General features: G+C 36.0%; 1 protein-coding gene across 2 annotated transcripts; it reads left to right on the top strand.

The window, feature by feature from the left end:
• The first annotated feature begins 60,153 nt into the window (after positions 1–60,153).
• Positions 60,154–137,627, top strand: SPINK5 (serine peptidase inhibitor, Kazal type 5). 2 transcript variants are annotated; one of them, XM_003266606.4, is made up of 34 exons: positions 60,154–60,281; positions 61,523–61,548; positions 66,525–66,652; positions 68,362–68,434; positions 82,079–82,206; positions 84,192–84,255; positions 85,152–85,279; positions 86,810–86,873; positions 90,001–90,128; positions 91,455–91,542; positions 93,454–93,581; positions 94,844–94,925; positions 96,395–96,522; positions 97,292–97,370; positions 97,703–97,830; positions 101,449–101,497; positions 103,535–103,662; positions 105,254–105,338; positions 108,201–108,328; positions 109,628–109,694; positions 111,112–111,239; positions 113,142–113,238; positions 115,208–115,335; positions 115,756–115,828; positions 117,074–117,201; positions 117,360–117,438; positions 120,770–120,897; positions 121,643–121,715; positions 122,404–122,493; positions 122,603–122,730; positions 123,846–123,942; positions 128,105–128,235; positions 133,864–133,954; positions 137,051–137,627. In XM_003266606.4, the coding sequence occupies exons 1-34, from the start codon at positions 60,227–60,229 to the stop codon at positions 137,057–137,059; spliced, it is 3,264 nt and encodes a 1,087-aa protein (XP_003266654.2). In that variant the 5' UTR covers positions 60,154–60,226; the 3' UTR covers positions 137,060–137,627. The 2 variants fall into 2 exon arrangements, with proteins under 2 accessions (XP_003266654.2, XP_003266653.2); XM_003266605.4 differs by lacking the exon at positions 122,404–122,493 and having other exon boundaries at positions 137,051–137,430.
• The last annotated feature ends 6,552 nt before the right edge of the window (positions 137,628–144,179 follow it).

Genomic DNA, 144,179 nt, shown 5'->3' with positions numbered 1-144,179 from the left:
AGAAATAAAAGCAGCCCTAAAGGCTATTAGTAAAATGCAGTTCAGATGCAAGGTTTGCTAAGTGTTTTGAAGTTACAAACTACTTTTTGGGTTTTGAGAACTATTTGACTTGTGGGCTTCACAATTGGCAAGGCCTGGGGTCATATGGAAGAAGCAATGCCCTAAACTAAGAAGGCAAACCTTGGCTGCAGTTAGCACACAATTAAAGCAACTTACAAAGTTTTACCTTAAAGTTAAAAATTGCTAGGAGTTAAGTGAAACTACTCGAAATAGATTTACAATCAAGGTATGTAAAAACAGCAAAATGTGTCTGTTTTAAATAAAAGCTTATAATAAAGCATGAAAATGTAAACTTTTGGCTACAGTTAAATAATTGTTTTGAGTTAGATAGGAAAAGCTGAAGGTTCAAAGAAGTGATGGAAGAATTGTAGAAATCAATCTTTGAGAAGAGTTTCTTTGTGTGAACATATTGACTAAATTCAAAAGGGTTATAAAAGGTTTTTGCTTCTTTAAAATTCCTGAGTCATCATTTTGGCAAAGTAAATAACTTATGGTAATCTGGAATTCTATTTCATAATATCAAGTGTTTTAAACCTCAAACATATTTGACAGTATTCCCAAAATCAAACTTCAGTTTCAAAATTGTCTCTCCTGGCACCTGGCTTTTTGAATATTTCAGAGGGCCACTGAAGTGTCCAGAAAATAGATGTAAACAGAATTATTTGAATGTTTGGGGATTGCAAAAATGATGCTCAGTCTTCTTTAAGTTATATTTTTGTGAATAATGCTGAGGTGTGTTCCAATTGTATGGGATTTCTAAAATTCTAATGTCTGAGCGTATGCTTTCAATTATAATTAAGATTGTTATGTTAAATTATTGTAAACCACAGAGACAACCAAACTTTTTTGTCAATTGTGTTTCTAACTGTAACTACCCTGGACATTTTGCTATTCACAGAAAATTGTTTTCTTGTTTTAATCCTTTTCAAAAGATGGTTTATAATGAGCTATAGAACTGTAACAGGTGCTCTGAAATACAGGCTTCTGATAACTTTGGAGATTATGACATTTGAATAAAAATGTACAGAACTCATAAAGAGCTGAAATGTTTACGAATATCAAGCAAAACAAGAGTTAACTAAATGGACTGAACTCAGGAAGCTGAAACAACCTCTTTGACTTTTGCTTGGAATATTGCTGATCCTTGTTTTGTTTTTCAGAGTGAAGGAACTTATTTTGAACTATTTATAGCCCTTAATAATTGAGTAAGGCATACTCCTATGAACAAAATTTGGAGCATATTTGTTTCTCTCTGTCTGGTTCCTCTAAAATTTAGAAACTACCTGTGAGTGTTCTTAACTTATGGCAATATAGTTGTTTGCATCAGTGCAGTAAGAATCCAATTTTCTTTTGCAACAGAGCACAATTAGAAAAACTGGTAATTTTACCAAGATTTTGACTGGAAGGGTATGCTTCCCTTTAAGGAGTCAATCTCAACTTGCAGAGCCAATAAAAGCCCACTGGGGAACCTGGCCTCATACTCTTGCCTACGCAGTCCCTGTACAGGGTTCCTGACCTGTGGTCAGTAAAGAATGTCACTTTCTAACAGGTCTAGGAGCTCCAAGTTTATCTTAGGACCTTAAGAAGAGAGAATCACCCAACTCACAGGTGTTTGAGGATAAAAATCCATGGTTGGGCTTGGCTTTAAAAGGTCTTATCTGAGATTCCCTCTGGAACAAACTTCCATCAAATCCAATCCAAAAGACCTATGTAGAAATAATTATTCTTGCTGCACTTTATGCAAATAATCAGGCCAAGTATAAGACTAAAGTCTTATTTTGCAAACCACTCAGTCCTTATCATAATTCTTTTTAACAAAAATGATGACTGGGGAGAGAGAAATTATGTTCCAAAACTTATTATATATTTGCCATTAAATTCTAAACTCACTAGTTGTTTTAAGTTTTTACCTACATTTTAGACTAACCCTGCTGGTTCCTGTGAAGCAACCAGCAATCTTAGGCTGCAGCTCAGAAAGAACAAGAGGGATAGGTAATGTGAAAATCTGAATTAATATTTTAGTTTCGAGAAACTATCCTGCAAATCCTGCCAGGTGATGGGAATAAATAAGATATCTATCACTTGGAGGTTTCCTCTGGGAAAGTAAGAGCAAGGGAACTAACCAAAGCCAAGCACCATGCACCCAAATCCCAGCAATCATAACTGCAGCTACCAGTTATCTGGTTGTGTCACAAGACATTCTTCACTCTCCCTTGTTGGAGGAGGACTCAGTTCCACAGTTTCACCTTAGCATTTGACTTACGATAAGGAGTCCATGCAACTCCCCACCCAGAGACACATTTTTGTCCCAGACTCAATTCCAAGCTTTGGGTCAAAGCCCTAGGAAAAAAAATGGATCTGAGGGGTCCAGAGGCAGATGATATGGAGGTTAAAAGGCACAGCACAGGTGAGCATGGCTGATTCCTGCCAATTAAGCTAAACCCAAGCTTCCTGTTTCATGGATAAAGGACACATTAGTATCCATGGCATAAATGAGGTCTAGGGAACTCCAAGGCTACTGAAAGTAGGTGGGAAAGAGACATAGGTGAGAGCAGATAATTCCTGTTCTTCACGTTTCATGGATGCAAGGCACTTTGGCACTCATGGTGCTGCCTGCCAAGGTCGCTGAGACTTGGGGATGCAAGGATGGAAGATGGAAAGAAGATGCTCTTCCCTCTCTTCCCTCATGTATCCTGGGTGTCTGCTAGGAAGAGAAGGGAACCAGGGACACCTGTTCCCCTCTTTCTAGATAGGTAGCCGTTCATCTTCAGTCTGTACCCCTTTCGAATGCATCCTGAGCCCCTGGGATTCCTTTGAAAAGCACCTTCTTTTTCCTTTCTTCTCCTCAGTCCTTTCTTCAGTTAGGTAATTGTGTCTCCATACTATGGGACTCACCCCTCAGATGCATCCTCCAAACTGGAAGGAGTTAATTTCCCAAACCTTAAACTGGTTGGCTTAGGATTGGGCTCAGGGGAAGGGAACACAGAAGCCCAACATGCTGGCAACAGGGTAAAATTTTTTTGCCAGTTGGGCTTTTGGCCTCCCTCCTCCTATACAAACTGGTAAAAGGCCTCGGAATTTTTGAGCTGTCCTTACCCCTCCCCTTGTTTCATTTGGATAAACGTTTTCTAATAACTCTGTTTGTCTGTTCTTGCTTCAGGACATCAAACTCCAAGCGGTCAAGCAACTGGAGCCTCTGACGATGGCCCCTTCTGCCAGGAACCCTTACATAGGCCTCTGAGGGAGATCTGACTGCCGTTACCCCCAAAACAGCGCCCCCTGTCAGCAGTAAGCAGTTAAGATCGGTCTTCACCCTTATCCTTAATCTAACGGCAATTAGATGTACTTCTTTAGAGAGGGGAATGAGACAGCCAGGTGGGAGGAGGTCCCTGGAGAAACTCCAACCAGCCTGCCCACTGAAGGTGGAGCCTCGGGAAGTTCACACCCTTTGCAACAGGGAGGATCCTGGCCCCACCTCTTCCCGTGTGGAACCTGGAATTCAAACTGTCTGGTGGGAATTGCTCTACAGGAGGGACTCTGGCCTTTCCAAGAGTCCCTGTTTCCACCTTTTTTCCCTTTGTACCCAATAAAACCCTGCTTTACTCACCTTTTAAGCTTTCTGTGAGCCTAAATGTTCGTGGCTGTGGGACAGATAAGAACCCTGTCTTTAGCTGAACTAAGGAAAAATCCTGCAACACCATCTCTTTGCCTTTCTCTGTCTACCCATCATTCCTAAAATCCTCCTGTCTCTCTCTGGCCATGAGTGCTGGGAAGGGCATTAAATTGGACGTAAGAATGCCCTGGATCTGCACATTGCTCCACCACTGACTTAACTTCTCTGGTATCTTGATATGTCATACATTAGATAACTCTCTTAATTCTGAGAAGATAAAAATACTTGCTGCCTAATTTATGGACTATTGCACATATCACAGATATGTTTTGCATGATGATTCATTTCTATAAATGAAATAAATTGGAACAAATGAAATTTTGATTTAACTATTTATATGTCTTTGTTGAGCAGTTGGATTGGTTGGAATGATTGCAAGCTGATGCTTTTTTCATACCCCTTTCTCCCTTTGTTTAGCAAGGCAAGTAATTTGTGAACAATGCAGCAATATATATCTTCTGACTTAAATAAATAAATAAGAAAGTAGCCTATAGATAGAATACACTCTGAAACTGAATACAAACCTGTTATATTTATGTTCTAGATAATTTAAATATTGGGAATTTGGCTGCCTCTGTTAATATTTCTCTTAGCTGGTAACTCAGATATTTTGCAAAGTAAGTATCATAATTTGCTTCTTTTTTTTTTTTTTAAGTGTGGTTTAGCACAGTGGTTCCTACTTCCATTACCACCAAGTGGAATCTGTTGTCTACTGTTTTAAATACCCACCCAGACAAATGTAGAATGATTGATTGTCTTTGAAGATGGGAAATCTTCTTAGGTGTACAAGCAGTCTACAGGGCCACGTTCTGGCAAGGCTGTACAGCAGGGGTCTTCAAATGTTTTGTGTATGTGCCAAGGACACCTGTGGTGGTGGGATGACACCTCTAGTTTGCTTCTCAGAACACTTACAAATGCATAACATAAAATGCATAGGATTATAAGGAAACCAACATATTGAAACACAGTTATCAAAATATAGCAAATTTGTGATCTAGTCATGCATTTGCTTGTTCTTTAATCTGTTACTAATATCCCCTCTACTAACTGCCTAATGATTTCTAAATAGTGAAGATTATAAATGATATTTTGAACAATATAAAGTGAAATATCTATTGGTGACAGTGAGGGTACTCCTTATACTGCTTATACTACTGCCTCTATCATCATTAAAGAGTGTGGTAAACTTTAGTTGGAAATTAATAAAAGCTTGAAAAAATATAGTAAGTCATAAACCACAAATTAAAAACACTTTTAGGGGAAATTTAAGCCTTGAGCAGTAGGACCTGGGAAAGGTTAGATTAGATGCACTTTAGCAATTTTAAAAATATTCCCCAGATTTTAAAATCTGTGGTCCTAGAAGATGAACTATAGCAACATTTCATGGCCAAGACGATGGTAGTGCTGCCGCTGATGATAAAATAACACACTTATTGAACTCTTCCTAGTTACCAAGCACTATAGTAAAAGAGTAAAAATTATCACTGTATTAATCCTCATAGCCAACTATGGGTAGACACTTCTAATGTGCCACTTTTGTCAATAGTAAAAGTACATCCCTGAAGGAATATATAAACTACCTCAAATCTTAACTTCTATAAGTTGGGTTAGAAAACCAAGTGTGTTTGACTCCAAAGCCTGTGTTCAAACCATTATGTCAGTTTCTGTCATAGTTGAATCATTCTTGTACCATTTTCAAGATTTAAAAAAATCACATTACCTGTGCTATCATTTGCTTAATATTTTTCTTTAAATTGATTGATTTCAGAAGAAAAATTTATATCAGCATCATATTCAGAAATCTTATATCACTTGCCATAAGAATAAATACAATAAGACAAACTGATTGCTCTCAATTTCTTAAAAAGGGAGATCATCAGGTTATAGAGGTACTAAGGCCATATTTGCACCATTCTGAGACTTTCTCTTTGAAGAAAGTAAAAGGATTGAAAAGAATCAGTAAGAATTTACTTTTCAATTGTGTGACTCAACATAATCTAAAACCAATTCAATCTTTTTCTAGGTTGGTAAGGCAAAGGGTCCCAAATTTTGAGAAATACTGCCCTGACCTGCCCTGCCCTGCCATGGGGCCATGGAGCCATGGATGAAGGTGCAGCAGCAATAGCAGCACTTGTGCTGTTTTGAGGAAGCAGAGACCAGAAGGCCTAAGCATTCATCTGATGTAGTGTGGTGTATTAGTCCTTCCTCACACTGCTAGAAAGATATTATCTGAGACTGGGTAATTTATAAACAAAGGAGGTTTAACTGACTCACAGTTTCACATGGCTGGGTAGGCCTCAGGAAACTTACAATCATGGTGGAAGGGGAAGCAAGCACGTCTTACATGGTGGCAGGTGAGAAAGAGAGCGAGCAACAGCAGGGGAAACTGCCTTATAAAACCATCAGATCTTGTGAGAACTCACTATCATGAGACCAGCATGGGGAAAACCACTCCCATGATCCAATCACCTCCCACCTGGTCCCTCCCTCGACATGTGGGGATTATAGGGATTACAATTCGAGATGAGTTTTGGGTGGGAACACAGAGCCAAACCATAACATGCAGTAACATTGGAGTATTTCACCTGCTCCAGCCACTGTCTTGTTTTATTACCTATAAAAATTAGAGAGGGTTAAATATTTATAAATTCCCTTCTACCTCTATCACTTTAATAATTTGGAGAGTCTTTATTGAACCTCTTACTTTTTCTTGCTATCTGAAAGAAACAAGGAGAGACATTTATTTACATGTTACATCCAGTTTTGCTCCTGGAAGAATTTTGGGATGATAGAAAATAATAATAAGAAAATGCAAGGGCATTTGGATAGAGAAGTGAGAAGTGATCTTATGTTACCTTCCCTTGATGGACATTTCTTTGTTGTGAGCTAGAAATCCTGGAAGCATTTGGTTGGGTTGTATGCTCTGGGAAAGTTCTTTTCCTGAGTGGATCTCAGAATCATTCTTAAGAAGGACAGATTAGTGCACCAGAAGCTAACAGTAAAGAAACTAATGCCTGGGGATAAAAAGTGACTTCTCCAAAGTTATACAGCCTGTTGGAGTCAAGAGGAGAAGAAAAACTCCAGGAGTCTCAGGTACCAGCAGATACTCCCACCTGGTATAATTTTGGGATTGTGATGTAAAACTTAGGTTCTAAGCTTTTAGTCAGTGGATTTTGCTATCTACAAATGAAAGCTTCCAGGTAAGATAAACTTCAGAAGGTCTTTGTTCATGTGTGTTTACTAGTAAGATTTTAATCTTTTCTCCATAATGGTTTCTTAATCATCATAAGGCAGAGTAGCACAGCAATGTGTTAACAGATAGTAGGCAGAAAACCCAGTGAAATGCACAGCTTTTGGCTCCATCTCAAAGATTCTAATTTGGTGGTCTAGGATGGGACTAAAGAGTTTGCATTTTTAACAGGTATCCCAAATGCTATTGATATAGCTGACCATAGACCACATTTTGAAAAACATAAGTATAGGCTTTGGAGACAGAAGAGTCTGAGTTCGGATCTTTCATTTGTCATTGCTTATAAACCTGGGGCAAATTACTTAACATCCTTTGAGTTTCAGTTTCCCAAACTGTAAAAAGCAGTGATAATAATAATTATACCTACTTTAGGGATTTCTGATAATTAAGACTTTATCTGTAAAGTGTCTAAGTACTTACTACAAGGGATCTTATTATTATTAATTTTAACTAAACATTGGGCTCCATCTTTAAATTATCAGAATATTCTTTATAGAGAGTTGCCTATTAAATCTTTAGCAACTATAGCTTGTAGTTAGCTAACTGTCATTTGCATGATCTTGTTAGAGTTGCACTTGAGGAACTAGCCATGCTACTGATCCATGTCTTTATGCAATTCCATTTTCAACTAGAGTATAAAGTTTATAATGCGTAGACTATTGAAATCATTTCTACATAATAGGGTCAACAATAAAAATTCTCCATTCTAATATTGGTATTATGAAAGTATGCATTCATTTCTATATTACATTTATTAATAATTTGTCTTCATAGGTGTATGCACACATCCATTAGCCTAAACCAAATGTATGAGTCCATCCTTCCATACTATTGTATAGCATAAGAAGAAACACATTATATTATAATAATTTCCATCTATCTTGCCCCAACCATCAATACACACATTGATTTATTTATGTTAGTATGCCCAGTACCTGGAATGTTATCCGGCGTATAACACTTGCTCAGTGAGTTTGCTAATTGATGAATTTTGTGAATGAATTACTACTAAAACTGATATGCTGTTATTGCAGTTCTTGCATCTTTTATAAATGATAATTTTCTGTCATTCAAGTTAATAAACTACAAAAAGGCATTTATTGTATTCCTGCCCTAAAATGTCAGGTATTGGCATATTTTTGTTGTTGTTGTTGTTGTTGTTGTTGTTTATTTTTTGAGACGGAGTCTCACTCTGTCACCAGGCTCTGTTGCCAGGCTGGAGTGCAGTGGAGCAATCTCGGCTCACTGCAACCTCCGACTCCCTGGTTCAAGCGATTCTCCTGCTTCAGCCTCCCAAGTAGCTGGGATTACATGCACGTGCCACCACGCCCAGCTAATTTTTTTGTATTTTTAGTAGAGACGGGGTTTCACCACGTTGGCCAGGATGGTCTTGATCTCCTTACTTCGTGATCTGCCCTCCTCGGCCTCCCAAAGTGCTGGGATTACAGGCATGAGCCACCGTGCCCAGCCTCAGCATATGTTTTAAAGACATTTATGAAGCAACTTCTATAGTCTAATATGAGGACTTCCACTGAAGCATTCTTTCATGTGGGTCCTCTTCCTACATTGCAGATACACCCACCTGTTGTCCTCTAGTAAGCACTGTTATTTCTTTACTCGGCATGTATTTCACTCTTCACCTAGCAGATGCTAATTTTGTTCTCTATTCATCTCTTTTGTAGCCCTGTGCTTCCAGAGAAGCTGATCTTACCAGAAGCTCCAGGCTGGACCTGATTGATGTGAGGGAAATTCTACTGACTTTGCCAGTGATTTGCTTAGAATTACCTAAACTCGTCACAGGTAAATGGGATGTCGGCCATAAGCTTTTTCTAAAAATTTCTAGGAATTACAATTCCTGAAGGAGAGATGATCTTTTTTTTTTTCCTGTGGTTTGATGCCTGGAACTACTGCATCCAGTTGATCTCTAGCCTGAGGATGATGCAAACCTTGCTACTGAGTCACCCAGTCTTGAGGCTTGCTCTACCTCTGGACGTCCTGTTATGTGAGATAATGAATCTCTTGCTGATTAAGATCTTGTAATTGAAACAGGCTCCCTTCAAATAGATCACTTTGCAAACTATGTTAACATAGTGGTTCCTGATAAAGGGGATCAAATTTCTGCAGTAAGAAGGGGTCCCTGAGGTTTTGCAAGCTGCTAGAGTCCACATGCACATTAGGTATTATGGCTTGACTGCCTAAAGAAAGATACAACTTTTGAGTTGTGGAATTCTCAAAATTATTTGATAATGTTAATATAGGATGCTTTGAGAACAAAAAGTAATGAAACAGCTGATATTGAGTCCTGGAAAATAAAGTTTATGTTTTAGATAAAGTCTTTAATTAGGTCTGGACTTCTCCCGTTCCTATACAGGAGTCCTCAGGCAAAATACTTAACTTTATTAAACTTTAGATGCCTGTCTGTAAAATGACAAAAATCCCACCCTGACTTGCTTCTCTAGGAGTGTTGTTATGAGGCTGTAATGAGATATGGTAAGTAAAAGGGCTTTGTAAATAAGAAAAGCACTTCCCAGGCAGTAATTTGAGGAACTTTCTCCTTTTCTAAGTTTAACAGTTTTTTTTTTTCATTTACTTTCAATGCTAATAGTACTTCAGCATGAAAATGTCACTTCTACAAATCTTGAACCCCTAATTTATGCTAGACATTGAATACACCGAGAGGATTATAGCTGATTATTACTGTCATATCTGTAAATTAAAGACTGGAAAATGACCACATCCTTAGTTCAAAGGACTTTAATTCAAAAGTTTCATATCTAGGGTTGATAACGAAATCCCATAAGGAAAAAATGCACATATATTTTCTATAGAAAATTCTGGCAGGCCTTGGAAAAAATAAGCAAAAATATATGCAAAACTTACTTGTTCTTTTAAAAAGTCACTTGAAACTTAAATCACAAAATGGAATGCTGAAAAACAGTATGCTAAGACTTAATAGCCATAGGCATACGAGGTGAGCCATTTCACCTCCACGAATGTCAGCTGTGTGAACCTTGGCAGAAACATGCAGGAAGAAGGGGAAGGAGATGATTGTTCATAAGAAGTAAAATTAAAACAGGTATGGTACGCCCCATGGGAGTGCTGCTATAATAAGAGGGTGCAGTTTGGTTAAGCTGGGCACAGAGTCAAAGCAGAAATATGTATGACTATACATACCTACATTTGTACATATATGTGTCCATAAATATGTACATGCATAGTCACATATATGTACATAAATATAGACATACACACACATATATATGAATATATACATACATATGTAGTATCTGAATTTTTATAATTACTGTATAGACTAATATTAATACAGAATAAAATTGTTGCTAAATACGCAACTTCATATGTTCCTTACGACCTTGAGGCTTATATAGGGCTTATTGGTCTTTTTATCTGAGTAAAGAAACTGAAGCTCAGAAAGATTAACTGATTTATCCATGGTTGCAGAGCTGGTCAGGTTTTTTGTTTTTTGTTTTTTTTTTCTTCAAACGAAAAGAGTATGATGCTGCTTTTTTTTTTTTTCTTCACAGAAAGAGTTTGATCTAAACTGGTTAAGTTTGAGTTGGGATTTCAACTGATATGTAATTTTGGACTCAGAGTCCAGGGTTCACCCCCTTCTCTATCCAGGGTCATAGAGTCTCAATGTTTCCAGGGATCTTAAAGTGGTCTGGTCTAACCTACCTTTATTTTAAGGACGAATCCTCCATTTGATTAATTAGTTGATCAGTTCGTCATTTCATGCTCCTAAAAACAAAAAGAAAACAGAAAAATGGTAGCCAGTTGGATATATCAATTTTTCACCATTCCTTCTCACCAAAGGAAACATTCACAATGCTCAAAACACAATAATCATCTTAGTATCTTGCCTTCATTTGCTGTAGTTCATAATTGACTACTCTTTTGTAGCATGCTAATAACATAAAATATAAAATAATAATAAGAAAAACACAAATTATATAACTCCTGAGAGGAAGGAAGAGTACATTGGGTTCTTGTGCCTCAGCTTTGACAATGACTCACCATGTGAGCTTGGGTAAGTCACTTATTCTTTCTGTATCTCAGTTGCATCACCTATAAAATGAAGGCATTGGAAGAGATGCCACTTGAGGCCCTTCCTACTTAGTTTCTACACCACTCTGAGAAGCTGAGTGGAGGGAACAGTGTCTCCAAGCAAGGGTACAGAATGAGTTGTCTATGGAGGTTTCTTGTCCGCTTACAAGTTTTCAGTGAAAAATACCAAGGGTTGGGCGAAACCTCCATGTTTCCTGAGTTTTCATCAACAGTGTTGATTGCATCTGCTGTTGGGGCCTGGTCAGATGCTGACATGGCTCATCCAAAAATAGTTTGAGAAACCTAGGCTAACCTTGGAAAAAATATGTTTTACCACAGTAAACTTTCAGTCCCATTAACAGAATTTTTCCTTTCCTGATTCCTGTCTAGAACCACCCAGGGCTCTTACTCACTTTACTCTTACTTCATTCCTTTGTTCCTCTTCCTTCCATTAATTATATCATGTCATTCAAATGCACCAGGTCATAGGCTCTGGATCATTGAATGTAACTGCCTCCTACACTGCATGGATTAGCATTGTTCTAGCATATGGGCTAATGTGGTATAAAGAGGTGGTGAGTAAGGGTGAAGAGAATGGTAACATCTTAGCCCCAAGCAATTGTACAGAGCTGCATTTATATGCACTTCAACACAGTGATGTATTGAACACTGCGTGTGTGTTTTCTATATGCCTTGTCTAGCTTAAATGTATTTGGTGTGAATTTAATGCATGAAGCTTTAGTGTTTGAGTCAGGAAACCTGGGTCTGGTCATGGCTTTGCTGCTGGCTAGCTATACTTAACCCGAACTATTCAAAGTAATTGTTTGTGTCTTGGCCACTCTCATATAGCGAGTGGGGCTTATGATCTATGTGGTATCCATTCCACCAAGATTTTGGGAAGATCAAATAGATGACATGTTATATATTGGGATAATTCTAGGCATGGCCTGGTTAACTTCAGTGGGATTTAATGACTGGGAGAGGCCGGAACATGGGGCTCTATCCACCCACTGGGATGAGACAATGGCAAGCAGGAACTCAATCACAGATCATGCAGTTAGAAATTTTAGGCCAGCCAACATAGTTCAATATTCATAGGAAGGTTATGATGAAAGGCAAGTGATGATTAAGTTAGCCTGTTTAGCTGTTAGTGAAGAACATGGATTTTAAAGTTTAACCAGTCTGAGTTCAAATCTTCCATTTTTTAACTGTGTAGACTTGAGTCAGTTCGGGTTGAGCATCCCTAATCTGAAAATCTGAAATCCGAAATCCTCCAAAATCTGAAACTTTTTGAGCATTGACATGATGCTCAAAGGTCATGTCCAAAGAAAATGCTCACTAGAACATTTCACATTTTAGATTTTCAGCTTAGGAATGCTCAACTGGTAAGTCTACATGCAAATATCCCCAAATCCGAAAAAATCTGAAATCCAAAACACTTCCCGTCCCAAGCATTTTAAATAAGAGATACTCAGCCTATACGTAATCTCCCTGAGCCTCACTTATCTGTAAAATGAAAGTAATAATATTTTTTAATAGTATTATTGTGAGATAATACATATAAAGCACTTGGAAAGCTCCTGGACACAGTCAGTTGTATTGCTGTTATTTTTAAGCTGTTCGCATTACAGGAGTTTGGCATTAAATTTTGGGGGAGTGCCTTCCTGTGGAGGAGCTTGAGCATTATGGTAGGGGGTTCAGAGGACAATATTTGGGCACCCAGCCAAGTTTACAGCCTCAGAGAACTCTATTAGCAAGGAATTAGGCTCTGCTTAATGTTCCGGGGCAGGACTCTAGGCTGTGGGGACATGGGAGGAAGCAATGCAAAACCCCAGGCTGAAAAGGGCTGGGATTTTATTCAGGTAAATAAGACATGGGACCAAGCAGAAGTCTAGTTGGCTGCACTGGCTACAACAGGTGAAGCAGAATCTCAAGAAGGGTGACTCATGGGGAGCCCTGGACACTAGGCTGAGAAGGATTTAAATCGGGAGCCCAGAAGCCTCAACAGCTAAAAGAACATAGCAACAAATAACTGGCTGGGATCTGATGAAAAATCTTTGAAGACCCATTAAGAACTGCACAGCGCTAAACTTAATGTAAGATGGTATTAGTGTTTGCAGAAGGAATGCAGATGGGAGAAAGAGGAGCATTGGCAATGTTGACCTGTAACATCATGGAAACACCTGCAAAGAAGCATCTATTCAAAAAAGAATACACAAAGGCAGATAGTTGTCATGGGAGTAAGTTCTTGAGACACCAAATATTGGGTTATCATATGATACTCTTCTTTAAGGTAGTTTCAGCATGTCAATCTGATAAGACATGTTTGGCCTTCATTTCTTCTGTTTTCTTAAAGGGAACATTGACTTTGACTCTCCAGTGAATTAAACCACATAGATAGGCACTGACAAGCATGTGTCCCATTTTTCATACATCATAAAGAGAATTTCAATTTCCACCAAATTCAACTCCTTTATTTAACAGATGAGGAAACTGTAGTGTAATGAAAAGGAGTTCTGGCCTCGTCTCTTAATGTGTGATCTCTTACAAACTACTTAAACTCCCTGAGCTATAGTCTTTTTTCATAGAAAAAAGATAATTGCATCAGTATTCTCAGGGTTTTTGTGTTGATCAAATGAGATGTTGTTTGTGAATGTACTTGTAAATGGTGAAGTATAATTCACAGGTAACTGACTAATTGGTTGGTAAGATTCTGAGATATATTTTGACTGGAGGATTAGTCTCTTTCCTGGTTATGGGAATGTGTTGGCTGGTGTTAACTGTTTGCCTTCCTAAATTCCATTAAAAGTCAAAATCCTTGCTTTTTCCTGTTTATTCTCTTTGACCTGTGCTCCTCACATTTCTTGTTAATGAGAATTACCTTGTATTAATATGTAATTACCTCAGGGAACTTGTTAAGATGCAACTTTTATAGCCCTTTCCCAAGAGATTCTGATTTAGTAGGTCTAATTTAGGGCCCAGGATTCTAATACTGGTGGGCCATGGATCTCAGTTACAGAAATTTGTGTCTGGTGAATTGTTTGCTTATTTAATGCTTGGCTGCGCATGTTGTAGCACAAGGGCTCAAAGCTGGGAGCCTGAAAACCTGGAATTTATATACAGCTGTGATACCAACATAATTATTGGTACAAGGTAGAAGTTAAATAAATATTTGTCTGAATGAGTGTATGAAATGGCTTGTCCTGTGACCTTGTATCTCTTTCCCTCAGTCTCTTCATTAGTAAAATGAAAAAGTTGAAGTAGATAACTTCCAATTTTTCTTTTTTGAGATAGAGTCTTGCTCTGTCACCCAGGCTGGAGTCCCTCTGCCTCCTGGGTTCACATGATTCTCCGGCCTCAGCCTCCCAAGTACCTAGGATTACAGATGCCCACCACCACACCTGGCTAATTTTTATATTTTTAGTAGAGACAGGGTTTCACTATGTTGGCCAGGCTGCTCTCGTACTCCTGACCTCAAGTGATCCACCTGCCTCAGCCTCCCAATTTGCTGGAATTACAGGCGTGAGCCACCACGCCTGGCCAATAACTTCTAATATTCTTTATAGCTTTGATTGTCTTTGACCTTTCTAGCTCTTAGACCTACTGTGGAGACAAGTAATAGCTTCTAGAAAGTTCCTTAAGCATCTTGAAAAGCTGCACTTATTCTTTCCAGCAAATAAATAATTTTCAGTATTATAATTTCACAGCTAAATTGGCATCCTGTTGACTTGTAGTTAATGCAATTTAATAGTGTGACTAATTTCATCTCATAAAATTGTAGCAAAAGTGAGAATACTGTGGGTTAATTTCTTAAGATAAAATATGTAATTTTTAGAAATTTAGAAGTAACTCCTTAAAAGACTCCCATGCCTTTCTCATGCTATTAGCAAATAAGCATGTTCTATCTCAAGTTAATCTACAGCTCTGGGATTCAGTAATCTAACTCATATTTAATAATACCAAAGACCAGGCCGCCTTGGCCTCCCAAAGTGCTGGGATTACAGATGTGAGCCACCACGCCCAGCCATCTTTTTTTCTTTTATTTCTTTTTAGTTTTCTTCTTTTTTTTAAACAGATGGCACAACTCTTCAAATCTTCAGTGCCTCTTATTAGGATTTTGGGATGACATTCAAAATATCTCATTATCTCTATACATTTGAACTCATCCTTTTTTGCTGTTATGCCTCTCTTTGGCAACAGTGGAGTTCTTGAATTTGTGATTGTCCATTGTTTTAGTTCAGCAGTTCCTTCTGCTTGGAGTGACCCTCATTTGACTCTTTCCACTTCTCAAAACTTAAATCCTCGTTCAAATGTCACTTCTACTTCATGTGCTTCTTTGTTTCCTCTGCCTGAATTAAACTTTCCCCTCCAAACTTCCACATTACTTTGAGAACAGTAAGATTCTATCAGGGGAAAAAAAAGGAGGGTCACTTCAGGCAAAAGGTGTAGCAAAGACTAAAATACAAACTCAAAATTAATTATATGTTATAAATTTAAGTATTTGCTACATATAAGTAATAGTAATATAACACTAATACTATATACACAGACCATGTTTATGTAGGATAAAAAATATATAGTTAAGACTCATATACTTACCGTCTATCTTAAGAAGTAGATATTACCAAATATATTGAAGTTCCTAGATCTCAGAGCGTCTCTTATCTCCAAAGGTAACCACTGTCCTGAATTGTCTGTCTGTGATTTCTTTGCATTTTTTGCTTTTCTCTTACATATGGTCATCTAAATAATTTGTTTAGGTTTTTGTGTGGAATATAATGTATAATATTTTATATGGAATATAAATAATGTATTTTTATTTCTGCTACTGGTGTTTTTTGTTAATGTTTCGCTTGTGTAAATATATAATATATAAAAATATATAATAACATGACTATTTATATATATATCACATTTTTATTGCCATGTACTATTCTGTTTGAATAAATCACAATATACTAATGGAAATCTTTTAATGACAAATATTTATATTGATTGAATTTTTTTCTTTTTCTCTTCTATTGGAAAAAAAATTTATTTAAATATTTTTGTACACATCTCTCAGTGCAGAGGTGCAAGGATATATTTGAGATATACACCTAGGATTTGCATTGTTTTCTTAGGTGGTGTGTACATCTTTGATTTTGATGGATAGTGTTGTTTCCCAAAGTGTTTTTGGAATGGCAATTAGTAATGCTTAAACCTTTCTGTTTAGCATTTAGGACTATTGGGAAATAAAACTGGAAATGAAGGTTAGAATCAGACTGTACAGTAAGTTGACATGCCAAAGCATTTGGATTTTATTCCATAGGTAAAGGGAAACCATCGTTGTGACACCCCATAGGTTACTTACTTTATCTGAATCTTAGTTTTCTCTTCAAAAATTTTGGGACAATACCTTCCTCACAGACTTGTGAAGATCCTGGCATGTAATAATTGATATTAGTATTATATATTAGTATTAGAAAAAATTGTGAACTGGGTGTGACATAAACAGATTTATATTTTAGAAAGCTAATGGCAACTGGGTATAGAATAGATGTTTGCAGAAAGACAGGAAGCTATTGTAGTCATCTAGCAGGCAGAAAATCCTTATTAACATTTTGCGATCTAACTCAGGGTTTCTCAGTCTTGGAACCATTGAAATTTTGGGCTGGATAAGCCTCTGTTTTGTGGGTGTTGTTTTGTGCATTGGAGGAGGTTTAGCATCATCCCTGGTCTCTATCACTTGATGCCAATAGCCACCTGTCCCCTACGACTGTGCCAATGAAAAATGTCTACAGACATTGCCGGGGGGATAAAACCACACCCATTTGCGAATGGCTGATCTAATTCCAGTGTCAACTCCTTTGTGAAAGCTTCCTTGTCTCCTTTTAGAAAGATTCAATTGTTCTCTTCCCGAATACCTTTTAATGGCATCTCCCTACATAGTTTTAGAATTATCTGTAGACTTTTCTACAAGACCAAAGTTCTTGAAAACAACAATTAACAATTTTTGTATTTCAATAATTTAGAACATGGTCATAACTAATGTAGATGTTTAAGATACAAATTGTCAAATAAATGATTCGACAATTATTTCGAGGTAAGAAGTAAGTTATGGGAAGAATCAGGTAAAAGAAGAGCTTTCCAGGAAAAGGAACTAGCAAGAGCAAAGTCTGAGTTAGAAAAGAGTTTTCTCTGTCTTAGAAACAGAAAGCTAGTGCAATCAGAGCCAAGTGTGCATGAATGAAAGTAGCACATGATAAGAAATGAAATAGATGAAAAAAGAATAGATCTTTAAACAGCTATGCTTAGTGACCTTCAGTAGAGTTGTGGGAAAGAAGCTAAACTGAATTTGTTGGATGGTAAATGAACGAATGAGAGGCAAGGAAGTAAAAGCCATAAGTAGATGCTACCCTTGCCAAGAGCTTGGCAAGGCAGGCAGGAGACAGCTGAGGTAATACAATATAGGAGAAAGATACAGCATGTTTGTGGGTTGAAGGGAAAACATCCTGTTGCGGTAAGAATACAATAAAATTTGATAAGGCAAATGCATTGGAGATGTGGCAGTGCATGGAATGCAGAGAAGAGGTGGAAGATTCACCTTGGAGAATTGTAGTCATTCTTCACCTGAGTTGTAATGGGGGGGAAAAGGTTGCCTGAAATTGTGAACATATTTTGAAATGAAAAAATAGAACATTACATGAAATTAATAGCCTTTTCCATGAAGTTAAATACGTTAGTGTTAATTTTCATTCAACAAATATTCATCTTGCATCTGGTTTTTGTCATGCAGTGTATTCTATGCTGAAGACACAGCAGTGCATATGCCATGCATACAGAACTGAGTCACTGAGAAGTTGAATTAACAGTCTCAGGTCATAGACAGCTGGTAAGTGGCAAAAACGGAATTCAAAATTAGGTGTTCATGAATCCAGAGCCTGTTTTTTTTAAAGGTTGACCTTCGTTGACTAGGGTTAGAATTTTGCGAAGAGACTTGTGGAAGTTACAATCATGAGGTACCTATGGGACAAAGAGACAGCAAAGCTAAAAAGGGGTATTTCACAAAAGATAACATAAGAAGTAAAGAAGGGACCTTGGGTGTGATTAATAAGAGGAGCAATTTGAGTGGGAGTTGGAGGCCGGAAAGATAGAAAGAAGGTGATATGATTGGAGAGTGTACTTAAAGTGTTGTATCTTGGGGTTGAGGAATTCTGTGTAATGATGCCGGTGATGGTGAGGCTATGCATATAAGCTGCTAAGGTAGAAAATGGAACAAAGAAAGTTTATAGGAGAACTCAAGTAACACATCAATTTGGGGTTAATATAGTGCATGGCAAAGAATCTCAGGTGCCTCAATAAAATCCAGAGGGTATAACTATATTTTGTATAGTTTCTGAGGATAGATTAAATTATATATATTATTTTTTATTCAGGGAGGCAAAATGTGAGTGTATAGATTTTTAGAATGATTTCCTCCTGAACATGCATAAGCCATATAGCATGTCAATTCTAAATTATTTAGAAATCTTGACCATATTAAATAACACATTATCTAAGATATTGCTTTACTGATACCACTTTCTTTAAAATTATTCCTATTCCATTTATGTTTACCTAATGTGTTAATCCCAATTGTTTTACTGATTCTTTTGTTACACATGGCCAAGCTGGCTATATTATCTGTCGAGTAAGGTGCCAGCAGGTGCGGAAGTCCTGATTCCCAGGAGCCTTCTCTGCTTGGTGATATCCTAATTGAGCTTCCTTTCACCATGTCTGATAAACTTTGCCCTCCTCCTGATAACATCTCAGGAAATGCCCACCCACATTCCACCTGAGAATCTTAGCTTCTTCCTTCCTACTCAGATCTTTTTGATAGTTCCATAAATATCTCCTTGTCATCTAGCTTTTCTATTTTCTTCCTGACACAAGCAAAATTTCTGAAGTAATAAGAGCAGTAACAAATATATAAATGTTAGTTTTGAAAAGCTTCTACATGCACATTTTTTGTTCTCACTCTAATAACGTGATAAAGCTGAATTATTTCCAATTTTCTGACTGATGAGAGAGGTCAAGAGACTTGTCCAAGGTCTTTTCTCTTGGTAAGTAAAGGTGTCCATTGTGAGAACATAATTCTTCTAAAGTAAAATACCACTCTCAGAAGCTTCACCCTTTTATAGAAATATGTATCTGAGAAGTGGAAGAAAAAATAAATTGGCATCATCGATTTTAACTTTCCAGTTATTGCTAAAATCTCATCATCTGTATCTTTGCAGATGTAGGCAATACATTATCTCTTGTGGCAGGTTAGTTTATCTTGGATTATTTGCTTTTTATAATGAGCTGATACTGTTCACCATATAACTTCTATTCATGAGTTCTAGTCCATCTTCTGCAGCTATACAGACTAAAGAAATAAGCACTCACTTTTCCTAGACAACCTTTCAGTATTTTCAGGTACTCTTCTCTGGATGCCATGCCACTATTATTATTATTATTATTATTATTTTACAGGACATATTTTTCAGGCTGTTTTGTGGAAGTCACTCTCTTCTGGACCTGGTCTTATTTCATTAATCATAACTCTAAAACATGAAATCTACACTTGAGCATAATACTTTAGATGTGTTCTGTTTAGTGGATTAGAACACAATATAATGATCACCTCCTTTGTTCCAATGATGTGTAAAGATGTTCAAAGTTCATGTGTTTTGGGATAGCCACTAATGATTCATATTGAACTTAGAAATCTGGATGATCGAGTTTCTTGTGATAATTCTATAGTAATTGTGCCTCTAAATCCATTTATCTGATAAAAGTCCATCATGAACTTTCTAGTAATAATTACTGAGCATGGAATAACGACATCTATAGACTAAGTTTAAAAGTTGTAACATTATGTCTCATTCACATAAACTAGAGTAATTCTAGATGTTACACGTTACCTATTTATTTTTATTTTGTTAATTTGATTACAAGTTCAACTTAATATTTTATATTCTCCAGTTTTCATTTTTAAAATAGTTTAAATTAAACTAAAAATAAATACTTCTGGTTCTATGCATTTTGCATAATGGATATTCAACCTGTATTACATTCTATGAATATAACACAATTTATTCCACTCTACTGTTGATAGACATTTGGGTTTTTCTGGTTTTGAGCTGTTATGAGCTAAGCTGCTAGTGGAGATTTTTGAACGTCTTTTTTTTTATTTTAGTGGACATATACACCAACTTCCCTTGAGTTTACACCTAGGAGTATAATGGTTGGAGCATAGGGCAAGCAAGTGTTTAGCTTTAGGAGATATTGTTAAATAGTTTTCCAAAGTGGTTGAGTCAATTTATACTCCCAGCAGGAGGGTATGAGAATGCAAGTTGCTCAGTGTACTCCCCAGTACTTGACATTGTCTGTCTTTTTAGTTTTAGCTCTTTGAGTAGGTGTGTTATTTCATTTCAATATTAATTTGCATATATTTGATTATTTATGATTCTTTGTATCTTTTGATATGCGTATTGGCCTCTTGGATATTCTCTTTTTTGAAGTTTTGGTCAAGCCTTTTGCACATTTATTAATGGATTGCTTTTCTTTTTTTAACAAATGCATAAGAGCTTATATGATACGTTAAATATGTTAGCTATGTCAGAATTTATGTATTGTATGTTTTTTATCCAGGCTGTGACTTACCTATTTACTTTCGGAATATTTTTTGACAAACAGAAATTTTTACTTTTGCTTTGTTGATTTTTTCTTTTGTGATTTTTCCTTTATATGTTCTATAAAGATTTTTTTTCCTACCCCAAGGTCATAAAGGTATTTAATCATATTTTCTTCTGGAAGCTTACTTACTTTGGCTTTCACATTTGGGGTGTGAGCCACCTCACATAAATTTTGGGTTATGCTGTAAGTTCAGAGTCAAAGTTCACCTTTTTTTCTCATAGGTATATCTAACTATTTCTGTCTTTATTGAAAAGACCATATGGTTGCCACTTTAGAGAACTGGTGCTTTTACCTAAACCAAGTGACTGTTTATGTGTGATCTGTTTCTGGTTTCACTATTCTTTTCCGTTGATATGTTTTTCTACCTTTGCACTGAATCCATACTGTCTTAATTACTGTAGCTTTCTAGAACACACTGGAATCTTGTATTTTAAATCATCCATATTTCTTCCTTTTCTTTAACATCTTCCTGGCTATTTCTACATAAACTGGAATCACATGTCAATTTCCACATGCAAAAAATGTCAACCTTTTTGATTGGGAGTATATTGTACTTCTAGATAAGTTTTGACAGAATTGATATATTGAATATTTAATTTTTTTGACCCAAAAACATGGAATACTTCTTTACTTATTCAGATTTTAATGTCTTTCAGTAGTGCAATGGTACTTGCACTACTTTCTTAAGATTTACTCATAAATGTGTGGTTTTGTAAAAATGCTGCTGTAAATAGTTCCTATTTTATCTTATTTTTCAATTATTTTTTGCTAGTATATAGAGATACAATTTTTTTTTGTTATTGACCTGGGTCCAGTGACCTTGATGAATTGATTTATTGATTGTAATAGTTTATCTTTTTATTTGATGTTTTATGTCCACAATTATGTCATCTGTGAAAAAAAAAAAGCAGTTTTACACACTCTTTTCCAAACATTGTAACCTTTTCTTGACTTATTGGGATGTTTAGAACTTACTTTATAATGATGCATAGAAACAGCAGCCGTTGATGCTCTTTTCGTATTTCTCACCTTTTGGGGCAAGCGCTAGCATTTCACTATTGAATGCAACAATTTCTCTCTCTCTCTTTTTTTTTGTACATATCTTTTCTAAAAATCAGAATTAGGAAATTCCCTATAGTGCCATCTTCCAGTTTACCAATTCTTCATTCTATTGTGTCCAGCAGTTTTGTAACTTCATGTGTTATCTTTTCAAGTTCTGGAATGTCATTTGATTAATTTTAAATCCTCTATTTATGTGTTTAAGTTTCTCATGCTTTCATCTATTTTGTTCATGTTTTCTTTCAAATAACAAATGTATTAATCACAGTGAACCAAAATTCTGTTTCTACTAATTACAATATCTGGATTATTTTTACTTCTGCTCCTTTTGCATATTTTTCTCTTGCTAATTGGTTTTATTTTGTTACCATGTTGCTTGTCTAGTATTTTGTAAAATAGTATTTTGGACATAGTATATGATGTAATTATAAAGTCTCTATCTAGATGATACCATTTTCCACCAGCACTGTCGAATTATTCCTCCATGTCAGCTTTTTCTTTTAGACATGATGAGAGCCAAATCACATAAACGTAATTAGGGGTTAAATTATTTAAAACTGTGCCGGGTGCGATGGCGCATGCCTGTGATCCCAGCACTTTGGGAGGCTGAGGCGGGTGGATCACGTGAGGTCAGGAGTTTGAGACCAGCCTGGCTAACATGGTGAAACTCTGTCTCTACTAAATACAAAAAGAAAAATTAGCTGAGCATGGCGGTGCATGCCTGTAATGCCAGCTACTTGGGAATCTGAGGCAGGAGAATCACTTGACTCTGGGAGGAGGAGGTTGCAGTGAGCCAAGATCATACTATTGCACTCCAGCCTGGGCAACAAGAATGAAACTCTGTCTCAAAAAAAAAAAAAAAAAAAAAGTTATCTAAAACTAAATAGTTTCGGTGAAACCCATTCTACACTTGGATTGTATTATAGCCTTTCTGGACTTTTGATTGAGAGACTGTTGGGTGTAGGCCTTCAAAAACTAAGGGAGACCAAGTTCTGCTTTTCAAAGATTATCAGTTTAATGGTTTTTGTGCTCAGAGAAAAATGCTTTGTGCAACGAAATCCATTCGAATTTGTTCAGATTTATTTTATAGCACATAATATGATCTATCTAAATGTTGTTCCATGTGCACTTGTAAAAAATGTAACGGCCAAGTTGGTAATAGTGGTAAAGTCTTCTGTAGCTTTTCTGATTTTCCTTTACTTGTTCTATTTATGACTAAGAAATGGCTGTTAAAATCTCCAAGTCTAACTGGGATTTGTCTATTTCTTTTTCAGTTTTATCAAATTTTGCTTCATTTATTTGATACTGTTGTTAGATGCAAACAAATTTAACATTATAATTTCTCTATGACGTAATTTCTTTTTCTTAATGTAATATTCTTCTTTACCCCTGGTACTATTTCTGGTTCTGAAATCTATTTTGTCTAACATCAATATAGCCACTGCAGCTTTCTTTTGATTAAAATTTGCATTGTACATATTTTCCATCTCTTTACATTTAATCTATGTTTTTATGTTTAAAGTGGGTTGGCCATAGATATTATATAGTTGGGTCTTTGCTTTTTCATTAAGTCAATTTCTGCTTTTTATTCAGTAAATACTGCCTAATTGAAGTATTTAGACCAGTTACATTGAAGTTAAATATTCATAATACTGGATTTGGATCTATTATCTTACCATACATTTTATAATTTTTTTTTGCCTTTTTCTGTTCCCTTTCCTGCTGTCATTGGATTTTTTTTTTTAATGATTCCATTTTATCCCCATTATTGGCTTAATAGTTATATATCTTTTAAAAAAATTGTAAGTTTTATTTTAGTGTTTACAATATATATCTTTAACTTGTACAGTCTACTATTAAATATTATACCATTCCATTTAGTATGTAATAATCTTACAGTAGTATACTTTCACTTTCTTCCATCCTTTGTGCCATTGTTATATATTTCACTCCTCCATTTGATAAACCTCAAAATATATTTAACTAGTTTTTTAGAGCCTCACATCTTTGAAACATGTTAATAATAAAAATAATGTTTACATTTGAGTTTGGGAGTTAGTAAAAGTGGAATCTTATCTCATTTCATTTATTTTTAGTCCGGGTATCCTTGACCGAACTTGATGCTTTCCCGCATCCTTGAGAAAGAGCTACCTCTTCCTTTCTATTTATAGCACGATGTTGAGATGATCACTGAGACCTGCAAAAAGATTTGTGTTCCTCAACAAAAATCTTTTCATCAATTAGTGAACTTTTATTTATTGCTGCAATATGTAATTTTTACTTCTTGAAGCCTGTCTGTGGAAAAATTCCAATGAAGAATGAAATGCCCTCTTTCAGGGGGCAACTTATGATTTATTAACCCAGTGAGACAAACAAACTGAAATTTTATTAATACAGCATAGTTCCCAAAGTATATAGAAACATTCTATATATTCTATATTTCTGCTTTGTGAGATTTTAGTAAACGCTCTAATCTGAGAGGATTTAGTGATCAAATGGTTTTAGAAAACGCTACAAACTTTATTTTCCTGCAAGAATTTCATTTAGCTGAACCTCTTTGGCCTAGGAATATTTTTTAGCACTTAAACAGAAGTTCTGCAGACAAGCAAAGTTACTTAATTTGCTTAAACTAAAATTGGCAAACACATTGGACACTAGAAAACTTTTTTCTTTTTTTTTTTTTTTTCCTGAGACAAGGTCTTGCTCTGTCGCCTAGGCTGAAGTGCAGTGGCATGATCTTGGCTCACTGCAACCTCCACCTCCCAGGTTTAAGCAATTCTCTTGCCTTAGCCTCCTTAGTAGCTGGGATTACAGACATGTGCCACCGCGTCTGGCTGATTTTTGTATTTTTATTAGAGATGGGGTTTTGCCATATTGGCCAGGCTGGTCTTGAACTCTAGGTCTCAACTGATCCACCCACCTCAGCCTCCCAAAGTGCTGGAATTACAGGCATGAAACACTGCACCCAGCCTAGAAAGCTTTTTTCTATTGGTACAATTGTAAGTATCTCATTTTTTATTGAATGTATTTTGAGGATTACTAATTTAAAATATTCAAATATTTTTCATTTTTTTCATTCCTAGATTTAGAAAGGATAAATAATTTATATTTAATTCTATCTACCCATTCACCCCCTTAAAAATCCATTGAATGCCTGCCATGTACCAGGCATTGTAATTTATACAAATAATGGTATTACTGATCTTTGAGTACAGATTATCTAGCTTCAAACTCAATATTGGTTTTACTTTCCTTTATCCACTTTCTCACAGGGGCCTCCATCGAAACTTATTCATAATACCAGGTATTTCCAAGCCATTATGGCATGGAAATGTAAAATCTAATTCTAGCTCTTTCCATATTATATGATCTTGAGAAAACTTGCTCTCTGCTTGGTACCTCAATTTTCCTTGTCTCCAATTCTAAATGTAATTCTAAATGTACCAGAAAAGCATCTCTAGGTATTATTCAATAAAGAATGCAATTCAGACAGGTTTCTTAAAATATAGGCAGGTTTTTTTTTCTTTTCATTAAGGCATGCTCTATATACATTAAAATTTGCAGATCTTAAGTATACAATTTGATATTTATGTAAACATGTATCTGTATAATCGCCATTTAGATCCAAGTGTAAAACTTTTCTATTGCCTCAAAGTCTTCCTCATGCCTCATTACGGTCATTGCCTCTTCCCCCCAGACACAGACATTGCTGCTGTTTGAACTTCTATTACTATAGATTTGTTTTGTCTGTCTGGAACTTCTTGTAAAGGGAATTATATGCCATATAATCTTTTGTGTCTGGCTTCTTTCACTCCATATAATGTCGCTGAGAGTCATTCAAGTTGCTACCTAGTGTTTTAATGCCAGTAGGACTTCAGTTTCTTAACCTACACAATGAAAGGGATTGGGCTAGATGAACTCTAAAGATTTTTTGAATTCTGAGAATGAGAGGCTCTTTCCACTGTTTTGCAATAATTAACATGCAGGAATTCTGACCTGATTCAGTTGCCATGATACCATGACAATATTGGGAATGACAGCTTTGAATGTGTCATCCAGTGAGAGGATGACATTGCATGTCTGGGCATGGAATATTTTATGCACCTCTGTAATGTAAGTTCAGAAACTTTTGTAGCTCAGGATGCCCTTACTGATTTCTGAGCCCTCCCACATCTAGCATTCTTCCCATGTGACATATTAATTGAATTGTCTATATCACATTTCTAAACATCATTGATAAACAGACTTAAAAGAAGACTTTATGCAAAGCTCCTGCCTAATTATGTCTTGGCAATCTCTATGTGTAGTGTTTAGGGGTCATCTATGGGATCAGACAGACTCATATTCAAATCCTGGTGCTTCACTTCTATCTGTGAAACCGTGGGCAAGTTGCTTAAATTCACTGAGTCTGTTTCCTCACCTGGAAGTGAGGGGAATGATAGCTACCTCACAGTGTTGTTATAAAGAACTGAATGAGATAATGCATGCAAAGTGTTCACAGTGCCTTGAACTTGAGTACTGCTCAGTCAAGGACAGCTGTTAGTGCTGTAGCTTCTCAGCAAAATCTGTTACCTTGTGCTCCTGAAATTCCTCACTGAAGTTCCCTTTCTGGGCCAGTCCTGTGTGTTCACATTGGCTGGGACAAAGGTGAGTGTAAGCAGTGAGTAGTGAACAGCCACAGGATTTTAATCAATCCTGTGAAGAGGGAAACTTTCCACAGAGAATGAACTGGGGCAGTTAAATGAGAATGAGCCGTGACTGGAGGATGGAAGCCTTGGGTTCTAACGACTTCCTTAGTCAAGAGAAGTTTCATGACCTTGATTGTGGCACTAAATCTCTTTAGAATAAACTAAATAGTGTAATACTTTTGAGCAGGGATCCCCAACCCCCGGGGCCACAGACTGGTACTGGCCCATGGCCTGTTAGGACCTGGGCTGCACAGCAGAGGGTGAGCAGGGGTTAAGCAAGTGAAGCTGAGCTCCGCCTCCTGTCAGATCAGTCATTAGATTCTTATAGGAGCATGAACACTATTGTGAACTGTACATGCAAAGGATCTAGGTTGCATGCCCCTTATGAGAATCTAATGATAAATGTAATACACTTGAATTATCCAAAACCATTCCCCACTTGTCCGCGGAAAAATTATCTTCTACAAAACCAGTCCCTGGTGCCAAAAAGTCTGTGAATCACTGGTTTAGAGAACAGTTGTTCGTTGGTATCTTTGAGGGATTGGCTCCAGGACCTCCCCCATATAAAAATCTGCAGATGCTCAAGTCCCTCATGTAAAATGATGAAGTATTTGCATATAACTTAGGCATTTCTTCCTGTATACTTTAAATCCTCCCTAGATTATTTATAATACCTAATACTATGTAAATGCTATGTAATACTATGTAAATGCTATGTATGGCTTTGAGAATAACAACAAGAAAAATATTTGTACATTTTCAGTATATATATGCAATTTCTTTTTCAAATAATTTTTATCTGTACTTGGTTGAATCCACAAATGAGGAACCCCATAAACATGAAGAAGTGACTATATGTGTTTCTCGTTCAAACTCTGTTCTGCCACTTACTCTCAAATCCTTCAAACTCTCCTAAAGGAAGTTTTTCCATATTGGAAAGCAAGATAATACAGAACTTAAGAAAATGAGTCTGGATTCAGATGAATTGGATTTGAATCCCAAAGTTGCCATTAACAAGATGTGTAAAATCTCAGACAAGTTAATTTATTTCTCTGCTCCTTGGTTTCCTGATCTGTAAAATGGGTTGTTATGAAGATAAAGTCAATTAAGAATACTTTTAACAGTGCCTGGCACAAAATAATTAGTCAATAAATGTTAGATATTATTCACAAAATAGGTATCACGCTACCTCTTCAGATTACTGAGGATATTTAAATGAACTAAGGTTAAATGACCAGAACAAATCTTAATTGTTACTAACATTGCAATTTATGAAAACAGGGCTGGAGATGTAATGAGACTTGAGGCAAAATCGAGATCATCAGGAGAAAATTAATAGATTTACTATTTCTTAAATGGAAAAATAAGAAAAAATGAGTGGGAGAAGTTATATTTATGGTTTATAATACCTATGAAAAGAATGCTTTTATTTTTGCTCTGAAGTAGGAAAAACTAAATATAAGTTCTCAACTCAGCCAATAAAATAATAATAACATAGGCAATAATACTGATAATAACAATAAGTTTAAAATGGTATTTTCATGAAGTAAAAACTGAGAAAGAACATGCAATTCTTTCTCAAGTGAGGTCCTTGCTTTGTGGAGCTTCTATTCTGGTGGGAAACACAAATAGTAGAGAAGTAAACAGGTTAACAAAAAGAAGACTTTAGACAGTAATTATTCTATAAAGAAATGAAAATAAGGCATTTAATTAAAAGGCAACTGGTCTTGGGGATGTAGTAGAGGACAATCTGCTTTAGATTTGGTTGTAAAGAAAAGTCTCTCTGAAAAAATAACATCTTAAGTTGAGCTGTGTATAATAAAAAGGAACCAGCCACTCGCAAATCAATGGCAGGGGCTTTCCAGGCACAAGGAGCACCTGGTATAAGATGCTAAAGTGGAAGTGAGCTTGGCACAGTTGAGAGATAGGAAGGGGACTGATCATAGTGGAATATAATAAGTGAGTGGAAGAAACAATAGTACAAGTTGACATTAGAAAAATTTATTTGCAACGTGTAGGCCACAGCTGGGAGTGTGGATCTAATGCCGCATGTGAAGTTTGATGGAAAACCATCAGAAGTCTCTAAGCTGGTGGTTTACTTAATCTCATTTATTTTTTAAAAGACATGTCAGGCCACTTTGTGAGAAAACAGATAGTGGCAAAGAAGCTAATGAGGAGGCCAGAGCAGCAGTCCGTATGAGAGTTGGTGGTGTCGGTTGCTGTGAAGAGATTCATGTTGTAGAAGAAGAGTCAATAGGACTTACTGAGAGATTAAACAGAAAGGGCTCATAAGAATCCTAGGTTTTTGGAGATGGTATTGAAGCTGGAGACATTTCCTAAGCTAGGCTATGGTAATGGAATTTTAGAACTGGAGGGTTGATAGGCTGAAGTCTAAAAAGCTGCATGATAGATATCCTATGCTGAATTTTGCCATTTTTCTTTGGGTGTATGTTTAAGTTTCTGTTGTTATTTTGTTTTATTTATACATATATATATGTTTGTGTATATATACTTAATTTTAATTATTTAATTATGACATAGTTATCATCAATACCCAGAATTTATATATCTGTAAACAGAGGCAAGGAGAGGCAAAATAACTTAATTCAAGTTTACAGTTAGTGATTAACTATATGACCATTTAGGATATTTATGGACCCTCCATATCGCTCTTCCAAAAGGCTGCACCAATACACACTTTCCCTGCACCATATAAACAATGCTCATCTCCACAAACTCTCCCAGCATTGCTAGCGTTTTTCTTTTTAAGTCTTGTGAATCCAAATTGAATCCTCTTTCTGGTCATTAAGGACTGCAGGCCTTCTCTTTGGCTAATTTTGAATGTTTTGGGAGGGAGTCGGGAAGAAGATTATCAGAAAGAACAAGAAATGAAATAATAATAATAATATCAATAATAATGAGAGTTTATAATTGCTAGGAACCATTCTAAGCACTATATACATATATACATGCATATACACACAAATATACATATATACACACATATGTATGTATATATAAGTATACACGTGTATAATATATAAGTATATAAGCATACACATGTATATAAGTATATATAAGTATATACGTGTGTATATATATGTATATAATACTTAGAATGGTTCCTGGCAATCATAAACTCTCAATAAGTATACTTATATATACAGATATAGAAGTATATATATACTTATTTATACATACATACGTGTGTATATACTTAACTTTAATTATTTAATTATGACATAGCTATCATTAATATCCAGAATTTATGTATCTGTAAACTGAGGCAAGGAGAGGTAAAATAACTTGTTCAAGTTTACACAGTCAGTGACAGATGCAAGGCTAGGCATTTACCTGCAGAATCTGTGCTTTTAATCATTATCTGCTACTGACAACCTACAAGACATCTGGTTGGTGAATGTTTCATTTACATAAAGAAAACAGCGTAAGATAGTTTATGTGGTTCAGGTATTAGAAACTCTAGTAGTTAGGAAAAAATACACACAACCTGAATAAGTCAGCATTGATTTAGTTAGGATTTGAATGAAATACTGAAAGGGAAAAACTTTCTCTACTCTCTGTGTTTCTGTTCAGGTGTCTTTATAATCAGAATACATGTGGCTTAGCCAGAAAAACCGTCATCCTCATTATCACCATCACTACCAACTACTGAGTGCCTACTATGTTCTGGTCCCTTAGCTATAAGCACTGGCGATATTATGGCAATCCTTGAATTACAATCACTTTTAAAAGAGGGACTAGATTAAGTGAAAAGATCCCATAGGTATGAAGTGGTAGAGTCTGTATTCAAACACAGTTTGTCTCTGTCTAACTTTAAAATCTTTACTTCCCAAAGTGGCAAATGAAGGAATAAGAAGACAGATTCATAAGCCAAGATGGTGTCAAAGACAAAGAATCACATAGGTTTACAAATATTTAGACAGTAAGCAACAGCAAAATTATCTGGACTTTGAAAGGCAGAGATGAGTAGAAAGTTCTTGATTCTAAGGCAGGAACGAGTCACTGGAGGATTTTTGTGGATAGAAGTCACAAAGTAGGATTTGTGTTTGGAAGGAACTATTAATAGTTACCACTTATTGAATACCTATGAAATCCTAAGAATTTTCAAATATTATTTAATATAATAACTTTATAAAATAGTTTAATCTCACTTGAGGCTCAGAAATTTTAAGTAATTTGCTAATGCTTTCATGGTTGGTAAAGAGTGGATTCAGAACTTAAGATTCTGATCTAATTGGAAAGCTCATGTTCTTGCCTTCCTTGCTAATAAATGTTATAGGGATATAGATCAGACAACACTGCCAGATTTGAGAGTGATGGAGGCTGGGCAATGTGACAGCAGCTGGCAGCAACAGCCAATATCAATTTTATTTCACATGAGGAGACATATAGAAACTCATAGTTTTTCTGGTTGGCTTTTTCTTTATTTTCCTTGAAAAGGCTATAGATGGTATATTCTGAAATTCCCTGAATTTTCTAGCAGTATGTTGGAATGCTTGAACCCATCTTCCTTTTTTTTTTCAATGTGAGCTTGGCACAAGATCAAGCAATGTGGTTTTTAAGTGTTTGGGGGAAGAAATTACATCAAAATTGAGAGGTGTTTAGCTTCAAGCAGGTCTTGAGAGATAGGAAACATTTAAATGAGATGTGATGAGAAAATGGATGACTTAAAATTAATTAACTAGCACATATGGATATTTAGAAGAGGAAAGAAATCTAGGGCAAGAGTTAGAATATATGTGGTTTAGCCTCGACTATGACACTTCCTAGAAATTATGTCCTGAAATTAATTCTTTGGAGCCATCTTTTCTCAGCCACGAAATTCCAGTAAAAACATTTCACAGAGCTGTTGGAGTTATGAATAATTAAGTTGAAAATATTTTATAGTATCTGGGACTAATATTAATGACAAAACTTTCTTTGGAACAGGCAACATCCACAATTTTGAATACATTCTAGGTATTTACATTTTTAAATGTTAGGAAGACAAGAAAATAAAAAAAATTCCTTGTCAACAAAAATTTGTTATCTTTGGATACTCTTTTAGATATTGTGGTTACAGAAATGTATAAGACATTGAGTCTGCACTGTTAGATACATAGCTATGAAAAGAAAAAGCAGTTCATAATTTAGTAATTAAAATATTGCATTAAATGGGTGATCTAGTTGACACGTATCCTAGAGGAGATTTGAGGAGAGAATGGTTCCTGAAGCCAGGTGGACAGAGAACTTTCCTTGTAGCAGATGAAACTGCTCTACTTCAATGTTAAGGGAGTAGGCAGATTCCTCAACTGATACTCTGCTCTTGTAGTAACATTGCATCATAAAATTGGGAAGAAAATGATGGATCAACTAGTCTTTCTCCCTCATTCCACAGATAGGGAAACTGAGGCTCAGAGAGTGCAATTTTCATATAATGTAACTTTTTTTGATGATAAAATCGGTACTCAATTCTAAATATATCTGACTTCCAAATCATTGTGCCTCACCACTTCTTCCCTTTTCTACAAGTAATTGTTTCCCTGGAAGACGGCTGAAAGAGTGAGCTGTATTATGTTTATATCACAGTTTATGTCCATGCAATGTGATTTAAAGTTTGAGTTGTCTGCTTCAAATATCTTTTAGAATAAGGTGGCATGGAAATAAATTAGTAAGTGAGCATAAATGCACATGAGTAGTCCTGGATAAAATGACAATCTTTAAATCTAAGGAAATCCTGTGGTATGAATCATACCTCATGCAATTCACTATTTAATTTGACCGGGGAGAATTTGATGAATTTTAGGGACAATGTTGTTTAATATTGGAAAAGGAGGTGATGGCATCTGGAATGAAAAGGAAAGAAGACAATCATTTATTGAATACTTTTTATTTGCCAGTTATTGGGCTAAATTCTATTTAACCTTAATTCTCAAATTATTTTATGAGAACAATGTCATTATTTCTCCTTCCATATCAGTGATATGCCAAAGTTCATGCACTCATAAGTGGAGAAGGCAGGCTCTAAATCATGTGCCCCCTCCTCTGCACTGGTTTACTTTGTACAGTCTCCAGATTTGATGGGATATTAGGTTTCCTCATCTATAAACAGTAATGATACTAACTTTCTCATCTGTTTCTCACATTGGAACAAGCGAAGCAGCCTTATTAACCAAATGGGCTAAAGGTAGAGTGTTTTGAAAAATATTACCTTATTGTTTTCAGTTAGAAATGGGGGAATCACAGACATTTAGGACTTTAAGCTGGAAGGGGCGTGATGGCAAAGCTTTGTGGGCAAACCTTTTGGGGATTGAAGGCTGTCTGTGCTACTCCTTAGTATCATGGTTTGGGGTAAGAATTTTATTCCTCTGAGCCTCAATTTCTAATGTTAAAATGGGGATAATGATACTTCATAGGTTTTGCCATTGAAAGTAATGGCAAACACCGCAATTACTTTTGCACCAACTTAGTAGTGTGTTGGTCCCAAGGAGAAGAGATCTTACCCAAGCTACTTCTAGTAATGGGAATGTGTTGTGAGATAACACATGGCAATAAGAAAGAAAAACCCTAGAGGGAAAATGGGATATATACATACATGCAATGGAATACTATTCTTTCATAAATAAGAAGGAAATTCTGTCATTCTACAACATGAATGACCTTTGAGGGCTTTATACTAAGTGAAATAATCCAGTCACAGAGAAAAATATTGCATTATTCTACTTATGTGAGGTATATAAAGTAGTCGAACTCATGGAAAGGGTTTGGTGGTTGCCTGGGGCGGAGGGGATTGGGAAATAGAAAGTTACTGTTCATCGGGTAGAGCATTTCAGTGATGCACGGTGAAAAAGTTCTAGAGATCAGTTGTATGACAGTGTGTTTAGAGTTAACAATACTGTACTCTATACTTAAAATTTTGTTAAGAAGGTAGATCCCATGTTATGTTTTTTTTCTATGACAATAAAAAGATGGAGGAAGAAGAGGAGGAGGAGGTAAGGAAGGAAGAGGAGGAAGAGGAGAGGCAGAAATCCTAGGGCAACTCTGGAATGGCTTTGCAAAAGTAGGTCAAATAAATGGTCCAATAGGAAGACTGATAATGTGCTTAAGGACCTACAAAGCTGAGGTACCAGCATCTTTTTATAAAGGTTTTGATATTCCATTACAGTTAGGGTATTGTCACAAAGGGAAAACACAAGTGTGTTAGGCTGCTGAACACATGTTTTAGTGTTTAGTAATTCATAATTTTGAATTCCATACTTTGAAGAGGGGTGTGTCAATGTAATCACAATACTTAGGATTTCTGCCTTCCTCTCTGGGAGCAATGGATTTTTTTTTCTATAACTTTTACTATCTCTTCTGACTCTACTACTCTCCTGGCCTTGGCTATCTTCCCTTCCCTCCCCTAACCTCCCCTTCCCTTCCCTTCCCTTCCCTTCCCTTCCCTTCCCTTCCCTTCCCTTCCCTTCCCTTCCCTTCCCTTCCCTTCCCTTCCCTTCCCTTTTCTTTTCAACTGAGTCTTGCTCTGTCTCCCAGGCTGGAGTGCAGTGGCATCATCTTAGCTCACTGCAACCTCCGCCTCCCAGGTTCAAGCAATTATCCTACTTCAGGCTCCCTAGTAGCTGGGATTACAGGCGCCCGCCACCATGCCAGGCTAAGTTTTGTATTTTTAGTATAGATGGAGTTTCACCATGATGGCCAGGCTGGTCTTGAACTCTGACCTCAAGTGATCCACCCGCCTCAGCCTCCCAAAGTGCTGTGATTACAGGCGTGAGCCACCGCACCCTTGGCTATCTTTCTGAGTCTTTTTTTTTTTTTTCTTATTGCCAGTTTGTTCATTTTCTCCATATTGTACTACTCAAATTCTAGTGGGGTAGAGGGGTATTGTTTAGTTAAAATAGTTAAAATAATATCCATTGCCCTATTCATCAAAAAGCTTTGTGCACAGTATCTTCAGCCTATGGATAGACTGCCCTTAGACTAGGTATAATTTTTCATTTTACTTTTTTTTCAAATTATTATTGGTACAGCTGGACTAATTTCCAGTAAAATTGTTTACTGCAGTTGCATTTTAAAATGTAGTTTGTGTTAACTTTTACCAAACTTTTAATAAAGATATATCCATATTGACGATGCACAATTGACAACTCCACTGATTATATTTTCTAACTTATAGAGGTAAGTTATGAAGAGTTTACTCCTCAGTTTGGCATTCAAGAATTTGGCCACACTCAGTAAATATTCAAAGCAGAATAGTTAGCCAAGGTGCTTGTTTCAATATAACATTAGCCCAGTATATTAACTTCCTATAAAGAGGAAATTTACTAACAGATAATATCAGATAGAAAAGCCATGAGAAATAAAGCAGGATCAGCCCTTAGGATCCATGTATTGTTTCCTTTGCATTTTGGACTCAAATTTTTTTCTAAGCGTGTCTATCATTATTTTTATTCACTTTTGTTACAGTCTAATTAAACTCTGCAATATCACTTTCCCCCCAACTATTCTCCTTTGAGACTTACCCACATATCTGTGTCCAGATCATCCATCTCTTAAGGATTTTGTCAAATTTTATTTGTCCTATACATTTTTTTTATCTTTCAGCTAAGAGTAAATTCCCCCATTCCAAATTCCCATGGGACTTTATTTTTTGGCAGTTATAACTTTTCATTTCAAAGTAGGTTATATTGGGGATATACCTTCTCCATCTTATTATATTATAAGCTCCTTTAGGGCAAGGTTTTTATCTGATTCATTGCCAGTAGCTCCCACAGAACTTTGAAACTGATACTAAAAAATTACTGAATCAATGAATGAGTAAAGGCTTTTTGATAGAGGAAATGAAAAATGACAAGTAGGTTTTAAAAATGAAGAAAGGGACAGCAGGTATGAATAACGTATTCAGTGGGGAAAGATACAATTCTTCATAATGTAAGAAACATTCAGCTGATACATGACATACCTCAGAGCAATTGAATACAGGAGAAAACGTGGCAGGGAGAAAGTGTTCACAATTGTCATTACTGTGATTTTCAAACTCTTTATATGCCTTTTTCCTTTTCACCAGTTAATATATCAGTAAATATGTACATACCTCTTTGCAGGTCCTTAGTGTGCTAGATCCTGGATAAACACTGATGATTTAAAAAGTTATACTCCTTGAAGTTCGATAAAGGAGAAGGCTGGCTGAAGCACCCTGTTCTCATCTCTGCTTGAACACATAACACTTGTATTTATTATGTATATATGGTTATATTCAAGGTGTTATTTGAGCACATTATATTGTTTAAACAATAAATTAGATATATTAAAGGCAGAAACATTGTAAGTCTCAGAGAAAGACCGGAAGACAACTAGAAAGGTTCTAAATGAGCAAGCAGAGAGCAAGTTAGGAATGTAAGCCTTGGAACCCAAGTTTGAGAGTTAGAAATACAAATAAAGCTCTAAAATGTGACAAACTATGGGTCTCTGTGTAGCTTGTTAAAGTTTTGGCATAGGCGGGAAGCCACTCAAAGAAGAAAAGAAAGTGTTTAGAAATTAGATCTCAGAGAAGATCAGCTGTAGAGATGCTAGAAGACATAATAATGATCGGAAAACTTACAGGAGACAGAAAGACCAAGGTGAAAAATCCAGTGCTCTGCATCATTTGAAATGGTCCTATCTCTGGCTGAAATGGGTAATTGATGGATTCAATATTTTTTGAGGGGCATTCTGCACTCACTAGAGTAAGGATTTGATTTTTAAAATCAGAGATGAGAAACTGGCCAATCTAGTAGATTATTCAAAAATAAGTGTTGGCTGGGCCCAGTGGCTCATGTCTGTAAATCCCAGCACTTTGGAAGGCCAAGGCGAGCGAATCATGAGGTCGGGAGTTTGTGACCAGCCTGGCCAACACAGTGAAACCCTGTGTCTACTGAAAATACAAAAATTAGGCAGGCATGGTGGCAGGCGCCTGTCATCCCAGCTACTCAGGAGGCTGAGGCGGGAGAATCGCTTGAATCCGAGAGGCAGAGGTTGCAGTGAGCCAAGATGGTGCCACTGCACTCTAGCCTGGGCTGCAGAGCAAGACTCCGTCTCAAAAAAAAAAAAAAAAAATTGTTACTTGGCTTTTTCTATCATTACCTATATCTCCTCTAAGTAACATATCGGAGTCCCTTCTTACAGAATTGACTGTCTAATCACCAAGATAATTAACAAAGCTTTGAAGCTAATTCTGGTTATTAAACAGAGAAAAGAGTTTCTTTCCTCACCTTTCTATTAACATTTCAAATGGGATGATTTTTTTTTTTTTCAGGGATAAGGGTTCGTCCTGAATATTGTAGAGTGTTTAGCAGCATCCCTGGCCACTATCCACCAGATCCCATAGCATCTCCACTGTTGTGACAACCAAAAATGTCTCTAGACATTGCCAGATGTCCCCTGAAGGGCAAAATTGCCGCTAGCTGAGAGGCACTAAAATGGAGCAAAGCTAATAAAAATGCAAACTGGAGGTTAAACCCATGATATAAAATGCTGTATATGAGATGAGTGTGTTTGTTCCCTGGAATTCAGAGTGATGAAACAAGAGTCAATCCCCAAAATCAGGCATGGTGGAAGATTGAAAAAGAAGCTGTGGTTTGGGAAAACCTAGGACCGGGAGTCAGGAGAACATGAATGAGTTCAAGTTCTGCCACTTTCTAGCTATTCTTGAATCAATGACTTTCCCTGGCCAGAGCTTCTTAATAAAATGAAAGGATTTAAATATGCTCTACTAGAATATACTGCAGCCCATTCTAGATCAAAGGCTATGGTAAGTTTGTGACTCTTCATAAATCTATACTTGGTTCTTTGGATACTGAACTCTCTCTAGAACTAGACTCTCAAGAAGGTTGAGTGTGTTTTCTTGTCAGAGCCCAACTAACAGGTTTTCTGTCTTTCTTCTTTCCTTATGTCACAAGGTTCATTTCTATATCCATCCTCACTGCTTAAAGAGAAATGGAGGTAGAAAGTGTGATCTGGCAAAGGCAGCTATTTTGCCCTAAAATTATAGTCATTTTTCCCCTTGGAGAAGAGGCCTTAGGCTAAACAGTTTCTTTGGAGTAAGCACTATTTTTTTGAGCTCATAAATAGAATGTAAACAGGCAAGGAATCAAGAGTAAACTTCCATGGGAATTGTAGAGCCCAGGTCTCTATCATATGCCTCTCTTAGAAAACGGACGTCAGAGGATATTCACTGTTTCCTCCATAAGTAGGCTGCCATTTTCCCATTGCATCACAGCTTTAAGATGAGAGATTACTTTGACTCCCAAGCTTTGTTTTCCAGTTCAGCTTCATGCATACCAGCTAATTAGGCAACATGACAACAGGGTGGAGCGATACTTGTATTCTGGATGTCTCCACACCCACAGTGGATTTGGCCTGGTGCCACTGCCAGCCACCCTCAGAGCAGTGGCATCTTAAAATGCAACCACGCCCAGACACCAACAAATTGTATTTTTTAAAGATTCATGTTAATGAAAAGTTGTATATTATTAATTAATCTGTAGGCAAAAAAGAAGATTTTTTGTATCTGAGATTTACAGATACAATGAGCTAGCCATGTAGGTGAGTATACCTGGTGAAGGCAGGAGTTGAGGCGGCTTGACCCACACAATGCCAATTTGGACTAACCCAGGCTTTTGGCATATCAGGAACATGGGCTAGCTTTTGCTTGGCACCTTAAAGCCTGTGGAGTATGTTCATTTACAGTTTAATTATATTTTCCTCACAAAACTGATATATAGGTGGTATTATTATTTATATTTTATAAATAAGAAAAATGGGCTCAGATATAAATAAACATGTCAAAAATCACACACAAGTTGAGGGACCCAGTTTTGACCCCAAATCTCATTCTTTTGTCACTCTTTTCATAGCTATTTTCTATGTAACTTAATGGTGGAATGTTCTGGTCTAAGATGTCATCAATTAATTCTGTATATATTGAGTGTTATTATGTTCCAGGTACTGCTACCTGCAGAGGCAATATTTTTATTACATTGGCTGATATACTCGACAAGTACGGTTTAATTGGTCTGCCTTCTTTTTGTCTTCTTGTTCCATTTCCCAGTGTGCCTCACCTCATGAGTAATTTAGGAATGTAATCTGTGCTCACAGTCTTGCTTCAGCTAAATGTGAGGGCTGGAATTAAAACACAGTCTTCCTAACTCCGTAACAAATATTATTTTGAATACAATCATGACCTTGCTAGAAAGTTAGAGAAATAAGAGGGATTGATAACAGCATGAAAGGACATTTTTTTTCAATAAGACATTTCTTCTCTTTAAAGAAGAGAAGATGCTTGAACATTTAAAAGCTTAAAATGAGCTGTTTGATTTTCTGAACTATTTGAAAAGGTGTCATTTTTTTATGACTCAAGTGACCTGTCAATCCTTCCAGCCATGTGTGGCTATTGTTCATTGAAGGTGAACCAATTCCTTCCAAAGACGTCACCATTTGTAATACAATAAACTGTTCAAAGGAAGGGGCACTAACAAGTAAATGATTTCTCTACCCTGGAAGTTGCTAATTTGTACCCTTAAAATTAGGCACTTTTTTTGGCACTTCCCACAAAATATTCAGCACTTCAAGAAATTTAGAGCTGAATTGCCCCACTATGATCTCTAGTTCAATGTAATCAATGTAATCAACAGGCTAACAATTAAAAGACTTCTAATAATAGCTAACATTGAGCATTCCCCATGTGCCAAGTATCATCTAAAGGCTTTACAACATGAATGAATTAACTTAATCCTTGTGACAATCATGATTACCACCTCTCAGTTTGGTGGTGAAGAAATTGAGATAGAGGGTTTAGGCAAATTGCCCATCCTCATACAGCAAAGAAGGCAGCATTTGACCCCGGTAGCATTGCTCCAAAGCCAAACACTGAACTTCTGAATTATGCTTCCTTCTCAAGAAGGCTTGGCTATATATAGCTTGACTGTTACCAATAATAGTTGCTTCAGCTCTGTAATGTAATCATCCCAATCTGCTGAACGGTCCTATCAAGGGGATGATACTCATGGTGATTTGCCTGAGGTCAAAGTGTTAGCTTGTCACACATTTCCAAAATGTCACTGGTCTATGTATGGTGCAGACTGGAGAAGTGATCTCTGTTGACGCACTGTCTGGGTCAGTCTGGAGAAGACAGTCTGGGAAAATCCTGAAATACAGTCATACCTCAGAATAGACCAGGATTGATTTCCAGGACCCCCGCACATACCAAAATCTGCAGGTTCTCAAGTCCTGTAGCTACCCTACTGAATTTGATGTGATAAGTGAGTCCTTGGTATAGGCCGGTTTTGCATCCTTCAGATACTGTATTTTTGGATATGCCTTTCGGTGAAAAACCTCTGTATATAAATGGACCTGCGCAGTTCAAACCCAGGTTGTTCACAAGTCAACTGTACTTTACTTTGGAATTGTGGTGTGGGTGTTTTAAAAGGATAACTATCATGCTTACTCTCCATCAAAATAAATCATGACGTTTGCAGTTGAATCATATCAGGGAACGGTGTCATTGAGGGTGTAGGCTGCTTATTTTTAAACTTGAAATAACTAGGAAATGCACTCTATTTGTCTTAGTCCTCCTATCTTCGTCTGTAAATTAAAGGAAGGAGGTGTGCTAGATGAATTTCAATATTCTATCCAGCCCAAAAGATATATATTCACTTAGTTAAAAAAAATTCATTTTTGTGCTTAAAAATAATACCTAATTTGTGCAGAAAATTTATCAGGCAAGAAAAGTAGGAAGAGAAACATTAAAAAGTCATAAGTAATTCCACCCATCAGAGATAACAAATGTTAAGAATTTTTTGAAAACCCGTTTCTGTCTCCCTTAATACAGACATATATAATGCTTTAAAAATAGTATGAAATGAATATTAATTTTTTTTCTAAAGTTAGGTTTACTGAGGTACATTTTATGAAAGCAAAATTCCCAGTTTGAGTGTGCAGTTACATGACTTTTGGTAGACAAAATCACTGACGCAACCACCAGCAGAATGAAGATATAGAGTAGTTTCGTCACCCCCAAAGCTCCCATGCGTACCTTTGTAGTCCCCTCCCCTGATCTCCAGCAAATGGAAATCACTGTTCTGATTTCTGCCCCTAACATTTTGTCCATTTACAAATGTCCTATAAATGGAATCCTAAAGTATGTAACATTTTGTTTCAGGCTTCTTTCACTTAGAATAATTCTTTTGAAGTTCATCCACGTTGTAGCAGGTATAGTATTTCTTTTTTAAAATTCTTGAGTAGAAATTCATCATGTAGATGTGCCAGTTGGTTGACCTATTCATCAGTTGATGTACATTTGGCTTGTTTACAGTGTTTAGTGCCTATGAATCAGGTCATTATAAATATTCTCTTATGGCTTTTGTATAGACATATGTTTTAATTTCTCTTGAATAAATAACTAGGATTAGATTGTTAGGTCATATAGTAAGTGTAGGTAGGATTTTAAAATCCTCTTTTGTAAAAACTTGTTTTAAAAAATATTTTGTTTCATAATTTTAAAAAATATTTGTTTTAAAAAAGATTTACAGGAATTTGGAAGATGGTACAACAATGTTCTGTGTACACTTTACCCAGTTTCCTCCAATAGTTAAGTCTTTTTTTCTTTAGATTTTCTTTATTTCTAATTCATTTGACTCACAAAATAAATGGGTGCTAACTACAGCAGTTACAGTGATATTATTCACACTACACAGAAGAAACCTGGGTCATTAATTGATAACATCAAAACCTCATTCACCTACATTGAACTTCCAGAATCTTCCGTACCAACTGCCTAAAATACTAAAAATGTAGAATACTACAAATTAAAGATGAATACCTTGATAGGCATGAATGATCAAAGTAAAACCAAGATTTATAGAGAGTCAATTAATTAAAAATCTTCCACAAAGAGAAGCCCACAGCCACATGGCTTAACTGAAAAATTCTATTAAATATTTAGTGAAGAATTAACGCCAACTTGTCACCAACCCTTCCAAAAAATAGAGGAACACTGTTGGGAACACCTACCAATTGATTCTGTGAGGCTAGTATTACCCTAATACTAAGCCACACAAAACCATCACAAGTAGACAAGTATGAATAAATATCCCTGATAAACACACACACACAGAAATCCTTAAAAATGCTACTGAAATGAGTCTAGTAACATATAAAAATGACTGTACACCATGACCAAAAAGGATTATTTCATGAATGCAATGTTGACTTAGCCTCCAAAAACCAATCAGTGCAATACACAAAACTAATAGGATAAAGAACAACAACCACAACAACAAAACAACAAAAAGATCTCTTCAATAGACACAAAAGAGTGTTTGACCAATCCAACACCCATTTGTGATTAATTTCTCTGGAAATTAGGAATACAAGGACACTTCTTACATCTGCTAAAGGGAGTTCATAAAAAACCTATAGTTAATACTTTTTATTATTATTATTATTATACTTTAGGTTTTAGGGTACATGTGCACAATGTACAGGTTTGTTACATATGTATCCATGTGCCATGTTGATTTCCTGCACCCATTAACTCGTCATTTAGCATTAGGTATATCTTCTAATGCTGTCCCTCCCCCCTCCCCCAACCCCACAACAGTCCCCCGAGTGTGATGTTCCCCTTCCTGTGTCCATGAGTTCTCATTGTTCAATTCCCACCTATGAGTGAGAACATGCGGTGTTTGGTTTTTTGTCCTTGCGATAGTTTACTGAGAATGATGGTTTCCAGTTTCATCCATGTCCCTACAAAGGACATGAACTCATCATTTTTTATGGCTGCATAGTATTCCATGGTGTATATGTGCCACATTTTCTTAATCCAGTCTATCGTTGTTGGACATTTGGGTTGGTTCCAACTCTTTGCTATTGTAAATAGTGCCGCAATAAACATACGTGTGCATGTGTCTTTATAGCAGCATGATTTATAGTTCTTTGGATATATACCCAGTAATGGGATGGCTGGGTCAAATGGTATTTCTAGTTCTAGATCCCTGAGGAATCGCCACACTGACTTCCACAATGGTTGAACTAGTTTACAGTCCCACCAACAGTGTAAAAGTGTTCCTATTTCTCCACATCCTCTCCAGCACCTGTTGTTTCCTGACTTTTTAATGATGGCCATTCTAACTGGTGTGAGATGGTATCTCACTGTGGTTTTGATTTGCATTTCTCTGATGGCCAGTGATGATGAGCATTTCTTCATGTGTTTTTTGTCTGCATAAATGTCTTCTTTTGAGAAGTGTCTGTTCATGTCCTTTGCCCACTTTTTGATGGGGTTGTTTGTTTTTTTCTTGTAAATTTGTTTGAGTTCATTGTAGATTCTGGATATTAGCCCTTTGTCAGATGAGTAGGTTGCAAAAATTTTCTCCCATTCTGTAGGTTGCCTGTTCACTCTGATGGTAGTTTCTTTTGCTGTGCAGAAGCTCTTTAGTTTAATTAGATCCCATTTGTCAATTTTGGCTTTCGTTGCCATTGCTTTTGGTATTTTAGACATGAAGTCCTTGCCCATGCCTATGTCCTGAATGGTATTGCCTAGGTTTTCTTGTAGGATTTTAATGAAAACCTATAGTTAATACTATAATGGTGTAATACTGGATGTTTTTTCTTGACATTTGAGAACAAGACAATAATGTCTACTCTACTATTATTTATCACAGAACTAGAGATTTTTTGGAAATTACATAAGAAAAATAAAAAGAAGAGGTTACTATTGTTTTTCATTGCAGATGACATATAAAAGTTTATAAGAAATTCACTAAAACCCACTAGAACCCAGAAATGAGTATAACAGCATCACAAGATATACAAGTAATAAGCAAAATTCAATCATGTCATCTGCAGAGAAAACTTCACTTCCTCTCTTCCTATTTGAATACCCTTTATTTCTTTCTCTTGCCGATCTTCGACAAACCTGACAAAAACAACAAAGGGGGAAAGGATTCCCAGTTCAATAGGTGGTGCAGGGAAAACTGGCTAGCCATATGCAGAAAGCTGAAACTTGACTGCTTCTTTACACCTTATACCAAAATTAACTCAAGATGGATTAAAGACTTAAATGTAAAACCTAAAACCATAAAAACTCTAGAAGAAAACTTAGGCAGTACCCTTCAGGACATAGGCATGGGCAAAGACTTCATGACTAAAACACCAAAAGCAATTGCAACAAAAGCCAGAATTGAGGAATGGGATTTAATTAAGCTAAAGAGCTTCTGCACAGCAAAAGAAACTATCATTAGTGTGAACAGCCAACCTACAGAATATGAGAAAATTTTTCCAATCTATCCATCTGACAAAGGTATAATATCCAGAATCTACAAGGAACTTAAACAAATTTACAAGGAAAAAACCCAAACAACTCCATCAAAAAGTGGGCGAAGGATATGAACAGACACTTCTCAAAGGAAGACATTTATGTGACCAGCAAACATGAAAAAAAGCTCATCATCACTGGTCATTAGAGAAATGCAAATCAAAACCACAATGAGATGCTATCTCATGCCAGTTAGAATGGCGATCATTAAAAAGTCAGGAAACAACAGATGCTGGTGAGGATGTAGAGAAACAGGAATGCTTTTACACTGTTGGTGGGAGTGTAAATTAGTTCAACCATTGTGGAAGACAGTGTGGTGATTCCTCAAGGATCTAGAACCAGAAATACCATTTAACGCAGCAACCCCATTACTGGGTATATAGCAAAGGATTGTAAATCATTCTACTATAAAGACACATGCACATGTATGTTTATTGCAGTGCTATTCACAATAGCAAAGACTTGGAACCAACCCAAATGCCCATCAATGACAGATTGGATAAAGAAAATGTGGCACATATACACCATGGAATACTATGCAGCCATAAGAAAGGATGAGTTCATGTCCTTCCCAGGGACATGGATGAAGCTGGAAACCATCATTCTCAGCAAACCAGCACAGGAACAGAAAACCTAACACCACATGTTCACACTTACAAGTGGGAGTTGAACAATGAAAACACAGGAACAGAAAACCAAACACCACATGTTCTCACTCATAAGTGGGAGTTGAACAATGAGAACACATGAACAGAAGGAGGGGAACAACACACATTGGGGCTTGTCGGGTTGGGGGTGTTGGGGGCAAGGGGAGGGAGAGCATTAGTACAAATACCTACTGCATGCGGGGCTTAAAACCTAGATGATGGGTTGATGGGTGCAGCAAACCACCATGGCACACGTATACCTATGTAACAAACCCGCACGTTCTGCACATGTATCACAGAACTTAAAGTTTAACAAAATTTTTTTTAAAAAATACAAAAATTAGCTGGGTGTGGTGGTGCACACCTGTGATCCCAGCTACTTAGGAGGCTGAGACACGAGAATCACTTGAACCTGGAAGGCGGAGGTTGCAGTGAGCCAAGAACATGCCACTGCACTCCAGCTTGGGCAACAGAATGAGACTCTGTCTCAAAAAAAAAAATTGTATAGTTTAAAATCCACTTATTCTATCATAGAACCAGATAGTAGCAGCTCATTTAAAGGATCTGTAAGTAGAAGCTGTAATTTTTCTGCCATCTCAATAAACACTTGCTTGATTTCCAGTCAGATTTTACTGTTAGAGAGCTGTCCCTTTCAATGGAGTCATACCTGTCTCTAATTTCAATCAGGTTCTACCTGTGCATTCTTCAGTTATACGAAGTATAATTAACTGTTGTTTTCTCCCTGATCCTGAAGAATTTCAAGCCTTTCCTAAGTGTTCAAAGTGCCAATGAGTAACAGTTGTGGATTAAAGTTGATTATAAACGGATTCTATGAATTCTCTATATATTATGTGAATACTTTGTTTTCAACAAGGAAAACATTCTCTCATCCAGTTTTTGTAATTCTTGGGTATCTCTCATTTACTAGCTACAAACCACTTAGAATTGGAATGTCCTCTCCGTGAAATGATTCTTTGTCATCACGAAATGATTCTTTATCCCTGGTGATATTCTTTGCTCTGGAATCTACTTTGTCTGATATTAACATAGGCACTCAAGCTTTTTTTTTATTTGTGTAGGTATCATGTATTTTATCCCATTCTTTTACTTTTGAACTATTTTTGTATTTATATTTAAAGTATGTCTCTTTAGGCAGCAAATAGTTTGGGCTTCCTTTTTAAAAAATCTAACCTGTCAATCTCTATCTTTTAATTTACATATATAACCTATATTTATGTAAAATACATTTACGTAAAGTATATTCTTACATTTAATATATACATAATTTACATAAAACAGATTTACATATCTCATAATCCATATGGTCAGATTTGCATCTACCATCTTATTATCTTTACCAATTGTTTTCCATTTTTATCACCTGCTTTCTATTTTTACTACCTTTATTTTTCTGAGACAGGATCTCACTCTTTTTCCCAAGCTGTAGTGCAGTGGCATGATCCTGGCTCACTGTAGCCTCAACCTCTCTAGGCTCAGGTAATCCTCCCACCTCAGCCTCCCAAGTTACTGGGACTATAGGGATGCACCACCATTCCCAGCTAATTTTTCTATCTTTTGTAGAGACGGGATTTCACCATGATGCCCAGGCTGGTACCATCTGTGTTTTAATTCCCCTTTTCTTCTTTTTTGCTTTCTCTTGGATGAATCAAGTATGATGATATCATTGTATCTTCTTTTGTTAATTGACTAACTATAAATCTTTGGTTGTTGTTGTTATTGTTTAAACAGTTGGTTATTTTCAAAAGAGATTTAAATAATAAAAAAATATATTTATCCATGTAGCTACTCTTTTTAGTGATTTCATTTCCTTTGCATAGATTCATATTTCTATCTAATATGTTTTTTCTTCTGCCTGCCTGAAAAATCTTTCTTTAACATTTCTTCTAGTGCAGGTCTGCAGTAAGTGCTGAATTCTTTTAACTGCTTTATGTAAAATCGTCTTTATTTCACCCTCATTTTCAAAAGTTGATTTCATGGGACATAGAATTCTAGCTGGTAGTTTTTCCCTTCAAGTCACTTAAAGATATAGCTTCACTTCCTCTTCACCTAACATTGTTTATTTTTTTAAATCTGGTATTAGCTTATTCTTTATTCCTTTGTATGTAACGGGATTTCTCCCTCACCTCTCTCACCCATCTACCAGCTGATTTTAAGACTTTTTGTCTCAATATTTTTGAACGATTTGATAATGGTGTGCCTTGATATAGTTTACACACACATACACACACACACACACACATTGTGCTTAGGATTCTTTTAAATTCTTGGACCTCTTAGTTTATAGTTTGAACAAATTTTGGCTGTTATTACTTCTAATTTTTTTTTTTTTTTACTTCCCAACGCCCACTTTCAGGGACTATAATTATATTAGTCTGCTCACAATTATCCCACAGCTTGCTGTTGCTCTTCTTTTTTTTTCTGTTTTATTTTGGACAGTTACTATTGTATGCCTTCAAGTTTATTAATCTTTTCTTCAACAAGGTCAAATTATTCTTAATTACATTTAGTATATTTTTAATCTCAGATTCAGTTTATGTTTCGTTTTTATTCCTTGTCTCTGCTTTACATTTTTGAATTCATGAAACAGTTATAATAACTGTTTTAATGTTCTTAAGCATTATTCTAATATCCGTAACAGTTTTGAGTCATTTATCCTACTTGTGAATCATATTTCCTTGCTTCTTGGTATGCCTAGTAATTTTAGACTGAGTGCCAGACATTGCTAATTTTACATTATTGAGTAGTGAATGCTTTTTGTATTTCTATAAATATAAAGTTTTGCCCTGGGACACAGATAAGTTGCTTAGAAACCATATAATCTTTTTGGGTCTTGCTGTTAAATGTTTTAAAGTAGAACCTATGGCTAACTATCCCCCACTACTGAGCCGCAGCCTGTTCTTCTGGGAATCAGAGCTGTCTCCTCAACACAGTCTGTGTGCCTGTGCCTGAGCTTCTTCTCCATGCTCTATGGCTAAGACATTTTCTCAGGCCAGTAAACTGGAGCAATTTTAGGGTTTAGCTTATTTGTTTACTATCTCGTGTATGACTTTTCTTCATTTCAAAAGACCGATGTCCACAATCTTGAAAATCATTGTTTACTACATTTTGTATTTGTATTTGTTGTTGTTGTTTGTTTGCTGCAGGCAGGAGGGTAACCCCAGTCCCTGTTACTTTATTTTGGCTAGAAGAATACATCCAGACAGTTTTTTCCTATTGATTTTGCTTCTTATGGGATTATTTTCCTGTTTCTTTGTATGTCTGGTATTTTTAAATTTTCTGCTAGATATTGTGGTTTACTTTGTTAGGTGATGGATATTTTTTGTATTCCTGTAAATATCTGTGAATTTTGTTCTGGGGCACAATTAAGTTACTTGGAAATAGTTTGCCCATTTCAAGCTTGTTTTTAAGCTTTGTTAGGTGGAACAAGAATAGGCTTTGCGGTTAATTTTGCCCCACTACTGGGGCAACACATCTCACTAATCTGTAAATGAATGGCAAGGTTTTTCTTTCTGACTGATAGGAACACAAGTTATCTCCTCTCATATTTAAGTTCTGGAAATCATTCCCTCTAATCCTTAGAGTGATTCTTTCTGCAGCCTGAAGTAGTTTTCTCACATACATTTACTTCTCAGTACTCAGTTGAAGATTCTAAATAAACTATGTGCCACAAATCTCCAAATGCTTCTCTGAATCTTTCTCTTCTTGTTAACATGCCATGGGAATTTTACCTCCTTTGGTCTCCCAGACCCTCAGGTTTGTATGATCATCTCAGGGAAGCTTCTGGGAGCTACCTGTTTTCCCTCTCTGTGCTACAGCCTGGCAACTTTCTACAGGCAGTGAACTGTGGTAATGTAGGGATAACTTGGTTTGTTTCCCCTCTCCCAAGAATCACTGCACTGTATTGTATCATGTCCAATGTCAAAAACAATTGCTTTTGCTTTTATTTTTTTCTCATTGTTTCAGGTGAAAGAATAAAATTTTTTTCTGTTATTCCATTTATGCCAGAAGCAGAAATCATATTTATAATTTAAAAATAAACTGATGTATTCGCCAACCCACATCTCAATTTGTGTTTCTGTTTTCAGGATGTAAAGCAGGCATATTAATATTCTCATTTCCCCAATTAAAGCCTTCACATTATTTGATTCCTAATAAAATTATAAAAGCTATCTTTAACATTGTTAAGAAAGGTGAAGGACATAAGGAAAAGACAGAATCTTGATTTAATAGACTTCTATCTGTTTCCAGTTATCACTACTTATTATTTGTGTCTATGGGGAAGCTCCTATATCTCTGTAAGTTTCAGTAATTGAGAATGATAACAATGATACATGTCCAGCCTATTCTACAGGCTGATCATGAGGCCAAATGAGAATACATACAGAAAAACACTGATAATTTGTAAGCATTTTACAAGTGTTAGTATTTACCTTCATCACCAAGACTAGTTTAAGTTCATTTTTTGCTTTCAATCCATTGATGTCTTTCAATTCGCTTTATTTTTCTAAAGATATACCTCTCCTTTGGACTCATTCCATATTTTCCTTTTCTTTCATATCCTAATGTCACTGAGTTGGTGTTTAAAACTCTGTTGAATATGAAAGACCAGGAAAAAAATATATATCAGAACATGAGTCACAAAGCCTGAGTTCCTGTCTCAGCTCTTCCATTTATGGCTAATAGATTTGAGACAAATTAGTCAATCACGCAGATCTTTAAACTTCTCATCCATGAAATGGAAATAACACCTTCTCTCCTTAACTTAAAGGTGAGGATCAGCTATATAAAATAAACAGAATATAAATATTTAAATATTGATACACACATATTGTGTGCAAATTGGTATTATACAAGTTATTCTATATGCACTGTTCTATAATTAATTATACATAAAATTGCTCTATAATAACATAATAAACAAATGCCTTTAGTAATGCTAATAACTGTACGAAGTACTTAAATCATTTTCTATACAGTTTTTAAGTACTTTTCTCAGCAGCATAACTAGTATTTTTTATCTAGAAGAGACAGGAAAAATAGTCCCTATACTGTAGACAAAAGATAGTTATTACTTTTTCCAGGGTTGTTTATGTGGATGGCAAATAAATGTCCACTATGTATAGTTTCTTGCTCAGAAATATGAAAATTAAAATTTGACCTATCAGAAGTCAGAGATTCTATCTGTTTTTTTCAGAAGTTTAACATTGGGCTTTAACACAGTGCTAGGCAAATGCAGGCATTTAGTTAATATTTGTCATATTCATGTGGAGGGTATTATGGAGCTCATCTGGAATACTATAATAATTTCTTAACTTTGGGTTTAGATTTTTAAATTTTTAAATCACATTTTAGTAAGTTGGTCCCATGCCTGAGAATTCCCTGATTTTAGAGTTATTACTCATTCCCTTCTTCCTTTTTTTTTCTGTCTCATGAATCAAGGTTATGGTGTGACACAATGGTTAGTGCTGTTTAACTTGGCACATTCTTAATTTTTAAACCTTAAGACCTGGATTTGAGTCTCAGCTTCACCGCTTACAAGCCATGTGGCCTACTGTGAGTCACTGAGCCTCTCTACGTTTTTGTTACCTTCCTTTTAAACCAGCCTTCTTTCTTAAAGCAACTGAGATGAAATAAAACAGTAATTGTGGAAATTTGTTGTAGATTATAAAGCTGAATTCATCTTTTAGGGTTTTTTTACTCATTCATTTACTGATTTCACTAAAAATATCATTTATCTAATTGGAGAGATAGACGAGTCAACTGACAATTGCAAGACTGTGTCATGAGTGCAAGGTGTGGAAGTAGTAATGGAACCGGGTACTGACGGGCAAAGAGTAAGAACACTCTATGAAGGGTCACGAAGGGAGCCCCTGGGAACACACAGTCTAAGCTGAATCCTACAAGCAAAGATATACAAGTAAAGAAGGAAAAGATCATCCTACAAAACAAAAAAGCAATATGTGAATGCTTTAGAAGTGTGAAACATTATCAAGTAAACATTTTTGGTGGATGATATTTGGGTTAAAGCAAGAGAAGTCTGAAAGTCTGTCTAGCTCTGTTACACACATTACTGAAGGACATCAAAATGTGTGCATTAAAGCCCTTGAAAGTACAGAAGATAAAATCTATACAAAGGAGCCAAAAGACTGATAACAAATGCAATATGTGAACTCCAACCTGAAAGTTTGTTAACCAGTTGGTTTTCTACTTTATCTAATGGCAAAGATTATTTCTTTGACCAAACATTAATCAAATTCCTCTGAACCCTCTTTTTGACCAGGCCTTAACCTTGGCCTATGAGAACTGCAAATTCTTAGCCCAAATGATGTTGTCTACCTCCCTTTGTACTAAGAGGCTTGAACAAATGTTACCACAGTTTCTAATACCTCAAGAACATGTTCCTGATGACCCATCCCCTGCTTAAGTTCCTGTCTGAAAAGCTCAATGCTACCTAAATAATTTACTGTTTACTTGACTGTAGACCCATGACCTCCCATTTCTTAGAGCATTTATTTAGAAAACTTGCAACTGTAAATTAGCAAACACAAATGGCCTAACCACAATGACCAACCTCCCCTGCCATCTCCTTTAGTACTTTTCCTTTAGCACATGATATGGTTTGGGTCTGTGTCACCACCACATCTCATGTTGTAGCTCCCATAATTCCCATGTATTGTGGGAGGGACCTGGTGGGAGATGACTGAATCATGGGGGGCGAGTCTTTCCAGTGCTGTTCTTGTGATAGTGAATAAGTCTCACAAGAGCTGATGGCTATAGAAGTAGGAGTTTCCCTGCATAAGCTCTCTTTGCCTGCTGCCATCCATGTAAGATGTGACTTGCTCTTTCTTGCCTTCCACCATGATTGTGAAGGCTCCCCAGTCATGTGGAACTGTAAATCTAATAAACATCTTTCTTTTGTAAATGCCCAGTCTTGGGTATGTCTTTATCAGCAGCATGAAAACAGACTAATACAGTAAATTGGTACCAGGAGTGGGGTGTTTCTGAAAAGATACCCAAAACTGTGGAAGCAGCTTTGGAACTTGGTAACAGACAGAGGTTGGAACAGTTTGGACGGCCCAGAAGAAGATAGGAAAATGTGGGAAAGTTTGGAATTCCTTAGAGACTTGTTAAATGGCCTTGACAAAAATGCTAATAGTGATGTCAATGATAAGGTTCAGGCTGAGGTGGTCTCAGATGGAGATAAGGAACTTGTTGGGAAGTGGGTCAAAGATGACTCTTGTTATGTTTTAACAAAGAGACTGGTGACATTTTGCCCCTGCCCTAGAGATTTGTGGAACTTTAAACTTCAGAGAGATGGTTTAGGGTATCTGGCAGAAGAAATTTCTAAGCAGCAGAGCATTCAAGAGATAACTTGGGTGCCCTTAAAGGCATTCAGCTTTTTAAGGGAAGCAGAACATAAAAGTTTGGAAAATTTGCAGGCTGACAATGCAATAAAAAAAAAGAAAATCCATTTTCTGAGGAGAAATTCCAGCCAGTTGCAGAAATTTGCATAAGTAGCAAGGAGCCTGATGTTAATCCCCAAGACAATGGAAAAATGTCTCCAAGGGATATCAGAGACCTTTCTGGCAGCCACTCCCATTACAGGCCCAGAGGTTTAGGATGAAAAAATGGTTCTCTAGGCCAGGCTTGGGGTCCCTCTGCTGTGTGCAGCCCTGCACTGAAGCCACTCCAGTGGCTGAAAGGGGCCATGGCTTGGGCTATGGCTTCCGAGAGTGCAAGCCTGAAGCCTTGACAGCTTCCACGTGGTGTTGAGCCTGTGAGTGCACAGAAGTCAGGAATTGAGGTTTGAAAACCTCTGCCTAGATTTCAGAAGATGTATGGAAATGCCTGGATGTCCAGGCAGAAGTTTTCTGTAGGGGCAAGGTCCTCATGGAGAACCTCTCCTAGGGCAGTACAGAAGAGAAATGTGGAGTGGGAGCCCCCACACAGAGTCCCTACTGGGGCACCATCTGGTGGAGCTGTTAGAAGAGAGCCACCATCCTCCAGACCCCAGAATAGCAGATCCACAGGTAGCTTGCACCATATGCCTGAGAAAGCCACAAACACTCAATGCCAGCCTGTGAAGGCAGCTGGGAGGGAGGCTGTACCCTGCAAAGCCACAGAGGTGGAGTTGCCCAAGACCATGGGAACCCACCTCTTGCATCAGCATGACCTGGATATGAGACATAGATTCAAAAGATATCATTTTGGAACTTTAAGATTTGACTGCCCTACTGAATTTTGGACTTGCATGGCATCTGTAGCCCCTTTGTTTTGGCCAATATCTCCCATTTGGAACAGCTGTATTGACCCAATGGCTGTATCCCCATTGTATCTAGAAAGTAACTAACTTGCTTTTGATTTTACAGGATCATAGGTGGAAGAGACTTGCCTTGTCTCAGAGTGTGGACTTTTAAGTTAATGCTGAAATGAGTTGAGACTTTGAGGCACTGTTGGGAAGGCATGATAAGGTTTGAAATGTGAAGATATGAGATTTGGGAGGAGCCAGGGGTAGAATGATGTAGTTTGGCTCCATGTTCCCACACAAATCTCATCTTGTAGCTCCCATAATTGTCATGTGTTGTGGGAGAGACCTGGTGGGAGATGACTGAATCATGAAGGTGGGTCTTTTCTGTGCTGTTCTCATGATAGTGAATGAGTCTCTTGAGATCTGATCGTTTTAAAAATGGGAGTTTCTGTGCACAATCTCTCTTTGCCTGCTGTCATCCACATAAGATGTGACTTGCTCCTCCTTGCCTTCCACCATGGTTGTGAGGCCTCCCCAGCCAAGTGGAACTATGAGTCCACTACACCTCTTTCTTTTGTAAATTTCCCAGCCTCAGGTATGTCTTTACCAGCAGCGTGAAAATGAACGAATACAGCACACCTCAGCATTAAAAAAGCATCCCGCCTTTGGTTTTAGCATAATTGAGCTTGGTTTCTACTGGAGTTTCTTTTCTCTATTGGAATAGCCCAGATAAAGTGAGTCTTGCCACTTTTAATAAATATTCAGCTCTGTTTCTCTTTAACACTATTCTACAGGATCATAAGTTTAATGTAATGGTTGCTTAAAGAGAAAGGAGCCTATGTAATGGTTGCTTAAAGAGAAGGGAGCCTACCTAAGACTGTATTCTCAACCGTATAACTGTGTCTATACATTTTTACACAGTTTGCATGTGACTGGGTCAATACATATGATGAGTGTATTGTTTGCTAGGGCTGCCATCACAAAGTACCACAGACTGGGTGACTTACACAACAGAAATTTATTATATTTTCACATTTCCGGAGGCTAGAATTTCAAGATCAAAGTGACAGCAAGTTTGGTTTTCTCTGAAGCCTCCTTCTTGGTTTGTAATGGGCAAGTTCCCACTGTGTCCTCATGTGGTTTTTCCTCTGTGTGTGCATCACTAGTGTCTCTTTTGTGTGTCCAAATTTCCTCTTCTAGTAAGGACATCAATCAGTTTGGTCTAAGGCCTAACCTTATAACCTCATTTTAACTTAACCACCACTTTTACTTATCTCCAAATGTAGGCACGTCCTTAAGTAGTGGGGTTTAAGGCTTCAACATATAAATTTTGGGCAGACAGAGTTTAGCTCTTAACATTGAGTACCTGAGATACGTTAGTTACAGTTGTAGGTAATGTGGTTACTATGATGTGTAGTGTTTAAGAGTCTGGGCTCTGGAGTTTGAATGCCTTTATTACACTGACTGTGATCATTTGCAAGATCAATGCTTACAAGCTGTATGACCTTGGAAAAGTTATAGAATCTCACCAAACTTCAATTGCTTTACCTGTAAGAATAAAATGATACTTAATCTTTATATTTATTGCTGCACCTAAGTGCATGAAACATGTCAGCAAATTTTATTTCTTTACAATTTTTTTTTTTTTTTGAGTTGGAGTCTTTCTCTGTCACCTAGGCTGGAGTGCAGTGGCATGATCTTGGTTCACTGCAAGCTCTGCCTCCTGGGTTCATGCCATTCTCCTGCCTCAGCCTCCCGAGTAGCTGGGACTACAGGTGCCTGCCACCATGCCTGGCTAATTTTATTATTGTTAGTAGAGATGGGTTTTTTTTTTTTTAGTAGAGAGGAGGTTTCACCATGTTAGGCAGGATGGTCTCAATCTCCTGACCTCATGATCCGCCTGCCTCAGCCTCCCAAAGTGCTGGGATTACAGGAGTGAGCCACCGTGCCCAGCCTACAAATTCTTTTATAATCTTTTTCTAACTTTGCTATAAATCTAACAGTTTTATTCTTGCTTACTGTAAACACACACACACATATTACACATATAAAATTTGCAATGCTTTTTTGCTAAAATTAGGTAGACTCTTTTTTTTTTTTTTTTTTTTTTTTTTTTTTTGAGACACAGTCTCGCTCTGTCGCCCAGGCTGGAGTGCAGTGGCGTGATCTCGGCTCATTGCAAGCTCTGCCTCCCAGGTTCACACCATTCTCCTGTCTCCGCCTCCCAAGTAGCTGGGGCTAAAGGTGCCCGCCACCATGCCTGGCTAATTTTTTTGTATTTTTAGTAGAGACAGGGTTTCACCATGTTAGCCAGGGTGGTCTCCATCTCCTGACCTTGTGATCCGCCCATCTCAGCCTCCCAAAGTGCTGGCATTACAGGCGTGAGCCACCACGTCCGGCCGGTAGACTCTTAGCTACTTCAGAATTAATTTGTTATGATTTATTGAAAGACTGTAGCTCCTCAAACCTCTGTTTTCTATTGTCAGGATAAATCCTAGGAGACTTTAAAATGCACTAAATTTTTGAGTGATAGACAGTGTGGGGCCATGGGTCGGGGTTCAAGTAATATCAACTGTAGGGAGAAGCTGATTGTTGTTTCTAAAATAAAATATAACCCATATGAAAATATTAATACAATTAAAAATTGGACATTGAAACTCCTGTCTTCTTAATCCTAATCTAATAAAAGCAGTAATTATGTCTGTAAATAGCATTGTCTATATACTCAGTAAACAAACAATGCCCATCCCATTCTATTATTAGATAAAATGAGATGCTTATCTCTAGTTTCTTAGTCTTTCCAGACAAACAGAAAGGAATTTCTACAGAGGGAGTGAAGTTAGTTGATAATGGAACATTACCAGATAAGAAGATGAGTAAAGGCTGTTTTCCAGTTAGTGTCTTTTACAAAGGAGAATATAGGCCGGGCGCGGTGGCTCATGCCTGTAATCCCAGCATTTTGGGAGGTGGAGGCGGGTGGATCACGAGGTCAGGAGATTGAGACCATCGTGGCTAACAAGGTGAAACCCTGTCTCTACTAAAAATAAAAATAAAATAAAATAAAATAAATTAGCCGGGCACGGTGGCCGGCGCCTGTAGTCCCAGCTACTCTGGGAGGCTGAAGCAGGAGAATGGCATGAACCCTGGAGGCGGAGCTTGCAGTGAACCGAAATTGCACCACTACACTCCAGCCTGGGGGACAGAGCGAGACTCCGTCTCAAAAACAAACAAACAAACAAAAAAACAAGCAAACAAAAAAACAAACAAAGGAGAATATAGACATGTTAAATTGATGGGGAAAAAATTAGAATTATAGAAAAGAAAATAAAAAATAAACAAAATAAAAAAGAAATTATTTCATCTTTTAAGATATATTAGAATATATAAATTTTACTCATGGTCACAGCATACCTCTTTTTGCCCAAGTGATTGTGTGTGTGTGTTTGTGTGTGTGTGCATGCATAGGGCTGTATCTAGTTTAAAGCACTATAGTGTCTGGATTCTCTTTTTTTTTTTTTTTTTTTCGAGCCGGAGTCTCGCTGTCTCCCAGGCTGGAGTGCAGTGGCGCGATCTCTGCTTACTGCAAGCTCCGCCTCCCGGGTTCACGCCATTCTCCTGCCTCAGCCTCCGGAGTAGCTGCGACTACAGGCGCCTGCCTCCACGCTGGGCTAATTTTTATTTTTTTGTATTTTTAGTGGAGACGGGGTTTCACCATGTTAGCCAGGATGGTCTCCATCTGGATTCTCTTTGAACTGTATAAAAGTCTGTGAGATGGCCATGGAGAAATTAAAGGTATAAAAAGAAATTAAAGGTATAAAAAGTGAGAAAGTGTCATGGCTGAGATGACCATCTCAGCTAGTTCCTACTGCAGGTTTCTTTTATGACACCAATTTTGGCTGGTAAAGAAAAGATAATAACACCTAATTGGCTGCCTCACAACACTGCATAAACAAATCAAAAGAGCTAATGAATGGCAAGTTGTTTTGAAAGCTGTGGAAGGTGATCTAATCATAAAAGACTATAGTTATTAACTATTATCATCATCAAGGATCCCTCTGTATAGAAAAACAGAAGACTTTAAGAATGATATGGTAACTTAATATTTTAGAAATAACTTTTTTTGTAGTAACATTACTGATCTACAACAATCTTTATAATTTTCTCATTTCCTCCCCCTGTATCAGTATCCCTCAGATTCTGCCAACCTCATAAATGTGTAAGATTGTAAAGTTCATAGTTTTTATTATCTAAGCCCACTCATTTCTAATGAGAGGAAAAAAGTTTCCACATGTTTGATGAATAATTTAAAGAGTTAAAAACAAGGATGATATTTTGAGTTAGAAGAATACCCTGATAACCTAACTCTGACCCAAACCCGAGTTCTCCAAACCTTCAATCCCATTCATTTAAATGTAATATTCATGGGTGATTTTCAGGAATGAGGAGTGATTAACAGAGCATGTGATGAATCTCCTCTGGATTTACAACATTCCTAAAATGAAATGGAGAAGAAGCCCTAATGAAATGAACCAGCTGATGGGTACTTCCAATTTTGGGGGTGCTCACTGAATCTTTTTACTACTTTCTCCATTTGGAAAAGATATTAGTTTCAAACTTTTTATTCATCATTCCAGAAAAGGCTGGCATCTCTGAGGAGCTCTTTTCCAGTAAGAAGGAAACCAGTGTCTTCAATGTTTCCTCATAGTAGAGATTCCTAAGACAGGCAATCATCTTTTGGTTCTTCTGTTCCACCCTAGCACCACTTCCACTCCTGGGAATATTCTCCATTTGGGCTAGACTAGGGGTCACTAGAGCATAATACACAGTCACTGATTCCATTTTAAGGCATCAAACTGTTTTACCGTCAATAACAGAATATATGGTTGGGACACATTTTGTATGGTCTGAAAGGGCAGATGAAAGATAAAAAATTAGTATTGATATGTGAATATTTAGAAGAGGCTTTTAGAGAAAGAGACAAGAAATCAATGCTGATTGAAACAGAGCAATGGTTTTCGTAAGTTTTAACAGGTAATGTTTTGACTTGTTTAGGCATTGTGGTTTAAAATACAATTAAAAGGGAAAAAGAAAACATATATCTTATAGTTTAATTTCACCTCCAAATGTGTTGGGGTAGTTATTCTACGCTGAGTAAATGTAAATCTATTGGTGAAATCCACAGTCAACGGATGTTTACTTTTCTTGGTATCTTAGAAATTATCTAGTACAACCACATTATTATAATTATGTAAAAATGCAAGACCAGCTATCATTAACTATCAAGCTTATCACATAAATTTGATAATTGTTCTAAGCACCTCTCTCTCTCTCTTACACACATACACACACACACGTATTATATATATGATTTATCTCTAAACCTCTTAACACTAGTACAATGTAGGTGTTATTATTTTTATTTTACGTATTAGGAAACCGAGCCTTAGAGAAAATAAGTGACTTGTCCAAGGCAACATGGCTAGCAATTCAAAATCTGGACCCATTTCTAGCTTGCTTCAAAGCTGGGTTCATTTCTATCCCTACATATTTGAAAAGACTACATAGAATAGAAACAGATTTCTGAAACCCTGTCTCATTCTCTTTCCATTAAGCTATGATGGACTTTGATTTTCTAACCTGTAACAATAATGGAATTTCAACTTGCTCTCCGTGGTCACTAATTTTACTATTCCACTGGAAAGGAGCCAAGCTACAACAATAGGGCAGACCTTGAAACCAATGATTTTATATATATATGTGTGTGTGTGTGTGTGTATATACATATATATGTATATCTTTTTTTTTTTGATGGAGTTTTGCTCTGTCGCCGAGGCTAGAGTGCAGTGGCGCCATCTCAACTCACGCACTCTCTGCCTCCTGGGTTCAAGCAGTTCCCCTGCCTCAGCCTCCAGAGTAGCTGGGACTACAGGCGCGCACCACCAAGCCCATCTAAGTTTTGTATTTTAATAGAGACGGGGTTTCACCATCTTGGCCAGGATGGTCTCGATCTCCTGACTTCATGATCCTCCAGCCTCGGCCTCCCAAAGTGCTGGGATTACAGACGTGATCCACTGTGCCCGGCCCAGTGGTTATATTTTTATAGGAAATAAATTATTTCATGAGAAAAAGAAAGGACATATTATCTCACTGTGATAAATCTCATAATATTGGCATACTCCCTAAGTTGGGCAACTTTGATCAGTTTTCTGGAACCATCATAAAAAGGCCTTTAATTGGATAAAGTCTCGAACTTTTCTTCTGTGGATGTGAATACCCTGAGAAGTACTGGAATGAAACAATTTGGCTCTGGTTTCAGTCATCTTCACATGTTTCTTCAGGTGCTTTCTTAAGCTATTAGGGCAAAATAAGCTGGTAGAAAAAAGATGTTACTTGTAGGATGAAAGAAGCAACTAAAGAGAAGAAACTTTCTCTAGAAAAATGTTACATTTACACATTTATAATTGTTAACAACTTTTTTCTTCTTTTCTTTTTGGGAGACTAAATAATGGGATGATACAGGAAGAAATCTGATTTAGAGAAAACTGATTGAGCCAAAATTTTCAAACAGTAATATGGGTAATCATAGGCTATGGAAAGTTAAACTGAGTCTCCAATGTTTATGATTATGATGTTTGGCTAGAATATAAAATAAGGCTTCAGAATATAAAATATCCTGCAGATTGAGAAGTTTTAAAAGTAGTTACATGCAAGTTTTATTTTTCCAACGTTTCTGCCTTTTCTAATGTCTAAGGATGAAGCAGTGTACAGAGAGGAAAGAATGTTGTATGTGTGGTCTGCTTGCAAGTGCTGGATGCCTCCTCTGCCTGCTCCAACTAAACTGTCTGCTTATGAGAAAGTCATTGCTCCTCTGAGTTCCTGCCTCCCTATATATTCAACATTAGAATTTTGCTAGGTTATCTTTTAGGGTCGTTCAACTCTAACATATATATGAGTCTGTGACACTGAACTCAGACACTTCAGAAGAGGAACCCTGGATTTCTCTGGACGTGGAAATCTTTAAATCTATACCTGACTGGTAGGACAACCAATCTGTCTTCCTTTCCTCTCCTCTCCCACTTATGAAGGGAGTCCAGTCAGAAACATGTTTGTCTACAAGGTAGTATATCTGGTATTTCTGAGGAATTCGGTTATTATATAGGATTATAGAATATTCCACTTTGAGTAGGGTCTGTGGACTCAATCAATTGTGTTCTGGGGGAGGTACCATGAAAGAACATTACTGCTTTAGAAATAGATATTCTCTGTTCAAACCTGACACCCTGACAGGATCCTAAAGGATGGAAGCTAAAGTGGTGTGGTATATAAGTCCCATGACCTTGAACAACTGGTTTTATGTGGGTGTCACCAGTGCTTTATAAAAGTAAACTGCATCGTCCCGAGTTCAGTCATACTGCACCAGCTGAGCAATGCACGGAGTGGACCTGTAGGCGACTTGCATCATCTTCAACATGAAGATAGCCACAGTGTTAGTGCTTCTGCCCTTGGCTCTTTGCCTCATACAAGGTGAGCAATTTGTGTGTAATCTAAGCCTCTTGCCACACATCTCAAAGCCCTGGGGAAGGGACTTTTCTCCCCCTACTCCTGCCAAAAAATGTTTACGTATGTGTGTATAGTCCTGAAATGTCTTGCCAGACACAGAGTTCTGAAGATTTATATATGTGGCTTTATGATTATGTTGTTATCTTTAGAAATGGCAAGTAGTTTGAGACAATCTGAATTTTCTAACCATGAGAAATTCTTCCATTAATTCTTTATTAATTCTGAAAACTGAATAGATTCTTCTTCATCTTCCTCTTGCTAAATGTATCGATTCATAGTGCATATTCTTATATATGTAATAGACATTTAAAACTTAATTGTAAATAATGTATTTTAATGCTATAGGTATAAATGAAATATTTTTTAAAATTCAATCATCTGTTCTTATTTTAAAGCAGTAGTATCTTCTAGCTTATTTTAGTCTTGTGTTTTCAAATGCTAAATGGGTTGAAAGCATTTCTCCTAAAGAGTGAGGGACTTTTGTGGGAGATGGAAGGTAGATTTTTATATTTGCTATTTAACCCTAAGAGAACACAAATTGCCTAGACTTACGTTGCTCTATTAAAATTTTTAAAAAGAGAAACTCAGAGATAGTCTGAAATCATATACAAACAATGCCTATTTTCCTAAAATAGGCATGTAGGTACAAAAGAGCCTATGTTAATGAGAGAGTATAATAGCCTGTGACCTTAATCTTACCTTCTGTCAGATCTCTAACTTTTGTAGCTGTAATAAGGAGGTAGAGCTGCCAGAATTCAGAAAATTAAATTTTATGTATATATCCTGTAAATGTAATGCTATATTATAGTTTCAACTATAATATAGTTTCAAAATTATTATAATTGGTATGGTATTTTGCATGTATGTTATATTGTAATTTTAAAAGGGAGGCTGCCATTTATTACTCTGAAAGGACCTTTAGAAGATGAGCTATTTTGATGGGGTTAGAATTCACATGAGTATTATTTTCCAAAGTAATTGTAACTTTCTGAGTGATTAGACCTTTGTGAGTATATATACTAATCTCCTGGTCCAGTGCCCTTCTCTTATTTGCCATGATAAATCTTAATGTGTTCAAAAACCATTTGTGGTTTTACAACATATTGTCATTAAAGCAATCGAGATGCTGCATTAAATGAATTGTTTGTTTTGTTTATTAAATATTTTACATTTCCTTAACTTTGGTTTCTATATTTTCATCCCAGATGCTGCCAGTGAGAATGAAGATCAGGTTAGTCCTGCTTTTTCTGTTCATTGAATTCATTCCAAGATTCCCAAAGAAAAATGGCTTGTGGCCAACACCTTCATGTTAATAATACAAACATATTATACTGGTAGGTACTAATAGCTTTTTTTAAAAACACAGAAACAGATTTTTATGAATCAGGACATGAGCCTCTCTCTTTCTCTCTTTCTCTCTCTCACACACACACAGACAGACACACACACACACACACTCAACATATTAATGATGATGGATGTCTGCAAGAGGCAATTTATCATGTTAAAGGAGCATTTTAAAATTTCATAAACAAAAAAATAAATCAACTGGAAAACTACTGTTCTTCCATTTAACATCTCAACAAGCCATGATATACCACATAGGAAGCTAAAATAAATTTTCTAGTAATCATTATGCAAAACAGGGTGGTCTGTATCTTGTATATAGTCAGTGTATATAGTTCATGTAACGAATATTTATTGAGCATCTCTTAGATGTCAGACCCTGTTTGGATGCTGGGGATATTTTTAAGTAAACAAAATAGATTAAATTCCTGCCCTGAAAATTACATTTTAGTGTAGGAAAACAGACAATAAGTAGCTTAGCAAAACATATGGTATATTAAATAATGATAAATGCTAGGAGAAAAATCAATCAGGAGGCATAATAGGATCCCTGAGAATGGAGGTGGTATCCATTCTCATAAGGATAATCAGGGAAGTTCTCTCTGGAGATACAGTATTAGAATAGGAATCTGAAGGTCATAAGGGAATGAACCATGAAGGTATTTGCAGTTTACAGCAGACCAGACAGAAGCACCTGTGAGCACAGAGGCCCTGATGCAAGAAGGTGCTTTACCAACTCTTAAAGCTCTTTTGTTTGATAAATTAAAAAATCATTTTCTACTAGAAGTTAAATTTTTTGATCTATTTGAAAGACAAGATGACCAATTACACACACACATTTTATATATTTATATGCACACTGCTATGCATGCTATTAATTCAGCACTTAAAACACAATCTTAAATGTTTTGCTGAATATGTGGCAAAATTTGTTTTATCTCTGGCCATGAACATTAAAGGAATAAAAATGTGAAACAGCTATTCTTTACGTTGAAACTCTGAGAACCGTGGTTAAAATACTCTCTTGCTGTATTTTGTTGCAATGATTTTTTTTAAAGAAACTTCTTACATGAGTGTTCTAGAGAATTTTATCATGTTCTCTACTATTTCATCTAAGTTTACTGATAAGGAGAGGTCCAGAAAGTTCAGTAGAGTAGAAAATAAGCTAGACATTTGGGAAGCAGAGAGCATGCTCACTTGGAAGTTTTATACTGGAAAAAAAGAAGGATATTATATAAATATCACTGTGTATAAAACCATCATTTTCTTTTTCAGAGTCCGTGATGATGGTTGGTGATTTATGGCAGATACTGTGAATTTTACACTGATATTTTTCATAGCATTAACCTCTATTTCACTGAAAAATATTTTAAAAACAAATTTAGTGACTTCTTATATTTGGTATTAAAGGCAACAACACAAAGAAGTAATTATTTATTTGGAAGCCTTTCTAATCAGAGTTTTTGGATACTGTGTCAGAAATGAAAACTATTGATGTAGTCTTTTTTATGACGCTGTGATTTTGGTTATTTTCCAAGTTTAGTAGCTTGGGTTCCTTTCAGCATGATAAAAGCATGTTAAATGTCATAAACATGAACCTAAACAGCAGGGAAAAGCACTGCAGCAATCTGCAAGGATCTTAAGCATGCTTAAATTTGTCATCACCTAGGAGTCATTCTTTAGGCAAAAGCAAGCTGGTCAGTGCTCTAACACTGAGACAGGGCAATGGCAGCTCCTGGAGGGTTTTATTATAATATCTGGAGATGGACAATAGAAGACAACAAATTAGGCCTCAGCCAGTGAGGGAAACAGGAAGAACTTGGCCCTAGAGGGCTCCAGTTTTCCTGGGACATGCTGAGAAAAAGAGAATAACAGCAACAGTAACAAAACAAAACAAAAACAGGCCAGGGACTGGAAGTTACCCTGCAAGTAAACAGGTGCTGAAAAGTCATCTACTCAACTCAGGATGACTTTTGGTCTAAATATGCTTCCGTTTCAACCCTCTCTATTATGGTCATTGAAAGGGTATTCCATTTTGCTCAGAGAAAAACTCAACTGCTGCTTTCCATTTTTATCATTTTTTCCTGTTTCCCAAGAGAATAAATTGGATAATTTCATAACTCAGAAAAATAGCATTGAATCTCATCTTAACTAATTAATCACTGTGAACAAATTTCTTAACCCATTATTTGGGCCTCTGATGCTTGGTTTCTAAGAAAGGGAGTCTTTCTAGGAATTAAGTTCTCATCTAACAGTGACATTGGAGAAGTCCAATTTAGGGATTATTCTTATTGATGCAACTCTTTAATTTTTTTTATAAGTAGAGACAAGGTCTCATTATATTTCCCAGGAGGGTCTTGAACTTCTGGCTTCAAGCAATCCTCCTCCCTTGGCATCCAAAATTGCTGAGATTACAGGCATGAGCCACTGCACCTGGCCTGATGCTACTCTTTTATGATAAACTTTCAAAATTATTTAGAGCTTTATTCCAGGATTATCATGAGTCTTCTATAAATTTTCTATTCTTCTATACACTTTCTATAAGACTACTTAATAAGGGATATATTTTCATTACAAAGACCCCAGGCTCTTCTCTGATTCTACTATATGGATTTTAGGATCAATTATATTCAGCAAGGTAAGCATAACTTGCAAAGTTGGCATTTGATACTGCAGAATCAGAGATCAGACAGATCTCAAGATGCCCAGTTATTAATCTGTGTCCAGAAATTACTACTGTGCTACTCTCATGGAGTCACTGTGTAGCTATAATAATCTTAGAGATATTTAAGCATGCCATCCTTAGCTAAATTTCCCAGGACTGGTCTGTGATATTGTTTAGTTATTCTCCTTCACCATTAATCATTTTGCAAGTGCTACCAACTGCCTACCATTTTTAAGAGCCTAGATTAAGTACACCATTATTCATCCAGGCAAGTATACTTCTGTTCTACCTAATGCTGTATCTATGGCACCTAGCAAAGCATAGTAATCTAATAATAAGTGATTGCTGGCTCATTCAATGATGATCATAAAGATATAGGAGACTACTGGAGTTCAAGACCAGCCTGGGTGATGTAGTGAGACTCTGCCTCTCCAAAAAAAAAAAAAAAAAAAAAAGAAGAAGAAGAAAGAAAGAAAGAAAGAAAGAAAAAAAAAACAAGCACAAAACACCAGATATAGATACAGGAGCCTAAATAGAAACCTTGAATAAATTTTTTGGAAGAGGTTGTGTTTGTCAGAGTTGAAGCAAAAGCTTTGTTTATTTGTTTCCTTATACAAGCAACTTGAAGCAGATTAAAAAAATCAAAACAAAAAACAACAAAAATCCCCTTAGATTCCAAAGGCCTAATCTAAAGACCTAGTGAATTTTCACTGGGTACAGTGGCTCATGCTTATAATTCCAGCACTTTGGGAGGCTGAGGCAGGTGTATCATTTGAGATCAGGAGTTTGAGATCAGCCTGCCCAACATGGTGAAATCCCATCTCTGCTAAAAATACAAAAATTACCCAGATGTGGTAGCATGCACCTGTAATCCCAGCTACTCAGGGGGCTCAGGCAAGAGAACCTCCTGAACCTGGGAGGTAGAGGTTGCAGTGAGCCGAGATCACGCCACTACACCCCAGCCTGGGCGATACAGCAAGACTCTGTCTAAAAATAAATAAATACCTAGTGAATTTTCTAAATTAAAAGGGAATATAACATTTTAAAGTCATACTTTACTAGGTAGCAGAAATGCACCATATTTTAAGCTCCTAAAAAAGAATGAGTGATGTATAGCAGGACTTTAATAATAATATTTAATATTGAATGGATGAGAAGAAAGAATTACCACTTCTGAAGATCATTCTACTTTCTTTTTCCCCACCAATTCTATTATTTAAAATGTTTCCACTGTCCTCCTTAAACTTTGTATAATGCAGTTATTGGTATTTACAAAACCAAAAGCCTAAAACAAATATAGTAGGATTTTAGTTCCAAAGGATGTGCCAAAAAAAATTACCAGAGAGAGAGACAGAGAGAGAGGGAGAGAAAGAGAGAGAAAGGCTTATGCAATTATTGAGAAATTTCCTCAGTACTTCCATAGGTTCACAAGGTTTGATTCTGATGGTAGTGATAGTAGTGTTGATGACATTTGTGGTGATGGTGGTGGGGGTGGGAGTATGGGTACGTTTTAAAAAATATAATGCAAATTTGAAAATGCAAAATGGTTAGGCCTCTCCCAGAACCTCGGAAGGAGGATGTTACAGTGAAGGGCCCTGAATCTTAAGCTTTATTAGCTTTAAGGTAAGTCTGCCTGTGCTCATAAGTCAAATGATTTATCAAGGGACATGAAGTTCTTTTCAGAAAATAAACCAGTCTAGAAACTTGTTTTCCAGGTATATATAAAACCAAGAAATCCTTTTTTCATTTAACACTGTTAAAATTTCTAGGAACTGATATGTCGCAGTACAGACATGGGGAAATGTAGGCAGACATTTTATAATGTTGAATGCTCAAACACCTTGCCTCAGTCCTTCAGCAACATTTTCATATTCCTTTCACAGCAATTACTATTGGCCTACTGTGTGCTAGGTATTTTATATGTGTCATCTTAGCATATTTCAGTAATAATAATGACAATCACCAGCAATATCAAAACAATAATAATAAAAAAGGAGGAAGCAGGAAGGAGGATAATTTATTAATTGAATATCTACTATGTATCTGGCATTCTCTGAGGGCTTTACATAATTAATCTTCAAAAAACCTTGGAATTGTGTGTGTATATGACATATGCATATATCTACATATATATCAAAACAAAGCTTTGTTTTGATGTAGTTTCAGCTAACACAACTTTTTTGGCATTATCTTAGGAAATATGCCATGAATTTCAGGCATTTATGAAAAATGGAAAACTGTTCTGTCCCCAGGATAAGAAATTTTTTCAAAGTCTTGATGGAATAATGTTCATCAATAAATGTGCCACGTGCAAAATGATACTGTGAGTAAAGGTTTCTTTCTTTCTTTCCAATGTTTGAGTTAACAGCTAGTCTTTGAACTAGTAAATGTATTCTTTTTCTTTTCTTTCAAGTGCATTTTTCTAAACCGAAATGGTTAAATAAAAGTGCTGAGTGGATCACTCTGACATCTCCCATCAGATAAAGTTGGATAATTGCCACCCACCTGGAAAGATTTTAATAATCACTCAAACAAGATTCTGAAAGCATTCCAGAGGGCCTAGTGTCAATACCTTCTGTAGCACTCTATAGTCTTTTGAGGATGTAGTTCCACTTTGAACTTCCTGGTTTTGGAAAAAAATGAATTTGACAAAGAAAGTCAGATTCCTTGGGCCTGTTAAGACCTGATTCTGTTGCAGCCTAGGGGCTGAGAAGATCAGCTTAAGCATAATGCCAGACTCTCCCATGGCAGCCAACCAGCAGAAGGACCTAAGCAAGGTATACCCTGATTCTGTGAGCTGCCAGTGTCTTTAGACACCTAGCATTATTCTAGGATGAGATGAACTAAAGGGTAGATTATAGTTTCCAACTCCTTGCAGCTCAGAAAGAATTAGTATCCTGGAAGTTTACCAATCTCTATTCAATGCTTCTTAACTTGGTTTCCTTCTCTCCATTGTCACCCCAAAGGTAAAAGAGGGCTTGAATTATCAATTGCAAATCCTCAAACCAGAATGTCCTAATTTGTTTTTGAAGAGGAAGGTTAGCCTCAATTTCTGACCACTGTCAAAACTTCAACAGTGGTAGCAAGCCAATACTGAGCTTACCCACTTAGGATAATTATGTTATAATTGGCTTTTTAAATGTCAGGTTGGTGTGTGTCACGGGATTTAATTTGGGGATTGACATAGTCAATCATATTGGGATAATGAAGCTCAGATCGTTTGATCATGCACTGCTTCTAGTGAAGAGATTGTGAGGCTATAAAGAAGCCGGACAAGATTTAATAGAGGATGGGAGGCCTAGGGCAGGTTGAATAATTCTTTCTTCTTTTGAAAGCTGAATGTAAACCAGCAGGTATATTATTTATTATAAAATTTTCTTCTTGTTTCATAAGATGTTTTAATATGAGACTGAAAGTATGAATATAATAAATTTACTGAAAAATAATGTAAAACAAAAATGAAATGCCTTAAGAGTCTAAAGACAGTTTATCATTTTGAAGTTACTCATTCAATTATTATTTTTATGACTTATGTAAATTATGTTGGAATAAAATTGTCTTTTTTACCTGGAAAGAAGGAGGCTGTGTAAGGCATAAAAGCTGTCATCAGATTGCTAAAGAACTGCCTTATGGAAGAGAAAATTGATTTGCTCTGTGGGTCCCTAGATGTTGGAATTACAACCAATATAAGCAGGTTCAATGTGAATATTCTCTTTCAAAAACTGCATTCAAAGAATTGTGCAGATAGCTTTGAGAGTTGGTGACCACCTGGCTATTGGAAGTATTCCAGGAAGGTAATCTGTTATGCAGTTAAAGTTAGAGATTCTTACCTATAATAATACCATATTCGAGATAGTTTTCAATGTTGAGGGGAGATCTGGGGTACTGTGTCCACTTCTGTACATGCTATCGATTTTGACATGCCAGGCTAGGCTGAGGAGGGCAGTCAAAATTAAGTTTACCATGTTAGCTGTTATTCCTAAAAGTTGAGCAAACAATGTTTAAACTATGCTATTTCTTGTCCTTTTCCAGGGAAAAAGAATCAAAATCACAGAAGAGGGGCAGGCATTTAGCAAGAGCTACAAAGGCTACTGCCCCAACAGAGGTGAGACTATTTGGAGCCAACCTGTTTACTTTTGAGAGGATGTTTGACTCTATTTAGAGCTATCTGTTTATTCCTTAATTACTAGGTCATACCTGTTTTGAAGCCAACAACTTAGGAGGGAGGGAACATGGGTTAGTCCAGGGGTGGGCTAAATATCTGGTACATCTTGTCCATAGGCCCAACCCATGACCCAACTCTAAAAACATTTTAGGCACTGACAGAAACTAAGAGGTGGAGTGAGCCAGTGTGATGTCTACCTTCCAAGGCCATCATTTCTCATTCCTCTTGTCCTGTCTTAGCCCAAAGAAGAGCTTTCCTGGGACTGTAGAACTAAGTTCAAATCTTAGAATTCTTATTGCCTATGTAACTTTGAAAATTCATGTATCTCTGGATCTCAATGTTTTCATCTATAAAATGAGTTTTAAAAGCCAGTCTCAGGGTTTGACATGTTCTGGCAGGCGTTTGACTCATTCTGTTTCCTTTTTCTTTTACTCTTTTGCTTTTTACTGTATATGTTCCAGTACCTGGAGAGTCCTCCTAATTCAACTAGAGTTGCTTGTTTATATCTATTTTGTAGACAGGGACTCAGGCTAATATTTTGTTTAAGAAAAGTGTTCTCTGTTAAAAAATAATGGTCATAAAACATTAAGAAGTAAGACAGAAGGAAGGAAAGAAACTGCAAATGTATCCTACTATATAAACCATTTCACTTTATAATTTTTTCATTTATAAACATTTTTAAAATCTTTACAAAATTATAAAAATAAAATTTAAAAAATAAAAATTTGGGGTCCAGATTGGTGGAAATATATATCTAGCCTACAATATCTCACAAATGGGTTATTGACAAAGCTGGGACTACCACCAGCTATTCTAACCACCACTCACATCACCCCAGGTCTCCTATGCAGTTTCTTCACTAATTTCCTCTTTCTTTTCCTTCTCTGCTGGTCCCAACACATAATTAAAATCATCAGTCAAGGTTAGTACACCTTAATTACTTATAACATGCATGGTCTAACAACGCTGACATCTTCCTTGGCAGTGTTAGCCAAGAACGTCTGAGAACCTCAGCCTCCACAGTAAACATAAGTCTACTAAATTATTTGCCTGGGCTCAACCAGTCTCACTTTTAAAACAGTAACAGACACCAGAAAATTGATCCATAATTGAAAACTCTTTATCTGTAGCAAAAGAGAACTACTTTTATATTCTACGAAATAATATAAAATAAAGCTTTCTGGGGGCCAGAAAGGTTTAGTGGCAACTTTATATGTGTCTTATTTGTCACATTCAAAGAGCAGCTCACTTTCTAACATCCATTCTCCTCTTCCTCCTCTGTCTTCATCATAAAAAAATGATATATCTATGGTGTTTAAAAATATAAAATATGAGGAAATGACAAAAAAGCAAAATACACACAAACATACCGATTTTAACAAACCTATCTAAAAAATATAGCTAGTTAGATGTTTCTGTATGTAGACAGAAATTTATTGAATTTTAATCAAGTAAGAGTTTTAAAAAATAAAATTACAGTCTTAAGAAATAAAATTACTTTTTGTTAATATATTATGCCTGAGTGACACACACACACACACCTGTAAAAATAAATAAATAAATAAAACCCTCTAGATAAAACTCTTAATAGCGATGTAGTTCGCTACTTCAGAAACTACTTACATAACTAAGGAGTAACTTACATTGTTAAGGCAGTTAACATTTGGCTGGGTGAATTTCAAATAAGTTCTGTCTAAATTTTTCCTTGTCTCTGTATTTAAAAGGATTCATCCAATTATACCATGTGTTTTTGGTTGTTGTTGTTTTTCTCTCCACTATAAAACAGAACAATGGGCTCAATTTTTCTGCTTAGATTCCTCCCATCAAAAATCAGCCCTGCTACTAACTCTCTGAGCAAGATGCTTTGCATTTCAAGGAGCTTCCTCCTACAGACATCCTCTCACTCACTCTTTCATCACTAATTTTCTTTTCACTAGTATGTCATCCTTTCATTTCCCGACTCTAGTATTCCCTCCATTAACAAGTCTTGTTGGTACTGCCTCCAAAATCTAACTCCTTTTCTCCATTTCCATCCCTACCATCTCAATCCAGTCATCCATAATTTCTGATCTCTGGTGTTTTGGTATATGTAGACTTGTTTTTTTAATTGATGAATTCATTCATTCAATGTTTCTCATGATTTAGGTTGCCAACTTTATAGAATATTAAGTTCACACGAGTGTATGTGTGTTTCTGAGGTCCCTCTTTTTTCAGATTGATTTATTGCTTTAATAACTAGTATGGTAAGTCCCCCTTCTTAGTTCACGTTGTTAAAAGTTGATGGACCTATGCATAGATATATGGTTTCCATATACATGTTAGAGATAAAAATAACTGAGTTTATAAAAACTTCATCTTGAATTTGGTAACCCAGTGTGTTTACAGATACAGAGAATTTGTAAATTAATTTGCATAAAATTGACTTTTTACAGTATTAATTTTCTCAACTCATGAGCATAGAATAGTTTATGAGTAATTCATATAATTTTGATCTACTTTATAAAATTTGTAAAATATTCAGAGATTTTTATTTTTGTTAATATTTTTAAAATGTGTAAATTTATTCCTATTTTGAATATATTTTGTTTTTTATTATATTTTATCTGTTTATTGTTGATATACACAAATTCTATTGCTTTCTTCAGGTTAATCTTATGTCAGACAACTTTTGTTTTTGTTCTTGGTAGTTGATCATATTATCTACATATAACAAGAGTTTTATAATATTCCTTTCAATCTTAGCACATCTTTCTTTCTTTTCTTGTATAATTGGTAAAGGATCCAGACTTCAATAGTTAAACACTAGTGATGGTAATGAACATCAAATAATCACCTTGTCTCTTCATATTAAAGGGAATACCTCTAAAGTTTCTCCACTGAGTGTAATATTTATCATAGCGGTTTTTACCTATACACTTTAGCAAGTTTGGAAAATTCTTTTCTATTTTTAGTTTGCTGAATATGTGTTGCTTATTATTAAAAGTCTTCTTTGCAACTATTAAAATAATTTGATTTTTTAGTCTATTAACAAATAAATTTCTGGATATATTTCTTAATATTAAACTATCATTGTTTTCTTAGAGTAAATCATACTTTAAAATATATTTAAAATAAATTTATGAATTTGGATACTAATAATTAGAAAATTTGCAATTATGTTCTTAAGTAAAGTGAATCTCCACTTTTCTCTTTTAAATTATTCTTATCTGGCTTGGGAATTTACATAAAATTATCCTAAGGTGTGACACTTTAGGCTATGACTAAATGAGGTGGTCAGCAGATCCACTCCTCAGAAAGCAACTATAAAGCTAGACAAAATTGACAAAAAGAAACCATTTTAGCAATCTGAAAATTGATCAGCAGTCTATACCAATCTGAGAAGCATTTATCTTGAAAAACTGCTGACTTTAGGAATAAAAAGAGAGGTCTGTGATGTTCTTGCTCAGGGATATTCCCATTTCATCCCCTGGCTTGGTTGGCATGGAGGTTCTATACAGGGCAGGGTACAAATGTCAGCAAAGGCATTGCCATTGTGGAAGAAGGCTAACCTAATTTGGAGTAACAAGCAAAAGTCATACCCTGCGGTGTTTTCAGTGTAAGTGATAATCTTCACCAAGGGTAGGGAAAATGGTCTGAGGTTGCAGTCATAATTGAAGCAAGTGTATTCCTGGCTGAGTCTTCACACATAGTTGAAAGAGCCCAAAGAGAGTCAAGAGATTCGCAAACTCCTAACTGACTATAAAGCTGTGCACATCCACTTAATAAACACAAAATGTCCCAGTGAGAAGCAAATGCTGGAGTAGATGCAAAAGTGGCCTGAACTTTGCACGCCCTCCCCTGTACACAAAGGTCTATCTGAGAGGGTAAATGCATTGTTAGCTTGAAGTATTTGAACACAAACTGTGTTAAATCCTTAGCTGACCACTAAACTACAAAAACATAGTGGAAAAACATAGGAAGCCAGGCTTAAAATATAACCATGATAAAAACTATCATTTTCTTAGCAGCACATCAGCAGCTGCAATAATGAGAGAAGAAGATTTCAAAGACTTAATCCAGCCACAGAAGCAAAAAAAGAATAAAAAAGCAGTGAAAATAATTTTTAAAGAAAAAATTGTAAACCTGAGTACCTATATTATCTAAAACATTCAGTTTTTATAATCAAAATGTTCAGTTTTTATAATCCAGGTTAGTGAGGTTAAAAAAATGTCAGTTTTCACCAAAAGTTATAAAATTTTCAAAGTAACAAGAATATACAACCCATACTTAAGAAAAAAAATTAATGGAATTTGTCTTTAACTGTGTACAGATGTTAGATTTGGCAGACAAAGACTTGAAGCAACTATTAAAAATGTATTCAGGATACTAAAAAAAATCATGTTTGAGGGTTCACAAGAAAGTATAATAACAATGAATAAGCCAATAAAAACTTTCAATGAAAAGATAGAAACAATTTTTTAAAAGACCCAATGAAAATTCTGGAGTTGAAGAGCACACTAATTGAAATGAAAAGTTCAATAGAGAGGCTCAAAAGCAGATTTGTGAATCCTTAAAAAAAAGAATTAACAAACTTGAAGAAAGCTTAATAAAAACTAACAATGGAAATACAGAGACAGACAATGGAGAAGAAAAATGAACAAAATTATACACTTTTTGAAACACCAGCAAGAAAGCCAACATATGCATAACGGGAATACCAGAAATAGAGGTGAGAGAAAAAGGAATACAAAAATTATTTGAAGAAACAATGGCCTAAGATGCCTTAAATGTGATGGAAAAAAATTAATTTTAACATTTAAGAAACTCAATACACCCCAAATAGGATAAATATGAAGAGATCCACATGTGGCTTATCATGATTAAAATGTTGAAATAAAAAAAACAAAGAGAAAATTTAGAAAGTGGCAAGAGAAAAATGACACATCCTATATACAGGCTGTATACAATTAAAAGCTGGCCCCTCATCTAAAATAATGAAGGCTGGAAGGCAGCAAAATGACATGTTCAGAATGCTGAAAGAAAAAAAAGATTAAGCAATATTCTATATTCTCTAAAACTATCCCACAAAAATTAAAACAAAATAAAGATATTACTGTACTAAAGAAATCTGAGAGACTTTGTTGTTAACACAACTACTTTAAAAATAATAATGAAGGAGGTCATTTAGCTGAAAGGAAATAACTACCAGATGGTAGCTTGGACCTACCGAGAGAAATGAAAAGCACCAGAAATAGTGAAAATTAAGTTAATCTCTTAGCCTTTTTAAAACAATCTTAATATATAAGGTAACAATTATAATGCTGTTTTATCAGATATATATATATATGTATATATATGACAACAATAGCATAAAGGGTGATAGAGAAAATAAAGCTTTATTAAGGCAAAGTTTCTATATTTTACCAGGATGCAGTATTATTCTGAAGTAGTTTGTAATAAATTAAGGTGCATATTGTAATTACTAGAGTAGCTACTAAGAAAATAACATATATAATTAATATATAACATCAACAAAGGAATTATAAAGGTGTACTAGAAATATTTAACCCAAAACAAGATAGTGGTAGAACAATAGGGAAGCAAAAAAAGACAAAAGCATATTGAAAACAAATAGAAAAATAGAAATGTAAATACAACCATATAAGTGATTACATTAAACACAAATGGTTTGAACATCCCAATCAAAATGCAGAAATTGTCAAATGATAACAAAGGAACTATAAGCTATCTCCTGTAGGTGCTCCTTAGATTCAAAGACACAAATAGTTGAAATGATAAAAGATCGGTACCATGTTAAGTTTAACCATAAGAAAGCAGGATTGGCTATATTAATATGTGATAAAATAGACATTAAGACATTATTAGAGACAAATAGGGATATTTTATCACTTTAAAAGTGTCAATACATTAAGAAATATAACAATGATAAATGTATACACACCAAATAGAGGCTCCAAATTTATATAACAAAAAATGCTATAATTAAAAGAAATGAAAAGAAATGAAGAATGCAAAAATAATCGTTAGGAATTTCAATACTCAAAATACTGATAGAACAGTTAGACTAAATATGACCAAATAGAATACTTGAAGAATACTATCAACTAATTCAACCTAAACTGAAATATAGACAGTGCTTCTCCGTTGATTGTAGAATATGTATTATTTTAAAGCAAGAGAGGAACACTTTCAGGATACACTACATACTAAGACACAAACATAATAAATTTTAATATATTAAAATAATATATAGTATTTTTTTTTTTTTTTTACCACAACAGAGTTGAATTCAAACCCAACAAGGAAAACGAATCATGAAAATCCCCAAATCTTTAGAAATTAGGCAACACGCTTCTGGATAATTGGTGGGTTAAAGAAACAATCTTGAGAGAAATTGGAAAATAATTTGAATTGAATGAAAACAAAAAGACAACAATTTAAGACTTACTGGACTTGTCTAAAGCACTTTCTAGAGATTTAAATGGCTTAATCAGAAATAAGAGATAGGATTCAATAATTTAAGCCTCTACCTTGAGAAGATTAGAAAACAAAGTTTAGCAAACTAAACCCAAAGCAAGCAGAAGAAGAAACATATAAAGATTGGAGCAGAAATTAATAAAACACAAAACATACAAATAATAGAAAAAATTAATAAAACCAATGTTGGTTCTTTGAAAAGATCAACAAACCTGACAAACCCTTAGTTTTATTTTCCCTTCGAGAAAAGAACAGAAGACAAACATTACCAAAATCAAGAGTGAAACAGGAGACATCAGTATGTGCCCTGGAGAAACTACAAGGCTTATGATGAATATTATGAAAAATATTATGCCACCACATTAAATAACTTAGATGAAATAGCAAAATTCCTAGAAATAATCAAATTATTGAAAATTGACCCAAGAAGAAATGGAAAATCATAATAGACTTACAGCATAAGTAAAGACATTGAATCAGTAATTACATTTAAAAAAATGCCCAAGAGCAGATGACTTCATTGGCAATTTCCATTACATACTGAAAGGAGAAATAATATGAATTCTTTACAGATTCATTCAGGAAGAAGAGGAGACACTTTACAGCTAATTATATCAGTCCAGCATTATTCTGATACAAAATGTAGAAGATATCACAAAAGCAGAAAACTACTGACAAATATTCCTCATAAACAGACAGAAAAATCCTTAGCAAGACACTGGCTGGCAAATGATCTGCAATATGAAAAAATAAATCATTACCAAATAAGAATTATCCCAAGAAAGCAATGTTGGTTTAGGAACAGAAAATCTTTAGTCTAATACACAATATTCACAGAATAAAGGGCAAAACCATATGATTATCTTAATAGATGTTGAAAAATCACTTATTAAAATCCAGCACTCATTCAAGATGAAAACTCACACAAATATTATCAATAGAAGTAAGCTTTTTCAGTCTGATAAAGAAAGTCTGTGAAAAACCTATAACTAACATTATAATTAATGGTTAGAGAATGAATGCTTTGCCCTTAGGATTGGGAAGAAAGCAAAGGGTGGTTTACTGTCACCACTCCTATTCAACATTGTACTGGAGGTTCTCAGCCAGTATAAGGCAAAATTAATTAATTAATTAATTAAAGACACTTTTTATTGGAAATGAAGCAACTGTCTTTAATTCCAAAACATGATACCATATATGAAAAGTTCTAAGGATCCACAAAAAGAAAAATTACTAGAACTAATAAATTAGTAAGATTTCGGTGTGCAAGATTAATAATACAAAATTGTATTTCTATATGCTAGCAATGAACAATTTGAAAATTAAAATATTAATTTCATTCACGATAGCATAAAAAATGTAGAAATGAATTTAACAAAATGAGTACAAGACTTATACAATAAAAACTATAAAATGGTGCTGAGAAAAATGAAATATCCAAATAACTAGTGAGATAAATAGTCCATGTTCATAGAAGAGAAAACTCAATATTGTCGAGATGGCAATTCTCCCAATATTAATCGATAAATTAAACATATTCCCAATCAAAATCTTGTCAGGCTTTCTTTTTGGTAGAAATAGAGCAGGTGATCCTACTAGTTATATAAAAAATATTGAGACACTTAACAGTAACTGAATTTAAATTTTGTTATAATGCGATAGTGATCATAACAGTGTGCTGTTATTTCAAGATAGGCATAAAGATTAGGGGAATAGAATTGAGATTACTTATTTTTATTGTCAGTTAATATTTAACCAACATGTCAAGGTAATGCTGAGAAAATTGAATATAATTAATTTTAAAAAACAGAGTTTTATCTTATACCATACACAAAAGTTAACTTAAATTTTATTTTGGTACTAAATGTAAAAGCTAAATATATAAAGCTTCTCAAGTAAAATATAGGAGGAAAAAATTCATGAACTTGGGTAGATAGAGTGACTTTAGATATAAAACCAAAAGCATAATCCATGAATACAAAATTAATAAACTGAAATTTATAAAAATTGCAAATTTGTGTGCTTCAAATGACAACAAGAAGTCAATGAAAAAGCAAGTCATAGACTGGGAGAAAAATAGTCACAACTTATATAGCAGGTAAGGACTTAAATCCACAAAATATAAAAACCCCTTACAACCTGATTATAAGGAGACAACTCAATTAAGTATAGATATTACACCAAAGATATATGAATGGCTAATGGGAATATAACAAGATGCGCAACACCATTATTTTTTAGGCAAATACTAATTAAAACCACAGTGGGGTATCACTACACATACCCACTAGAATGATTATAATCACAAAGACAGAAAATACAAAATGTTAAGGGTTTGGAGAAACTGGAACATGTATAGATAGATCGGGGTAATATACAAGGTTACAGCCATATTGGAACACAGTTTGAGAACTTCTTAAAATTTTAAACAGATTGACCATGTGATCCAGAAAATTCAGTCTTAGGAATTCAGTGAAGTGAAAATACAGGTCCATAGAAAGTCAGGCATGTGAATATTTATAGCAACAATGTTTTTAATAGTTCTAAACTAAAAACAATCCAAATGTCCAAATGTCCACTGGTGAATTGATAAACAAAAGGAGTATATTTATACAATGAAATATTATTCAGCAATAAGAAGGGATGTGCTACTGACAATTTTGCAATATGGATGAACTTCAAAAACACTATGCAAAGTGAAAGAAGCTAGAATTAAACAATTACATATTTATAATTCCATTTATATGAAATGTCCAAAAAGGGCAAATTTACAGAGTCAGAAAAAAGTTTAATGATTGCTTGAAGCTGGAGGTGGGAGCTGGATATACTGTACACAAGCACAGGGGAATCTCGTAGGGTGATGAAATTATTTTAAGACCAGGTTCTGATGATGGCTGTACAACTCTATTCACTTACTAAAAATCATTGAATCACTTTCAATGGGTGAATTTTATAGTATATAACTAATACCTCAATAAAGCTGTTTAGAATTTTATTTTTCAGTTTATATGGTTGTAACTGCTTTGGAATGATTTGTACATTACTATTATTTAATACAAGGTTACCTAGACCTTCATAAAAATAGATTATAAAGCTATTGGGACTGAGTTATTTTGGGGTGGAAATATCTCAGACCAATATATCAATTGGATTAATGTTTATTGACCTGTGTAACAAATGTAGTTATCTTATACTTTTTTGCAGTCATATATCCAATTTGGTTTCCAAATGTATTAGCATACTGATACTGATAAAATGCTTTCATCATATTAATGTCTCAATATTTATATGGTGGTTTTTAATTATCATTCCATATATTTTTACTTTTCATATTACTTTTCTCTTTGGTCAGTCCTACTAGAAATCTTTTATATCAGGTTGTTTGATAATATACTCTGTTGTTTCTGTTTTCTATGGTGTTAATTCCTGTTTCTTTATGTTTGTTCCTGTTCATTTTACAATGGGGTTGAGGAATACTTTATTCTTTAAATTTAATTTTTAAAAAATTTATGACAAATATATTTAAAGATATTAATAATTATATATCTCAGGGTTTATACTTTAAGTATTTCTGTTTATCATTATTTTCCAAACACTTCTTAATTTCTCTACCCCAATGTTATTTAGTAATAGATTATCTAATTTTCAAATATGTGGGACTTTTAAATATTTTATATTAGCTTTTAATTTTGTTAAATTTTGGTCAGAGAATATAAATGATGTAGTATTGATTATTTGTTATTTCTTAAGACTTTGTGACCTAACAAATATTCTGCTTTTATGAATGTTTTATATATTCTAAAAAAATGTTTATTTTCTGTTTCTTGGTTGTGGTTGTCTATAAAAATCTAATGGCTGAAGATTCTTTTTTTTTTACTTAATATATAAATTTCTGAGAAGTGTTTGCTTAAATCTCTAACTCCAGTTATTGATTTATTTAATTCTATTACATTCTATTTGTTATTGTTTGACATATTTAAAGTCTATATTATTAGGTGAATATATGCTCATGATTGTTATACTTTCTTGTTCTTGCTCTTGTCATTTTTTACTTCATATATTGTCCTTTGTCACTTATGATACATTTTTGGACTCAATTCTAATTTTTAAGTGTTAATATTGCTGCATATGCTCTCTTCTTCTTCATTTTTGTCTTGTATGTTTTTATTACCTTAGTGGTTTGATACTTGCATGACTTTTCGTTTTAATTTTTCTCAATACATGGGTTCTTTTTTAAACACCCAATTACCAATTGTCTCAATTTGTAGGTTTAGCACATTTATATTTATTGTTATTTCTGTTATAGTAACACTTGGTTCTTTCATTTTTAAAATAGTTTCAGTTACTATACTTAGCAGTTTCTTCTTTCTAGCTTTTTATGGGTGGTGATTTATTTTTGTTCTTATTATGACTATCCCTAAACAAATAGCCATACTTTTGATTATTTATTCTATTGCTAATATCTGTGTCTATTGTCAATATCTTTGTCTTCTCTCCAAATGTACATTAATCTACTCTCCATATATTTTCTGTAAATACAATTTTGTTATTAACTTGATTTTAGCTTAAAATTCGTATTGCTTTTCTCTTTTATTCTTTTTTTTTGTTAATTATAGAAAATTGTTCCTTTATTCAGATATTTCTTTCTATATTTATTTCCTTCTTTTGGAGACTTCTAATTCTCTTAAATGTTCTTTAGCTTTTCCTTTTTTAGAAAAATTGTTTCTTATTTCCATTGCCTTCTAGGAGAATTCCTTGATCTGATCATCTGGTTCACAAGTTCATTATTTATTTGTACATATTTATTCTTTATATTGCTAGATTTATTATCATTTGAATATTTTCCATATTCAGAATTTCTACTTTGTTCTTCCTTTATAACTTCTTTCTTGTTATTATTTTACATTTGTTTATGCAGATATCTTCTCTCATCTCTCCATAACATAGTTAGACTTGATAAAATATTTTTCTACCCATTCCAATATTTCTACTTCAATTGATACATGTTGTTTAGTATATTCTATTTTTTACTTGTCAGATATACAGATATTTTTATTGTAATATTCCATAATGGCTGTATTTATTTTTTCTGCTAAATTCAGTTAGGTAATGTTCAATGTCAATCTTCAATCTGTAGCCCTTCTGGTGAGCATAAGGATAGAAAAAGAGATAAGACCCAGTGCTGGAGGTTCTGAGTCTCCTCTTTTCCACTCCAGCTTGCTGCCACTTCACCAGGTCAGGAATCCAGCTGTAAGATCTCAGGCATTGTCAGCATTAGGAAGAGGTGTTTTCTGTGGGTTGTGATCCACCACCTAGGGGTTTGGAGGGGAAGGAGGTGGAGTCATAAATCCTTGCGCCTGTTTTCATCATCTCCCAGCAGGCCTTTCGACTTGCTCTGTCATTCCCCTGTCTACACCTGTGACCTAGTTAGTACATTGCTGTTGATTTTCTGGTGAAGGGGGATAGTAGTGATTGTTTTGAGTTAATTACTTTGATCTATAATTTCCCTATGCTTCTGTAGTTTCTTCAGGAATGATTTTTGAGAGAAAACCAATAGGCATCCTGCTTTTTCTTTATGCTTCAGTCAGATTTCCCTTCTTTTTGTCCATTCCTTAAAAAGGACAGTCCAGTTTCCACCACAAATCCTTTGCAATTGCCGTTCTCTATGCCTAGAATGTTCTTCCCTCAAATGTTTAATGGTTGACACAGCCTCATTAATCTCATGTCACCTCAAATGTCACCTTTGCAGAAAGACATTTTTTTGCCACTATATCTAAAATAGTCCCCATTCTGGTCACTACTGTATTTTTCTGTTTATTTTTGAAAGCACTTTCTGTAATCTAACTTATTTCTAAACATGTGAATAGTGGAGTATGTTCTTTAGCTTTTCTTTTCTATTTTCAGTTCTTTTCCTTCTGGATAAGAGTTTCTCAACCTGATCTTCTGTATCCTACTTTTATTCTTTATATTGTGTGACATACTGATTCATCATAGGTCTACATTCTAAGTGTTTCACATTTATCATTAAAATGTCTTTATTTTGACAATGATAACATGAAATTGTATTTTGCAATGTGATATTCTAAAGAAAAATTATCCAGTTTTATTATTTGGTTTTAGGTAAAAGTTAAAGTCAAGTTAACTCTACATCTTTTTTAGCTAGGTTATGTCACAATAATAAGTTGCCAAATAATGTTTCATAAGAATTCACTTGATCCTTATTGCAAATCTGGAATGTAGGTAGGGTGTGAATTTCCATTTTTCTGATGAGGAAAGTGAGGTGCAAAGAGGTGAAGTGAGTGGGTGGCAAGTCTGAGACTTGAACACTAGTCTTCAGTTATTACTTTGTGCATTTGTTTTTCTTTACCATCAGGTTTGTTCCTAAGTGTATGTCACATTATTAGAATAGAGATTTGGGCTTTCTCCTGCCATACCTAAAAGATGTTTAGTTCTCTTGGCTTGTCAGTAGAGAAAACATTGAAAATAACAACAACAATAAATGGTTCTGTGCCAGGCACTGTTCCAAGTGCTATACATGAATTAACATATTTAAATCCCTATATATAGTCCTGAGAGTTTGACAAAATTATAACCATTTTGCAAATGAGGACACTAAAGCATACAGGTGTTAAATAACTTGTCCAAGTCCCATAGCTTAAGTGGCAGACTTAGAAATATGAAACAAGCAATCCTGCTCTTAATTACTATCCTAATCTATAATAATAAAAACTTTACTGTAGTTTATAGTTTACTTAGAGCTTTCATATCCATAATCTACTGGGCCTCACTACTACTCTGTGGAGGAGGCAGGCAGGATTGGACAGATGAACAGTATGCCAAGTTTCAGAGCGGTGACTTGGCCTACTTCACCCAGACAGCAAGTGGCTGAAGTAATACTGAAATTCTTTCTTTTGAAATCTAATTTTATCTCTGTTCTTGGATCATGTTTTATTGCCCATAAATTTATTAGCTCACTATAGCCTTCATGATATGTTTTTCTTCTCCAGCAATTTACATTATTGTGGGCTTAAAATGTTAATCTATTTATACATCTAAGGACTATTTTGTTTCTTATATTTTGACATTCCTTGATCATGTCTTTTGCAGCTGAATTGTGATGATTTTAAAAAAGGAGAAAGAGATGGGGATTTTATCTGTCCCGATTTTTATGAAGCTGTTTGTGGCACAGATGGGAAAACATATGGTAACAGATGTGCACTGTGTGCTGAGAATGCGTGAGTATTCTCTGAAGTAGGCTTTCTCCCTAAAACATGTTCTCTCTATAATTACACGACACAGTTTTTCCTACAGTCTTTAAGCTAACAATTCATTATGTGGGAGTTAGCCATTCCTAAATTATTAGTACCACTTATTTTACTACTCTTAAGACAAAGGTGTATAGTGTAACACTTTATATTTCACAAAGCACTTTTATGTATGATTTATCAGATGGTTATCACTTTACGAAGTAGACAGGATAGGGAGATTATAGATTATATGTTCATAATCTATAAAATGTTATAGATTTTATATTTAAAATGTATAATAAAATATAGCTTTAATATAATAAAACAGATTTAATATTATAATAAAATACAGATTTACTATTTTATAATCTATAAGATATAGATTATATGATTATAATACATAACAGATTATAGAATATATTTATTTAGACACACATACATACATATATACATATATATACATACACACATCTGTCTTCTATCTATCCAGCATCTATCATCTATTTGTTTATCTATGTGTATACCCTTTTTCACAGAGAATTATTTCCTTATCAAATTATGTTTATTAAGTGCTTAATAATTTGTAATATTAGATAATTGGGACTTGCAATATTAAATTTCTTCCCATCTCTCAACATTTACCAAATGGCTAAGGCATCTTACTGTCCTATATCTTGTCTCTGTTTTGTTCTTTCTCTACCCTCAATGCTAGATTTGGTTATCAATTGTCTTCACCAACAAGATGACATACCTGCTTGGCGGGTTCTGGCTTGTGATCTCAATCTTGAATTGTCTGGTCTTAAGATTTTGCAAATATGAAAACCAAGGTTTGTATAGGCTAATGAGGGATATTATAATTATTCACTTTTTGAGATCCTGCAAGCTTTAGCTCTCCTTGCAATAAATATTTTCGGCAAAATAAAACTGCATTAAAACACTACCATCCTTTGCAGGATGGTATTTTCAGAAATTCACTCTAAAACTATGTCCTCAACTCTCACCAAGGGTCAACATAGAGAAACAGAGAACAAACGTATGAAGAACACACAGATTTTTATCAGATATATATTGTGTAGCATAAGTATGAGCATGCTATATATTTAATTCTTACTATGTCTTATGTGGGGAATCCCATTATAAATCTTTAAATCTCTGGTCCAGGTGAAAGTTTCTCTCCCCTAATTTCTGGTATATTTCTTTGTACTATGCGATGCGAATCATACTTCTCCTTGTGCTGTTTTCCTAGCAGCTCTAGCTGCTAGGAGGCTCTACAATAAAATTGAAAATTTGACTTTTATAGTGCCCCTCAGCTGATATCCTTTCAAAGAACTTATTTCTTATCACTTTTAAATACTTAGTTTTTTTCTTTATATTGTTTTTACTAAATTTTTATTGTTTTACAGATGTTATCATTGTAATCTGCTTTAACTTTTTACAAATTAGGAAATATCTCTTACATTTGCGGTTCTGTGTTTTCAGATATGCTTTAAAGGTCTACGACACTGAACAAAATTAATTATCAAGACTTTATGTACTTTCTATGAAAAATAAAATACTTGCCTTCATAACCCAAATAAAGAGTAGTATAGGGGGATGTTAGATAATACAAATTTGACTTTGTTTATTTAAAACAACAAAGTTCCTTGGGGGCTGAGGGGTATCTATTATCCAGTTACAAGCTTTACTTTTCCCCGTCTTCTGAAGTGGATCCCTCCTCTAAACAAAAGTTAAAAAAAGATTTCTATAAATAGTATTTACAAGTCTGAATCTTTACCATCTCTTCCATGTTAACTACATTTCTTTGACTTCAAATTATAAACAGTGACTTTTATTAGAAAAAGTATTAAAATAATACTATGCGGCAGCTGTTTTCGGGAGCAAAGGAGAATGACAATGCAATGTAGAGCAATTAGGTTTGAATGGTCGAAGTTCTGTGATATTAATCTGCTGTGTCTACTAACTTTTGATTCTAGGAAAACCGGGTCCCAAATTGGTGTAAAAAGTGAAGGGGAATGTAAGAGCAGTAATCCAGAGCAGGTGAGGTCAAATGTCAGCGTGATGGGAAATACTGGGAGGCTAACTTCAAATAGGAAGTAGGTGCTCTCCTCTTCCTTCTTAAGTGGGAGCCTTGGAAGGAAGTAATTCTTGCTTTCTGTAAAATGGAATACCCAGTACTGCCCACTAATGTGAAAAAGCTAATTATAGTCTCTGAAACTGGATCAGATTACTTTGGTGGTTAGAACTTTCAATCTATTTCTGCTTTCTATAAAAAAAAAAAAAAGAAGAAGAAGAAGAAATAAAAAGGAAACTACATGTGTAGTAGAAAGGGCACAACACTTCAGTCACTCAGCCTGAGTTAAAACCCCAGCAGTGTCACTTGCTGTTCGGAGACCTTGGACAAATTACTTAACCTAAAATGAGATTTGAACTAAATAGATTTTTTTTTTCTATGATACAATTTTGTGGGCCTGTGATGGTAGGGGAGGGGAAGGAAGAAAGGATCTCATACATGTCACACTTGTCTTTTTCCAAGTGAATGATTTTCCTAATTTTCAAGGTCTGATGCCCTTTTTATAAGCTTGCAGAGCACCTAAGGTTACTTCCACCAAGTCATTTAGCATCATGCAATTTTAAATGTCTCTTTTTATCACCTAGGAGATTGGGAGCAAGTTGATGGCAAGGACTGTGCTCTGTCTGAGTTCTGGCACATAGTAGGTTATCTGTTTACTAAATAAATGAATAAACAAGTAAAAAAGTTTTATATTTAACCACATGAACTATAGAGTACTTACTGAGCTACATCTACACAGCTGGTACTGCTCTAAGTGGCCCATAGCAATGTCAGCAGGACTGAGTTCAATAAAATTTCTGAAAACAAGTGTTGTCAGCATTACAATCTTGGTAAGTTTCACGTTCTTTTCCCTGTTCTTCAGGATGTATGCAGTGCTTTTCGGCCCTTTGTTAAAGATGGAAGACTTGGATGCACAAGGGAAAATGATCCTGTTCTTGGTCCTGATGGGAAGACGCATGGCAATAAGTGTGTGATGTGTGCTGAGCTGTTGTAAGTAGCATCATCCCCAGGTGGACTTGATGACGATGCACTTGGTTGCTGTCCTGAGAATCACTCTGCAGAGAGATAAAATCCTTTCATGAAGCGTGCAATTCTTTGTCTTTACAATGTGAAATAGCCTTTCTCACAGAAAGGCTTCTTTTCTTTTTCTTCTTATCATTGATTGAAGTTTCTTAAAAGGAGAGAATAAGGTGGTCATGTTAGTTATTAAATTCAAGACTCTTATTTCTTTTAAATTACAGTAATTTGAAGATGAATAGTGTTTTATAAGGCACAATATTTTAAAATTTAGAAAGCACTTTCATATGGAATGATCTAGGTCAGTCGTTTGACATCCGTTGCTTCATTTGGGCATATGTAGAGACCCTTCCTGAGTAATGTGAGGCTAATTAAAATAATAATAGTAATAATGCCATGTGTCTGAATCTATTTATTAACTTAAAAAGTGGAACGCGGATCATTACAAAAGGAAGGACTATTGGGTTAATCTTTATCTCTGTGCCTGGCAGTACTTGGGCATTAAAGACGCAGATGTGGATAAGATCTAATTAGTCTTTCACATTCTGGCTGTTAAACAAGGTTTAGACTCTCTAATTCATGTGCCAGCAAGCCTTAAATGGCTATATTTACATCACTGGAACTTTAAAATCAAGACAGAGATTTAACTATCAAATGTCACACCTGCCTTTGAAAATTACAGTTAGTCCTTGTAGAATTCAAGGACATGTCCAATCAGGTTTACAAAACGGTGATGATAACTGGTTTCCAGACAGGAAAGCAGCCTGATTTCCACTTTCTTATCTAGGAGACATGTTCTCTCAGTGTTCAAATCTGCCCTAATTGTGTGGGTTTTTTTTTTTTCTTTTTATGCATTATACGAAAAGGGGAATTTGACCTCTCTAACTCCTGGCTTCTTCCTCTGGAACTGAGACAGCCACACCTATCTCCAGGATGAGAAGCTAATCAAATGATAGATGTGAAAGGGCTTAAAGCTCAGTTCAAATGTAGCTTTCATTAACAACTTAGTACTTTTACATGAAAGCAAACAAATACTTTACAAGGTATACAAAGTTATACTTAAGGGTGTGGATGGCAATGCCTCAAACGCTCAGTTTGGTTTCACCCTCCTCACAGCATTATTTTAAAGCTCTTGGTTCTGCTTGTTAAGGGGAATTTTCCTGACAATCTTCTGTTTGTCAATCAAGGTGTCACACCCATTCAGTTTTACAGAACAAAGCTTCTAATTGACTGTCAGTGAGTCAGTTTCACACCCTTTCTTACTATAGGCAAGAAAGCTAATTTACAAAAAGCAAGTTTCCCAGATCCACTATTGCTGTCTTTCTTTCCTTATCTTTGGCAATTTCTCTGGCTCAGGCACTGAAGATGGAAATGCTTGTCTCTTATAAGTGAATCATTTTCAGCAATTCGTAGCAGAGGATATGAAAGTGTTTAGCACAGGACTGAGGATACTGAAAATATGATTGAGTCATAAACTGACCGACTGTTTACTTTTCTTAACAGTTTAAAAGAAGCTGAAAATGCCAAGCGAGAGGGTGAAACTAGAATTCGACGAAATGCTGAAAAGGTAAAATGACTCACCAACACAATTTTGTTCTTGTGGCCATAAATATTAACAAATTTATGCCTAAACCTTTGAGTAATGAAATAAAGTCATTGTCTTTTATTATTATATGGATATTTTTCTTAATATCAAAATTCCCCAAATTGACTATTCCTAGAATATTAATCATTAGATTCAGATTTATAACAGCATTTCCTACTTAAGGCCCAAAATGTGCAATTTCCACCTGTGTTTCTCCAGTCCTCTAGCCCCCAAAAGACGATATAAGATAGAAAGTTTATATAAACCAAATTCTGCTTAATTTCTAGCAGCCTTCTTTTTGGTTTAGTGTAAACCCATTTTACTCTGAATAAATTGTTTAAAAATGGCAATGTAATATAAATTAAACAGGAATAATTTTAAAATAGTGACAGAGTGTTTTAAACACTATATCCACTAGTGCATTTTATGTGTAATTAAATTGACACAAGTTGAAGTTACTCACTTTGCCATTGTGATTATTCTGTTCAGAAAAACCTGCATTTATAAAGGTCTTGGTTCTGCTTAAAAAAAAAAAAAGTCAGATTTTTAGATTGTGTTTTAAAAAATATCCTTAAAATTATTTTTTTGAAATTACTTGATAATTTAACTATTCAATCTAGTATAAAAAGTTTTGAATAAGCACTTTAGGTAATGCAGCCTGGATTTCTTAAATCACCTACTTTCAATGAGAGGGATAGCAGTTTCTTTGCTAAATGGCTAACCTTTTGTTGAGAAGTCAGAACGCTTGAATTTTAGCCTTGGTTTTGCCATGCTCTGGGTGTGGAAGACTAAGTAAATAATCATCCTGGGCCTTAATTTTCTTGTCAGCAAAGTAAAGACGTTGGATAAATGACCTGAATTTTACCTTCCTGTTGGACTGTGATTCTACATCCTGCACACTTTTGTGCTAATACAAGTGCACTCCTTTTTGCAGATGGTAGGGCTTATGTTTTCCTAAAGGAAGAAACAAGCCCACCTTTTGGTAGTCAAGAGCTAGCCCTTCAGTTCATAATGCTTATTTAATGAAGCAAAGCTCTCAACCTAAATAGAGTATTAAAGGTTTACATTTAGGGAAACTAAGTATTCAGAACCATCTACAGTTTATGCAACACTTGCCAAGGATTGAAAAGGAATTCTTTTGTGGTGGTTGTTAAATTTCAGTCTAAAACTTTGGGTCATCCTGTGATAGTTAACATTTTATTACTTCATAAACACAGAGAGTTCTTTTCCTTTGTTTTTCATTAGATCTCTGTACTTCCCTCTTCCTCTCTGTGGCTAGGGTCATTGTTTTGGTGGGGTCACTGGGCATGATGGTGTGAATAGGACTGCTTTATTGTGATGGCTCAATATGTTCCCTATAATTAACTTGTCACTAGGTTGCATACACAGTGTTTCTTCAGAATCTCCTTGGATGAATCACAACTTATAAACTGAAATTATCATTGTTTCTTTTATGAGAATCATTGAGCATTAATTTTTTATACCATGCTATGATTATCAGGTGACTGTCTTCTGCTTCTCTATTTCTAGATTGTTAACAACCATGAGGTTTGGAGCACATCCATTGCTCCTCCAAAAATAAATATCTTCTTGACAGGAAGAAATTAGGATTCTCTGTTAAAGCATCCCAATGGAATTTGAATTTTTTTTTTTTTAAATACCAAAGAATGCTAGATCTAGAAAAGGTCCTACAGAGCATCTGTTCTAAAAACCTCATTGTAGAAGTAGTAACATTGTGGTTTCAAAGGAGAAGGGACTTTGGTGTGGTCTCCCAGTTGGGTGAGAGGCACAATCTAGGGGCCCAGGTCATTTGCCTCCTAGCCATGCTCTTTATGCCCATGTTTTCTTGCCTGAAATTGAATGACGAAGTTCACACAGTTGAAAAGAAAGTTACAGACTAGGATTTTTTGTAGGTCATATTATAGTACTATATCTCACCACAAAATGTTTAATGACATAGAGATCCCCAAGCCTAGAGTAGCTTAGAGTATCATTTTTTTTGTAAAGTTTAGCCCTCATCACACAGTAGAGTTTTCAAAACACAGAAAGTAGCCTGAAAGTATTGAACCAAAGCATCAGGAAATCTGAAAACAAATCTTTCTTGGATTTTTTTTTGCGGGGGGAAGTCACTCCTTTTTAGCTTTTCTAAATCAGTATCAGTCTTGATGACCTATCTGTCCAAGGTGAGGGTGAAAGGAAATTAGATTTACTCTCTACAATGTCAGAAATTATTATGGATAAAGAAGGCAGAATATACAAAAATTATCCACAGATCCATAGAGAAAATTAACTAAAGTAAGCATAACACTGTTGGATAACATCTTGTTTCTTTATACTTACAAACTTAGTTGGATTATTCTTGACTTGATCCATATTAAGTCACTTTTAAACATCTCATCTTCTCACAATTTTTTTTTCTTTTTTTTGTGATTTGGCTCCTGCATTTTGTTGTGGTTGTGCTGGAACCTCATGAAAGATATCCCCTGACCCCTGTTGATTTGCAAGTTAAAAAGAAATACCTAGTTTTAATCCAAGAAAACTCTTGGTCAGCCTTATTTTTTCTGAGGCTCTTTTTTATCTTTTAATAAACATACCACATAACAGATACAAGTGCCAAGTAGTTGACAATATAATTACTATTTCTTAGTAATTCTCATTAATATGTTTTATGTATTTGCCAACTTCTAGACCTGATGTTTTGTGGTAATAAACCTCTTATAAAGTTTCTGGATTAAAAAGTAGAAAAGTGGTAAATAAAATTACTTGTTGGCTGGATGTGTTGGTTCACGCCTATAATTTCAACAGTTTGGGAGGCCAAGGCAGGAAGATTACTTGAGCCAAGGAATTCAAGACCAGCCTGGGCCACATGATGAGATCCAGTCTTTACCAAAAAAGAAAAAAATTAGCCAGGTGTGGTGGTGCATGTCTGTAGTCCCATTTAATTAGGAAGCTGAGGTGGAAGGATCTCTGAGCCTAGAGGTTAGAGGCTTCAGTGAGCTATGATCATTCCCCTGCAATCCACCCTGGGCAATACAGCAAAATCCTTTCTCAAAAAATAAAATATCCTGAAATGAAATGAAGTAAAATAAATACAATTGTCTTTTCAAAGGATTTTTGCAAGGAATATGAAAAACAAGTGAGAAATGGAAGACTTTTTTGTACACGGGAGAGTGATCCAGTCCGTGGCCCTGACGGCAGGATGCATGGCAACAAATGTGCCCTGTGTGCTGAAATTTTGTGAGTATAGAAGAGGTTTTTTCAGAGTGATTCAAAGGGTGGAAGTGGAGATTTACTGGACTGATGAGTAAAAATAACTTTGAAAGGAAGCCTTGTGGTTGAGAACCATCTGAGCAGTTTTATATACTCCACAAATCATAATGCCATCTACTGAGTAGGCACTACTGATGTTTGTCTATTTCTGAGGAGAAATGCATTCCATTTTCCAGTTGAAATATTGACTTACAGCATACTTCTTAACATTCGCCTGTGACTGTGACCTATGTGAACCTCTTTGTGAACTAATTCTAGTATAGAATGGGGGTAAAAGCAGGTATCACGACTTTGATTGTTTTTCTTCAGTAATTATCCCATAGTAACAGTGTTGATGGAACACTCTTAGATACTTCAGGTTTATACATTAATTGGATTACTCTTATCTTTTTATCTGGGACATATGACCTTGGGAGAAGGGCAAGTCTCACAACATACAAATTATTACATTTATGAAAATGTCTTAGATGACATGACACTTTCGGCTTCTCTAGCTCTACAAGCCCTTTCCTGTGTCCTGTCCTATGCCAGTTCCTCCCAGTCTTGGCTAGCTGATGTCCCCTCCTCTTGTAGATTACATTTCAGATTATCTTTCCTTGGATAAGAACTCCTAAAGTCCCTCCCTAATTGAAATTAAATTCTCAAAATCCTTAGTAATTGTCTTTTCTAACCATCATCACACTTGGAAATAATACAATTATTTCTCCAAGTATTTGTTGACTTTCAGTCTTTTCTACCAGCCTCAAGAACTACAAGAGGGCAGAGTATGTGTTTGTATTATATACTCCTGCATGCCCAGGGCCCAGCCAACGCTTGCCCAAAAAGCCATAATTACTCACTAAATGAACGAATGAAGATATGAATGAAGATCTCCCACTCTCAAGGAGCTTAAGTTCAGTAGCAGAAATAAGCCATGGACATGTGCACATATTTATATATTGCAAAATAGAATAAAAAATGTAGTATAAGAGAAGACTATTCAGATACAAAAACACAGCAATAGACGTAGAGCTCATTTGTATTTGGGAACTGGAACGTCTTCTTCAAAAAGGTAGAATTTAAACTGAAGAGTTTTAAATTTCTTTTAAGAAAGAGAGATGAGAAAAAAGATCATTTAGTGGAAGGAAATGGTATAAAGGTGAAATTAAAGGGTCTTTTTGGGGATTTGAGGTGTTTTTAAAGTGTTTGTACTAAAACTCAGGACAACTTAGATATTTTTCCATCTGTACCTAATGACTGTTTTGTAACATGAAGATCGGAAGCATCTCTACTCATTTATTTTACTTTTTCCAGCAAGCGGCGTTTTTCAGAGGAAAACAGTAAAACAGATCAAAATTTGGGAAAAGCTGAAGAAAAAACTAAAGTTAAAAGAGAAATTGTGGTGAGAATCAGTTTGATCAATCTAGTTACAACTTGTGTGTGTGTGGGGTGTGTGTGTGAGAGAGTGCATATTACGTAGTATGCACTTTCAATATTGTTTAATATTTTCCAGACTACTAGTAGGTTTACTGGAAACTAATTTATAGTTATTGTTTTATGAAACTTAGATTAAAAAATTATGGCATTACAATTTCTAACTGTATATGGAGGAAATTAATCAAGTCACATTAATAATATAGTTTTGCACTCCTAAATGAAGGTGAAATATCAAAACATTGTCTGAATTCAAAGTGTGATATGTAGTCTTCAATGTGTGGTAGCTATTGTGAAGGTATTTATTTCGAAAACAATATCAATGTTGAATTGTAATGTGCTTCCTTTTAAATTATACTGTGCTCTGCTTTCTAAGCATCTTTTCACTAGTCACCTGCCTGTTTTTCTACTGCTACCCTCTTAGCTCAGACACTTAATAGTTTTCTTTTGCATTGATGTATTGGCATCGTACCTGGTCTGTACACTGTTGGTCTCCATCTTTCTCAATCTTCAAGATTTAATTCATCCTCCATGTTGTTTTCATATTTCATAGAATAGGAAAACAAAAACTATGGTTCCATGAGTCAGCGATGCTATAAAATTCCAATGTTTGAAGATATTCTAGAGTATATTCAGACCATTTCACTTCTTATAGAAACCTTAACTTATTTCTTACAGTTTTCCAGACTTCTATGATGTGCAGTCAACAGTTCTCCTAAGTAAGCCACTCCATCAGGCCACCTTCTGCCCGTGTAACTCCATTTTCTTTCTTTTTCTTTTTCTTTTTCTTTTTTTTTTTCTCTGTCACCCAAGCTGGAGTGTAGTGGTGGGATCATGGCTCACTGCAGCCTTGACCTCCCACTCTCAAGCTATCCTCCCACCTCAGCTTTCCAAAGTGCTAAGATTACAGGCACGAGCCACTACACCTAGCCTAAGCCTCATTTTGAACTGCTTTCTTCCCCTCAGTCTAGGTTACCAGTCCTTTTAATTTTAATACTCAAATATCTGTCAACTACTATTTTATCATTTATTTCCAATTTTTCTCCTTCCTTCCCTTTCTTCCTTTCCTTTCTCCTTTTTCTTTTTCTTCTATCTCTCTATTCTTTTTTCTCTTTTCCTCCCTGTCTCTCTTTTTTTATAATATAATTACTGTTCTAACTTCAGTCCCTAGTCAATCAAATCCTCCACACATCTGGTTGATAACCTTTGTAAAACAAAGATTTGATTTTGCCATTTTCTACTATAAACATTTCTAATTTTCCCATTGCCTAAAAGTAATATCCAAATTCCTTTCAAAGTTTAGTGGTCTTTGATTTTCAAGGTCTCCTTTTGACCATTTCCCAAATATTCTTCTCTTTATCCAACTAATTATTTAGCCACTATATTCATAAATATGTTAGATTACCTCAAAATAACATGTTCTTTCACGCCTCTGTGTGTTTGTCCATTTAATTCCTCTTCGATGGCCTTTTTACCACATTATGTTCCTGAATATATTCTCAAGATAGAACTTAGACATAAGTTCCCTGAACTTCCATGAATTATTCTTTTCATTGTACTTGTACACACTTAATTCAGAATAGTGTTATATTTCTTAGTTTTTTATATTGCAATTACTTATCTTTTCCATTTGACTGATGAAGAACATAAATATAAATAAATCATATTTCTATTTATATATTCCTAACTTAAGCATTCATTGAAGATGTAAATGGATATTATAAGGAGAGAAATATCACAATTTTTTGATGGTCCTAAATATTAAAAGTTTTATTTTTCATCCTTAATTTCTCTTTTTCAATTTCTTTGTAAAATAACATTTAACATTCATACACAGAAAACAGAACTATATCTAAACTATTTCATATTCATTATTCAGAAACTCTGCAGTGAATATCAGAATCAGGCAAAGAACGGAATACTTTTCTGCACCAGAGAAAATGACCCTATTCGTGGTCCAGATGGGAAAATGCATGGCAACTTGTGTTCCATGTGTGAAGCCTACTTGTGAGTATAGAGTTTTAGAATGTCAAAGAAAGAAGGGATTTTGCAGGTAATTTAATAGAAACAGCTTGTTTCATAGATGGGGAAACTGTGGCTCAAGACAGGGAAGTGAGTTGAATACGTTACATGGAAAATATCAGTAATAGATCTGGGAGTAAGTACCTAGAGTTATTTATTTTAAGACGCCTTGTTCCTCTGACACTCCCTCTTTTAGCATTGGAATGTCCTGACAAACATGAACTTGTGCAAGTATTAGATGCCCCCTTGCTCCTCAAACTTCACATATTAGCCTGTTTTAGCAATTTATAGGTATCTCATCTTCCATGGGAGTTAAGAGTCCAAAGGTGGCGCTTAATGTAGAAATGGATTAAAGTCAAATTTCCCATGAAGCAACCCTAAACTCCTATAAAATTACAATGGGTATTATTTTATGTAATGTAACATTTCTCAATAAGTTAGAATGCACAGTTTTCTTTCAAAATTTATGATAGCTCTCACTTTATTTGGCTGAGCTCAAATTAAGTATTTAGCTTATATTTAGAATCTATGACTTTTTTTGTTTTGATTGACAACTACATATGGTTGAAATATCATCAGTTAACTGTACATACTGTGCAATTCCATTGTACAAAGCAAATTTAGGCTTATTTGTTTTATCAGTATATGGAAATTATTGTGTTTTTTTTTTGTTTTTTGTTTTTTGTTTTTTACATCTTGTCCTTTAGATGAAACAGCTATGAGTAAGCAAAATATTTAAGTTCAAAGCAAAGCTAAGGTACACATGGTGTGGTAGATAGACCATGGTCTTGAGGGAGGAGACCTTGGTTGTAGTCATATCCTGAGATGTAGCAAAGGCCCCCTCTACCTCTCATCTTCTCTGATTAACAAGGGGATGAGTAGATGTGCTTTGTTAAGGCCACTTTTAGCCTTCAGGTTATGCCACGGTGATTTTAGTTTTGGTGCCTCTGTTATGAACATTGATGATGCTCCTTTTCTCACTATAGGCAAGAAAGCTAATTTACAGAAAGCGAGTTTCCCAGATCCACTATTGCTGTCTTTCTTTCAACGTTAAACAGACATTATGAAGAAATCATAGCACTATACTATCCTGGAGGGTATTTTGTTGCTTCTCATTGATATGCAGTGATAAAGGGACAAAATTGTTCCACTCTAAGGAGGGAGAACAGTTAACAGTGCAAGGATGTGGAGAAATTGTGGCATGTGTTTGTTCCTAATGGATCTGCTTCTTTTTCTCTCTTATTCAGCCAAGCAGAAAATGAAGAAAAGAAAAAGGCTGAAGCACAAGCTAGAAATAAAAGAGAATCTGGAAAAGCAACCTCATATGCAGTGAGTGGAATCCATCCAATAAATCCTATTTGGTGCTATAATTTGAACAAATTTTAAGAGCCTAAAGGGTGAGATTTTGCCCTGCAGAAATCCCCAGAATATCTTAACTCTTCAATCTGGGGATGGTATTGAGATGAATTATAGGGGAAGATTGATCTGTTCTTGCTGATTCAAAACTAACTCTGCAAAAAAAAAAAAAATTGTTTAAAAGCTGAAAAACTGAGTTCTACTTCTAATTTTATTACTTATAGACTAGAAGCTTTTGCTAACTACTTTCCAGAGAAATTCTACATGTATGCTTTCTACATATGAGTTTCTGATATTTCACGTCCAATTTGAGATAAAAATACTTTGATTCCCCCCAAAGCATGATTTTTATCCCTGAAATATTACAATATTAGTTTCCAAAGCCTTAGCTCAGTTATCATCACCAATGGTTTTGATGATAAAAGTCTCCTAATTTTCACTCTGGATTCTATCTTTTCCCTTGCCCAACCAGTCTCCCTAACATAGCTGGAGTAATGTTTCAAAATGTAAATAAGATCATAATATTGCTCTGCTTAAAACCCACAAGCAGCTCATCATCAAATACAGGATGTGCTTTAATCCCGTTATCTCCCCTCTTATTTGTATCCTTATCTCCATTCAGAAAATCATGCTCTGCTATGTGCCATGTATTTTCCTACCTGTGTTTTTCAGCTAGTTTTATTTTCATAAACCTGTGTGCATATTTCCCAATTCATTTTTTTTTGCCCAGTCAAATCCTATTTACACTTCCACAGTCTCACCTAAATTGTTCTTGCTCCCTGACACCTTCCCTGATTTCCACAGTCAGATTTCATGGTTCCAACCTTTAAGTTCGCAGATTTTCTTTTTTTTTTTTTTTTTTTTTTTTTTTTGAGACGGAGTCTCGCTCTGTCACCCAGGTTGGAGTGCAGTGGCGCGATCTCGGCTCACTGCAAGCTCCGCCTCCCGGGTTCACGCCATTCTCCTGCCTCAGCCTCTCCAAGTAGCTGGGACTACAGGCGCCCGCCACCACGCCCGGCTAATTTTTTTGTATTTTTAGTAGAGACGGAGTTTCACCGTGGTCTCGATCTCCTGACCTCGTGATCTGCCCGCCTCGGCCTCCCAAAGTGCTGGGATTACAAACGTGAGCCACCGCACCCGGCCCGCAGATTTTCTTATACCCTGTATGTTTGTACTTATTTTATTCTGCTTAGATTATAGTAGAATTTGCTTATATATTGCTTGTATTATATCAGGACATCATGCTATGTTTTATTTTTTCCTATCTCTTATCATATGATGTTTTTCTTGTTGTTGAATTGAATTTTACATTTGAGAAAAACACAATTAAAATCCTCAGCTCAAGGAGATATCACATTAGTTTCTGCCAATACAGATGTTTGAACCTTCTGCTTTAAGTAGAAATGAAATATATAGCCAACTTACTTCTTCTGTCTTGGCAGGAGCTTTGCAGTGAATATCGAAAGCTTGTGAGGAATGGAAAACTTGCTTGCACCAGAGAGAATGATCCTATCCAGGGCCCAGATGGGAGAGTGCACGGCAACACCTGCTCCATGTGTGAGGTCTTCTTGTGAGTAGCCCCGCAGCTGGGAACATGAGGAATGATTTTGTTCTTTCTATTTCATTTCCATGTTCAATTATGGGAGGGCCACTTCAACATAAAAATGAAAGAATTAAAGCATATTTAGAGAAACTGTCTGATTGGAGACATGTACTTGAAAATCCGTGTCCTTTGAAGATTGTTAAGACTTCACACTTAAGCAAGGAGAAAGTCATAATCTTGAAATATTCAAGTAGTTTTGTTTTTTAAGTATGGAAACAGGACAAGTTCTAGCTTATCTCCATGATTAAAAGTGAGGCCAATGGGCCAATGGATGAAAGCCCTGGAAGACAGGTTCCAACTGGATGCCAGGAAGAACTTCCTAACAGTTTGAGGATTTCAAAGATGGATGATTTACCATGGAATTCCAAGGATGATATAAGTACAGACTTTACAGGCAGATTAAAGCAAAAGCTTGAGAGTCATTAGAGATACAGTAAGGAGCATTGGAAATTTAGAAAACCTCTGGGCTAGGGTTTAAATCCCAAGTCTGTACTTATTATTTCTACATCTTCAGGTGAGTTATGCATCCCGTCTGTCAGTTTATTTGTACATTGGGGCTATAATAGTAGTTTTGTAATGCAATTGTGAGGATTTCACAGTGTAAGCACAGGGTTAGGCACATCACATTAAAAGAATTTAATCGTTGTTAACTGTAAAATTAAATTACATTTGAGATCACTTCTAATATGCAGATTCTATGATTTTTACTTATCTCTTCTTAACCATCCTTTTTTAGCCAAGCAGAAGAAGAAAAGAAAAAAAAGGAAGGCGAATCAGGAAACAAAAGACAATCTAAGAGTACAGCTTCCTTTGAGGTGAGTGTATGCCCTCCAACAACTCAGAGGGATATGGCTCGGAGGATCCACAGATCATGTTCAGGGAACACATACGTTCCTTAAAAACTGTATGAAACAATTGTACAGTTTGTGTTTTCATGTGTGTTTGCATGTGTGCACATATGTGACTATTTCTTGGTTGATGGGTTCATTTTTTTATCACTTAAAAAATCCATGCCTTCAAAGTTAATCATTCTAAAATAAGTCAATTGCTAATCCCCATTTAAGAAAAAAATTACAAGCTTTAGCTATTTTTGCAATCTGATTCAACCTATGTTCAACATTTTCAACTTCCCGCCTCAATTTCACAGAAGTTGTGTGGTGAATACCGCAAATCCAGGAACAACGGACGGCTTTTTTGCACCAGAGAGAATGACCCCATCCAGGGCCCAGATGGGAAAATGCATGGCAACACCTGCTCCATGTGTGAGGCCTTCTTGTGAGTAGAGCAGTAGCCCCATAGCATCTGAGGATTAAGCAGTGGGAATTTCCACGGCAAGTTTTCAAATGATTGTGAATAATGCATTTTCTTCTTCAGTGTAGCATTCAGTTTTGGGTGTCATATTTAAATGGACTAAAAACAAAGAACAGCAACAATAAAACAAGTGGAGGGCTTTCTATTATGATATAAAGAGATGCAGAATAAGCCAGACACAGAAAAACATATAATGTGTGATCTCTCTTATATGTGGGATCTAAGGAAAGCTAACTCATAGGAGAGAGTAGGATAGTGCTTACAAGAGAATGGGAGTAGGGAAGGATGAGGGTTGGGAATGAGGAAATGTTAATCAAAGGGTGCAAAGTTTTAGTTAAGCAGGAGGCATAAGTTTATGGGATGTATTGGACAGCATGGTGACTACAGTTAATAATAATGTATTATATATTTCAAAAATATTAAAAAAGTAAATTATAAATGTCCTTACACCTTCCCAAAAAAGATAAGTATCATGAGACAACTATGTAAATTGCTTGATTTAATCATCACAATGTATACATATACCAAAACATCACACTGAATTCAATTAATATGTACAATTATTATTTGTCAAGTAAGAACACAACTTAAAAAAGTGAGGTGCAGAATAATTTCTTCTATGAGATTTAAAAAGTGACCTAGAATCATTCACCCAGAGAAGAGTACTTCATGACAATTATACTAATTGCTTTTAGTTTTATGAAAACATTATCAGATGAAATAGGAAATACATATGATTACACATAAAATATTACAATGCATGGAAAATTTATGAGATTTTTTTTGTTCACTATCTTTCTTCCTACTTATTCTATGTGATTTTAAGGAATATAATTAAAATGGAAAAGAGCTATAGGAAGAAAGATTTGGGCTCATGATGAAGACTGACTTTGTAATAAAGCAGAGAAAGACAAGAATGGAGATTTTATTATGTAGGAGTTGGGAGCCTATTTATAGGGTGCCTAAAATAAGTCTTTAGGATGAATGTCATGGTACGGCCGGCCCTTCAAAAACGTGACTAGGCTTTTCTTAAACTCTTGATTTTTGACTAAAAAAACCCCATTTTATTTCCCATGTGCCAAGAATCTTAGAAAGGACTTAATTTATTTAGTCTTCTCATATAGAAAGCAATATAATCCAGCATATTTTCTCATAGTATTTGAGGCTTGGAGCACTAAAAATCTATTAGAAGGAAAGTTAAGATTATGACCATATAATTATCACAACAAACGTTTGTTGAACGCGTATAATTATATGACACTTGCTAAGAGCTTTGTTACCTAATCTCATTTAATCTTCACAACAACCATGTGAAATAGATGAAAACAGATAAAAAGCAAAAACAAAAAACAAAACTAAGGCCCAGAACAGTTGAGAATGATGGAAAAGTCAGGACAGGATATGGGACTTATAGATGAAGAAAAAGTTAATATATTTCTTGTTGTGGGGTATAATCACTTAACAAAGCCTTTCAACCTGTTTTTTGTTCTCCCTTACAATAATCTTTCAGTAGCAATTCTGCCACTTAGTGGTCATCTTTGCTGCCTCCTCTGACAATTTTCCACTGGGGAAAGAAAATGCTGCTTAAATGTTTTAGTCAACTTAGACTCGTGATAAAGGTTAGATCGGTTTTCATATAAAGACGTATGAACAATCCTATAATTTTGAATCTATTTTAGGCAGTTTATTTCATAAGTATATAAATTCTTTATTGAAAAGAAATAACCTTTATCACCTCATGTTTTATAGATATGTTAACAAAGGTGATTGATTTTTTTGAGAATTATTCTACCTTCCATAGTTAGTTTTTCCACACTTTCATACCATGTGAAAACAGTCTTTTCAATTTTTAAAAAAGTTTTAGTTTGATCTATGTGCAAGTCTTTTGTTGACTGGGACACATTAAAACATTTTCACAAATTATGTAATTTTTTCTACATTTTGAACTATTTGTGTTATATATCCAATTATGCTGTAGATCCAATCCACCAAGCTCAATTTGCAACACTGTTAGTTATCCAAAATGTAACAGCTATCACTTTCACTTCATTTCCATCATACGCCTAGTTTTGGAAGGAAAGTTTCCTTTCAATAATGACAATAATGATTATGTCAATCTCTTATAACAATTATATCAATTATTTTATTTTGTACCAGGTACTGTTCTAATTGCTTTACATGTAACAACTCATTTAATGCCTTTAACATTCCAATAAGAAAGGTACTTTTATTACCCCTTCTATTCCTCCTAAACACACACTTAAAGATGAGGAAGGCACAGAGAGGTTAAGGTACTTCTTGTCTACCTTACAGAATTTGGCTCCAGAGTCTTTCCTCTTAACCACCATGCTATACTGCCTCTCAGAAGATAAATATTACCTCTCCATAAAGAGTAATCACACATGCAAAAGAATCAGCAAATAAGAGAGTACTATTGCAGTACATATACTGGGAAGTTAAACAGGTTTACTCCCTAATTCAGGGGCTTTCTCTTGCACACCATTCTCTTGAGGTAGAGTGAGTCATAATTGTTTATTGTCTAATAAAAGTATAAACTACTATGGGTGGATATTTGGCAGTGTTTGAGAATAGTCAAAACAATAAATGATCAAGCTATGAAAGCTAAGGATCTATTCTACTATATTAAGATCCATTTCCGGCCTGGCACGGTGGCTCACACCTGTAATCCCAGCACTTTTGGAGGCTGAAGTGGGCAGATCATGAGGTCAGGAGTTCAAGACCAGCCTGGCCAGCATGGTGAAACTCCATCTCTACTAAAAATACAAAAAAATTAGCTGGGCATGGTGGCATGTGCCTGTAATCCTAGCTACTCGGAAGGCTGAGGCAGGAGAATTGCTTGAACCTGGGAGGTGGAGGTTGCAGTGAGCCGAGATTGTCTTCTAGTAGAGAAAATTCACACACATTGTAGCATAGCAACTCTACTCTTAGATATATACCTAAGAGAAACTCTTGTTCATGTGCATCAAAAAACATGTATAAGAATATTTCTACCAGCTCTGCTCTTAACATCATAAATTTGTAAGCAAACCAAATGTCCATCAACAAAAGAGTAATGAAATTAGGATATAGTCACACATTGGGATATTATTCATTGATGTGATATTATTCATCAATGAAACTAAATGAACAACTGCACACATGAATATTTATAAATTTAAACAATGTAGGAAAAAGCAAATTTCAAAAGATGAAAATATTCTTTTCATATAATATTGAATTAAAAAGTCCTAATAATAGGCCAGGCGTGGTGGCTCATGCCTGTAATCCCAGCACTTTGGGAGGCCGAGGCAGGCGGATGACGAGGTCAGGAGATGGAGACCATCCTGGCTAACACGGTGAAACCTCGTCTCTACTAAAAATACAAAAAATTAGCCAGGCGTGGTGGCGGGCACCTGTAGTCCCAGCTACTCAGGAGGCTGAGGCAGGAGAACGGCGTGAATCCGGGAGGCAGAGCTTGCAGTGCATTCCAGCCTGGGTGACAGAGAGAGACTCCGTCTCAAAAAAGAAAAAAAAAAAAAAAAGATCCATTTCTTCTTTCTTTTTCTTTTCGGTTTCTTACAGTCAACAAGAAGAAAGAGCAAGAGCGAAGGCTAAAAGAGAAGCTGCAAAGGTAATATTCTCAGGAATGCTGATGCTGTGCCCTGACATTTTTCATTTCTTTATAATTCTTTACTTATCCCATTAGAATAAATGTTTTCTGTTTAATTTTCATGCCTGAAATAAATGAAGAACATTTTTAACCTGAACAAAAAGGGTCTTGATTAGAAGTGTCCAGAGTACCAATTTTATTTCATAATTATTCAAATTTTAAGGTTTATTTCATAAAAAGTGGAATGTTAACTTTTTGTAAGGAATTTTCCCCATATTTGGCTTTTATTAGATTTCTGTTGTTAGAGTATTAACTTATGCCATTTACTAATTTCAATTTACATTATTCATATCTCTGTTATTTCAAATACAGAGTATAAGATCTCAATCATTCCAATTTACAAAACGAAAGCACATATATTATCATATTTGAGCTTTGTCACCACCTAGCTATGGAGCAAGTGGTAGTTTTCTTGCACCCAATTAAGATTATTAAGTAGGGCCTCTGACTTTCCAGTTATTTTTAGTCCACTCTCCATGCTTTTATAATTTTATACATAGCAGAGTCAAATTTATCTGTGTGGAGATGTTGAATTATTCTCATATAATAGCTACATACAAGATTTATCTTTCTTTCTTTTTGTTTTTTTGAGATGGAGTCTCTCTCTGTTGCCCAGGCTAGAGTGCAGTGGCACAGATCTCGGCTCACTGCAACCTCTGCCTCCCGGGTTCAAATGATTCTCCTGCCTCAGCCTCTCTAGTAGCTGGGATTACAGGCACGTGCCACAATGCCTGGCTAATTTTTTTTTTTTTTATTTTTAGTAGAAACGGGGTTTCACCATGTTGACCAGGCTGGTCTCAAACTCCTGACCTCAAATGACTCACTCACCTTGGCCTCCCAAAGTGCTAGGATTACAGGTGTGAGCCACTGCACCTGGCCTGTTTATTCTATTTCTTAACAATAACCACAACAGTACAAACCTCATCATTACTTGGGGAAAAGTTGACACAGTTTAAAATTTACCTTCTTACTGACTCATTTTTTTTTTTAAATAAGTGTTTCTACTAGGTGAAACTGTGTTTTCATTGATCATTTAGAATGAAAATGTGTTTTCATCCATTATGTTTGATCAGCTGCCAAATCCTCTTAGATATTTCCAGTGGTATTAACATATTCCTCCTTCTCTTCACTCCTATTGTTACCCCCTTGCTTCAAATCCACATCTCCCATTCCTAGTTTTTAATTTTTTTAAATCAATTTACTCCCAGAAATATGTTAGTTGCTCCAGGAATCGGACTTATTCTCTTCTCTATTTATAAAGATATGTCTTTTTAAATTTATTTATTTACTTATTTATTTTTGAGTCAGGTCTTACTTTGTTGCCCAGGCTGTAGTGTAGTGGTGCGATCGAAGCTCACTACAACTTCGAACTCCTGGGCTCAAGTGATCCTCCCACCTAAACCTCCCAAGTAGCTGGGACTACAGGCACACACCACCATGCCTGGCAATTTATTTTATTTTTTTATTTTGAATTTTTCTGTAGACACAGAGTTTTGCTATTGTGTCCAGGCTTGTCTTGAACTCCTGGGCTCAAGCACTCTTGCGGTGGCCTCCTAAAGTGTTGGAATTATAGGTGTGAGCCACCATACCTGGACAAAATATGTATTTATTTCTTAGGTTAAGCATGTTTTTTCTCTTCTTTCTCAGACCCCTAAAGACAAATCACAGGTAAGCAATATTCTCATTTCCTCCAGAAAGGCTTCTCATCTAAGCCTGCCTATGGAATCTTCCCACCTCTGATCTTGCCTAGCTTTTATAGACCATGGTATGCAACACAACACACACGTATGTTTTTGATGATAAATATTTTCAGATCTGCTATAATGCCAGGACAATTCTGAGTTGATGACGGAAGCTTTGTAAATACTTACTGATTTACTACTACGTGTTATCACTTTTCTTTTTACTTTTTACTCTACGTTACGTATTCCGCATAATAGGAAAAGATGCAGGAAGGATAGAAAACTACTCTGAGAAAATATTTTCTTCATTTCCCAGGAAATCTGCAGTGAATTTCAGGACCAAGTGAGGAATGGAACACTTATATGCACCAGGGAGCATAATCCTGTCCGTGGCCCAGATGGCAAAATGCATGGAAACAAGTGTGCCATGTGTGCCAGTATGTTGTGAGTGTCCACCCCATCTCTCCCACTGAATTTCTTCATCCATGATCGCCCCTGAGGCTCAGATCCTTCATGCATGTGTAGAGTATAGACCGTGAGTTATATGTTAGAAAGGTTTACAAGCAGATGGATAAGACATTAAGTAATATTGAATCATATAGTGACAATACTATTATTTATTCAATTATCCTTCTATTTTCCAATTAAGTCAAGGGAAAAGGCTCAATTTAATGCTTTTTTTAAACACTTGATAATCTTCATTTGTAAAAAAGAGAGAGCAGAAGTTTCATGATTTGGATTGGATGATCTTTTTGATGTCTTTCCCACTCCTGACATTTTATGATTTGTTAGTCTATTCAGATAGGAGCTAAGGAGAAGCCAGCTGGATGGAGGTCTGTGGGGTCAGTACATAAAGACTATTAAAATAGCCTGAACAATAAATGGAATAGGGAGGATTGTTATTTATCCTTTCAAGGACATTACTGTATAACGCAAACATTCATAAGTGGCTTAGTGTAGAGTAAAAACTTTAGGAAACAGGCTCATGCCCTAAGTGTTTACTAAAATGTCTCCTTGTTAAGCCAGGTTCACGGCCTTCTAAGGCCTTTGTTTTGCTGAGTGGTGTAGGTAAGCCTGTGACCACAGCTCCATCGTGTGGGACAATATAGAAGTTAATTATTATCACTTCTAATTCTCCTCCTTTTTAGGCTCTTAATCTGCTCCTGAACTTAATCCTAAAACAAATGCCCAGAAAAATACTTATTTAAATAATACCTGCTGAGGTGCAAAGTTAATGTCTCCTAACTTTCACATGTCTTGATCCAACCTTAAGTGGATGCATACAATTCCCTAAAAGGAGAGGTTGACAGAGTAGAGCACTAGAAGAAAAGTGGCCTGAAATTCAAGAAGCCAGGGTTTTTCTCTCACCCGTTCAATTTGCTGGTGTTGTGGTAATGACTAAATGTAGTAAATGCTAAGGATTTTCCAGCATTAACATGCTGTATGTCAGTAGAAAATGGCAAGAATACCAGAATATTAGGCTTGTGTTCGACCCCCAAAAATTAGCATTTGAATCTAACTGGACTTAAATCACTACTGCAGTCCAAACCTTGAATTTCAACTTCAATATTAGTTCCATTGAAATAATATTTAAAATTTTTAGTTTAAAGTAAAACATGGTTTATTATGATTTTGAGCCCAATCATCTGACTTAGCATCACCCTTTGCTTTTATCACTGATATGGTAGTTACTTGGAGAGGAAAAGTGTAACCAGTAAAATAAAATCAAGACAATTGTAGCTTTATTCAGAATGTTAATTAAAATTAACGACCTACAAAAAATAAGATCACCTGAGGGCCACAGACTGATAAAGATGCATGCTTGTTTTATGATTATTCTTGTTTAGAGGGGGAATGTAAACAGCTAAATTTATCTGTACTATTGGTCAAAGCAAAAGCACCTCTCAGACTAGATAAATTTGTATTGAAGACTGAATCTGACTATTGGTTTGGAAGATCCTGATTCCTTTTAAAAATGTACTACCAAAAAGAGTAGGGAATCATATTCAGCGTGTATCTTATTTTTCTATTACAGCAAACTCGAAGAAGAAGAGAAGAAAAATAATAAAGAAGAAAAAGGGAAAGTTGAGGCTGAAAAAGTTAAGAGAGAAGCAGTTCAGGTAGTTGTTTGAGATCATCAGAGACACATAAATATTCAATGATCACTCTCCCTAGGGAGGGCTCCTATTCCCTCCTCCTCATTCCAGTATTCTTAGTGACTTTGCAAACTGGGAAAATGTGTTTGGATCCCCATATACGAGAGTACTCCCCTTTCTTTATTCAATTTATTCACACTAAATCTATTAATTGCGCGTTCAGTAGAGAGATCAATCACCATTTTCTCCCCTGATTGTGTCAATTATATTACCTAAGAAAGAAGTATATATAGATTGTTATCTTACTGTCTGAATGCAGACTAATAGAGACAGATGTGCAGATTTTTCTCAAGTACATTTTTGAATATGAATATTTACCTTAAAAACAGCAACAACGAGGTTTTTATCCCACTTAATTATCTGTGAGATTTTGAGGAGATAAAAGCATCTCTGAGCCTTGAGTTTGCACTCTTTAACATCTCACATGATAGTGAAAACAATGATAATTGTACATTCGTTGCTACTGTATGCATCATGGCATAAAGTTTTATGACTGATATTTGTAGTAGCCACTGAAGGGACATATTATTATCTGTATTTTATAGAAGAGGACTTGGAAGCTGACATAAGAAGTTAAGAAATATATTTAATTAGTAATATACATAATACAATTACATACTAATATATTATTTACTATGTATTAACATAAACACTATATGATACAAATAATATATATATAATTATAATCATATGTAGTTAGTAACTTGAGAACCAAGAATTGAACCACAAGTTCTGGCTTTAAGGCCCATGATGCACTTTAGATTTTACACGCTTCCGCCATTTGTATTATTCCTGCAGACTATGCCTTAGGTCCTCATTATTCTTTTCTTTTGTCCTTTTGTGATTTAGAAGAGCTCATTTCTACTGCTCCTACCTTTGCTCTCACCTTTGCTCTCTACAATCTACTCTCAACTCTTAAGCCAAAGTAATTATTTAAAACCATAAGGCAGGTCATGCTACCCAGTGGCTTCTCATCTCACTCAAAGTAAAAATCAAGGTCCTTGTAGTGTCTGGAAGTGCAATACATGGTCTGATCCCTGCCACTTTTCATAGGTCACATTTCCTATTATTCTACATTGTTCTCCATGCACCAGTTATACTGGCCACCTTTTGGTTTCTTGGATATCCCAAGCATTGATTCATGGCTTTCTATCATGTGGTCACAAAAACAATGTGGTTAAAAAACTGGACTCTAGGCTCAGACTGTCAGGGTTCAAATCCTTGCTTCATTTCCCTACCACTAAGGTCCTGCAGTTAACATCTTCGTATATTAGCTTTCTCACTTATAAGGACATTATTATTTTGTATATTATTTTTATGAAGGCCCAAGAAACTTATTAATGTATAACAGCACAGTGTCACACATATCTTAAGTAGTCACTCTGTAATATTATATTTTTTGCTGTTAATGTCATTATTGGTCTAATCTCATTGTCCAGTGGAGTGTTCCACATTGGACAGTTCACCAATTCTTCAACACAAAATAAACTTTACCTTCTATATGCCATTACTCACAGTCAGAATATCCCTCTTGTCTACCAAAATTCTGGCCACTTTTCATGGCTCAGACTGTGTGTTAACTGCTCCCTAAAGATATTCCCATTTGTGGAAATACTTAGTAACTCTATCACTTGTTATGCCAACAATTTAAAAAATATTTTAGTTATATTATTATTTTTATTATAACTTATAGTTGCCTCTATGTGTTTTCTTCAAAGAAATTAAAAACTCTGTACTAGTTTTCTATGGTTGCGATAACAAATTAGCACACTTTAGTGGCTTAAAACAACATAAACTTCTCATTGTTCGACTCCCACTTATGAGAATACACGGATACAGGGAGGGGAACATCACACACGAGGGCCTGTTTGGGGACGGGGGAAAGGGGAGGAAGAGCATTAGGATAAATATCTAACGCATGAGGGGGCTAAAAACCTAGATGACGGGTTGATAGGTGCAGCAAACCACCATGGCACATGTATACCTATGTAACAAACCTGCATGCTCTGAACATGTATCCCAGAACTTAAAGTAAAATAAAACAAAATAAAATAAAACAAAAAACAATGAAAACAACAACAATAGCATAAACTTCTTATCTTATTTCATAGGTTAGAAGGCTAAAAAGGATCTCACTGGGCTAAAATCAAAGGGTTGGCAGAGCCATATTCCTTTTCTGTGGTATGCAGGTGAAAATCCATCTCTCTTTCTCCAGATCTAGAGGCCGTCCACGTTCCTTGGTTCTTGGACCCCCTTCTCCATCTACAAAGCCAGCAATGTTATATCTCTCTGACTGTTCTTCTGTGGTTACATCTCCCTCTCACTCTGTCTTCCATCTCGCTCTTGCAGATTTAAGGACTGATCCTTGTGATTGAGCCTTACATTGAGCCCATTATGGCAATATAGGATAATCTCTTCATTTCAAGGTTATTAACCTAACTATATCTGAAAAGCCCTTTTTGCCATGTAAGGTAACATATTCTCAGGTCTCAGGTATTAAGACTTAGATGTATTTGGTGGGAGGGTATTATTCTGTATACTACAAATTCCTTTACCAATTTAAGAGGCCATACATTATTCTTCTCTGTATCTTTCACAGTGCCTAGTACAGAATAATATTTGACCTGAAGTTTTTCTAATGAGATAAATAACAGCAATCCATGTTCCAAATGTGTGACCAGTTCTCTGAAAAGCATTTTGGTTACTATCAACCTTCAACATCACGTTTTCCATGCAATCATTATGTTTTAGTTTTTAAAGGGGTAATGTGGAGGAAGATTTCTAGTGTTTAGTTACTGGATTCTTAAAACCTCCTTAATTTGGCAGGAGCTGTGCAGTGAATATCGTCATTATGTGAGGAATGGACGACTCCCCTGTACCAGAGAGAATGATCCTATTGAGGGTCCAGATGGGAAAATCCACGGCAACACCTGCTCCATGTGTGAAGCCTTCTTGTGAGTGGGTAGCAGCCACTGCTGCTGCTACTGAGTGTGGGAGAAGATCAGCATTGGGTGGGCAAGAGGGGTGACATTGGAAGTTTTCTCCAGGAGGTAGATAATAAAGGCTGTCTTTGCATTGAGTTTGGAAATTTACTATTATAAAGCCATATACTCAGCCCATTTATTTCTAGTGTTCTTCAATAGTCTGACAGGTACTTGAATCACCATCAAGAAAGGACCATGTGCTAAGAGCAAAATTACACTGGAGTTAATGGTATAAAAGGACTAGGACTTCTGTTCTCTGCAAGCATAGGTCACTGTCAAATAATCCAAAGGTGTAATCATTAGGTGCTAATAAATTGAAAATGAGTTAACATCTAATTGATATCTTAGATTATTTCTGGGGAGAAGAACAACATCGTTATTTTTCAAAAGAGATATAGTCATAAAAATTTCTTTACTGGTTTGCTATGGCATGTGTGTCTTATTCTTTAAACAACATTAAGAACAAGAACGGCTTGGGCGTGGTGGCTCATGCCTGTAATTCCAGCACTTTGGGAGGCCGAGGCGGGCAGATCATGAGGTCAAGAGATCAAGACCACCCTGGCCAACATGGTGAAACCCCATCTCTACAAAAAATATAAAAATTAGCTGGGCATGGGCCGGGCGCGGTGGCTCACGCTTGTAATCCCAGCACTTTGGGAGGCCGAGGCGGGCGGATCACGAGGTCAGGAGATCGAGACCACGGTGAAACCCCGTCTCTACTAAAAATACAAAAAATTAGCCAGGCGTGGTGGCGGGCGCCTGTAGTCCCAGCTACTCGGAGAGGCTGAGGCAGGAGAATGGCGTGAACCCGGGAGGCGGAGCTTGCAGTGAGCCGAGATTGCGCCACTGCACTCCAGCCTGGGCGACAGAGCGAGACTCCGTCTCAAAAAAAAAAAAAAAATTAGCTGGGCATGGTGGCACACGCGTGTAGTCCCAGCTACTTGGGAGGCTGAGGCAGGAGAATTGCTTGAACCCAGGAGAAGGAGGTTTCAGTGAGCCAAGATCGTGCCACTGCACTCCAGCCTGGCGACAGAGCAAGACTCCATCTCAAAAAAAAAAAAAAACCAAAAAAAAAACGAAAAATCAAAAAACAAACAAAAGAACAAGAACAATGATGTAGAGAGGTGTGTATTTACCTTTCCACTCCAAAGCTAAGTTGGTGGAGGTATAGAAGTAACGGACCATTTTTTTTATGTAGAGACATTTCTCCTTTAGGATAGTACGTATTGGGTGCTAGGAATGATTGTTTTGTCCTCCCTTTTCTTATAGCCAGCAAGAAGCAAAAGAAAAAGAAAGAGCTGAACCCAGAGCAAAAGTCAAAAGAGAAGCTGAAAAGGTAGTAATCCTGAATGTTTATACTGCAATGAAAGGATGAGGTTTTGCAGTATCTCTGTAAAAATAACTATGGAATTACTGAAACCCCAGTTGTGAGGGAACTAGAGGTTCATTTAGTCCAGGGGTTGAGAAACTTCTTCTTAACGGAACAGATAGCAGATATTTCCGTTTTTGTGACCATATAATCTCTGTCACAACTACTCAACTTGGTTGTTGTGACTGTAAAACAGCCCTAGACTGTATACAAACATATGGACATGGCTGACTCCAATACAATTTTATTTATAAAAACAAATGGCTGGCCAGATGGTGCTCACAGGTCACAGTTTGCAAACCCCTGATTTATTCTGTTCCCATATATTAATATTAAGATTTAAAATTCAGAGAAAAAGAAGAACTTGCATATAAAGTTAATGGGAGTATGAGTATCAGTACTAATATCTTCATATTTCAAAGTTCTGGAAACAATAGAATTCAATCCTAGACTTCCTGATACCAAAGCCAGCCTTCTTTCTAGCACATTATTTGTTTTTGGATTACCACATTTGGTCAACGCATGTGTTCCTTGCGTTACCTGTGGTTATATTTTGGTGCCAGCATTTAGGAAAAATATTAAAAAGTAGCATCCCCAAATAATATTTTCTTGGATTCAAAAAGGCTTGTTCCAAGTAGTTTATTCCAAGTTGTAGTCATTTCCCTGCCCCCATCAAAGACTATTGATATTAAAAATAACCTCTAAAGAAGTATTGCCCTGGAATTCTGTATGTTTGGCTTGTTTACAGTTGTACTGCACATTTGTAATTCTAAATTTAAAAATAATAGTTCATATGAAAAACAGATTCACTCTTCAACATCTACAAGAGAAAATTCTTCAGTGTGAGATAATTTCTGATTTCACATTACTACTACAGGCAAACTCTCCTCTCATATTCTTTTTCTTTTGCTAAATATAATTAGTTAGGGGATCTGGCAATGAACCTTTAAGCAGAGCTAGGAGAAAAATTCCCTCTTTCATCCTCATTGAATTTCAACTTGAACTAAAGAATTCAGAATAAAATACAAAATCAATTGTAATTGCCATTTGTAATTAACTCTTTGATCTTAAATGATTGCTTATTCTGTCTCAATTCCTCATGTAACCCTAAACAAGGAGTGTGCCCACTCATCAGAGAACTAAGTTTATTGAGAGTCTTGTGTATGGTTGCAGGTTTAGTCTGGATTTTGGGGCTATCAAGGAAAAAGAAATAGAGCCTTCTTCTTAAGTCCTTTGTGCTTAATAGAAATTGAACACTATAATTGCCAGAAAAAAAAATTCTCAGGTCATTTTCTCTTTTTTTTTCCATAAAGCACTTAGTAGGAACCCAATAAACTAATTTCCAAGAAGATACTCAAGCTTTCTCGTTTTCTTTTCCTTTTAGGAGACATGCGATGAATTTCGGAGTCTTTTGCAAAATGGAAAACTTTTCTGCACAAGAGAAAATGATCCTGTGCGTGGCCCAGATGGCAAGACCCATGGCAACAAGTGTGCCATGTGTAAGGCAGTCTTGTGAGTGCACAAAGAAAACCACTACTGTGGGATGGTGGAATTGGGGAAGCAGTGAGCCAGGCAAATAATATGTATTGTGTTTGTCCTTTCCTTACATGTAATAGAAACAGAAGGTTATCTATAAAGCATTTGAAATTAATCTTTTCTTTATAATGGCCAAGATTCACAGTTCTAGAAATTAAAAAATATACAACTAAGCTATTACATTCTCTGTTAGTTCTGGGGTAGACCCTGCCAGTAGATCACACTTCCTTGATAAAATTCTTAAGTTATTTGCTATTAAGTGGATCCTCTCTCTGGATTATCTCAGAATTCACGTTGGAAAGAAAACATACATATTTTAATGTCAAAGTCCTCACCTACATGGTTGAAAATAACAGTTTCAGAAAATGAAAAGTAGGTCTTTACACAAAGTTTGGAAGTACACCTAGAATATTTCAGTCATTCAATAGCATTTACCAAACATCTACAATGTACAATGTGTATAATGTGTATAATGATTATACAAAGGTGAATGAAATAGATAATCTTCTGAGAAATCATATAGTCCACTGAGATTAGTCACGGACATAAGGTAATATAATACAAAGGAGGAACTGTTGAATGAAAAATTTGTCGGTAGTATGTTATGGTACTTCAAGAAAGGGACAGTTAATAGAAAGTTTTATGGTGGGATAAAACTGGACCTTATAATTTGGATAAAATGTGGACATGACAGAAAGTAATGAGAGGAGAAGAGGGGAACAGCAAGAGTAAGGATCTAAAATTAGGAAAAAAGTAAGTCATTTAGTTTAGTCAGAACTTACCAACTTTATCAACCTTGAATGCACACCAAAGATTTTGAGGTCAATTCTACATGTAATGGGAAGCTGCAAAAATTGTTCAGATAGGACAGTAAGTGGCATAAATATTGTTCCTTTAGGAAGATTCATTTGTTAGCAGTAAACAGGAGAAAAAGAGAAAGAAAGTACTAAACTTAAGAATTGCTACTCATGTAGGGGGAGAAGCTGCAATAAGTAACCCAGGAAGAGGCAGCTACGCAGAGCAAGGAGGTAGGCTAGAAGGCGAGTGGATCAAAGTGGGGGATGCTGTGAAGGTGAAGTCAATGTCACGTGGCGACAGCTATGCAAGCTGAAGGACAGTAAGCAATTAGAGATGATTCCACTGTTTTGTGCTTGGTTTTTTTTTTTTGTGAAAGGCAGAAAATCCAGGAGAAAGAATACATTTGGTAGAGAAGATAACGATTTTGGGGCCTCTCGAACATTAGGTATTGGTGATAAACACAGCTGGAGATCCCCAGTGAACATTTATGAAGTGTTAGTTAATTGCTCACCTTGTTTATTTATTTATTTATTTATTTATTTTTTCTTATGGAGTCTCACTCTGTCATCCACACTGAAGTGCAGTGGTGCGATCTCGGCTCACTGCAGCTTCCACCTCCCGGGTTCAAGTGATTCTCCTGCCTCAGCCTCCCTAGTAGCTGGGGTTACAGGCATGTACCACCACACCCGGCTAATTCTTGTATTTTTAGTAGAGACAGGGTTTTGCCATGTTGGCCAGACTGGTCTCGAACGAACTCCTGACCTCAGGGATCCACTCACCTCAGCCTTCTAAAGTGCTGAGATTACAGGTGTGAGCCAACACACCCAGCCTTACTCACTTTGTCTTGTTTGTGGTGATATATATGTGGTGTTGTTTTATTTTAATGAGACCCCTTCCTGGCAAAGGACTCCATATAATTTATATTTTTATTTTTAGAGAAGGCCTGCAGCATAGTAGATGTTAACTGAATGCTCAATAATTCTATACATATATGATTTGTTCATATAATGAGAAACTCAAAGAAACGCACACCACTCTCTGTAATCTATTGTTCCCTACCTCCCACTTTCTAATTTCCAGCCAGAAAGAAGATGAGGAAAGAAAGAGGAAAGAAGAGAAAGATCAGAGAAATGCTGCAGGACATGGTTCCAGTGGTGGTGGAGGAGGAAACACTCAGGTGAGAGCAACCTCTAATTTCAATAACTGGGGTGGGCTCAACTCCTTGACAATAGGACTATGACACAGCGTATATAGTCTATGGTAAAGGCAGTGCTGAGTCCTTGGGAGAACAGAGAAGTTTCTCCTTAAGGTTGCAGGGTAAGATATCAGCACATTTTCACTGCTCTGGGGTTCATTTGGATTTCTTTACACCTCGAAATAATTAACAATATGTAATGACCTTATCCCAGTCTCCTGAGCCCTCTTTATGGTAATCTAGACCTCATATCAATAATCGTTCTCGTCAGCATCACATGCTCTTCATTTTCTGTCATTATTCTTTCTTGCCTTGGACAGAGCCACTTTCTTGAGGCGTCTTTTCTGTTGATCCAAGGCTGCATGATAGGACAAAAGAGCACAGGCTTTGGAGTCAGATTGGGGTATGATTCTGCCCCTACTACCTGGACTTGTGAGACATTGAGTAAATTACTTCCTCTCACTGAATTCTACTTTCCCTGATTTAGCAGTGCTCTTCCAGGGATAAAAGAAAATAATTTAGGCAAAGGTTTAGCATGTTACTTGAGGCATTTTTAAGTGTCGGCATGGCAATGTTGCATGTAAGGTCACTCCTTAGGTCTCTGAACACAGTTTCATAAAATTGCAGTCACCTTATTTATGTTTTTACAATCTTAGACTATCAAAACCATGTCTTCACTTCCAGATCTGACAAAGGCCCAATATTTACCTTTGATAAACTCTGGCTGTTCTGTTTTTTCCCATCTTTTTTCCTTTAGGAGGCTGAGTTCTCCCTTTTAAGGAATAGCCATGTTGATTAGAATTGTCTGATAGACATTTTGTGTGTCTTGTTCATAACTTGGTCAAACCTACCTTCCTTGACATTTTGCATAACTTTGGATTTTCCTCCGGCATTTTTCTCTCTCTTCTATCTGCACTACAGACCTGCACATTTTTTTTTCTGTATAAGGCCAGATAAATATTTTAAGCAATGTGGGCCTTGTGGGTCATATGATGTCTGCTGCAACTATTTTACTCTGCCATTGTTGTGGGAAAGAAGCCAAAAAATAATATCTGAATAAATGAGTGAGGATGTGCTTCAGTAAAACTTTATGTGTAAGAACAGGCATCAGGAAAGATCTTCCCTGTGGGCTATACAATTGACCCTTGAATAACATGGGTTTGAACTTCCCAGGTCCACTTGTACATAATTTTTTTTCAAACAAACTTAGATAAAAAATACAGGATTTGTGGGATGTGAAACCTGCATATATGGAGGGCTAACTTTATGTATAGGTGATTTGTACAGGGCCAACTGACAGACTTCAGTATACATGGATTTTGATCATGGAACCAATCCCCCAAGCGTACTAAGGGGAAACTGTAGTTTGCTGACATTTAATATATGCTGTCAAATTCAGTCATATTTATAATTTGCTTGTGTAGATCCTTAAAAGCAACATTAGTAGCCATGACAACTCATCTCTTATAATTAGAACATGGGTAATTCTGGTCCCTTTTTCTCTGCAGATACCAGACCTAGATGTTAGTTTTTTTGTTTGTTTGTTTGTTTGAGATGGAGTCTCACCCTGTCACCCAGGCTGGAGTGCAATGGAGCAATCTTGGCTCACTGCAACTTCAGCCTCCCAGGTTCAAATGATTCTCCTGCCTCAGCCTCTCAAGTAGCTGGGATTACAGGCACCCGCCACCATGCCCAGCTAATTTTTGTATTTTTAGTAGAGACAGGATTTCACCATGTTGTCCAGGCTGGTCTCGAACTCCTGACCTCATGATCCACCCGTCTTGGCCTCCCAAAGTGCTGGGATTACAGGCATGAGCCACCGCAACTGGCAATGTTATGTTTCTTATAAAGAGAGGTGAAAGAACTTCTCTTACTCAGATTGTTAAAAACATTTACTAAGAATACAGTAGACTAAGTAATCCAGGGGCCCTTCATTCTTCTCTGTTTTCAGGACGAATGTGCTGAGTTTCGGGAACAAATGAAAAATGGAAGACTTAGCTGTACTCGGGAGAGTGATCCTGTACGTGATGCTGATGGCAAATCATACAACAATCAGTGTACCATGTGTAAAGCAAAATTGTAAGTATTTCTCTCAACAGGCATGTCTAAAACATAGTCACATTCCTCTTGAATGAATGGCTATTTCTCATTTGCTATGGCTCCTTCCATGCAAGTTATTCTTTTTGCTAATTTCCAAATATTCTATTTTTTTCTCTTGCGTTCTCTAAGGAACAATGAGCGTTAGCAAGGGCAGCTAACCAAGTGGCTGATTTCTATTGTATTTTCTATTACAATTCTGTGAACTCTAAGTGCTATCATGATAGACCCTTGTTCTTTATTGTGCCAGAATCCTAGGAAGACTTTGTCATGGCCATTTGGAATAATTGACCAGCACAGTTGAAGAAAGCTGACTTCTTGTCATTTGCATGGGACACACTTACTGCATAATCCAGGGTCAATATTTGTTAACAAGACGAATATTCACTTTTTCTCCTCCAGGGAAAGAGAAGCAGAGAGAAAAAATGATTATTCTCGCTCTAGATCAAATGGGACTGGATCAGAATCAGGGAAGGTGAGTTATTATTTGGGTTTTGGCAAGAATGGGCTTTCTGTGAGTCAACAGTTGGTGATCAAAACTATAGAAGAAGGTGTCAACATGATCAAGCTACAGCTTGCCCTTAGAAGGTCAGGAGTTACCAAGTTATCAGTGACTATCACTGATAACTTGTTCAGTGAAGAAACCTAATTCCAAGTGGATGTCTTCAAGTCTGACACTTTACAAGGCTTTTTTTTTTTTTTTTTGAGACGGAGTCTCGCTCTGTCGCCTGGGCTGGAGTGCAGTGGCGCAATCTCGGCTCACTGCAAGCTCCGCCTCCCGGGTTCACACCATTCTCCTGCCTCAGCCTCTCCGAGTAGCTGGGACTACAGGCACCCGCCACCACGCCCGGCTAATTTTTTGTATTTTTTAGTAGAGACAGGGTTTCACTGTGGTCTCGATCTCCTGACCTCGTGATCCTTCCGCCTCGGCCTCCCAAAGTGCTGGAATTACAAGCGTGAGCCACCGCGCCTTGCCTACAAGGCATTTTTATAATAATAGTTTATTTAATTACTTCAACAGCCTGGTCAAATATGGCCTTTTAACCTTATTTTGTAGATAGGGAAAATGAGGTTTTGCAAGTATACTGGAATTTATTTTTGTTTTTGTATTATTTTGCTGCTAGTGTAAGTTACTATAAGCAGTTGCTTAAAATAGCACAAATTTATTATCTTATATTTCTGGATTCCATAAGTTTTAAATGGTCTGATTGTGCTAAAACCAAGGTGTCGGTAATGCTGCATTCCTTTGTGGAGGCTCTAGGTGAGGATCTGTTTCTTTGCTTTCTCTAACTTCTAGAAGCTACCTGTATTCCTTGGCTTGTGGCCACCCTTAAGCCAGTGATGGCCAGTCAAGTCCTTCTTATGCTGTATCCTTCTCACACTGACTGTCCTGCCTCTGCCTCTCTCTTTCATGAGTAAGAACCTTTGCGATTACATGGGCCCCACTTGGATATTCCAGGGTAACTTCCCCATTTTAAATTCAACTGATTAGCAATCTTAATTCCATATTCAACCATAATTCCTCCTTGCCACGTAAAGCAACATATTTGGAGGTTCCAGGAATTAGAACATAGACATCTCTCTCTGTGGGCCATTATTTTGCCTACCACAGCAAGGTTACTTGGCTGCCTGACTCTTGGAAAGAAATCCTCTGATTCTCAAATCCAATCAAATACTATGTAAAAACAGCACTTCCAATATAATCTTCCCATCTTTTCAGGATACATGTGATGAGTTTAGAAGCCAAATGAAAAATGGAAAACTTATCTGCACTCGAGAAAGTGACCCTGTCCGCGGTCCAGATGGCAAGACACATGGCAATAAGTGTACTATGTGTAAGGAAAAACTGTGAGTATGTTTCAAAATGAGCTTTTGACTGTGAGTCTTAAAGTACAATAATCATTTCTTACCAGTTTGAGAAAATGACAATTGCTTTAGAAGCAGATCTAGTAATTAATGAGGCATTTGTTCACTTTGATTGAAATGTTTCATTGTTTTCCTCCCAGGGAAAGGGAAGCAGCTGAAAAGAAAAAGAAAGAGGATGAAGGCAGGAGCAATACAGGAGAAAGGAGCAATGACAAAGAGGTAATAGATGTTAGACACGTTAATACCTGAATTCAGTTAGTTCACTGTATGGTAAATTTATTCAACAAATACTCGTGAAATGCTGACTCTGTCCCAATCATTGGCAATACAATGGTAAACAATGAAATCATGGCCAGATCTTGAAATTAAATTAAAACCAGTGACAGTTGTCAAATTATTGTAGTTAGCCAGTGAATTTCATTTTTGAATTTTTTCTTTCCTTTGAGACAGGGTCTTGCTGTTGCTCAGGATGGTCTCGAACTCCTGAGCTCAAGCGATCCACCGGAGCTCAAGTCTCAGCCTCCCAAAGTGCTGGGATTACATGAGCCATCGCACTCTGCTGTTTCTGAATTTTTTAAACAAATAAATATCAAGCAATCAGATGCCCAAAATTACAAAGAAAATTAGTATCAAAAGTTTGGAGTTTGAGGCCAGGTACGGTGGCTCAGGCCTGTAATCCCAGCACTTTGAGAAGCCGAGACGGGCAGGTCACGAGGTCAGGAGATCGAGACCATCCTGGCTAACACAGTGAAACCCCATCTCTACTAAAAGTACAAAAAAATTAGCCAGGCATTGTGGCAGACGCCTGTAGTCCCAGCTACTTGGGAGGCTGAGGCAGAAGAATGGCGTTAACCCAGGAGGCGGAGCTTGCAGTGAGCCGAGATTGCACCACTGCACTCCAGCCTGGGGGACAGAGCGAGACTCTGTCTCAAAAAAAAAAAAAAAGAAAAAAAGTTGGAGTTTGAGATAATAAATTCTCGATCTGGCATTACATTGCCACCTAGTGTTCAGTTTTGGTCTTTATAAATAGTATTCAACACTACAACACCAACACGTAGAATATTACACAGCACAATCTCTTTGAATCCACCGACGGACTCCAATTAGAAAAGATAAATAGTAAAATTTCCCTAGGAAGATTAGTAGGGCAACTTTTCATTAAGCCTGTAGTCACTAAAGAAAATGAAACATTAATAGTAATTATCATTATTTAAAAATATTTTGGGAATATCTGTTGTGCATTATGGTAGATGAATGGCTTTGAGAAAATAACTTTATTGCACAAATGCACATGATCTCTAAAGGACATCTATTTAAAATCTTGGTAAATTTTTAATTTTCTAATCCTTATTTTAAAAATTTCGAACAGAAAAATGCTATATATATGTATATATAGAAAACACTGAGTGAAAAAACATAAAGAAAATATGGAGGCAGGGTGTGGTAACTCACTCTTTTAATCCCAGTGTTTTGGGAGACCAGAGCAAGAGAACTGCTTGAGCCCAGGAGTTCAAAACCAGCCTGGGCAACATAGTGAGACCCTGTCTCTACAAAATAATAATAATTAAAAAAAAAATAGCCAGGCATGATGGTGCACACCTGTAACTCTAGCTACTTGGGAGGTTAAGGTAGGAGGATCACTTGAGCCCATGAGTTCAAGGCAGTAGTGAGCTATGATAGCATTATTGCACTCCAGCCTGGGCAACAGAGTAAGAACTTGTCTTAAAAAAATAAATAAAAATAAAATATTGAGATTGTGTGTGAGTGTGTGTGTGTCAAATAGAGAACTACAGTTTTATCTACACATGCAAAGTTAAATAAGGTTTACCAATAATTATATTTAAACCTACCCAAAATCTATTCAGTGGTGATATTGTTCCAATTTTTTAGAATTCAGGAAAACTTAAGAGAAGTTAACTACACATAACCAATGAATAGAAGAGCCAAAGACTGAATTGCAGGGTTGCAATACAGTCAGAGGAGTGCTATTATAAACATATGTGGTATTGTGAGCACCTGGAAAAGAACATACTTCCAGTAATTTGTGAAAATGGTGGTTGTGAGACATTTAATATGTTGATAGGTATTTAATTCTAGAGAATTTTTTAAAATGCTGCAATTAAAAGTAAGGCCTGGAATTGTTTGTTTATGGACATCACAATTTAAAGAAAGAAGGGTAAGTACAATCTAGGTTACTGTGTTATTTTTTAAGGTAACGTTTCCATATCACCACTTTGGCTCTTTGGGCTTAAAGAAAGTTCCAGAGACTTCTGTAGCTCTCTGAAGATTTTAATACATTCTAGATCCTGTCTGTAGACTCGGTTCTGTTGGCTTCTTTTTATGATCATTGTGTTTCAATGAACACCAAAGGCAGCTCCATATACTTATCCACAGATAGGAGTTTTATTCTCTGCCTTGTAAAAGCAAGTAAGCAAAAAGGTATAGCCTGGTGGTTAGCAGGTTTCTGATCACAAATTCAACACTGACTTTATTTAATATCACTGAGATTTATTTTTCTCATCTGTAAAATGGGGATGATGAGTATTTATCTTATAAGATTTTTACGACCACTAAAGGAAATCTATTAAACCACACGACAAAGCACCTCGCACAATAAAAATGCTTTTTTGTTTGTTTGTTTTTGGTAAATTGTGGTTGAGAAATGAAGCTGAAAGTTTACATGTTTTTATGCTTTTCCAGAAGAGTGTCTTTTAGTTCATTCCAGGGCTTATGAAGTAGACTTTTTATGTGTGGAATACTGAGTGCACTCATAGGGGGACAGGTTTGGGGCTCTGCCTCATAGAAAATTGTATTAAAATGAGATGCGGCAGGGCATTGGGGGCTCATGCCTGTAATCTCAGTGCTTTGGGAGGCCAATGTGAGAGGATCACTTGAGGCCAAGAGTTTTCCCATCTCTACAAAAAATTTTAAAATATTAGCCAGGCACGATGGCACATGCCTGTAGTTCTAGCTACTTAGGAGACTGAGGTGGGAGTGTTGCTTGAGCCCAGGAGTTAGAGGCTGCAATGAGCTATGATTGCACCACTGCACTCCAGGCTGGACAACAGAACAAGATTATATATATATAACAAGATTATATATATATAGATATATAATATATAGAGAGATCTGTAATATATATATAGATGGGTATATATTTTATATATATATGTAAAATCTTGTTATATATATATAATCTTGTTCTGTTGTCCAGCCTGGAATGCAGTGGTGCAATATATATATATATATATATATGTATATATATGTAATCTTGCTTGCATATATATATATATATATATATAGTTTTTAAAGGAATGGGCTGTAATTCCATTGGGGCAAGACAATCATTTGATAGAGATGCAATGGAGAAGATTCAAACTTCTTAGGTAGGGGTTGAATAAAGTGCCTTTAAAACATATTTCTTCTCTGGAATTTTACTTTCTCTGTTTTTTTGTTGTGTTATGAGTTTATATCTAATCGGTCAATCATATTATCAGGTTTGAAAGGTTATACCATGACAGTAACAACTTTTTTTTGCTACTGTTGGTAGGATCTGTGTCGTGAATTTCGAAGCATGCAGAGAAATGGGAAGCTTATCTGCACCAGAGAAAATAACCCTGTTCGAGGCCCATATGGCAAGATGCACATCAATAAATGTGCTATGTGTCAGAGCATCTTGTACGTAAAAAGGTTTATCAATAAATTTGATAGTTGTGCCTGTTTGCCAGAAATTAGTTCTTGTTACTTTTAAAACCTAGGATACTTGGCATCACACATTAATGATATGATAGCTCCTCTCTTTTGAAGAGACAATTTCCAAAGCACTTTCACAATTTTTTTTTTATTTTGATGTTGAGAAGCATAATCATACCCGGAACCTCTGGGGTAGGAAGAGGTAGCTTATCAGCTAAGTAACCTGGGACAGGCCAGTTCATTGTGCAGAGCCTCAGTTCCTCCTGAGGGAAAAATGACTGCACAATATAATTTTGCGGAGATTCAAGGACATTTTAAAAATGTTTATGAACTTCAAAGCATTATACCTATGTAAATAACAATCAAAATTGTGAGTTTAGTTATAATTTAATTAGAAAAGTAAAAATGAGAATTATAGCAACTTTCTAGATGAGAGTCTTAAGTCTATTATATTAAGGAAAAATAAAGACCTTTTAGGATCATATTTTTCTGGATAAGAGTATAGTAACAGAATCTATGAAAGTTGATAGCATTGCCACAAATATATTATCATGAAAATTCCAACAATCAGAACTGACTAGCTTATAAAAAATATTCTTAGAATTTTTTTTAGTTATAAGAAAACAGTGTTAGATTTGCTAATGTTTAGAATTGAAGAAATACGTGGTTAAAGACAATTCAGTAACAACCCTTGAAAAATTACTCTATCTTTTTTTTTATTATTCTGCAGCGATCGAGAAGCTAATGAAAGAAAAAAGAAAGATGAAGAGAAATCAAGTAGCAAGCCCTCAAATAATGCAAAGGTTATTTATTAAAGGATACCAAAATAACCATTTTACTTTTCACCCTCAGAATTTTGCATTCTTCTCCAGTTTTGGGAATAATAAAGATATTAATCTCTTAACTTCAAAGAAAATTGATTTTGCTTGTCTTGTCACTTTGGATCATAACAAGATTTTGGGGGGGCTTTGGGGCTTTGATACCTTTTTTGATTTTGTAGAAAATTCTCTGAGAGTGTGTGTCAATTACTGTTTTAGTCTTTCCTCCTTGGGAGAAATATGGATTGAAAAGTAGAGGGTAAAATTCTTTATCAACTCAACTGCATGCTTATCTTTGACACTTTAAGTGTGAAATAAGGCTTTGGGTAGCTTGTTGATGTTTATTTTAATAATTCAGGCAATATAAACCAATCTAAGTCTCCCTTTTAGCGTCCCTTCTGTTTTCACCGGATGATTGTATCAGTATTAAAGAATCAGCAGTGTGCATGTGTGATGCTTTCTTTTCTATTTCTTTTTCAAGACTACAAAGAAGACATCTTCATTCAATTCTTTAACAGTAACAATCACATTTGTAGAGTTAGATCCCTGAGCAATTGCCCTTTTGTCAAAAGCATGCTTCATGGGGAAAATGGGGAAAGGAAGGATGGATGAACGGGAGAAAAAAACAGGAAGGTCTATCAAGTGTTGTTTTATGTTTCCCTACATTTCTCAGGACCAGTGCAGACAGGTTCAGAATGAAGCGGAGGATGCAAAATTTAGACAACCTGTGCGTTCCTTGGCCTCTGTTGCCAGGATAAGTACAGTGAGTCTGAGCCCAGAGCTAAGAGAGGACTTCCTAAAACCAAGTTTGAAAAAATCACTAAGCCAAAAAGGGACAAAGCCATGTTCACTTTCCCTTTCTCATTTTCTAGGATGAGTGCAGTGAATTTCGAAACTATGTAAGGAACAATGAGCTCATCTGCTCTAGAGAGAATGACCCAGTGCGCGGTGCTGATGGAAAGTTCTATACAAACAAGTGCTACATGTGCAGAGCTGTTTTGTGAGTAAGAGGATTCTGCTCCTCCTGTAGCTAGCAGGGGAACTGCATTTTTAGAAACTGCTGATTGAATAAGTTTGTGTATTTATGAACCCCATGGGATTTTAAAATTAGTCTTTAGAATTAAAGCCCTCAAATTGAGAACACCTGATATAGTAGAAAGACCACTGAGACTTGGAGACAGAAACTCCGTATGTAAGTTCTAACCAAGATGTATACTAGCTGTGTCATTAAACAATTTGTTTTCAACTTTCAGCATCATAATTAGAAGAAATTCTTCAAGATCTTTATTCCACAACTAGATCAGACTCAACTGAGATGCCTTTAAAAATAAATACAAATTTTTACACCCCAAAATATATTATATCAGAATCTTGGGGCTATGGAATTTGTTTTTTAGAGTTTCTAGGTTATTCTAAAAAGCAAATAGAAATGGAGACCAATGGACATTATAAATGATGATGATGATGATGGTTGTAAAGCACACTGTGAACACAATAATCAAATTTATTTAGCTTTTCATAATGAGTGTTCTTTGAGGGGGGAATTACCAAATACTACTCTCATTTTATGTTCTAGAAAATAAAAACTTAAGAACATTAACCCACTTGTCATCTGTTAAGTGATGAAAAGTTCTAAACCAGCTCCTAATTGTACTTTTCTTAGTATGTCATCCTGGTCACTATCTCAGTGTGCTGTGATTCAGATTGATTGATTGATTGATTGATTGATTGATTGATTTATTGAGACAGAGTCTCGCTCTGTTGCCCAGGTTGGAGTGCAATGGTGCGATCTCAGTTCACTGCAACCTCTGCCTCCTGGGTTCAAGAGATTCTCCTGCCTCAGCCTTTCGAGTAGCTGGGATAACAGGTGTGCACCACCACGCCCAGCTAATTTTTGTATTTTTAGTAGAGATGGAGTTTCACCATGTTCACCAGGGTGGTCTCCAACTCCTGACCTCAGGTGATTCTCCAGCCTAGGCCTCCCAAAATGCTGGGGTTACAGGCATGAACTACCATGCCTGGCCTCTGTCATATTTTATGAGGATTGCTTAACTTCTCACTGGAAGTTATAGGAACTGTTTCTTATTTTAAATTGGTGTTTATTTTCTTCTCTAGTCTAACAGAAGCTTTGGAAAGGGCAAAACTTCAAGAAAAGCCATCCCATGTTAGAGCTTTTCAAGAGGAAGACAGCCCAGACTCTTTCAGTTCTCTGGTAAGGAGGACTATTTCTGAAAAGCTACTTATCAATTTAATTTTCTTGATTTCTTTTTACCTGTTGCTATTTGCTATTTTCATAGAAGGGTCTGAGGTTTGCTGATTCAGTGCAGCCTGAAGTCCTTTGAGGACTATATGCAGTTTATGCTTTGTGAGAGTTCTGGGATTTCTCATTAGTGCCTTATTCTGTGCCCTTTGAGATTATTTGCCCTGCTTCAATTTAGTACATTTTGAAATTTACAATGCGTGTGTGGAATAATTGTGACTAATCTCACATATGGTAAAATACATAGTCAGGTGCCTCAATTCTGTAATTTTAGCATACCTCTTGGTATTCTTAGCTTCCTCACCTAGCTTCCGCTTATTTCCCTCCTCCAACCAAATCTGTTTCTACATCCTGGAACTCTATGCCAAGCATGCTCACAGGTATAAATTTCCACAAATTACCAGTTCGCAGTAGCTAAAACTTCTTGTTTAAAATATAGGCTGAGCTGGGTGCAGTGGCTCATGCCTATAACCCCAGCACTGTGGGAGGCCAAAGCGGGCAGATCCCTTGGCCTCAGGAGTTTGAGACCACTGTGGGCAACATGGTTAAACTCTGTCTCTAGAAAACATACAAAAAAAAAATTAGCTGGGCATGGTGCCTTATGCCTGTAGTTCCAGCTACTTGGGAGGCTGAGGTGGAAGGATGGCTTGAGCCCAGGAGGTCGAGGCTACCATGAGCCGTGATCGTGCCACTGCATTACAGCCTGGGTGACAGAACAAGACCCCACCTCTCTCTCTCTCATAGCTGATGGTCACCAGTAATGTAAGTATTAGCGTACATTAGCATGATACGATTTACTTTGTAGAGCCTTGGCAAGATGAGGAGTAGAAAGGAGCAAAGAGAATATGAGATCATCAAGCAGATTCTCAGATTGGGCCCTAAAAGGAAGATTTTAGCACCTAGGCTGATGACCCAGAAAAGGAGAAAGAAAGGTATCAAACATGAATTTTATCTCATTATTCACCCAATTCAACTAGGGTAACAGATGAGTTACATACATGAAATATGCATTAATTACATATTTCTGGTGAATTGAGCTCCACATCAGGGATCCAAAGGCATGGAGAAGAGCTATTAACAAAATATGTTTTTTTTTAAATACTAAAGTATAATAGTCACATAGAAGAAATGCACATATCCAAGTAAATAGCTAAATGAAATATCACAAAGTGATCATACCTGTGATAGCAGCAAGAAATAAGATATCAGCAGCAGACCAGTAGCCCTCTCATTCTCCCTCATAAGCTACAGTCTGTTTTGGAGCTGAGATTTCTTTTGGAGAAATAAGTCTTTCATTACTCATTTTTTTCATCAAGCCAGCAGTCCTTTTGTCAGTCTACAAATACTTACTGAGCACCTGCTATTTTTCCAGGCTTTATTGATTGATTGATTGATTGATTGATTGAGACGGAGTCTGGCTCTGTCACCCAGTCTGGAGTGCAGTGGTGCGATCTCGGCTCACTGCAAGCTCCGCCTCCGCGGTTCACGCCATTCTCCTGCCTCAACCTCCTGAGTAGCTGGGACTACGGACACCCGCCACCACGCTAATTTTTTGTATTTTTAGTACAGACGGGGTTTCACCGTGTTAGCCAGGATGGTCTCAATCTCCTGACCTCGTGATCCGCCCGCCTCGGCCTCCCAAAGTGCTGGGATTATTGGCATGAGCCACCGCGCCCTGCCTCCAGGCATTATTTATGTATGCTAGGTTAATAGCCATAAACAAAACAGATAGCGCTCACTACAAGAAGTTCATAGTATATTGGAAAAGCAGACACAATAAATAATATGAATAAATGAAAAAATAATGCCAAGGAGGGAATAAGGCAGAAAAAAATGGTACAGTAATTTCTGAGATGAGGAGGGGAGGGGATACAATTTTAAGTGACATATACAGAGAATAACTCTCTCAGAAGGTGACATTTACATCAAGACCTAAGGGTATTGATTCTGTAGGTATATCTGAGGAGAACATATTCCAGGGAGAAAACACAGCAAAGCGTTTAGTGTTGTTGAAATAGAGCTACCTCAGCTGTAGAAGAGGAAGTCAGGAAGCTAATGGGAGGCCATGTTATAAAGGGTTTTGTAGACAGTTTTAAAGACTTTGCCTAATATTCTGAATGAAGGTTTTGAAAAGACTAATATGATTTGATTTATGTTTTAAAGGAATAACTTTGCCTGATACCTATTGAAAACACTGCAGGGAGGCAAGGGCTGGACAGCTAGTTAGCTATTGCAGTAGTCTACAGAAGAGATGATGCTGGTTTATACCATGTTAGTAGTGGTGGAGCTCTTGAGAGGTGGTTAGATACTGGGTCTGTTTTGAAGATGGAGTCAACAGAATTTTTTGAGTTGATGTACTACGTTAAAAAAATAAAAAGAGAGAGAGAGTGAGGAACATTGTAGTACCTTTTGAACATTATAGCACCAGTTACCTGAAAAAATATGATTGATATACCTGGTTGAGTCTAACCTTTGCCAGGGTTTCATATAAGTTACTTATCCAAAGTCTGCATGAATATTTGTACCAATATGGAACTCACCACAATCTAAAGCAATTCATTTAGGTGTTTGAATCATTTATCAAAACAAAGGAACAAGCACACAAATACTGCTTGACTCCTCCAAAACCAGTATTAGCAGATACAATACTATTAAATTTTCTATGTTGTCTTTGTATCTGTTTTCAGTAAGTAGTTTTCAAGGAATTTATTAATTTCATCTATGTTGTCAAATTTTTTGGCATATAGTTATTTATAACATCTAAATTATTCTTTTAATATCTACAGCTCATATAGTGACGACCTTTTATCTGTAATATTGGTAATATATGTTTTCTTGACTCTGGTCAATTTTGCAAATAGCTTATCAACTTATTCTTTTCAAGCAGCTAACTTTCGGCTTTGTTCTGTTTTCTATTTCATCAATTTCTCCTCTTTATTTTTTATTTTAAAAAATTTTCTATGCTCATCATTGGCTAGCTCCTTCAGATGAAAGTTTAGATCATCCATTTGAGAACCTCCTTCCTTTCTAATATATGTATTAAAGTTATAATTTTCCCCCAAATGACTGCTTTGGCTGCTGGGATTTGATAGGTTATATTTTCTTTGTAATTCTTTTCATTTCTAAATTCTATGATTATTTTGAGTCATGAGTTATTTAGAACTCATCCTTTTACTTATAAATATATTTCTTATAAATATTATATAGTTGATTCTTTTTGTTCTTCCAGTTAGATAATTTCTATCTTTTAACTGGAGTACTTACTTGTTAATATTCTATGTAATTACTGATACCATTGGATTTAAGTCTTCCATCATCCTATTTGCTTTTGAGTACTTTTTTTTATATTTTGGCTCTACTTTTTGCGTTTTAAAAAAACTAATCAAGTTCTTGGAATTATCATTAATTATTAAACTCATACTTCCAAAACACTGCAAAGAGCAAATATGTTTCTTCTTTTACATGGAAAATATACATATGTTTTTTACCATGGAAAACATACTGACAACTAAAATTTACTGAACACTTAGTATGTGGCAGATACTGCATTAGTCATGAACTTACATGCATTATCTGTTTTAATCCCTTAAAGCAGTAATATAAAGTAAGGACTACTATTATTTATGATTTTCTGGTGATAAAATTAAGGCTGAGAAAAGTTAGATAAGTTACTTCTCTAGTTAGTGGTAGAGCTAGGACTCAAAACTCATGCAATTTATGAGTATTTACCTCTGAGTCTTTCCTTTCTACGCTGTATGTAACCAATACCTTCACTTAAAAAGGCGAATATTATTTCTAGCATGCCTATCATTCTAGATTTCTTCTTATGGGCAAGTAATTGTGTCACATATTATAAAGGATTTTTGCTTTCTTATTGCTTTGCTATTCCTTGTTTCTTTGTTTACTTACCTTGTCAAGTTAAAAATTGCCAAATACAGGAAGTTAAATCCACTTCATATGGTGCGAAATCAATCTTTGAGTTTGAATAACATATATCACACTCTTTTTACAACCATTTATTCAAGTTGGATGAAGGAACTCAAGAGGTTTTCTTAAGCCCATCCCTCTCCTTGAATGCCATAAAGTAAGTCTGCTTTATTGTTTGCTTCTTCAGGATTCTGAGATGTGCAAAGACTACCGAGTATTGCCCAGGATAGGTTATCTTTGTCCAAAGGATTTAAAGCCTGTCTGTGGTGACGATGGCCAAACCTACAACAATCCCTGCATGCTCTGTCATGAAAACCTGTAAGTATTCAAGTTGCCCCATCGTATCTTCCAGTTTAGAATTTCGCAGCTAGAGTGTTAACCCATAGCAATGCACTGATATAAATTTGAAGTGTGTTGCAAGTAATTTATTCATCGTAGAAGTTAAAAATTCAAAATTTGTGAATTATCTTTCTTATATGTAAAATAGAAAAGATTTAAGGCTATTCCTTTGGTAAATTGCTTACCTACATTGCTATATGCTCTACTGAGTAGAAGAGAAAGAAAAAAAATAGTGGGGTTACAATTGCAGAATATTGGTATAATCCTGTGTACAGTCATGGGAGTGTGGACACCATTCATTCTGTGTGTAGTGGAGAAAAACAGTAGAGAACTACTGCTATATAAATCCAGCCCAGTGTATTATATCTAAAAGGTCCTGTGACTATAATATAGCCACATATTCCCCATTTCTTTAACCCTGCCTCTTGAAAGAAGTAGTACCTTGCAAAAGGAAAGTGCACTGTACAAAAGAAAGCACAATAAGTAAATGGCTGATCTGATGTCTGCTCTCATATTTATGACTATCTTGGTATCTGGAGGCATATTATTTCATGATTCTGAATCTCACTCCCTTCATTGGAGAAATGGAGACAGTTCTCTGAGCTGCTGACTTCACGGATGATTGAAAAGAACTGCTAGATATAAAAATATTTTTATCTTAAGTTAAATACAAGGGATTCATTTTAATATTCTTTTTTTTATTATTATACTTTAAGTTTTAGGGTACATGTGCACAATGTGCAGGTTTGTTACATATGTATCTATGTGCCATGTTGGTGTGCTGCACCCATTAACTCGTCATTTAGCATTAGGTATATCTCCTAATGCTGTCCCTCCCCCCTCCCACGACCCCACAACAGTCCCCGGAGTGTGATGTTCCCCTTCCTGTGTCCATGTGTTCTCATTGTTCAGTTCCCACCTATGAGTGAGAACATGCGGTGTTTGGTTTTTTGTCCTTGTGATAGTTTAATGAGAATGATGGTTTCCAGTTTCATCCATGTCCCTACAAAGGACATGAACTCACCATTTTTTATGGCTGCATAGTATTCCATGGTGTATATGTGCCACATTTTCTTAATCCAGTCTATCGTTGTTGGACATTTGGGTTGCTTCCAAGTCTTTGCTACTGTGAATAGTGCCGCAATAAACATACGTGTGCATGTGTCTTTATAGCAGCATGATTTATAGTCCTTTGGGTATATACCCAGTAATGGGATGGCTGGGTCAAATGGTATTTCTAGTTCTAGATCCCTGAGGAATCGCCACACTGACTTCCACAATGGTTGAACTAGTTTACAGTCCCACCAACAGTGTAAAAGTGTTCCTATTTCTCCACAACCTCTCCAGCACCTGTAGTTTCCTGACTTTTTAATGATGGCCATTCTAACTGGTGTGAGATGGTATCTCACTGTGGTTTTGATTTGCATTTCTCTGATGGCCAGTGATGATGAGCATTTTTGCATGTGTTTTTTGGCTGCATAAATGTCTTCTTTTGAGAAGTGTCTGTTCATGTCCTTCGCCCACTTTTTGATGGGGTTGTTTGTTTTTTCCTTGTAAATTTGTTTGAGTTCATTGTAGATTCTGGATATTAGCCCTTTGTCAGATGAGTAGGTTGCAAAAATTTTCTCCCATTTTGTAGGCTGCCTGTTCACTCTGATGGTAGTTTCTTTTGCTGTGCAGAAGCTCTTTAGTTTAATTAGATCCGATTTGTCAATTTTGGCTTTTGTTGCCATTGCTTTTGGTGTTTTAGACATGAGGTCCTTGCCCATGCCTATGTCCTGAATGGTATTGCCTAGGTTTTCTTCTAGGGTTTTTATGGTTTTAGGTCTAACATGTAAGTCTTTAATCCATCTTGAATTAATTTTTGTATAAGGTGTAAGGAAGGGATCTAGTTTCAGCTTTCTACATATGGCTAGCCAGTTTTCCCAGCACCATTTATTAAATAGGGAATCCTTATCCCATTGCTTGTTTTTGTCAGGTTTTTCAAAGATCAGATAGTTGTAGATAATGCGGCATTATTTCTGAGGGCTCTGTTCTGAACCATTGATCTATGTCTCTGTTGCGGTACCAGTACCATGCTGTTTTGGTTACTGTAGCCTTGTAGTATAGTTTGAAGTCAGGTAGCGTGATGCCTCCAGCTTTGTTCTTTTGGCTTAGGATTGACTTGGCGATGCGGGCTCTTTTTTGGTTCCATATGAACTTTAAAGTAGTTTTTTCCCATTCTGTGAAGAAAGTCATTGGTAGCTTGATGGGGATGGCATTGAATCTATAAATTACCTTTTCACGATATTGATTCTTCCAACCCATGAGCATGCAATGTTCTTCCATTTGTTTGTATCCTCTTTTATTTCATTGAGCAGTGGTTTGTAGTTCTCCTTGAAGAGGTCCTTCACATCCCTTGTAAGTTGGATTCCTAGGTATTTTATTCTCTTTGAAGCAATTGTGAATGGGAGTTCACTCATGATTTGGCTCTCTGTTTGTCTGTTATTGGTGTACAAGAATGCTTGTGATTTTTGTAATTGATTTTGTATCCTGAGACTTTGCTTAAGTTGCTCATCGGCTTAAGGAGATTTTGGGCTGAGACAATGGGGTTTTCTAGATATACAATCATATCATCTGCAAACAGGGACAATTTGACTTCCTCTTTTCCTAATTGAATACCCTTTATTTCCTTCTCCTGCCTGATTGCCCTGGCCAGAACTTCCAGCACTATGTTGAATAGGAGTGGTGAGAGAGGGCATCCCTGTCTTGTGCCAGTTTTCAAAGGGAATGCTTCCGGTTTTTGCCCATTCAGTATGATATTGGCTGTGGGTTTGTCATAGATAGCTCTTATTATTTTGAGATATGTCCCATCAATACCTAATTTATTGAGAGTTTTTAGCATGAAGGGTTGTTGAATTATGTCAAAGGCCTTTTCTGCATCTATTGAGATAATCATGTGGTTTTTGTCTTTGGTTCTGTTTATATGCTGGATTACATTTATTGATTTGCATATGTTGAACCAGCCTTGCATCCCAGGGATGAAGTCCACTTGATCATGGTGTATAAGTTTTTTGATGTGCTGCTGGATTCGGTTTGCCAGTATTTTATTGAGGATATTTGCGTCAATGTTCATCAAGGATATTGGTCTGAAATTCTCTTTTTTGGTTGTGTCTCTGCCAGGCTTTGGTATCAGGATGATGCTGGCCTCATAAAATGTGTTAGGGAGGATTCCCTCTTTTTCTATCGATTGGAATAGTTTCAGAAGGAATGGTACCAGTTCCTCCTTGTACCTCTGGTAGAATTCGGCTGTGAATCCATCAGGTCCTGGACTCTTTTTGGTTGGTAAGCTATTGATTATTGCCACAATTTCAGAGCCTGTTATTGGTCTATTCAGAGATTCAACTTCTTCCTGGTTTAGTCTTGGGAGGGTGAATTTGTCGAGGAATTTATCCATTTCTTCTAGATTTTCTAGTTTATTTGCATAGAGGTGTTTGTAGTATTCTCTGATGGTAGATTGTATTTCTGTGGGATTGGTGGTGATATCCCCTTTATCATTTTTTATTGCATCTATTTGATTCTTCTCTCTTTTCTTCTTTATTAGTCTTGCTAGCGGTATATCAATTTTGTTGATCTTTTCAAAAAACCAGCTCCTGGATTCATTAATTTTTTGAAGGGTTTTTTGTGTCTCTATTTCCTTCAGTTCTGCTCTGATTTTAGTTATTTCTTGCCTTCTGCTAGCTTTTGAATGTGTTTGCTCTTGCTTTTCTCGTTCTTTTAATTGTGATGTTAGGGTGTCAATTTTGGATCTTTCCTGCTTTCTCTTGTGGGCATTTAGTGCTACAAATTTCCCTCTACACACTGCTTTGAATGTGTCCCAGAGATTCTGGTATGTTGTGTCTTTGTTCTCGTTGGTTTCAAAGAACATCTTTTTATAATATTCTTATTGTTGGCTTTAGTTTTGTTGTTGCTACTCTGCTCAAATGCTGTCTGAATTTTTAAATAATTTTTAAATAATTTCCCCTTGCCTCTATGTGCATCCTTTCCCTTCCCTTCTCCTGGCCACCATTTGGCCAGCTTTCAAGGAGAGAATGGTGACAAACCTTGGTTTTTCCATCTCACCTGACCCCAGACCTACATTGTAGTACTACTTTATCCTTCTTAGGATGCTATAATCAAGGCTGAGAACATGAGGATAGGACTCCCTGATATCCTGCTTTTTAATCCTGGAAAAATATTTAAAAGAAAAAGGTGCTCCTCAGGTCATATGCTTAAAAGCATAAAATCTGAATATAATCCTTCATCTATAGGTAAGGTATGGTAGATAAGGCACTTTCAGATTTGAGTCACTGAATCCCTGCAACCTACTATGGAATGTTATTATCTTTATTTTACAGAAGGTTAATCTGAGGCTCAGAGAGTACAGGTAATTTGTTTAAAGTTACAAAGCTAGGAAGTAAATCAGACAGGATTTTGACCTTATTGATTTGGGTCTAAATACAGTTTTCTTTTATCTCCACTATCCTACTGTTATTCCTAAGACAGTAGTTCCTTAAATTGTCAAAGACCAAGATTCCTTAGATGATGTGAAGAAAGTTACCCCTTTCAAGAAAATTAAAAAAAAGTGTGATATGAACAATCCACATACATAATATTCATAGGCTCATGGAGTGCCTGAAATTTATCTGTAGACCTTATAGGTTTTTAAGAATTAAGAAATTCCTGTTTAAGGAATAAATATAACTGTCCAGGAATTCCATTCCTATGTATACCTTATCTCCAGCCCAGAAATCCTTTAATTCCTCTTTCTTGTAAATGTCAGGGCCTAAATTATCCATATAATTTTCTTCAACATTTTCATCAACTTTATAGACCCATAAAAATGATCTATTTAAGGGAACTTTAGAGTAAGAAGCTGAAATGATGAAAATATTAAGAAAGCATACCTCAGGATAGTTTGTTTGGCTAAGGAAGCTGGGAGTATATATTATAAAGAAGGATCAGATTATCTGAGGCAAAAGGAAGCAATATTCATTTCTAAGGTTTTAGAGAAAGTTATAGGAGAGCAATTTCAGTTTAAGCAATGCCAAAAGACAAATTGCACTGCCTTGATAGATAATGAGTTTCCCATTACCAGAGGCAAACAAGTACATGTCTGATTCATAATATTTCTCCAGTGACAGGCATTAAAATTCATACTCCTTAAGATTCATTCCAACTACAAAACTCAGACTGTATCATTTTTGTCTTGTTATATTTTTCCCCAAGTCATATTATTGGTACTCAATATAGTCAAACATCTCTCTGGGATCTGATTCTTGCATCTATAAATGCGAGATCACCTTTAGACCAGATGATCTCCAAGTTTATTTCCAACATTCTCTATGAATATATCAGTGAATGAAATGTGACAGGATAGGTCCAGGGCTAGGGGACAAATCTGGAGCAGAAGAGAGACAGCCTGGATGATACCTACTGAAAATGAAAATAGTTGAATGCAGATCCCAGATCCTCCCTCTAAATAAAGTTTGGTTTGATACCCAAGTGTCCTCCATGTTGGTCCTTATTTATTTTCTCATTATAATTGAGAACTTTCTCGTTGTTGAAGCATCCTCTGATCTGTTTTAGGATACGCCAAACAAATACACACATCCGCAGTACAGGGAAGTGTGAGGAGAGCAGCACCCCAGGAACCACTGCTGCCAGCATGCCCCCATCTGTAAGTATATAAATAGACTGGCCTCCATGGTTACGTTGTGAGGAGCAGTGGGTTCTGGTTTTGTTCTCTTCCATTGAGTAATGGACATTTACCTGGCCAGAGAGGTGACACTAGGTCAGGTGACCCAGAATTGGTCACATTTTCACTATAAGGATAATTAAGTAATTACTGAAATAAGTGGAAATAATGTAGCAGTTAATATTTTAAAATACTTAATGGGTTCATTAATAGATTGTTTATGAGCAATGTCTCCAACATAACGTTACTTATTTCAGGATAGGTTTTATTTTCTGTGATCTCAATAAAAAGATGAGGCAGAGACCAAGAGAGGTCAGAGAGTGTCAGAGTTGGATTTAAACAATTTCTATATAATGCCCATATTATTGAACTTTACATTGTATTAAATTATTTCCCAGCATTAAAAGTTGACCAATTTCATTTAAACTCCTGAAAGGATGTTTCAACATACGTAACTGAATTTAACATTCTCCCTGGTGGCTATTTGAATAGTCATCCTCAGGGAGATGGTATGTAACATGAAAAAATGGGAATTTTCAAATAAGAGAAAAATGTTTTGTTATGGGATAAATATGAGTGCAAATTTCAGTTTTTGCTGTGCTTCATATACAAGACTCTTGGCAAATCACATAAATACTCTAAACCAAATATCCCAATGACCTATGAAAATATTCAATAAATACTGACTTTTATACATTTGGCACAGTGTCTGAAAAATTAATGTCACTATTATTATTATGCCTAAGACCAAAGTATGAATTTAGATAAAGAGAAGAGTCCAAAGTATGAACTTAGAAAAACAGACCATGGTATAGTGCTTATTTATTTTTAATAAGTTATTTTCAATTGTAGTTTGATAAAATTATATGTAATAAACAATATTTTAATGCATTATATTTAATAAAGCTATTTATTATTATTCACATTCTCTTTGCTCCATTCCACTGCCACAAAAAGCTTTGGCAATAATGGAATCAGAAACTATTCTGCCAGATTTGAAAATCTTAGTCAAGCAATACTAGATAAGGCCATATTAAAAACGTCTGCCCAACAATCTTTGTTGTGGGAAACTGTGAAAACAAGAATCATAAGCTAGAGTCTTCCTAGTTTCACATTAGCAGCTGAAAGCAGTGTAGAGGAAGCCGAGGACTTGAATGAAATCAGAAGACCTTATCTTTCTTATGTGGGCTTAACAAAGTTATTTACCACCCATTTAAAGACCTCTACTCTGGTTCTTTACCAGGATCCATAAAAAGAGAGTTTAAACTTTAACTCTAGTCCCTATATTGTGTTTGCTGTCTTATTATATAGAAATTCTTAGTAGTTTGCTCCCATTTTATTGACAGAATATACTGTTCCCCATCCTCACAAACTCACCTTTACATATATCTCAGGAGAGAAAGGTCAAAATAGCTTTATGCCAGTCCAATAGACCACACCTTAGACCACACTTCCCTGTAACTCTCATCCTGTGTAGGCAACTTGGAAAAACTACTTTATAAAGAACTTGCCATAGGCTTATACTGATAAGATGTATTTCTTTAAATAATGAAGAATCTTGCCGGGGCTCAGCACACAAGGTGTTGTAAAAGAGTGCTGTTCTTCCATTTCTGAGTGTATGCTTTCCACTGGAGTTGCATAGCAGGCATTAATAATGACAGAAATTACTATGCTGTTAGTTAATGAAACAAAAACGAAAAGTGTCCTGGACACAGGTGGAACTTCAGTCCCTGTGTAAGATTCAAGTGTGTGATCTCAGGTACAGTTGGTACAGACTGGTCATGGCCTAGCATTGTTCTGATGACTAGTAAGGATGTATATACTGGGGTGGAAGCCTATTGTTTGAACTTTATTTCTGGGTGGAAGTTTCTCTAAGAAAGTCTGGAATCTCAACAATAGAATAAGAGTCCAGGCAGTCACAACTTTCTTAGAAAAGTAGGTTGAGTATCTTGGAACACACACTCTTGTTACTAAGTACATAATACTTTCTATTATGCGATAACTATTATACAGTAACTACTAAGATTTACATAGGTCTTTAGAGTTTTATGTGCATTTTCTGTTTGTACTCTTACAATAGTCATTTGATTAGGGCAGGGATCACTGTCTTTCCCATTTTACAGAAAATCATGCTGGGGGAAACTGTCACTTATTAAAGTCCCTCAGTATAATATCTTGGGTTCAATGTAGATATCCTGACTTCATTTCCAGTGCTCTACTACCATTCCTTAGTTGTCAGGAGATTCTGAAAACTAAGTGCTCTTGAGAAGGCATTATCTCAATTAAAAGATGATTTGCTATATTGGAAGGAAATTTCTATATTAAGAAAAATACCATTATTTTGTGAGATAAATGACTATTCTTATCTATATGTGTCAATTTCATGACAGATTTTCAAGGATTCAGGAAAACCAAAGCTTGCTACTTTCAAACCAAAGAAAACCTTCTGGAGTTGATATAGGCAATGAAGTGGAGATTTGAGTTTGGAATGACAGTGCAGCTTGTGCCCCAGGTGGTACTAGTTGAAGATGCACAGTTATGTGAAAGAAAACTTCCTGAGGCCCTCACCCCCTATAAGATTATTTTTAAATATTCATTTAATGTTTTAAGGGCTGATTTCAAATATGTGGATGAGTCAGGCAAAGGAAGACAGCTGATTACATTCTAGTGGTCTACAACAAACTATAGTAGAAAAACATTCGTGTTACAGGAATGGAATTCAAGTTATGACCTAACATGACAGTGGCAAGTTATTAAACTTCTCTGAAGCTCAATTTCCTCATCTGCAAAATGGTGCTAATGACACCTACTTCTTTTTTATCAGCATGAAGGCTGCATGTAATCAAAGGCAGAATTAAGCCATGTTCATTTTTGTGTCCACCTGAACATGTAGTACGTACTAGGTGCTCAATATTTGTTGTATCAAACTGGATAAAATGTGAAAGTGATTTTAAATTGCTACTTCTTTGCAGAATGCAGAATCTATGGATTTCTTTAAGATGCAGCTATAAATATACAGCCCACATTTCTGCAATATCTCTGGGTTCTAGCATCTAACCTACCCATCTTCTCTTCTAGGATGAATGATGGGAAGATTGTTGAAAGCCATGAGGGAAAAAATAAACCCCAATTCTGAATCACCTACCTTCACCATCTGTATATACAAAGAATTCTTTGGAACTTGTCTTATTTGCTATAGAAAACAATACAGAGCTGTTGGGAATGGACTCACTGATTTTCAGTCTTTTCCATCTCTTTCCTCCTAGACTCTGTGATCTGAGGGTATAAAGACATCTCCACCAAGTCTGAGCCCTCAAAATGTCCTGATTACAATGCTGTCTGTCCAACTGCCTGTTCAATAAAAGTAAACTCAGCAGAACACCCTTTCTGGGATTTCTTTGTCACTGTCTGGATAATAGATATTTGCTTTTAAAGAAACTGAATAAACTCTACCCTTTTGTCTTTTTGTCTTGCTAAACCCATTGGTGGGCAGAGAATGTTCACTTTTTTCCTGCTTAAGTTGCTGTCATAGCTGAGAAGGACTGTCTAGAAGAGAGGTGGGGAGATATGGGTTCCCATCAGCCAACAGCTATACAAAGTTAAACTAGCTATAAATCAGCTGCATCTTAACTATTCGTTACCATACCAGCTCCCCTTTCTACATTTTCATGAATGGAATAACTGCCTCTCAGTTATTTAGGTCCCATCCAAAGACATAAACCAGTAAGTTTTCATGTCTATTCATTAAGTTACCTCTTGACAATTTCCTGTATCACGGCCTTGTACCCATAATCTGGGAAGAACTAAGAAAATTAATTACCAATTTGTGTAAGCCTCTAAAGTGGCACTCTCCAATAGAAATGTAATTTAAGCCATATATGCAATTTTAAATTTTCTAGAGGCTACAAATAATAATTATAAAATTATTAATTTAAATAATATATTTCATTTAGCTTAAGATATCAAAACTATTAATGTAATCAATATAAACTTTTAAATTTACTAAGTCTTTGATTTTGGTGTATATTTTACACTTACAGCACATCTCAATGTGGACCAGCCACATTTCAAGTACTCAAGAGATACATGTGGATAGTGGTCACTGTATTAGGCAACGCAGTGCTGCCATGAGCTAATGGACATGGGAAATCAGAGCAGGAATGCAGGTACTAGGTAGGGGCGGATGAAATGCTCGTAAGCACCTTCCTCTATGCTGAAACTCTGTAAATCCCTACTCTACCTAGTCGCTTTGTTCATTTGAAAATTCTGGGCTAGTTCTGAATACACTCCATAGGGAGAAATTATATGGAAAATCCATTTTGCTGCAAGATGTTCTCAGCTCCAGAACTAGCCTGATGTGACAGACTTACTTGGATTTGGGAAGTTAATTTGTTATTTTTCCCTTCTTTTTTTTTAAGTCTCTACTAGCTCAGTTAAAATATCTCTGGGTTCTAGCATCTAACCTACCCATCTTCTCTTCTAGGACGAATGACGGGAAGATTGTTGAAAAATATCACCAAATCCTATTTTTCCTTTGTAACTGAGTGAAAATAAATTATCCCTTATGCTGCATTCTTTTCTATGTTACATTAAGAAAAAAAGAAGGGCCTATAAATAATTTTTTCAAGCATGAGAAATATGGAGTAATTCCTGTTGAATTATTATTATTATTATTTGGCAATTTCAGGATGTACAGGATGGGTTCAGAGTGCCCATGACATATGAGATTTTATCTTCTTCCTGTTCACTTACAGGAAATCCAGAAAAACTCTTTTTCTGGCTAAAACATATGTTTTTCTGAGAAGGTGTTTTGTTATGTCATTTTGAATATTTGATTAGAATATAAACACAAACCCTTTATATTTATTTTATTATTATTAATGTACTCAAAAGACATTCTTATCCTGTCCTTAAGACTTAACCAATTCTTGGTAATCACTCTGAGTACAGAGAAAGAGTTTGGCTTAGGGATAGAGTGGGGTAGAAGATATAATAGTCTGGAATGGGATGAGACAAGGAAATGAGGAGAAGCCCAGTGACCTCAGGAGTAAGAATAAAAGGTGGAGGGCAGGGTGGGTGCAGAGGTCAGGAATAGAATATGACCAAGGAAAATAAAGTAGAAAATAGAGTGAGGGTCAAGGATTGGGGTTAAGAGTGTGAATGTGTAGAACATATTCCTTGTGATTTAAAAAGCTAAAAGTTGATTTCTTTTGGGGTGTATACAAACTAGGAGTGTATATAAAATAGAATCTATGTCAAAATGGTAACAAATAAATAGCTTCACTAAATATCAAATAAACTAATCTTTGAGTTACTTAAGTTATATCCTGATGGACAGGAGGTAAATGAAAACCAGACCTATCTCACTGATGCTTCAAAACTAGATCTAAAATTCTAAACCAGAAGGCGCTGCTGAGATGGGACTAAAGAAAGCCAAAATACTTCTGTCAGCCCCACCTGTCCACTACTACCAAATACTTATGCATTTCTCTATATAATTTGATCTTCAGATTTCATTTTGCATTAAGAGTGTTCAGAGATCTATCCCTTTCAAACTCTTATTTTCTCATATTAGAAGTCCTCCTGAAGCCTTCTCATTTCTTTCAGGCTTCAGAAATACCTAAGGATGTGGAGAAAAGAGAACGTTTACACGCTCTTGTTGAAAATATAAATTATTTAAAACTCTATGGAAAACAGTGTGGAGACATCTCAAAAAACTACAAATAGAACTACCATTTGACCCAGCAATTCCACTACTAAGCATCTACCCAGAGGAAAATAAATCATTATATTAAAAAGACACCTGCTCTAGGATATTTATCACAGCACAATTCACAATAGCAAAATCATGGAACCAACCTAAGTATCCATCAACAGTTGATTGGATCAAAAATGTGGTATATATGCACCACGGAATCCAATGCAGCCATAAAAAGGAAGGAAATCATGTCCTTTACAGCAACATGGATGGAGTTGGAGGCCATCATCCTAAGTGAACTAACTCAGAAACAGAAAATCAAAGATTGCATATTCTTAGTTATAAGTGGCACTCATGGACATAAAGACAGATAACAAACTCTGAGGACTCCAAAAGGAGGGATGGGAGAGGGATGAGGGTTGAAAAATTACCTGTTTGTAGATCAATGGAACAGAACAGAGCCCTCAGAAATGATGCCACATATCTACAACTATCTGATCTTTGACAAACCTGACAAAAACAAGAAATGGGGAAAGGATTCCCTATTTAATAAATGGTGCTGGGAAAACTGGCTAGCCATATGTAGAAAGCTGAAACTGGATCCCTTCCTTACACCTTATACAAAAATTAATTCAAGATGGATTAAAGACTTAAATGTTAGACCTAAAACCATTAAAATCCTACAAGAAAACCTAGGCAATACCATTCAGGACATAGGCGTGGGCAAGGACTTCATGTCTAAAACAACAAAAGCAATGGCAACAAAAGCCAAAATTGACAAATGGGATCTAATTAAACTAAAGAGCTTCTGCACAGCAAAAGAAACTGACATCAGAGTGAACAGGCAACCTACAGAATGGGAGAAAATTTTTGCAACCTACTCATCTGACAAAGGGCTAATATCCAGAATCTACAATGAACTCAAACAAATTTACAAGAAAAAAACAAACAACCCCATCAAAAAGTGGGCAAAGGACATGAACAGACACTTCTCAAAAGAAGACATTTATGCAGACAAAAAACACATGAAGAAATGCTCATCATCATTGGCCATCAGAGAAATGCAAATCAAAACCACAGTGAGATACCATCTCACACCAGTTAGAATGGCCATCATTAAAAAATCAGGAAACAACAGGTGCTGGAGAGGATGTGGAGAAATAGGAACACTTTTACACTGTTGGTGGGACTGTAAACTAGTTCAACCATTGTGGAAGTCAGTGTGGCGATTCCTCAGGGATCTAGAACTAGAAATACCATTTGACCCAGCCATCCCATTACTGGGTATATACCCAAAGGACTATAAATCATGCTGCTATAAAGACACATGCACACGTATGTTTACTGCGGCACTATTCACAATAGCAAAGACTTGGAACCAACCCAAATGTCCAACAACGATAGACTGGATTAAGAAAATGTGGCACATATACACCATGGAATACTATGCAGCCATAAAACATGATGAGTTCATGTCCTTTGTAGGGACATGGATGAAACTGGAAAACATCATTCTCAGTAAACTATCGCAAGGACAAAAAAACCAAACACCGCATGTTCTCACTCATAAGTGGGAATTGAACAATGAGAACTCATGGACACAGGAAGGGGAACATCACACTCCGGGGACTGTTGTGGGGTTGGGGGAGGGGGGAGGGACAGCATTAGGAGATATACCTAATGCTAAATGACGAGTTAATGGGTGCAGGAAATCAACATGGCACATGGATACATATGTAACAAACCTGCACATTGTGCACATGTACCCTAAAACCTAAAGTATAATAAAAAAAAAATAAACTAGTGAGTCTCAAAAAAAAAAAAAAAGAAAAATTACCTGTTTGATATAATGTTCACTATTTGGGTGATAAGTACACTAGAAGTCTACCATTATACAATATACCCATATAATAACATGCACATTTACTCCTTGAATCTAAAATTAGAAATGAAACAAAACTTCAAGTTACCTCTGGAACCAACAGCAAATAATTCTGTAGTTGATTAGTAATTCCTGCCATAAGCACAGGGAGAAGTAACAAAGGCAGGAACATCAGGTATTTGCCATCCCACAATAGGGCAGATACTTAGGAACTGAGCGGATCTAAGCTCAAATCCTGACTTTGTCACTCACTAACTCTATGACAATGAAAACGCTACATTATCTCTCTGGGTCTTCATTTCTTCTATAAAAAGGGGGCTAATAATTTCTACCTTACAGGTTACAATGAGGATTATGTTATATAGTTTATGAATGCCATAAACTGAAGATCTCATATACATTAAGAGCTCAATAAATGCTTGTTATCATTATTTAATATAAAAAGAGTAAATTTGCCTATTCAATAAGCTCTATAATTCAATTAATTTCCTTGTGATTTTTTCCATTTTAACCTCAAAATATTTTTGACAACATAAATTTTAAAAAATTATAATTTTAGAAAATACAAAAGTATGCATTGTTTCTAATTTTCTTGAAACATACCATTTTCTTCACGAGTTTTTAATCTTTTCTTTTAAATAAGCACTCATGTCCTGTGGATATCTTGGATCAGGATTTGCTGTTGTTTATTTGTACCTAATTTTCACTCTAATAAAATGGATTGGATACTATGGCACAGTATTAAAGAAAAAAATAAAGAAACTAAAGAGAGCACTTATCTAGATTATGGATCTCCAAACCTTTCCTGTAAAGAGCCAAATTATAACTATTTTTGGTTTTGTGGAATATATAGTCTCTTTTGTTGCTGCTATTGTATGAACAAATGCAAATAAATTTATATTATGTAAACATGTTCCCACAGCTATGTACCAATAAAACTCTATTTACAAAGGTACATGATGGGTTTTATCTGACCCTGGGGCTGTAGTTTCCCTGGTGTAGACCAACTAACTCAGTAATGGATGAATGTCTGGCTCTTGTCCGTATTTGCAACTTGTCTACTCTTTGCCACTTTCCACACCTTCAAACACCAACAACATTTTCATTTTATGATAATAACAGTAATAATTTTTAAAAGTTCACTTTTATAAAAAACTTAATATGTGCTTGAAATCAAGAAAAACACACAGAGAAGCTCACATTTCTCAGATTTCACAAATCTATGTGCTATTTTATGGGTTGAATATTATTCTCTCAAAATTTGCAGGTTAAACCCTAGCCCCCACAGTAACTTTATTTAGAGATAGAGCTATTAGGGAGGTAATTAAGGTTAAATGGGATTATAAGGGAAAGACCCTAATCTAACAGGATTGGTGTCCTTATAAAAAGAGGAAGAAACGCCAGAGATCTCTCTCTGAATGTGCACAAGGAAGGGTCATTTGAGGACATAGCAAAAAGGCAGCCACCTGCAAACCAGGATGAGAGCCTTCACCAGAAACGGGATTTTCTGGCACCTAGGTCTTGGACTTTTTGTCTCCAGAGTGTGAGAAAGTACATTTTTGTTGTTTAAGCCACCCAGCCTGTGGTACTTTGTTATAGCAGCAGAGTTGACTAGTGTAGTTGTGGCCTTCTTGATTGACTTTGACCAAGGTTACTCTAATATCTAACCCAGTTAGATTATGAATGAGTCCTCAAATGACACTCGCTGAGGACCTTACTAATGATGAGTGATGTCCCAAACTGTTCTTTTCATAGAAAGAAGCAGAATAGGACATCCTGTTCTTTCCTGGGCACCATCCTGGCACAGAGATCCCCTTTTCTTTCCAGTACCGAAATTAATATTTTAAATAAATAACATATGACAATAAATCATTCTTCAAGCATGAACAGAGAATAGAGAGAAAGATTGTCACTTTTGATAGGTGCCTGGAAAAAACAACAATTAAAATATTTTTCTTTCTTGATGGAATTTTCATTTGACCATGTAACAGTTTTTCTTGGATTATTTTGAGGGATGATGTGCTGTTTTGCTGCCAGTCATTCTGGGTACTTTATTTTAATTTGCTATAGTGCTTTTAACTATTTCTCAAGTCTATGGACATCTTGCATTCTACATTATTATTATTATTATTTTGAGATGGAGTTTTGCTCTGGTTGCCCAGGCTGGAGTGCAGTGGCACGATCTTGGCTCACTGCAACCTCTGCCTCCCGGGTTCAAGTGATTCTCCTTTCAGCCTCCTGAGTAGCTGAGATTACAGGAGCGTGCAACCATGCCTGGCTAATTTTTTGTATTTTTAGTAGAGACAGAGTTTCGCCATGTTGGCCAGACTGGTCTCAAACTCCTGACCTCAGGTGATCCACCTGCCTCGGCCTCCCAAAGTGCTGGGATTACAGGCATGAGCCACGGCTTGTGGGCTCTACCTTATTTTTTGACATGTATTTTCGACCCTCTTTCTCGCTTCAGCAGACTTTTGCAATAATCTTCTGCAATACACTTGTTTGTAATATGAATAATTCACATTCATAGAGAAAGGAGGTCATGGAAGACTTTCAGAATAAAGCTGCATCTTTACTGAGATGAGAAAAATTAGTATAGAGTTTGGAGAGACAAAAATTCTAAAATGGAA

This window comes from Nomascus leucogenys, chromosome 2, assembly GCF_006542625.1.
Source record: "Nomascus leucogenys isolate Asia chromosome 2, Asia_NLE_v1, whole genome shotgun sequence".
In the NCBI taxonomy this organism is placed as follows: domain Eukaryota; kingdom Metazoa; phylum Chordata; class Mammalia; order Primates; family Hylobatidae; genus Nomascus; species Nomascus leucogenys.
The sequence above is the reverse complement of the archived record's forward strand: the minus strand, read 5'-3'. Positions and strand labels throughout refer to the sequence as shown.

Bases quoted from the DNA above. Each gene is read 5' to 3' on its own strand.
- SPINK5 (XM_003266606.4), top strand. From the start codon at position 60,227: ATGAAGATAGCCACAGTGTTAGTGCTTCTGCCCTTGGCTCTTTGCCTC. The intron at 101,498-103,534 runs GTAATATTCTCA...TTCATTTCCCAG, and splicing joins CTAAAAGAGAAGCTGCAAAG to GAAATCTGCAGTGAATTTCA. The intron at 109,695-111,111 runs GTAGTAATCCTG...TTTTCCTTTTAG, and splicing joins TCAAAAGAGAAGCTGAAAAG to GAGACATGCGATGAATTTCG.